Source organism: Dromaius novaehollandiae, chromosome 2, assembly GCF_036370855.1.
Source record: "Dromaius novaehollandiae isolate bDroNov1 chromosome 2, bDroNov1.hap1, whole genome shotgun sequence".
NCBI lineage: Eukaryota > Metazoa > Chordata > Aves > Casuariiformes > Dromaiidae > Dromaius > Dromaius novaehollandiae.
In genome coordinates, this window is record NC_088099.1 from 42,520,221 (window position 1) to 42,636,999 (window position 116,779).

A 116,779-nucleotide genomic window follows, 5' to 3' on the forward strand; every position below is an offset into this window, starting at 1 on the left:
TTACCAGCATCTCACTTGGTTTTGGCACAGCTCCTAACTTCACATTTTTTTATCAGGACAAAGCAACTAATTTCATCCTCTCAACAGAATGATATGGAAGATTCATTTGGTTGTTACATAAACCTGACATCTGCTACACTGGCCATTCTTTTAATATCTGCAACCAGTGACGAACTCAGCAGCAAGACAAGCAGTCAGTTTGTTAGAAAACAGTACTTAAATCTGTAAGACTGAAAAAAGAGAAAAGTTAAAAGAAGCCCAATCCTTAATTTGCCAGTTAGTTAATCAATTACTAGAACTAATCACTGAGAATCACTCTTCTATAAAAATCTCAGTCATACACACATGCCAAAACAAAAAAAAACCCCACCACCACTGTAGCCCTCTCCTAAGTGCCATAGTGGGCTGGACACCAGTGAAGGTGCAGAAGGGTCTAGCCTGGATGAATTTCCTTTCTCCACTTCAGAAGAGGAATGCAATGGCACCATGTTGCATACTAAAAGAATATTTCAAAGCAATATAAATGGCTATCACAGCAAAAACCTCAGCGTGGTTTCAGAAAGGGGAGGCTAGGGGAGAGAAGTCACCTTCTAATTCAAAAATCACCATTTTAAAGTGCATCCTATTGCAATTTATTGTAGAACAAAAGGGATATTTACAGGTCTGACATTTAGATGCTATCAATATTTCAAAATTAAATGCCATGTATCATGCAAAGCACATTTTTTTATGCAGTGTCTTATTCTTAAAAGAATATAACTCCAGATTTGAACAATGTATTTAGCGTTGACGACAATTTTCATTTCTCGGCAGAGAAATACTAATTTAATGGTTGTGTTAAAGAAATGCTTAGGGTTTGAGATTTTTTTTTAATTGAAATTCGGATTCTGTGATGGCTTTCAGAGAGGGCTATTTTGCCTTAAGAGAGTTGCATCAAAATTTCTGCCCAAATTCTAAATCCCATTTTTTTTCATCAAAGCCTAGTCATTACACCTGTTTGTACTGAAATTCAGTCTGATGGAAACCAGTTCTACCTGTATTTGTGCTGCCACCTAGTTCAGTTGCCGGTACGTACATTTGGGCAGGAGTTCTAAATGCCAATTAAAAGCACCCGTGTGTATGGAAAATCCCCATCCGAACGGATCTCAAAGATTAAGCAGGAAAAACTCCTGAAAACTAGAATCAGAAACATTTACTGCCTAACGCAAAACAACTAGCTCTGTTGCTGGGGGTGGGAGGGCTGAGGGAGGCTCCCAGGAGCTAAGCATTAGGCGCAGAAAAGAACGCATAAAACGGGTGCTGGGGGTTGTGTGACAAAAAAATCCTCTCCCTCCCCCAATCTGAGACAGACACTTTATGTCTCCTGTAAAGCCTGCAGGGCTTGTTGGTGTAGTCCAAAATGCAACTTGTGGACTGGGCAATGACTCCTGCCTTAAAAGCATCCATTTCTCTCCAGCGACTGCAAAGGAGGCCAGGACAACCAGTTCAGCCATAGGTGCCTGGCTTGCAGATGCCAAAAGTTTAGTGAAATGGATTCCACCGAGCATGACCCATGACTTAGCTTACGCCCACTGCATACTTGAAGACACAGATGCAGGCATCAAAGAAAGACCAGCTGCACTTCACCACAAAGTGACTTGCCGATGATGTCTTTTCTCTCCAGCAGATGGCTCATACAGCCTACAGCCAGCCTTGTCTCAACTATCCACTGGCACTCACACCCACGTGTATATTTTATTGCATCCTTTGCACAGTATTCTAGATGGGACCTTTGAAGTCGGCTGGAGTTTTAGATTACACAGAAAAGCAGTTTTACGTACTCCTAACTGAATATTCATTAATACCTTAGAAAAAAATCACAATTTTGAATTTGAAATGTTTACGTCAATGGTAGCTCTGTATCAATAATCACTCAATACTACCACTTTATGGCTGCAGAATTTGTGAAGAGATCATCCCAGGTCAGTAGCGCTTGGCAAATTTATTTTCCGTAGGAACAAAGACTGAAATGGAAAGCATCCAGCTAGCGCATCGATTCTCCCTTAATATGACTATCTTGCTCTCTCCTCTGTGCTGCTATAAGTTATTGGAAAGACCCGCATTATATATTTCACTTTCAAAGATCAATATCTGCTACAAAAACACTATTCTAGATTGAAAGCTGGCATTCAAGAGTGCTTGATTTCTGCTTGCCCTTTGCTGCTTCTAGTAAAGGTAGATGCATTTTGAGAAAGGAATTTTATAACCCTATGATCTATTGGTTTGTGTAAGTGTAGACTTTTCTACCAGAAAAATCCATACTATCTGATAGATAGCTTTTTGATTTCTAATTACAGAATACACCACTTAATTGGTTAATTATGCTTTTTCACATTTTTTTTCCATATGTAAAAATACAAGCCTTTCTTTTCTAAACCTTAAATGCACATTATAAATGAATGATTGAATTAGTAACCTTATGTTAAAAGGGAAGAATTTTTATTTGGAAACTGTGAATTGTATAAACATAGTAGCTTTTTCCTCCTTTAATACTCATACATTACCCAAGAAGATGACAACAGATAAGTTAAAATAGCTGTGTATAACAGGAAGTACAACGTATTTGCTTACAGACTATTTATTCATTATTAGGCATCTGTTTGTTGGTATGTGTATGACTTTAAGCAACTGAGCACTTGCTTCTGGGCACCAGTGTGGTCAGAGGCATGGACAGCAAAGGGTGGATAAGACTGTTTGCAAAGTAACTCTGTCTGTGGAAAATGAAATGGTGGCAATTGTTTACCTGACCGACTGCTGCGTGAAAAGCACAAGCTGGGAGATGGTGCTCTTCCAGACCTTCCACAGTGCAGGATGCCAGGAACTCTGATCCTGAGTGTTGATTGAGGATTCGCGCAATGTCAGAGCTCTAGTTCTGGACTTGTGTTTTGAGGGCTACATGCATGTACAACAAAGCTGTACATAGGCTCTATTTATACAACATCCTAGCCAGGTCCCAGGCACTGGAATTATAAATGACATCACATCAAGGCACCAGGGAATATTAAAGAAAGCAGTATGCACCTTGAGAATTTTATATATTCATTTCTGTATTTTGGTCAAACATCTTGCTGTGACGTATAATGTCACACTGCTATCAATAAATTCCAGTTTTCACATGTAATGACTTTTACTCATGCATGTTTTGAAGCTAATACTTCTAAAATGAGAACAGCCATTGCCAATAACTGAGTGTAGTCTGAACTGAAGACAGCATATTATTTGTCATTTGCATAAATTTTGCACATGCTAAATTGGAACTCTACAGACTTTGAATTAATAAACTGAATAATCTGTCCAAAATGATATAGAAAGCAAGATAATAAAGATTAGACAGTGATCCCAACTAACTAGGGATGTTGATTTTGTGAATATATGAAGTACAAAACCAAAAAGTCTAGTGACATTCTTGCATAATTTTCCCTTTAAGAATTATAAATTTGCCACTAAGAATTTACAAGACATACACACTAATACTGCTAAACTAAGATATAAAAGCCATTTATTCAAAAAAAACGTGGTGGTGTCAAATCACATACACAAGCCAATACTGAGCTACAAACACAGACCAAACAGTTCTATAAACAGAAATTGGAGTGTTCATATACCATAGTACCTGAAAAAGACTGTTAATAAAAAGGAGTCCATAAGTATTTCATTTCACCTTTCCTATACGGCTCCTTAATGAATGTCTTTGCCTAAGTTAGTGTACAATGAGCCAGAGGTAGAGTCCCAAGTAAAGAATCTAATGCCTCAGGGCTCCATTAAAAACCTTTATTCTTCTAAACAAAAGGAAAGCCTAGCCTATAGTTTTCTGTATGACACTGAAGTAAAGCCTCTTTGCTTGAACAGTACGGCATTCCCAAGCGCATTTGGCATTAACCTAGATTGAGACTGTGCTTTGTAGAATCATCTTAGTTCTCCTCCCCTTCAGACTCCGACTCTAGAAAAGAAAAAGTAAATTACTTCAGATAGGTTGCACAAGGACAGTGATATGGGTAATTCCATAAAATGGCAAGAGACATCCTTTCAAAATTCAAATTAAAGTTTTCTTTACACCTAGCACCTCCTAGGAAAGGTTGATAGATTAAACACAATAGGCCAGAAAGAAACACACAGCATCAGAAAACTAAGATCTGCTCTGTTGCACTCCACTGTGGAGATCTGAATTTAGAGATCTGTTACTAGAACAAACCCAGATCACTATTCTGGTCCTAATCTGCAGGATCAACCAATGCATATCTGAACACACTAAGTTTAACAAGAAATCAGAATTATTTGCTTGTTCTTCTAGTCCCCATGAGTAGGCTGTATGGCTATCCATTGAGGAAGTAGTACCTTCTTAACTATTTGCTCTGCAAATATTGTCATCATCGTTCAGCCTATCTTGAAAGCCATCTCTGGTTTTACTCTACAGCAGGCATAAAATCTGCACTAACAAAAAATTCTTATGATTTGTACAGAATAACAGCAAGTGTTAGGTCTGGCCATGGCTGCAAGCAATCTGGAGCAGTTACTGCCTGCTGTTTTCTATTCTGAGACTATATAGTTCATATGCCTGGGATGACTAATATCTGAAAAACAGATTTGATTTGCCAAGAGGTGACCACATTTCTTTGTTTAAATAAGTCCATACCTTCTTCAGCATTTTGCAGCCACTCCACAAATTTCTTCATCTGGTCAAGAAAAACACTTTTGCCTTTAGCAACATGCGCTTCTTTATACCACTTCAGGATGGCTTCTTCACTCAGAACATCAGCTGAAATACAGATCAGTCTTTGTAAAAAGTTAGTACATTTTTTATACATTAGAAGATTTTGAACATAGGGGAAAGAAAGATACCGTCTATGTTTTAAAGGCAGCATAAAATACACTAATATGGTCACAGTGGAACAAGCTTTATATCAACACTATTAGGCTATAACTACAGAATATCTGATGTATATTCAGGATGTAACAAATGTGTAATGTGTTAGGCTTAAAATAAAGCATCAAATATTGTGCTTCTGTAAAGGATAATTCTCTATTCATCTGCTTTAAATACACCACATATAAGGTTAAAAATCGGTCTGTACATCTTAGAAATTACCACAATAAAAAATACCATGCTTTTTCCTGCGGTTGAATCACAGGACTGTGCATAGTTCTAGAAATCTGAAGTGACAGACACCTTCTGATTAAACTGTTAGGATAGAGATAGGTAGGGATTTTTTGACATCTTTTCTCCCTAAAGGGTTTACATTGTTTTTAGCTAATAAGTATTAAGGCCATCCTCAGGGAACTGCTCAGACGGATACTGCAGCTGACATTTTTCTGTTGATTATCAAGAACAAAATAACTGTCAGGGAATGTAAGGGTGAGTAAGATTCAGAAAAAGAAATCCTAACAAACAGTGAGGACACTTAATGTTTCCAACAGATGCCAATTTAGGTCTAGCAACAGACCTCTAGCCTCAGTAAAAAAGCTTCTGTGATCTAGCCAAGCCATATATCTCAATAATTGACGGTTGCGGACACAAATCTGGGATCCACAATGGCATTTTGGCAGTTACATAACACGGAAGCTGAGAACTTAAAAAAACCAAACAAACAAACAAAAAAAAACAACTTATTTTTGCTATAAAAAGACTGAAACCAGCTTCCTACATCTCATTAAAATTTCCACTCTTTTTTTTGTATTATTTAAGCAAACTACCTTCCCTTGCATTGCAAAATCAACAGATCTACAATAAGTGCTTCACTGCTTCCTTGAACTTCTTGGTGTTGTCTCACTTGTTTAGCATCTACCTGCTGAAGTGCCAGCCTGACCTCTTAAGGACCACTATCACCTTCTGCTTCAGCTTAAAGGCTATAGCAGATGTGGCAGTGAAGGGAAGAAGGCCAACCAAAATAAAAGAAATGAAAGTATCCGATCCAATGGGAATGAGACTGAGACCAGACACATTTCACATATACTGTTGATAAACACATGGAAGCAACCTGGGATGGGGGTGAACTCAATCAAAACTATCCCAAGACATCCAATGGTGACTGAATAGAGAAAGTCTCCCCAGAAATTTGGAATTTAGTGAAAAGGTGACTGGAAGTTACCTTGTCTCTCAGACACTTTTTCAAAATAAAACCTCTTCTGCAGTTTGCCGCAAATGACAGAAAGTTGAAAACAGAGAAAATAGGAGTGCACTGCCTGTGTGCTTCTTCCAGCACAGATAAATTGTGCTTAAAGAACTGTGCAAGTGACACATAGAACTCTCTGAAATCACAACCCACAACACTGAACATTAACAGAAACACTGGAGCAAAGAAAAAGCTTTCAAACATTTTGCATTAAAAACTTGCCAACAGAGCAACACCTTAGCAACACCTCACAGACATCACAGTATTTAATACATCAGAATTTTCATTTAGCAAGCTTCAAAAATATTTCACATGGACTGTCATGAAATCGGAATTTAATCCCTGTACATTAAAAGCTTCACTACAGAAAAGCTTCACTACAGAATCCTGAAAGTTCACTCTATTACATCTCAGAAGTACTCAAGCTATGCCACAGATCGTGATCCTTAGGGAAAAGGCAAAAAAAATCAGAAGAGATTTCAGGAAAAATGAGGAGACCTGTCCCTGAGCTAGCTGTTGGGCGTTTGGACATTTAAAAACACAAAGTTGCCATATGGAAGAAACTGCAGGAACAAGCTGCTGCATTACAATCCACATTTAGGATACTGTAAAAGCAAGGGCCTACAGGTAGGTACATACCTCAGTCAGAGTAAAAAGCATTTAAGCCTGTATTCTTGATTTGCAGCCTATAAGCTCAGTGGTTTTGTCGCAAAAGTAGAGCCCATGTTAATGGGCTAGCATTATAACAGCTGTATATGGTCTAAATCCAGGATGCCAAGGGGGAAAAAACCCATACAGCTAAAACTGATATAGAAGCATGCAATCCCACTATGTGCCTGGAAGATTAAAACATCCTCAGGTTAAGTGGATGAGAAATTTGCCTGTATATAACTTCATAACAATAAGCCTCCTACACCAGCAGAGGAAAAATAAAAATGCATTCAACTACAAAAATGACAACTGCAACCCTCATTTCTGAGCAGTGCTATTTGTAATACATTCATGCCTCCAGTGCCTCATAAGAGATGATATTCTCCTGTCAGCACAGAGATGCTCAATTAAGCAATCAAGCAGGATAGGGTGTAGTTAATCATACCCCTAGGTTGCTTTGAAGCAATGGGAACACAGAGTGGGGAGAGGAGGAGGAAGGGAATGATTCATTTTATATATATAGTTATTTCTCATTAAAATTCATTATAGATATGTTTAAAGCACTGAAGCTGAACACTGTGGTTTGTGGGTGTGTGCACATCATTTTCACTGCAGTCCCAGGTGCTGTCAGCCCAAGAGAACACTGGTTTTCCTGCAGGTGCAGCCAACTGCCACTCAAACCACCCACTGCTAGAGCCTCAAGTGACATCCATCTTCAAGAGGAGATGTTCCAAAGCAGAGACTCTGAAAAGCCCAAGGTCTTTACTGCAGGGTGAACTTTGAAGAACTTGAATGCTACTTGAAGTTTAGGTCTCAGCTCTGTACTACATCCCTCAGTTTAAATGCATTTTTGCTTTTAACTTGGACTGCATAGCTATCAGTGGTAAAGGGCAAAGGGCACCCTGTGAGCTGCTAACACAATCAATCAATCAGCATAATTCAGCTCAACTCTACTGCAGCTAACTACTCGGAGGACACAGCCTTAGGCGAGGGCTCTCTTAATGCAAGAAATGCTACCCACAGTATAGTTACAGCAGATAACGTCTTTCTGGTACAATTTTCTGCTGGGAAAAGTTTGCATCCTGTATCAAAAGAAGGTAATTGAATAATGAAAATTATTTAGAGAAAGTTGTGTTCCATCAAAAAAACCAAAACCTGTTTGTCAAGTGGAGCTTGAAGACTTGCTTCTTGTAAGTGCAGGATTCCTAGTGCATTTCTTTAAGAAGACAGTTTGCATCTTCTGGTTACAAGATGACTGCAGAATAGTTTCTCTAAGGCCTAATTATGCTGTAGCAAATTTGGGTACTTTGATTCTTTCAGTACTTCATAAATGCTGACTTGAATTCTAATGTAATGGTACAGATGGTATTGTGCCCGCTAAAGGTATTCGCTGGCCAAAGGGTGAAAAATTCTGATCCTCATGAAAGAAATGGCTATTAACTTCAATAGTGCCAAGACTTCACACCTGAAATCTCCATGCTGGACACAAACAGAAAGAAAGGAGACTTTGCAAGTGAATATGGTATGCAGCATATAATCCAATAACAACTATGCTTATTTTACACACATTGCAGATTGTGTGCAATTAAGAGGTGCAGGGCAACCTGGAATGCACTAAAACCCAGCATATATCTTACAACTCATGTACACCCAGCAAAGAGGCTGGCAACTCAGCAGATGTCACTCAGGAAAATGCTGTAATTTTCTTGTTCTACAACTACCTTTAAGAGTGTATGGTCAACATGAAGTTGGCAGTTACTTTTTTTTTTTTTTTTTTTATGACGAAGTACAGTTCTAGCAGTTTGTAAGACAGTATCAAGGACTCTTCTACACAAATATATTGAATAAAAATAGAGTATTTTTAAGGCATAAGAAGAAAATAGAAAACTTCCACCGATTTTAGCTTGGTATTGGGTCAGGCTTTGTAGATCCAGTATAGTCTATTTCTTCTCATTAGACATTAAGGTTTTAGGTCTTTTATAATTGGTACTTTTGTTTAAAACATCTAAGAGCTAGTTGCAAGTAACCCCCCCCCCACCTCACCCAATAAAATTATGACTAATCAGTAAGTTCTAGACACTTAGAAAAAGCTATGTAGCTCTGCTGACAATCAGCTCAAACAGAATCTACATACAGGTTCTCATGACAAGTCAAAAAATTAGCCAGAAAACATACTGCACAGATCATGGTTTATTTTGGAGAAGTGCTCTACAACTTCTTGCCATACATTTCTGATCCTGTTGCTGTGCCCTTTAAGACTGGCTTAAATGTTGATTACAGTTTTACTGGTTTTTAGTGGTAACCAGAGAGCAGTATCATAGCCAAAGATCAGTGTAGAACTGGCCAGCTTTTTCTCTACCGTACCAGGAGCACAACAATATAATAAAGCCAACAAGCTTTAAACGGCTATAGAACTGCTTTTGCAAATTATACCTATACGTATAAAAAGTTGCTACCGTGTATGAAAAAAAAAAGAGCTTGGGTTTTGGCTGGAGGAAGAAGGAATATTCCTGCTTGTTTAAAGACAGGACAGATTTCAGAAGAAAAAAAAAAAAACAGAACTTCAGGTCTTTCAGATGGTAATGAGCTCAACCATTTCTGCTAATATGTTCAGGTATTTCCAGGTAATTCCCAGGAAAGTAATCCAAGGGCTATTTTATGATGGAAATAGGCAGAGTTTAAATGCAAGATGCTGGATACATCCATGACAGAGTAGTCATACAACTAAATTTATCAAAGCACAGGCGGCACTTGGTGCCCATCATCACTGATGACTATCTTCATGCCCAGGAAATACTCCTTCATAATGAGTAAAAAGCAATAAAATGTCCATGTGCATGCTGGTGGAAGCCTACATTAATTAATGTCTTTGTCCATCTACAGATACTCCAAATGCCTTTACTTGTCACTAGAAAAAGTTCATCTGGTACTCTGAAACCTTTCCAAGTCCTATGGAGCTTACGGTTGAAGCATAAGAGAAAGAGGAAGAGGGGCTTCTCTTCCCTCACCACCACGATAGCCAGTAGTAGCTTTCTGGAGTTGTTGTCCTTGACTATTAGGAAATAGAAGATAGGCTCTCATAAGCAATGAAACTGTAATAAAGATTAAGTGTCCAAAACAACCTGGTGGCTGTTTCTAGCAGTAGGTATGAACTGGAGAGAAGGGGAAGGGAAGATTCATGAGCACTGAAAAGAAGCAGAGGCAGGCCCAGGCAGTGCTCAGTCGCCAGTTCAGGCTGGTATCCCTCTCACAACTCCGGACAAGCCAAAGCCATGAGCAGTGAAAGCATGATAATATTACGTAGGAGAAATAGGACTAATGCTCCCAAAGCCTTTCCTGGTTAATCCACTAGCATGTCACTGGCTAACAGACACTGTCAGACTCCAAAGCTGCTTTAAATAAATGGAGCTGATGACTTCCTGAGTCCAGCACTCAGAAGGGTCCTACACCTGGTAGCTGTAAAGCCAGGCTAGCAATTGCTAGCAGGCAGCAGTATGTCTGCTAAACAGGGCAGATACTGCTTCAGTCTAAATGGGGAAAGGAACGGGTGGCAGCTGTGCTCTGCATGACTGCATCATATGATAGAGAAGCACGCCTGTTTCTGCCCAAGATATCCTAGACAGAAATATAGGAACATGCACTGTGAATATTTTACATTCTGGACATACTGAACTCACTGTAGAACAATTCCAGGATGTGCCATACAGTCGATCCAAACACTTCTAGACATTATGGGAATCCTAAATAATGTTGTGGCACCTGCAGTGCTGAGGCTAAAATCTTCTCATCCTTCCTAACAAGTCTTCCTGCAAGTATATCTTCAGAGTCATAACAAGGGCATGTAGGGTGAGTAGAGTAGGTGGGAACTGGGTTTTTGGAGCAGCTGATAAAGTTGAATGTACACTTTAGTGATTTTTTTTTTTTAATACTTTAGAATGTCAAGGTTGCTCTTGCAGACTAATGCAGTAATTGACTTCACAAAAACTTTGAAAGGAACCCTACACAAAATTATTTCTGTTTTAACCACAGTTAATGGTTTAACTGCAGAGCCATTACAGTGCTCATTCAACATGCCCAAAGTGAATTTTCTTTTCTAAAGAAAATTGAATAAAGTGCTTGCTGCAGGTTGCAGTTTCAAGTTTTTCCTCAGTCATTAACAGCCTTTACAAATTTTAGAATCTGAGGGCAGATGGACAGCAAGGCTTACTGGTTTTTCATTTAATCATTGAAGCCCCATATTGCCCCAATGAGGACGGAAATAAATCCATCTAATTCATTTAGTTCTACCTTCTGAAGCCATGCAACTGTTCTAACAATTTGAACCCGTTTACCTTGAAAGTGTACCTCGACACAACTGTGTGAGCAAGGATCAATACTGAGTTTCTGCTCCTGCTGCTTTTTCTCCTTCAACTATTTATAGCAAAAATGTCAGAACAAACCAGTTGGCACCCACCCATCACACACAGTGCAAGACTATTAATCTCTATGACAACCCGATCTGAATAAACTTGCTAAGAACTCAGCTTCACAATAAAAGTGAAATCCCTGAAATTATGGCATCTGCAGGAAACTGACAGGAAAAAGAAAAGGGGAAGGAAAATACTGTGGCCTGGTCTTTCTTCCATTAAGGGCAAAGCAAAAAGTACCAACCACTTCAACAGAAAAAGAATAGCATCTTTTGAGAATGAAAAAGATTCATTCTGCCAGGGGAGAATAAAAAGAAAACCACGAACAATCTCCCCTTAAGAAGTTTTCCACTTTTAATGTTCCTTAAAATCAAGTTCTTCTCCCTCTGCCCCAGGACATCAGGAATTTATAGAAAAATCTTCCTAGTCCTGGTTTATATACTAGGGCTAACCTGTATGTGAACAGACAGTGGATATTGCTGGGATCCTGCTCATGCTTCTTGACTACAAGATAAATGTGAAAGAAAGACGGGCTTCTTTTGACTTTTCCTGGTGGCACAGGGTGCATGAAGTACCTTTGTAAGGCACTTCAGAGTTCAGTTACACCATAGCCTTTCCCATATGCAATACCCAGAGAACTTCTGTTTCCTATTACATCAGATGTAAGTGATTGGCACTGAGTAACTGTGCTACTGAAGAATCACTTGTGTTCAGAACAGTTCTTCCTACAAGCCGGTCATTCGAGGAATATCTTGCTAGTTAACTGTTCTAGCAGACCAAGAGTTTAGCCCTGTCTGTAATACATGCTTAATAACTTAGTAGAACATGGGCAAGTTAATGCCAGGTACAATGTTCAAGTACAGCATACAACACTGGATATAGAGTCTTACCTTTATAAAAGAGTACTACTATCTTCTGAAAGGCTTTCATGAAGTGGATGTTGTCATAACAGTACTCCTGAACCTTCTGGAGAAGGATCAACTCTGACTGGCCTTGAGTGCTGAAGACAGCAAGCAGGGGGGCATATTGCTGAAAGAGGGACAAGGTAAAAAGCAAAATGCATGTCAATATACTGGAAATAAAATAACAACAATAACTTTTCTAATGTATGGTAGCATAAATTTCGTCCCTGAAAAATAGTTTCACTGAAACCTAGGATTTACTTGCCAGCAGCATTTACCACAATACATACAATGCACATGCACAAAAATCCATGAGCTTTTGTGAGATGGGCAACATGTTGTGAATTAAATTTCAGTGATACCTTTAGATACCACATTTTGTAAAATGAATTTATAAAGCTTGTATGTTGGAGTACTGCTGCTCATACATTTCACAAGATAACATGATATTGACTCAGGAATAACACTTTTTTCATGTTCACAATGTAAGAAATCCAAGGATGAAGCTCCTGAAAATACAAATCTCCAGTTTCACAATGGTTTCAAAGTCTTAAAGGAACAGAATAAAATTCAATTATTCCAGGTAAACTGTGATCAAGTGTCATTAGTTTTTCCTCATTATCACTGTGAGACTTTCATGATGACCTTTCCTTTGATAAAGGACTGTATTTTCAAAGCATGGTATTAAATGCTAATGATATTCTGACAAGACAGTAGCAGTACACTTCACTGTCTTTTCCAGGATGTTAGCATAAGTTTTAATTTTAAGAGTTTTCAACATGAGAAAAAATGCTTAACAAAAAGAAGCTTTTATTTTTTAGAAGCAGCTACCTTTTTATTATATTTTTAAAGTCCCTCAAAAGAAAATGAGGGACCTTAATTCATGCACTCTTTTCTGAAAAACTACCATGTTTTATTCATCTTTCCTATTTCCTCTCCTCTTCTTAGTAGCTTTAGTCTGTAATAAGTCCAGCTAAGACTGCAATCTTCATTTTAAGCTAATATTAAAAGTTTTTTTCAGAGCCAAAGAGAAGACAAATTACCATTGGTCTTCAGAGCCACTGGCCAGGTGTACTTTAATGTTACTGTTTACATTGTTCTTGCATTGATCAGTTCAACCTTCTTCATAATATTCAGTGACATTGTCAGTTTGGTGTTTTTCAGCTGCATTTGTAGTGCCTTGAAATAACAGAGTTCCAGTCTGTGACTAGGACTCCTAAATGATGCAGGATAACAAAATACTAACCAGCAGCATTGATGCACCCGTTCTTAAAATGTTAGGACTTTTTTTTTTTTTTTTTTTTAATGAGGAACTAATCCTAAGGTTTTTACTTAGTATGTCCACTGAAAAAAACTATTAATACGGATGAAAATAAAGTAAAACTTGACAGGTTGGTCCAGAATATCTTCTGCAAAATAATTATCAGCTACTAATTTACAGAAAGGGAGAGCAAGAAGTCATATAGTAACTGTCATAACAGCCAGCTAGGCAGGCAAAAACCATCATTACTTTTGGAAGAAACTCTTTTACAAAGTAATTATGAAAAATTACTAGAAAAGTAGCTAACATTAGCAATTAGTTTTTTGTTTCCCTCATGTATTGACAGGTGCCACACAGGCAAGCGTGGGACTCTGGATGGTGCAGCCCATAGAAGAGGGGTTTGCTCTGGGTGCTCCCCAAGAGTTAACAAACCCCAGATGCATCACAGCCGGCACCACCACACTGTGGGGCTGCTGTAGCCTGGGGGCACACCCTCCACAGACCTCATGGTTGACAAGTCCAGACAAAGGAGAAGCGACACCGCACACCCACCCCAGAGACACCTTGGGGCTGTGGAGTCATTCCCCACAGAACAACCTGTGCATGGGTGCGCTGTCACCCACTGATCAGGGCTGTCAGCTAAGCACTGGGTCACCTGCTGATGTGCACACTGGTATTGGTATAGCTGTGGGCTGGCATTGACTGACTGGGCATAAAAGAGAGTCAGCCACATATGCTTGTGTGGACTCAGACCCGCAGTCAGCTGGCCACCTGTCAGCAGGGATGCCCCTGAGGTCAACAGCGTAGTGAGGAGAAACCTGGAAAAACTACACCGGAGGGGTGGCCCATAAGGACCGAGAGCAGTCGCTATACTTTGCACCCGTTGTTAGTGAATCCAGGGATAACTACCCATAAGGGACGAGAGCAGTCACTCTATTGTGGGTCCACTGCTTGAAGATCCAGGGAAAGCTATACCAGAGGGGTGGCCCTTGAGGAAAGGGCGAGAGCAGTCATTGTATTGTGCACCCATGATTGAATTGTAGAGCTCTCATATGTATATGTATTTTTTCAGTACTGTTATATTTCTAGCTTTGCTATACTGTTAGCTTTGTGATAAACTCTTAGCTCTAATAAATTCTCACACTTGACAAACAATGATCTCTCGAGTTCAGTGCAACTAACCCCAGAATCCAAAAGAATCCCTCACGCCTCTCTAGTGGCGTGTCACAATGCATAAACACATCTTTAGAAACAATGTTATTTTTCTGACAGGGCACTGCAAAACTTAGGGTATCAAGATTCTCTCTTACCTCTTCAGACCTTTAAACTAATATTCCAACTAATTGCCTTGGTGGTACTTCTCTTTTCAGTGAGTCCCTAACAATGCAAGTTATTAAAAGGAGTCTAATGACTTCAAGAGACTGGCATCTAGATGTCAAAGTGTTGAAAATCATGCTTTGCCAAAGTTATCTGTTAGATCCACTCATACAAGAATAAATCACATCACCTGTCATGTTCCACTTCAGGTATGTGATTATATGGATACTGATTTGCATTGCCAAGGCAAAAAACTCCAGATTGTTTCAGGACATGTCCACATGCAGGAGGGCACAGGAATTTGGCTTTGTGCCATGCTAATACAGTTACATGACTTCTGGAGTCAGGTCACACACCTGGTCAGCTTGGACCCCAGAGAAACCCAAGATCTGTCCATACCTATCCATAGAGATAGGATATGAATTGAAAAGACTGTTCATTCTTGAACACTGAAATGTAAAGAAGAGGCTAGTGAATTCCACATTTCTATTTCTGTTGCTTCTGTTAAAGTCTTACCTGTAAGTGCAAATACTAAATACCCCATACAAATTTGTCCTCTGTTTTTAGGCAGTGGATGTAGATATAAAAATGTGCATCTTATTTAGGCAAGATGACTTGCTTGATTCAGTGGGGCTACACACATGGCTATGGACTATTTTCAGTAAGTGAAATCTGTAGGACAAGGCATCAAGTCAACAGTACTAGACAATAAACCTAAAGGGATATAATGCAAGTGATTTGGTCAATTACCATATTGAAAGAACAAGAAAACAATGTTCCTTTTCCTTTGGTAAACTATCCCATCTTTCTATTGCTACTTGGGTCCCTACAGCTAGGGAAGATTTCGAGATCTGCATTCCATTTTATCATTAAGGACTATACAAGATCCCAAACAACTATGTTTTTAGTGTGACATATGTCTCTCCTGGGAAACCACATTCAGATGAAAGGATCAGCAATAGTAGGAGCTAAACCAACATGGGAACTTCAAGTATGGAGAGGCATGCAATATGAAGAGGAAAGGAATTCTGACCACACTTAAAATCCATTTATCATAAAGAATAAGGTACAGAATGTCTTTGGGCAATCTTTGCAGTACAGGCTGTGAGGGAGTATTCTCTTGCTTGTGGTTTACCAAAGGACTAATTCGTAGAGTCTCTCTGCCTCTGTTCTCAGTTCAAATGCCTTGCACTGTACAATTCTTCCAAACTTTTCAGATGAATACCAACCATAACGATGACTTCTGATGTCTCAGCATCATTCCTCTTCCAGGCTTACGAGAGCTTTTGTACCACTACGTAACTGTGATCCAGCAATTTGTCATCACTTAGCAAACTACAACCTGAATTTCTATGCATTCCATTCTCTTATTCATGAATATCCACCATGAGAGTATCCTGGATTGGAGAGTAACCATGCTCACTATATAGCGCACAAGCTCTCAGGCCAGCTCCATGCAGAACCAGCTCTTGACTCATTAGTTGAGAAGTAGCTACCCAGCTCCCACAGTCAACTTAGGCAAGAAACATTTTCACACAGATTGAGCTAAGAAGCCATGCAAGATCAAACTAGCTCTATGCAAAGCCAGCACAGGTGCTGCCTCACCGTGCCCCCAAAACTTCTTTGCCTCTGGCAAAGACACTGCAAAAACAGTTCCAGCAGGGTTACTAGTCTGGTACGAGCAGAGCTGGTTCTCAACATTTGCTTGGCATTGTGGCCAAGGCAGGAAGCCTCTCAGAGTCCACGGTACTGGAAAGTACAATGCAGAGACACTTAAGCTATGACCACTTCACTCTGACCTAGTTCTCTGCACTGCATGCCTCAGAGGATCCTGTAGTATTCAATAATCTGAACTACACTTTTGCATTACCTTGTCTAAAGGGGAACAGACTACACACAATATACTCCAATATTTTGGTATCAGTGTTAGCCCTCAAGACCCTAAATCGTCTGGATTTAAACATGTAAAAACTTGACAGCTGTAGAATGTATTCTGTTAAATCAACAGCAGCCCTTCCCCTCTTCACCCATGCACACACCTTTAGATGCTTAAGGGCTTGCTCTGCAACCAGCTCTTCCTTCTTGTTCCACTCCACAGCATTCATTACACAGGTCCAGAGAAGACCAATCACTGCTGGCTCTGGCAGCTCGTTTCTTTTCATTTCTTCTTTTACATAAAGCACTACCTGGAGCAGGAAATAAACTGCTATCTTAAGCAATATTTCCAGTCAACTCTGACTTATCAAATATTCGCAGTCATTTACATATACAAGTACCACCACAACACAGAGATAATAAGAAGCAAAATTAGAATGAGAATAATAAAAAGGAAGCATTTAGCATGTTTCTATTCAGCAACACTACTGTTACTTGGCTACAAGTTTTCTCCCTCCCATCCACTCTAGCAGTTAACACAGTTAAATAAAATGTATTCTCATCAAGGACAACGGGACACAAAAATAATCAGCTGCACTTGAAAATCCAGAGGGCGTTTTGCTGTTTTAGTCTTTTGAAAGTAGAGTGAACTGATAAATAAATTAAGATAATGAAAATCAGAGGAAACCTACCAGGCACCTACATCTGATCTTTTCTACCTACTGTTTAAGTCTTTGACTGTGATTATATAAACAAAAATTTTTTAAAACACTCTTTACCTCTTTAATTGGACATTCCTGAGAGAGACGTTCTTGTAGTTCTTTTTGAAGTTCTTTACGAGTCCCCAGTGACTGCTGAACTCTAAGGAAATCTGAGAGCTCTTTTAGACCTGCATCAGTAAAATACTTGGCAAAATGATCCACATTCTGCCGGTTGGCTGGAAATAGTTCCTAAAAGACAGTAATGCTGTCTGTTAAATAAACAGCTAATTATTCTTTCTTGATAGAGCAGAACATATATTTTTTAAGAATGAATTCCATGAGTCAACTGTTACTGCACTTTTTAAAAAAGGTCAATGTTTGTATTAACGCTGGAAAAGTCAGCACTTCATTCATCTTGTTGTGTTTCATTGAAGGGGAGGAAATGAATATTCAGTTATGCAAAAAACCTAACATCCTCTCTACATAGTGCATATACTTATTAATAGTTGTTGTCACTCGAAACAACTCTCAGAGGCACTATACCTTTTCCAAATTCCAAAAGTCTTCTAGAAGATAGTAAAGCCATTATATGCTCAGCACAATCACTATGCCCTCCAGGTGCTTCTACATTTACCTCTGCAAATATTAGCAACATATAACCAGGCACCCCAGCCTAGTATCACTACTCTGTTAAATCTGGTCTAATGAACCATTTCAAAATTTTTGTGATAAAGGCTCAGAACTTGTTACATAAACTGTTAGCATCACCTCATTTAGGCATGTGAGACTGCTCATGCCTTCTAATTCAAAGACACTGTAAATCTATGATTTATGAAAAATCTAGTTGGTGAGAAAAGTTAAAATGATTCTTAAAAATTGTGACAACTAATACCCCAGCTTGGCAAGGATTCAAAGGTATTTGGTTACAATCCAATTCTTGGTGTCTCAAAGAATGATCTGTGGTCTGGATAGTCTTTTTATATATATATATATAAACAACGAAACTGCAACCCTTCAATCTGTTTACTTTCTGAAAAGCAGATTAAGAGGAAACTTTCATCAAGGCATCTATGCTAGGCAACATCATCTGATACTTGATGGCTTTTTAATACAGCAGCATAATGACAGTAAGAGAGCTGAAAGCTTTAGTCAGTAAAGTTTGAAATAGAAATAAGATACAGTTGGCTTTTATTTTTCCTCTCTAATAAACAGTGTAATTAGCCAGTTTCCCAGCTACATGGCAAATTCTTTATCATTTGGACTCTTAAAATCACATGAATTGAAGAGATAAAAGGGGTGCAGAAGGATGTTTTGTTTTTGAAAGATTCTTGTCTAAATATAAATTGAGGCAGAAACAGGAAATACTGGTGAAACTCTGGGTGGTGCTACACAGGATGTAGCACGTTGTATTGGATTACCACAGCAAACTTTAAGAATTAAGAAGCAGATATATTGCTCTTCAGACCTTCAGAAAGACACTAGGAGTGAAAGGCACACAACATATTGCTGCATATTCAAATATACTCTAAACACCTCAGGTCATTGCCACAAACCTAGCACACAGGCTTGAGCAAAAAGGCTGAAAGCTTTCCTACATTGCTCCTAGTAGCTCTGCTGTCATCGCCATAAGACCATTTATCCTACCCAGATGGCCATTACTGTGGGAAAATTAGCTTATTGTGCTATCTCTACGCTATTTAAAAACTTTGCATCAGAAAGCTACATTCTGATCATTTGTGATTACACACACCCTTTATATTTAATTATATAGAAAGGTAAAATATATATCAAAAAAATAAAAGCCTTCACACACAGCTGCTGGGATGTGTCGTTTATTAGCAGCTGTTAGGGAAAAACCATTTAATTAATTCCTGAGCCTCTTATGTATAAATGCCTTTCAGAAGGCATTTAACTACAGGAAAAAAAAAAAAAAAAGAGACAGAATGGAAAAAATGTGTGATATTTAATTCTTCTGGACCTGTATCAATGCTATAGCCATAACAATATTGCCATGATGCAAAATATTTAAAAAAAATGCTAAGGGAGTCTGAGAGGGAGTTAACATGCTTACAAGAAACTACCATTTGAATTTTATTTTTTTCCTTTCCTCAAAGACAAACAAGAATTTTTGAAAATATATAGTACTTACTAGCAATCTTTTATCTAGGTTGGCTTTTCTTAAAGCAGAGGTAACAGAATTGGCATCTTTCTCTGCCATCCATGCTTTAAAAAGCTTTACAGCGAAAGAAGCCGCAATCCCTGTTTGAGAAAAACAGAAAACATGCTTCAGCAATTTTCAGCATGGTTACAAGAATTTAATATGGAATGAGTATACATTTTATGACCACAGGAACAAACACGTACGCCTGAAGTGTACATTTTTTTCCTTAATGCAGTATTAACTTTCTGAAGTATGTTAGATTGTTTAAAAATCTTCTCATTCTGTTTTACCCGTCTACATTCAACTATTCAAAGATCTTCCTTTCTGCTTTTCCCGCAATTGTTTTTCCTTCCTCCGTAATCTATGGTCCAGGCCAAATGCAAAATAAAAAATTCTGAGTTAAATCAGTTAGGAAATGAAGGCAGGAAATAAAGACTTGTCAGGGATAAGAAGTGAAAGACTTACCTAATTCTAAGGGTTTTTTTTAGTATGTCCTGGACTTACTAAACTTTAAGGTTACTGATTGTACCACATCCTTCTAGGAGGTATTTAGTAGCTGGTAGGACCATGCAAATACTATTTATTTAAAGGCAAAGAAGCTCCTTCTGAGACACAACATAGCATTCTTCTGTATCATTAAATCAAAAGAGCTCTACTTCAGTAAGTCATAGCTTTACCAAGTGAGATATAAGCCCTGAGCTCCACATCTCTTTCCCTCCAACATGCTTTCCTAGAGCAGTGCCACCGCATCTCTTCTGCTACTCAGCCACAAGTGGCAAGCACAGGGCCCTCGAAGGAAGCCGCAACTCACTGTCCAGCAGCTGGACACATCTCTCTTCCTGGCTGAAGTGTTCTTCTATAGGCCAGTTAATGCTTCTCCATACTACACTAATATCAATATTAACAGTAATATTGAGGAAGGTGATAATGACAATGGCGTTCTATGCTACAACCAATCGACATAGTTTTGTTTCACCTCCAAACAGTCCTAAAGCTCTAAGAGCTTGATGGGACCGACTGGGAGGAACTGGCTTAGTCACTCTTAGCCACTTTACAGGGATCTACTCTTTCCATTTCTTGGATACATTGATTAAGTGAGTAACTAAACAAAAAAGGGAAGAGAGCATTCCCCAAGCAGTGTAAACTTTAATGTCCATTACAAATCTTGACTATTATGACAGTTTTGCCAACCTTATTTGAAGAACTTAGCTGCAAGGCATGATTCTTAGAGAAGTACTATATGAAACTATGAATGCACAATGCCATAAAAGAGAAACCTAAAAATACTACTTTGGGCTTGTTTTACATATTGTACATCAGGTTCCAAATAAAATCAGCATGATGCAGAGATCATAAACAAACATAAGCTGACTGCTCAATAGTGACAAACCTTTTCCAACTAACAGGGGACCTAACAATAATGTACACCTATAACTCTGAATATGTAAATGCAGTTCAGCATATGAAAAATGTTCATATGCGTTCCAGAGCTTTGGCTGAACTTGTATAAAGATGTTAGAGGCATTTACAGCTAGCGCTCCACAGTCCGTATGTTCTGTACAATAACTGAGAATAGCTATGACAATAGAAACCATTCATAGGGGAGGGCAGGGAAAATACAAACAAAATCTTTCCACTGTGTCACCATCATAACCTCTATTTCAGCAGTGCCTGCTAGCACATGTATCAGAGTTTGGCTCGAAACACACCTTTTATTAGACAACAGTAAAATCCACACAGCAGCTTGTTAGGCCACATGCTACTTCTTTATGAAAGCAAACATAAAATAGCAAAAAGGCTGACCAGTTGCAAAAAAGCACACCACCAACAGAAAATATTTTATTTCAGATCACTGGAATAGCTACCAAAATTAAATGGAATTGTCTGTGTCACCAAGTACTGTCCCAACAACCCTGTCCCTAAATCTTTTCTCAAGCTTTATCTTTAAATGAGATAGATTATGTGCCACTACCATTATTAGAGAAAGGTTGTTCCAGGGCTTCCCTACCCTCATATGTTTTCAAACTTCCTTATAATTTACAGTTCAAATACATTATTGGCCAGTTCCTATATTCTATTTGTGTAGCACCACGGTCATTTCCTGTAAATAGCTCTTCTCTTTTTCTGGTTTTCCCCTTCAGCCCTATTTGCAGAAAGCAATTTCAACCATTCATTTTATTGATTATCTCTGTTAGTTGTTCTTTGCATTTGCTCTAGGTTTTGAACACGGGTGACAATAAGGGTATACTTCACCCTGAAGAGGCCTCAACAGTGCCTTGACACACCTCTGTCTCTGCTAGAAATATATTAGACATCCCCCAGAGGCATTTTTTCCCATACACACTTCACACTAAAAGTAAGCATAACACTGAAAAAGGACAATCCTAAAACGAGTTCAGTTACTGGTAACATCCCTCAAACTTGACAGATCTCCTGTCAGCACAATCTACCCTAACCTCCCTTTCAGTCAATTCTTTGCCAACATTACAATTCTCATCCTCATCAAGAACTCCCTCAGCTCACCAAATTGTTTCTCCCTGTGTCTTACAAACAAATAACCTCACCTGCCCACGCCGTTTTTTTTTTTTAATAAATCAAAGGAATGCATCACATTTATTCCTTTACAATTTAATTTTTTTTAAGCCTTGATCTTTTCTCTGTTTTTCATATCTTTAATCATTTTTCCCTAGAAAAGTCTATTCAAAAACATTGATTGAACAACCTTTTTCTCAAATGCTCAGAAAAGTACATTTTTGGTAAATATAAACCGAGAACCAAAGGTGTAAGTGAGCTTCCGACAAACGTTTAGAGCTCCTAGAAACACAAGTTCATAATGCAAATGGCATTTTTTCAAGGATTTTTACCTAAACATTTTAAGAATACAATTGCTAATTTAAAATATAGCAAGTTACTTCAGTTTAAAAAAAACAGTTTTCAGATGCCTCTTGTGTTCCCATAACTAAAAACAGGCTTTCATTTAAAAACATTACAGGCCATTATCCTAAGACACAGATTAGTGCTTTTGTTTGGATTTTCTCCTAGTTTAATTCTGATTGTGAAAGCTGTGGGTGATGACAGAACAAGGCTGCAGCTGTGGCTTTTCTTTCTGCAGCATTTAGAAAACAAATGTAATAGCATGCTGAAAATGAGAAGGTTTTGTTTCTGGAAGTAGAAGAATTTATGAAAGAACACATTTTTAAAGTGAAAGTTATAACATATTTTAATTAATATATAGCTCTTCCAGAAAAAAAAAAAAATCATAAAAACCCTACAGCATTGGCAGTAAATTTACAATTATTCCAGGTAATCAGTAACTGGCAAAGAAAAGACACTGTCAAACAAGCATTTGGAAAATCAAGATTCCCAGGTGGATGATTATAAATCAAAACAAAACCTCATCACAAAAAGGCACCGTGCCTTAAGATTGGAAGAATAATGGTAGGTGTGAGTCCATGGCATCAGTGATTAACAGTGATCATTACTGAAGGCAAAACAGAGTTTGGGGGTTTTTTTTGCTTTTCTTCTGAAATATCCACTTAGGCTATATGTGCTCTCTGTCCCACTTCACAATCACATGCACAAAATGCTGGCAACTCTTGAAAAATGCTAGCGAGTATATCTCAGGGATAGATGTCATACTTCTCACCTTTATAGCATCATAATAATCAGACAGATACTGAGTTATATGTAAGTGTGTGTACACAGATGTATAACTTCTACAAAACCTACACCCTCTTTTTTTGTGTGTGCTTTTTTTGTTGCCATTTTCCGACTTTTGCCTGCCTTCTTGTTGGATTTTGTCAAGCATGTTGGTTTTTGCTGTCAGTATATACTTTAAAATACTGCTTTATGTTGAACAGTTACAGCCTTCCAACATTTAAAAGATGTTGTATAAAGTATACCTCCTATTAAAGCTAAAATAAGGAAGAAAAACCATACAGAAAATTACCTTCTTTGACTATATTGTCAGTGAAGAGGCTTGTTAAAATTGTAGCAGGAAGAGTCCCATTGGCTAACAGGATCCCACTAAGCATTGCCAACTTTGTCTGTTCTGTTTCAGAAAAAGCTTTAAGAAACAGCAGAAGCTGTGGGTCGGGGAGGGGGGGAAGAGAGAGATACATTTGAACCACAGACAACAATAACAGGTAGAGAGAATATTAATGAACAGTTGATTTTTTTTCCCCAAATCCCAGTGTAATTAACAGTAATGTCAAAATCTGTCCTGAAGCATGCAGTGCTATTCCACTAGTTACTTACGTCTTCGCTTTCCATAAGGATACAAACACGTGGAGTACTGCCTTACTCTTACTGCCTTACAGACAAGGTCTGTCTTGTCCAAATATAGATACATACATGTAAAAATAAAGGTGCTTGTTAAAGGCCTAAGACTGTGGAAATTAGCAGGAATTACAGAGGAACACAGACTTGCTGATTTCAACAGGCTGATAAGAGTCTGCCCATCCATGTCTTCAGGATTTGGATCAAGCACTACAGTTGCAGCTCGTTTTCTAACTTACAAAACCCATTATTCATGCAAACAACAACAATGCATTATTGGATTGGATTAAAGATGAAAAAGTCCCCTGTTTTCCTTTTGAGAAAGGGAACACAGAACACAATTAAAGAGATTTTCTATTGGCCAAAACCAGAAATAATTTTCAAATTCAGACATTCTTCAGAAAGCTGACAGGAAAGGAAAGACAAGAATATCTCATTATTCCCATTACTAATTACAACAGGAAACAATTAGCTTAAGGAAAATTAAAGAAGATCTGGACTAAGCCTTTACCTTGAAAAGTCTAAAAATAACAACAAATTATATAGATGATTCATTCATTTTAATTTCATACATTAAAATAAAATCAGTGACTTTCAAAAGTGCACTGATGAAGTACATTAAATCTCCTTTCCTTCATACCAGGAACAAAATTGTACAAATTTTGTCAACAGTTTTTCTGTTATTGTTAACAAAAATGTGTTTTTAACATGTTAACATGCACACACAGGAATGTAAGAATATATTTCTGAACCACTGTAAATTCACTGAGAACGCAGTGACATTTTACAAATCCAGGTAATGAATAAAGTATGTTATTAAAATATACAGGATGTTTTATGAATACCTATCTATCTGTGAATATAAAAAGAAGGAAAAAAACCTATTCATTCATACTGTAGTGCTTATATAACATCAACTCTAAGTTACAGTTTACATGAACCTCAATAATTCAACCACAGAAAAATCATTTGGCTTTTATTGGGCTTCTGCCAAATACTTGCAAAACAGTTTTAGCGTAAAAGAATTAATATGAAAGTATAAAACATCAAGTTGTAATTTTATTTCAAAGTGTGACTCACAACCAGAAAATGTAAGAAAATTTGGGATGCAAACAAATGGAATTATTATTTCTAAATACATGGATAAGAAACAACTGACATGCTGTATTTCCAAATGTAGCAATTAACTGGCATATAATGATGCAGGATAAAGAAACTGAAGGGCCATCTTTAATGGGAAGACTGAAATCATTTTTGCAGAATTTCAATATAAACTCAATGTCAAATATTTGACTGAAGGCCTGGGTATTTCAAGGTTTCTTTATGCAAGCTTTATCAAGAATATTCTACCAAAATGCAATCTGCAGGAGAAAAAAGCTAAATTATAACTTCTGCTCTTTAGTAAGAGTACTGAGTCTGAAACTGTTAGCAAAGATGAAACAGCTTTAGTTTTACAGCATAAATTTGAGAGTAGCCTACTTAACACCTATTCTTTCTGCTCCTATTTAAGCAACATAAAAAGATTTGATTAGAAGGTGGTCACACTGACTATTTCAACACATTAGAACAGCTTTTCGATTTCGACTTCTGAGGTGTAACTCACACTGGCTTTTGTCAGCAATGTCTAGACCATGAACAGTGTTGCATCCATCCATGTCAGACTGGAGTCATGAAAGCAACAATACCAGTAATTCCAGCTGTAAAATGAGAGTTATACAGCCCAAGGTGGAAAAGAATTCTAAGAGAAACAAATATCTTTACCTATCAAAGGACAACAGCAGTAACATGTTGATATTATTCAGAAATGCTCTGTGCGCACATGAAGATGATATAAAAAGAACTTCCTTTCTACATAATATTAATTCTAACAGGAAAAAAAAAGACTGCACAGCTTTAATACAATAGGAGAGAAGGGGAAGAACACCCAAACATTTATCAGTTCAGTTGAAAATTTCTTTTTGTTCAAATGTTTTGGAAGGCCTAAAATCACATATCTATGAAGTTCACAGCCTCATCCTCTTCCCTTTTCTTTGCAACATGCTTCTTGCAAGTCTTTTAGAAAGAATTCTAACTACGACATTCTTGAACTGTACTCCACTGCCGTATCTTTGGAGCAGGGGCCTGATCTTCTACATGTCTCCCACTGCCTAAAGTACTGTGGGAGCTACTAGCATAATTTGCTTTATTAATATTTTGAAAAGTAACTCTAACAACCTTGCATATTATGTGTCAATTTCTTCTGTTCAAAGATATTATTCCATACTTTCATGCAATTGCAAAACATGGCCGAATTTAGGGGAGACTGGGTGATGGGAGGAATCAAAACCTTTAATTAACCCACGTAGAAACCATCAAAAAGAACAAGATAGTCAGTTCAAAGCTTTTCTTTTAGATTTTTATTGCTGATTTCTTTAAGAGTTCTTCTTTTGCCATCACCTATTACAAACCTCTACAGGAAGTCCTGGAGTGTCCAAATTATTTCAGAATAGCACCAAACCACCCACAAAGTTCTAACCTGATTCTTACCTGCTGTTAGACAAGCACTGGTATTACTGCATTTGTTATGAATATAGACTGTTTCCAGGCACAAAATGCGCAATTCTGGCTCAGTGTTACATTTCTAGCATATCTAAAAGAACTCCCACCTATTTCAGTGGGAGTTTAGAATGCCTAATAAGCACCAGATCAGGCCTAATGTGCTGTTACATGCTATTTTTGCCCTTAAAGAATTTTTTTTTTAAAGTCACACAAGTTCCGAGCATAAAGTATATATAAACCTTTTGTTTAGTCATGTATATAACATTTAAAAGCATACAGAAATACCAGTGTGTCTGTTCTCTTGCAATCTGGAAAACTTAACAGTGAAAACTAAGGAATTCTATCCACACAGAGAGTATGGTATCTTTTAATATCTTCATTATCTGAAATGGTCTCTTGCTTTAGTATTTGACAGTTTGTCACATCTGTAGGGAGTGCTGAATTGTCAACAATGGAGAAGGCAGCTAACATAACAGATACCTGATGACTGATTCTTACCTTTTACTTAGCTGATTTAGAGCATCTCTGTTTACTCCATGTTTGATCTCAGAATGTTAGTATGCTCCTATCTCATAATTCCCAGCCTGATTTAGGGTTCTTTCATCAGGGAAACAGGAACACGACCAAAGGACCTCATAACATCTCCCAGTACTTCAGATACTCTCATATAACTCAGCAATTTATATAAATTTAAGACCAAAAATATACTTATCTGTACTTTATCACAATTACGACGATAACAGAAACTAAACAGAATGCCTTCCTAGTTAAACAAGTTGGCTAGAGCAGTGAGCACATAAAACCTCTTACATAGACTACTAAAAACTACCTACTTAAACATGCAAATATACTATAGACAGCTCATATTGCATGCTTCATCCACTGACCTGAACAGAAAAACATACATAAGAAAGATGAACACATATTTGGAACAAAGAATTTCACTTAAATTATTGCAAAAACTTATCACAGGTCTATGCAGTTACACTGGGCAGCACTGATACAAACTTGAACTGACCATATTAAAAACTAGCAGGTGAGCAAAGCACTTAAACACTTTGTATTGAAATCCCTTGCACAAAATTAAAAATTCAGATGTAAAAATTTAGATGTACAGTTTGCTGACATCATTAGAGGAAAAAAAAATACTTTGCAATTTTGGGAAGTAAGAGTTAAGGAAAAAAAATCTGAAAGCCAGAAGCAAGCACAAAAGGGAAAGGTGCCCAGAAATAACGTCCTTAAAGACAAAATTATGAACTGGAAGACATAAAGCAAATACTTGCATGAACATTGCCATCTGAGACAATCTCTCCTTAAAGAGAAGTCCCACTGACACCATCTGTTTCCTCAGGGCAAAACTGCTGGTCTTGCTTTGTTTTTTAGCATGACTTTTTCTGTGAGAAGATTTCCCCCCAGTGTTCTAAACTGCCTAATGAATCTACTAGAAAAATCTCTTCCATTGCTGGGACAGCAACCAGTGAAATACCATGCAGGAGTTACTTTCTTGCTTTTCTAACTGCAGTCTACGTTTGCTGCCATTTGAACTACTAAACCTTGCAGGAACACATACTAGAAATGCTAATGTACCTGTCCTGTACCAGCAGCTACTCTCACACACATTACTGCATATATTGCTAAAAACATTAAATAGTCAAAAACCAGTAGCCTTATTGGCCAGAAGACAGCCACTTGAAGTGTAGATTCACAAAAATGGGGGGAGGAGAAAGGGAAGGAGAATGCCAACTGAAAACAGTTTAGGAGTTTTAAGGTAGTCACAGTGCTGCTGCAATACACAAGCCTAAATCTTCACAGCCACCTTCCTAGTTTCTAGTTCTCAGATACAGGGTAGCAAAGGACTCTCCCCACTCCTGTCTCAGCACTGGCAGACAGCTACACTAATTAAGGAAGAGAATGTGCACAGGGTCCATGCCCAAAGGCCAGGTCTTCAGGAGCCACACCAAGATTCTCACAAGAGCACAGAGCTACAGTGGTGATGGACAGACAAAAGCAAAAATTAACTCCCACGCTAGGACCAATACGCAAGGGTAATTGTGCAATCTCTCATGCAAGTTCTGATCTGACTCAGAAGAACTCTAGTTCTTTATAGGGCCTCTTAAAAAAAAAATCATAGCACTGCTGAATACTATGTAAAAATTATCTACATAAAGTTGAACCGTGCAGTCTGCAAGGTGAACAAACCCACTCTGAGCTCCATGATGCCATGGCTAGGATGCTTTCAAAAGCTTTAAGTAAGATTTCAGGTATCATGACTCCAGCCTCCAGTTAAACTGTGCTTCAGATTTGTGCTTTGTCTCAAGCTAATGTATGGTTAATCTTCAAATCAGAGGCATTTGTTCCTCAACTGAAGAGTCAAATTATTCTACATTGACCATGGTCTCATCTTGTCACTAGTGTGCAAAGTGAATTCTTATAAACTCAAAGGATTCAAACCCAGGCAAGTTAACAGAAAAGAGGAGGCAGTTTGAACTGACATGGCATTTGCTTAATATGCTGAACACTCTCTGCAACTTGAATGCTATGAGTCAGCATTTCTCATGTCACTGATTATAGTAATTAACAGCAAGAACATTAGATCTGTGTGGGGACAGAGGTAAATTTAGGGCTTCAGAGTGATGTATTGTACAATCAGCCTCAGTTAATAGGCATTCAGGTCACAAGTGCAAAAACAATTTCCTATATGAGCAAGAATGTATAAATAAGAGCCAAATTCATTCAATCACAGAAGAAGGTGGTGAGGCATCACTCCAGACTTTCCCTCACTTCACCCTTGTACTGATCTTTCTAATGTTTAAATAATACGTAAATATACTTCTAACTTATGGCACAGCACAGTGTTATTACTTATTCAGGCCATTAAAAACAAGAAAGAAAAAGACAATATTCACATCTGTCACTAGGAACTTAAAATAGTTGAAATAAATATATATTTATTCTTATCAACAATTTCTGCCCAGATTTCTCCTGCTTCCTTGGAATTCTGTATCACAAGACAAAAAGAAAAAAATCTACAAACATCTACAACAGTTTAACAAACAAATCCTCTGAGAACTCTGCCAGTGTGATAATGACTCTCTTCCTGCATCTATCTACGGCCTTAAATTCAAAACTTGTCATTGGAAATCATTCTATATCGTAAGAGCAGTTTAGTACTCATGCATCAAGTGCCATTTTGCAAGGCAGATCTGCATTTACTGCATGAAAAAAAACCACAGAAACCTGCTTTATTGACAGGACAGTAACACCTTATCACAGTATAAGCCATACTCTCAAGCACATGGAAGTCCTGCACAGAAAAGTGCAGAGAAGGTGAGTTTGGTCAAAGCAACCAAAGGAATCATTATTTCAGAATTACTCTAGATGAAGTGCTACTAGAAGTATTCTCATGGAGCGAAAGTTTCAGATTAAAACTGCCACCTCTGCAAACTGTAGATTCCACCCTCTTTTCCGGCTGAGCTAAATAAAAACATCACATTACATTAGATATAGAGTAAGGAATATTAACCTGCAAGAGGAGACTGCTACCAACATTACCTTTTTGATTTCCTCTTCAAACGCCTTCTCCAAATACTTGTATCTCCTGATAAGTTTATTGAAGACCTAAAGATAAACACAGATTAAATATGTAAACATTGTAGCCAGTCTCTTTTACAAAAAAAGGCAAAGGGAAACAAGACTGCCACTAGCAAATCTTTTAAAGAATGTCTTTGGCTAATCCATGATGAGACTCAATTCTTTTTTTTTAAAGCCTCTCCGCAACAGGAAAGAAAAAAAAAAAACAGGTAGCACTGGTGGCTTCTCCTACTTTCATATTCTGCTCTATAGCTTTCTTTTAGACATTAATAAAGACATTGTTTTCAGGAAATAAGCAGTCAGCAGTGTAATATTTGTGCAATCATCTGTTGCATTGTCTGGTGAGTTACCATGAAACACCCTCCTCTGTCAGGCTGTTCAAAACTGAAAAATTAGAAAACAAGCTTTGCAATTCTTGCTTTATACCAGCAATGTTTGAATCAAAGAACATTTACTACTGTTTGAGAATTTTCTTGTCCCGATTCTCAAAATTTTGTTCTACTCTCCTTTTAGTTTATCCATGGATTCAAGGAGGAGGGGAGAAGGGGTAGGAGGAGGTTAACAGATATAGGAAATTTCCACTCTGCACCCTTCCTCTGATAATGTAGCTTTCTGGGGAAGCTGTCAGGTGTGAATGAATACAGTGAGGCAGTCAAATAGCACTGCTGAGTATCTTCACTCAATACAGAATCTTTATCAAACACATTAACACAAATGCTTGCAAAACATGCTACAGCCACAGAAAGAGGAAGAACGTTTCACAGAGCTACTTTTACAAAACCTATGCTCCTGCAAATACTTAGTGGTTTTTTTATCTTTTTTTTTTTAACCCCATCATGTGACTAAAAGATCATAAAAGCAGGAGAAGCATAGGTGCAGGGTGCACTCAGATGGGAAAAGGGAGAGATAAGAAAGTAAATAAACAAATCATTACCCTCACAGTAGACTGAAATAAATAAGACAGCTTTCTGCAATAAAAATGGTTGCCAACCATGACAAAATCCTAGACATCCTTTTTTTCTTACTAAAAATTACAGGTTAGATGGAAACAGAGCAGATTACTGCTTAGCTGAATTTTCAATTACCCTATAACTAGTCACTGCAGGCTAGTCAGTCTGTCCCATTATAATCTCTCTGCATACATAAATGGAAAACTGTAATCAACCACAGGGTCCCTTAACAATCCTGACCTGAGCATAGTTTCGGATGGCATCATGATCTTCATCTGCAAAAAATACACAGTGGTTGGTCATCTTGGTCTTGTCATTGTCATCTATGCGTGTGCCTCCAGGAGCTAAAAGAAAGAAAAAAACAAAAAACAAAAACACAGGGGAAAAAAAATCTCTATTTAGAGAACGTTCCAGAACTATAAAATTTAACAATTCTTATATTGATATCACTGAGATAAAAGGTGGAGTGAGAACTGGCAGGGGAGAGCAAAGAGTAGAGGGCAAAAAGACAAAGTCAGAGGTTAATTAAGCTGTAGTGGCACCTGACAAAGATCAGCTGGTCAATATGCTACGTATTAGATCACACAGACCTCTAAGAACAGAAAAATTTAGGTCACACTAAGAAATCTTAGCAGCTTTTGAGAGTACTGAGTGTGATCAAATAAGAACTGGTTGGAGCACGACTGATACTTATTTGGAGCACTTACTTTAAGTACTACTCTACACATTACAATAATGTAAATCTTTTCCAAAGGCAAAAGTAGTAGCGCTCTGTTACTAATTTGAGGGCTTGGAATGTCCTCCTGACCTCTCCAATTCTTATCGACCCCATGTAAATATTCAAAACACTGCTGCAAAAACATTTCTCCTGAATTATTTTGTTGAGAACTTCTTAAAAAAAAATCTTTCTACTGGCTCTCCTTTTCTGCATGCCCTTAAATCTTATGAAATAAAAATCTTAAGTTCTTAAATATCAAAGAATAGGAAGCAGGAATCAAACTGACATAATCAGTAAAAAATGCCTACTTATTCCAAATATAGAGGAAGGCAAAAGGTGTGTTTTCTCCCATGCTGCCACTGTTACCTGGAATTCCCCATAAGCATCCACAAAGCTTCCTCATTATCCTTCAGTTCTCTTAACTTGCCTTTGTTGTAATGTCTACCAAGAAATCTTTGCAGTAGCTAGTGACCTGGAGTGCCATATTATGCTTTCTAATGCTAATAAATTCGCTCATTTCCTCTTGTCATCCTCTCTCTCATTTTCTTTTCTGTTGCATTTATATGCTGTTTCAGCTTAGACTGAAGGGTTCGCACAGCAGTATCCATTTTCTGCTATATTTGCAGAACGTGTCACACAACCAAGTCCCTAGGTATTACTGCACTACAAATAATAAACAACTCTATGACATTAGATCCAAAAAGTATCTAAGTAGGTGAATTGTAATAGTTTATCATTTCTACTTTGTACAGGAAGACAGCATCTTAAGCAAAGCAAGACTGATCCTCAAAATTCTGCACTGATACACTGCATTTTACCTAGCATGCTGCCAGCCACCAAAATATCAAACAAGGTGTCAGCATAGCGGCGATAATCAAGCCGTGAGCCTGCTGCATCCAGAAACTTGGCTATAGCTTCCAGGTCACTCCCAGCTTCATTGAGACCTTGGACAATGGTATCCCTGAAGACTGTGGGTTCAAATTTCTCCTTTTCATCTGAAACAGAGATGAAGGAGAAGAAAAAGGAGAGGCAGTCAGTTTTTAAGTTTTCTGTTAAACTCCCATGCAACTAGCAATTGAAATGATTGTGGCACACAAACGTCATTCTTCCCATTCTGGTCAACACACTGTGTAAAAGTTTGTTCAGTTGGCTTGTATTACCTCTGGAAATCTTGCAGTGTTTCAGCCTTGCTTCCTTCTCCTCACCCTCAAAAAAATACCCAAACACACACTGTGTAATCAAGCAAGGATAAATAAAAATGGGAAGTTGGGAATGCAACTATTGGAATTATTTTTGAATTTCATACTCTTACTACTCTTGTTGAAGATTTTATTCCATGTGCATACTTTTATACATTGTTAAATTTGATAGCAGAATAAAAGATATGTCAACTTTGTCTAAATAACCTCACTGTAGGAACAGCTCCTTTTTCATTTCTTGATATTTTTCTTTAAATAACTACAGCTGCATAGCTAAAATGTTTTCAAAAAGAAAAGTCTTCAAGAAGAGAGGAGATCAAAGCATTCATCAAAATAGTATCTCTGTAAGTGTTCAGGACACTGTAACATGGTGTGACCAAGAATTTTTTTTTCATATTCATAGACATGAGCAGAACCAGGAACACAGAAAGGCACTGCTATGCCTACAACTGTCCCTAGTTGAACTCAATTAACAAAGTGACCAGAAAACAACATCCCTAAGTCAAAGCCATTAGTCACAACAGATGTAACTGCAAACTCCTGATAAAGCTAGGTAGATTTATGCAGACCTCCTGCTGCTTTTTCCTGCAGACTGTTAATAGCTTACCATATATATTGGAAGCTTCTTAGCAAAGCAAGTCCTGACTTTATACACGTGCACATATGGAATGTTTGTTACTACTGAAACAACTTTGGACTTCAATCACATAACTGCAAGGTGTTTTGTGACATTCTAAATAATTTTAGATTGTTATCACTTGCTAACATAAATTTTGATACAAGTTCCTAAGAAACCTAGTCATATTATTTCCTGAACATAAATCCAGAGGTTTTAGTTACTGAGATGAATGAGGATTTTTTTTTTTAAAAAAAACCTGTCTAAATATGTGCTAATGCAGTCTGCAACTTGCCAGATGCAACTCTTAAGTTGTTTTTTTTTGTGTGTGTGGGAGATTAAGTTCTAGACATTACATCCTCTGGCTGCAGGTTTCCTTTCTCTGCAGCTCTTTGGGGAAGCTTTTAATCTCAAATATTAACCCAATGCAACCCACAAAATACCGTGACTTCTGATAGTCTTTCTTCCCCCTATATCCTTCCTACTACCACCACAGCCTTCAGGCAATTAAATAACTATCTTACAATGCCTACTTTTACCAGCTTTAATATTTTTAACATAGAAACATTTGCATCTGTTTGTGTTTCTCTGCATCTGCTTGCAGTGCAAATATTCCTTCCACCAACTTCAGTTCATCATTTGCACATTCTCTCCCTCTTTCAATGCCTCCCTTCTCCCTCATAATACTCATATTTGGAAAGCACAAAGCAGTGCTTTCCCCGCTTAGTCACAGGCCTTTTGGAAGCTAAGGGGATTAATCAACATATCATTCCAAGAAACCTGGCAGTATGTTGCCAATAGCAGCTCCAGTCTGTCAAGTGCTCATGAGCATTTCCTGCACTGAAAAAACACCACATCACCTTATTCTCCAGAGATTTACAGCTATGCCTAGCTGTAATGGCTTGTTGCTTTTATCATCTGTCCCCATGAGGTTTGGTCCTGTATTCCCCTGAGGCAATAGTCAGGATTACTCTGCTCCATTGACACCCATGCTCATGAAAACTACCTGTTCCCAGACCCAGTTCTTCCTAAATGGATGCACACAATCACAGTGCCAACATTAGCTTCTCTTCTACCATCCAATAAACCACTCAATAAGCCCCTTTGCTGGGCTACCAGTGACTTCTTCCCAGGCTTTTACTTCACCCCCAACCTTGGAGATTGCCGGGCTCTCAGTCCTGTTATTTTGACCCTTAACCAAGATCTAGAGTGTCATTTGAGTAACCGTCTTGGAGATCTGTAGAGCATGCGCATGGTGGACAAGCCCCAGAGGGCTGGGTGGGAAGCTGAAGAACATGTCTTTGCTCTGGGAAAATGCCTACAGAAAGACACACTACTGGAATACCATAGGAGCCATCAGAGTGTTCAGTTACCAACTACTCAAGTCCACCTTTCTTCCAACCTGACCTATTAAGACAGCCCGAAACAAGCAATGAACCAACCAACCCACACACAAACAAGGCTTTTGCTAAAGTGTATGTACTTCACTACGTGTACTCCAGGCAGTTTCATTTGTGCACAAGAAACACAGCTCCACCCATAAAGAAGTATCTGAGTATAGTTATTCTCTTTTGGGTTACCACATAAGTATGTATTATTTACATGGTAAAAAAGCACGCTGGATGAAACATTAACCAGGAGAAAGACAGTCTTCTGTCTTAAGAGATGAAAGAAAAAAAAAAACTTTCTTACTTTTTCAATTTTATTTTTGCCAGAAAGTTTAAGATGTTCTGGTGTTTAAGCTGAAAGATATTATACGCTTGGTACCATGGGTACATGGACTTCAGTACAAACACAAACACCATGACTAGTATTTGCTTAGCTATTTTAAACAGATTCTTCTTCTGCCTCAGAAGTCCTCCTCTCATCTGAAGTACCCTATTATTTTCTTTTCTATTACAATCAAAAAGCTTACACAGGAAGAGCAGATCTACTCTTCTTACTGCATGAAGAGCGATTTATAACATTACCAAAACTTTTTCCTGCCAAACTAATATACTGAAGAGCAATATGCTGATCTAGTACAACAGGCTGAGTAAGAAGCCATCATCAAGAAGTGGTGATGGCATGTTGAGCTGTCAAGTACATAATTAGTAAACAAGCACAGTTTCAATCATGGGCTAGCGGAGGCAGGTGTACCTTGCAGATGCAATGCATGCAACATCCAACACAGCAGTGCTATACAAGCTTTTCATTTCCATCATGTTCCCAGATCCTTATTTCCTTTCTTTTGCTTCTAAGAAAATCACAAAATACATTTATATTTCTCTCCTTAGGAATTAATCTTAACTCTTCAACAAAAGGTCCACACACTTCTGTGGAAGAAGGAAATGAGATGCTCCGTTTGGTCCCCCTTCTGACCTCCTCTTACCATAAAGGTGTTTGGCTTTTTACTAGATAATTTTCTTCCTGAAAGAAAGTAGTCAGCATTGTTTTACGCAGGTTCTTTCTACACTGCAATTTACCTTTCCCTACCCTCTTCTTAGCCAGTATTAACTCTATGTGATCTATATTATGGGAACAAATTTAGGTCTCAGGTGGTGCCTCGGTCAGCTCACTTTAAACAACGTGCACTGCTGGTTCCTGGTAACACTTCCGCAGACTTTTTGTCCTGTAGGTATCCGTCAGCTTTCTGGGCATGTAATAATTCCTTATTACCTACTCGTACTTTTGCTATTCTCATTTCCTCCAGATTAAAAGAAAGAAATTTGCATGCATGCAAGTACATGGAGTGCTCCAAAGCAACTCATATCCCATGTATCTGTGCCATAAACACGAATCCTGGTCAGATGCCAGCTACCGCCAAAAATGCAGTATTCAATAGATACAGAAATTATATTAAGAATCAACCAAACAATTCTTTATCCAGATTGCTAAAAATTTAATATGGAACTGTGACATGCCTCCTTGCCTCAGAAGGTTCTTCCACTTACAATACCAGTTTTCTTCCCTCACATCTTTTAAAGTGATTTTAATGCCTGCCACTACACATAAGCCACAGCCAGGGAGGCAAGGTTGATACTTTTTATTTAACTGACAGAGCTGGAAAGAATGGGATATACAGGTTCCTCCTTCAGGTCATAGTTCTCTTTTAAAGATATTTTAGTCACTAAGCACATTTTCAAACTTAAAAATAATAATAAGAAAAAATCATCTTCCTTTCTGCTGGCTGAAAGCTCAGAAATTGTTCACATTCAGAGATCAGCTGCAGCTAGCAGATCAGCAACGGAGCCTGGATGGCCAGTTATTTTTATTAGATGCCCGACTGCAGTGTCGCACCTCACCACGCTCTGAGCCAAGCATATAGCTCATTTTGGGGATAAGAAAAACATTCACCTCAGACTGGTACTGCCTTTGCGAGCAGCAGAGAGGCAAAAGTATCACCTCGCACTCAACCAACTCCCTGCAGCGTTTGTGCATTTCAGACCCACCTAACTGCCTTCAACACACAGCAGAGGAGCCTGAGACCTGAAATGCTATACCCAAACCAGTCACTGAGCTCAGTCATGTCTGGGTAAAAATCAATGACCCTGGCTATACTGGAAGTTAGAATAAGAACAAAATAAAACTAATATCTTCTAGTCCAAGTCTCCATCTGTGAATTAATTCTATAGGGCTAATATTATCTGTGCCACTGCTATGATATATATATATATATATATATATATATATATATAAAGTGTATATATACACACACTGAAGGGCTAAGAAGACATTCCTCTTCCTCAAGCCCTCTGCACCTAGAAAAATGAAACAGGCTTCTACAATTTTTATAAGCAGGATACTCAAACATTAGGGCAACCAGGATACCACCATTTTTGAAGAAGAGATATTTATCCTCTAAACCCATAAAGAAGTGTTTGCACGTTAAGATTTCTATATTAAAGCTGTTTAATATCCCAAATCCCATTTAAATTAACTTAGTATAAAGAGGAAAAAAAAAAGAAAAAAAAAGAAAACTTCAACTCTCCCCTGACAAAGCCTTTTCCTTCTTCGACACAGTCATCCAGTATCCAGTGCCACTTCTAATCACTTTAATAAAAATTTAGCAGATAATTGAATTAAAGAAAAGTTGTGTATGTAATTCTGTGTTTACTACTTGTATTGTAATAGGTGCCAAAGACCAAACCAGAATTAGGACACATCATGCTAAATACTGTGCAAAACATGGAAAGAAAAGGAAGTCTTTATGAAAAAGAACCTTTTCCAGTTATTTTTAGCAAATAACATATGTACCATAATTGACTGAACTAGACTGAATAATACATTTGATCAATCCAGCAGTATGCATAGCTCTGACTTGCATTTACTGGTTGATCTGAAAGAGTTTTTTCTTTAGGAATTGTTAGAGAAACATGTCTGTACAATATATAATATATTTTAATTCTACTCCTCTAGCTACATCTATACTGTTATTAGTTAACACAGTGTACAGCTACCTATCAGGCAACCTTCTGGACCATGCTGACAGAAGGTCAATCCTACTAACTACTGCAGCATTGTGACATTTATTTATACACAATAGAAGCTTCTTTTATATTAATCACACTTACAAGCATTATATGATATATGCATCAAAGTAAGGACATTTGTAGTTTAAGAAATTCCACCTGTATGAACCCTGCAAGTCGAAATAATAGAGGAAATGATGTGTGTAAAGGAGGAAAGACGAGACAAAGTTGAAATCACGTCTTAATAGGACTGCAGTCAAGCTATTTCACAACTCTCACCCAAGCTTCATAGCCTTCCTAGATCTTAAGACATTCACTCAGCTCCTCAGATTCACAACAGATTTAGTAATTTTCTGAGAAAGGCTACAAACTTTTTGTTTCTCTCATTTATACTGAGAAAATATTTTTATTTACATCATCCATGATGAGAAGCTAAGGCCAGGTGTTAGCTTTTAATCAGAAACAGGAAAGTCAAGATGGGAAAAGCCTGTTATGACAGACAGGAGTTCCAACTGTGTGCGCTAAAATAATCTTACGCTGCAACAGAAAACTCTAGGCTTTCTTTTCACAAAGAAGGCATTTTCCTGAAAATATTTGATTTCTTAAATGCATATTTAGTCTCTGCTGCAAAGTGTTGGGTATTCATTTATTGTTTCAGACACATAAACCATGGCAAATGAATTCTAAGCTAGGCATGCTCTACCATGCTAACAAGCATGGTAGAATGAGATTGACTGTAAGACTACTTTGATAAACAGTATAATTATCACTACGTAGTTTTCTTTAAAAAATTACAAAACATTGTATATAAAAAGGAAAGATCATGTTTATAAAAGCTCAGTGTTAAAATTATTAAAACATGGACTTATCTAATGGTAATTAGGTATGTGAATAATAAGAAATAAACCACGCTCACATATGGAGCAGAAATAAATATTAGTCTTTTGGGGCTTTTTTTTTTTAGGTTTTTTTTTTGTTTTTTTTCTTTTTTCTTTTTTTTTAGTTTTTCGTTTTCTAACCTCTGTTGTTGAAGATTTCTGGCCCAATGAGATCATCTGACCATCTCATGGGAGAGGGAAGAACAAAGGGTAAGCAAATTCCTTTTCAATAGAAGCAAAAGCTTCACTTACAAAGATGCCATTAGTTTGACCCAAAGAAATAAAAGCAAAAATCAACTACAAAAAATCCAGAACCAATCCTCCAGAAGTATACATTTTGCTTCCTTAATTAAAAGCAACATTTCCAGAAACAGCTGAAGCATACATTTAATAAGCATTTTTCCTAAAACATAAATAAGTTAGACACCCAATTAGAATTCAATTCCTTATCCAAGGCTTCAACAAGACTAATAACAATTAAACTCAAGCATGAAGTTTTTATACAAAGTCTTAAAATACATAGAGAAAAATAATAAAAGCTTCGTAGTTTTGTTAAAAATAATAATTGTATTCTTAATATGACTGAAGGAGAGAAAAACTTTAATCCTATTAAACTTTCAGATAATTCACCTGCATTGTTGTTAGTCATTTTCACATAGAGGAAAATAAAACAAAACAAACAAGCAAACAAATATATATAACTTAACCTACCCCTCTTCCTAGTTTTGAACCGCTGGCCTGTTAGCACCGGCTTCTGATTCTTATTCATAAAATTTCTGGAGGGGGGAAAAAAAAAAAAGAAAAGAAAAAGAAAATGGTATTTTTACTATAATATTTACAGACAACAGTATAACCTAAAAACAAAACAAACATCCAGTGTAGTAAAATCCTGCCACGTGAAAGGGAAAGAAAGTTCTGGATGTACATTCGAAGAATAACTGCATCGTTTTAAAGATGAAGAGTACTACAATACAAGTATAACTTCAACGAGATGTGCTTCTTTCAAAGCCTGGCTCTCAGTATTTCTGTTGAGAAAAAAAACGAAACAAAAAAAGCTTTGTGTTCTTTGTGGAGACACTCTCACTTTGCACACCTGGGCAAATGTACAACGTAGAAAGCTGGAAAGTAAGCAAGAGTGGAACTACTGCTCCTGTCCCTCTGTCACCTCGGCATCCTTTTGCTCATCATCCATAAATACAAGGAATAGACTGAAAAGCTAGTTCTCCCTGCACAACATGGAGTTCAAACCTGAGCAGGAACATAAAGGAGCCTCTGCTCCCCCTTACAGCCAGGGAAGGGGCACAACAGCGTAGCCCATACAGCAAATGCAGAATGCGCAGAAAACGCCACGAAACACGCCCGAGAATTAACTCTGTGGGGCTCAACATGGCACAAGCCTCGTCCTCTGTGATGCTCATCACAGGGAGCCTTTCTGCTGTCAACAGCCTTGGGCAGACAGACTCTCAGGGCTACACGCAGTTCCTGACGAAGAAATAATGATGGTCTAACCGCAAAGACAATTTTTTAAGCATCGAAATCCTCTCAAATATTTTTTTCTAACTACCAATACGTTTTAGAAGCTTTTAGCTCCTAATACCCTGTATGTGTTGTAAACATAATAAAAGATAGCAAACTTTTCCTCCCTCCCTCATCGATTTTGTGTACAAATGCATAGGTAAGGATGTATACGGCACAACATACAACAACAACAGTTAGGCTTAGATTCAGATCTTAACTGCAAGTCTTACCATGCAATTTAAAAAAATCTGAAGTGTATATATTAATGCCTTTTTATCTAAGGATATAGTTAGCTAAATCACATGAGATGCAGCTTGTGCAACAAGTAACTAAAGTGACAGATGAATACCAACAACCTTGAATACAATCAAGTCCTGTTGCACCTAGCAGTTGTCGCAGTTCTCACAGCCTTTCAGTCTTCCTCTTGCGCTGCCAACAGTGCTGGTGTGAAGACTAGCAGCCTATCTATTTCACATCCTGCAGATCATTCAGTGTTATATATGATTCCCTCACCCAGAATTAAGCCTTACTATGCAAGAGACTTTGTACTTTGGGTATGTTCCAAGAAGTTTGATTTTATGTAAATTTATATTATATATATTTTTTCATCATGGACTCATTAAATTAAAAATTTAATACGAGACTAATGCTACTGCAGGCCTGGTTTAAAAGCACATACCTTCGCCAACACTTCTTCCTACCACACATAAAGAGAAACTCAAACACCATGGCTAGAAAGACTGTATATCAACCACACGTTACTATACAAGTAATGGTCTCTCTGCCCCTAAGAATTTATTTAACAACTCTGTTAAGACTGTTCTAACTATGTAATATTCTCCCATTCACCAGACTATCTTTCCATTCACAACGTCACTAGCTGGCCACTTTAGCAGTGTTTTAAGTGTGTAACTCAACAAATCAGTGCTTTTTAGTCTAAGTCTATGATTTATCTAGGGTCAGAATATGCCAGCATGCATGGCGAAGAGCCAGTAAATTTCAAATTCACCGTTGGTTTTGCTTCCCGCAAGTCATAAAAAAAATAAAAAGGTGCAACTAGAAGTTAAACTGAGGGATTCACATTTATAACTGAGATTGTTATCATATAATTTTTTTTCAACAGAGTGAAAAGAGCTACAGTTTTAACAGAATAAGTTAATTTCAAAAAACCTGCAACACTAAATAGCCTTCTGGAAATGATTTTGCCCATCTGCAAAGAGAGTTAAAAACATCAAACCATGGTATCATAGGAGCTCTTAAAGTGGTGTAGGATCCAAGCTTCTCCTCACAACAGAGGTCAAAAGTCTCTTTTCCTCTGCGATCAGGAGCCTCATAAGATAAAGCTAGCCTTTCCCTCCACTTGCCTGTCTCAGTGACAGAGAAACAGGAGTTGCTTTTTAAGTTAATTAGGCAGATAATCTACTAGTCAGCAAGGGCACAGCTTCTAACTAGTGACCAGCTAGGTCTGGCAAATTTATCTGCTTTGTCTCTGTGATCATCAATTACTTGTGAAAGACTGATCTGTAAAGTATAATACTCTCCCAGGTATTTTTGATTGTTCATACACTTTACTAGTGCCCACAAAACCTTTTCTCTTGTTCTGAGAATAAAAATACGAGTTTCAGTCAATTACAGGAGGTGCCCACGATGTTTGGAAAGGAAGTATCAAGCAAGCCACATAACACACGTGAAATAATTCTACTGTCACTGCTCTTTCAGAGCATAAACATGCCATCAGACTAGTATCAACACTGCTTAATGTCTTAATGAAAAAACAGAAGCCTTGGGGGCAATAAAATGAATAAAGACATCTGACCTCCAAACTGGTGATATCAGTATGGTTTTCCAGTTGCTATAAAGATAGAAACATGTATGTTAAGCTTCTAGCACTGGACTTTTTTTCCTTTGGTGTGACATCTTTTTCCACTGCTAGAAGAGCTGCATACACCTGAAGCTCAACTACTGGATTTCAAAACTGTTTTCTGTAGATATAAAATATGCCTTTTAAGAGAGCTGGGAACAGCAACAAAAACAAAGTAAAACTCACCACTTGCGGCAGATTTAATGACTAGAGGTTCAGTGCAACAGAAGTCTCTTGAGCAGCTAATTACTAGGCACACAGGATCTGCCTTCATCTATATTTAGCTTTAAATGCATTGCACTATAATCCGTTCCAGCAAGGGACAGGCTTTATAAGGCACTCCCTAAAGCACTGGCCTGGGAAGAGAAAAGGCACTTTCATCAAAAAAATGCAGAAGGCTGAGCCTGAGCAAAACTGAACCAGTCATCTGTAAGCCAAGTGTAGGACATATCTGTACCACAAATGATGCTAAATACTGCAAACAAGATTTTATAGAGCTGTTGCCACCCTATCAGGTGCCTGAATGAGTGTTAAAACTTATGAAAGTGAATCCAATATAAAAACTATTTATTTTATTTTTAATAAAGAATATGCACTGTCCAGCGATCACTTCTGTCCTGCTCTAAGTTCCGTACAGGGGCATTCAAACTTGCATGGAACATTTGATTGCACTGTAATGCAACCTGACTATCAAGTGACATGAAGCCTACTAAACCATAAAAACCTTGAACACACATTCTCCATTCTGAAAATTACAAGGTCTGAGTAGCATAAAGCCGAAGATAAATTTGAAATGCCAGCTAGGTAAGTAATAACGGTTTCAGAGGCCTAAAGGTATAAGTGATGGGTAAAGGTAGACATGAAATACCTTCTAAAAGAAAACCCAAAACAAGTCATCCTTATATCTTAGAGCCCAGTGCTGACCACTATTTGTATGAGTTGCCAGCCAGCAGGAAGTAGGCCAAAAGATGTGGAAATAATAGCTCCTTAGCACACCTTTTTTTGTTGGTTTTTTTTTCTTTTTTTTTTCTTTTTTTTTTTTTTGGAAACAAATACCACTGCTCTATCAAAGATGGAAAAAACTCAGTAATAGCTGCTTTGCTCTTGATTCTCTCCTTAGGGGCTAGAAAACTTCCCACAGGAAACTCGTGATTTCAAATCAAACACAGCGCTGAAAAGAGCCATTAGAGCACCACCACAGCACCGTGAATTCTCAAAGGCGTGGATGCTAGCAAAAATTATTTCCCTCTCCTTTCCCTTACCCAGACATCATACAAGACATTAGCACATGCTACGTAAGACAGAAGCCAAATAAAATAGAAATAAAGATGATGAGAGTTTCTACTGAAAATATGCATCAAGGTCAATCTTCTTTTCACCAGAACTGGAATATCCAGGACATTAAGAAGTTTTACTGGGTCTTTTTCATTCACTGTTGCTATTAGGTGTTTTCATCCTCTCACTATTTCAGTTTCAGACTTCAGACTTAGGTTTTGGGGGTCTTTTTGTTTTTGTTTGTTTAGTGACAAGCCAAGGGGTTATGCTAAGAGCAGTCTGCAGAATGCCAGTGACACAGAGGCCCTGTGCTGCCCTTACAATCTTACTAGAGAGGAAATACGTCAGTGTACAGGGAGCAGCTGCCTAAAAGGCAGCAGACATTTAGATTATGAGCTAACAAAATCTGTAGGTGGAAAACTCATAAATCATTTTCAGTACAGAAGAACAAAGCATTTTAAAGGGATGACAGGATAGAGCGGATATGATGTAGCCACAGGTCCTTGCCAAATTCTTTTCAAGCTTTCCACTTTCCACTATGATATTTAGCCAGTGCTGGGATTCTCTTTTCCTCTTTTTCCACACACATTTCACAACGAATTAGTACAATGAGAGCAGAGCAAAAGCAATGAACATCTGTTAGACAACCTGCGCAGTTGTTACAGAGTTCACCTTATAGCAATGATGATAGTCACAGCTGTAAAACATTTTCTGCTATAGCACAGTTTTCACACACTCATAATGCTGAGAAAATCACCTTGGGTGCTGACATTTCCCAGATTCAGTCTCTGTGAGGGAAAAGTTCTTTATTTACACTTTTGAGCTAGTATGTCTGCCAGCTAGTGTTATGAAGAGTAGCAGCGATACTGCCTACAGCCTTCTAAGGTTACTTTGATACTGTTAAAAAAAAAAAAAAAAAAAAAAAAAAAAGCAGCAAATAGAAAGCTCTACCTATTTGCTGTTTCTGAGGATTCTGAGTGTTAAAGAAGGTAACGGAGAGAGGTAAAAAACCATCTTCTCCTTGCCCTCCATCTCCTTTCCCTCTGAGTAGCACTGTGCTTCAGGAGGGACTAAGGAAAACTGGGGAGACCAAACACGTTCACTTAGAGTTGACCTGCAGTGAAACAACCCAAATTTTCTTTATACAGATTTACTTATACTATCTCATCATCATTTTCCTACTCTTGCCTTCCACCCCTAAAATGTAATTCTTTCAAAGAATGACTAATAACCTACAAGACTGTAATTTTAACCATGGTACAAACCAACAGACCAAACAACACTGGAAGCCATAAGATTTATCTTGTTGTTTGGCCCTAGAGGCCAACACCAGAGTTACAGTGTCTATGAAACCTTTATCCTGAAGACCTCATTCATTACAGAGATCTACTACAACAAAAGTCAGATTTTTACCATGTTAAAATTCGCTCACACAGATTTATATCCCATAAATGATCTCAACGGCAACATTTAGGGACTAAATAGTTACATTACTATGGGTAGATTAAATAAAATCAACCTTGCAATTCAATATTTACATGCAATTACACAATACTGTTAATGCCTGTGCTTACTGCTGAAAAATACATCATCTGTTAGGGATTAATTTTGCTTATGACATTACAGTACACGAAGCAACTTGATACCGACCTTTAATTTTGTATTTGGAAGAGAGCCTTAGTTACCAGTGGATATCATGTTTAAGAATATCTGAAGATAGTGTGGTAGCAGGTTTTTGACAAGCACTGAATACTCTCTTCCCCAAAAGAACCTTCCAGAAGCTCTGAAGGTAATTATTATTATTATTATTTTAATCATAGGATAGTGTTTTGCACACTGAAGAGTACATGTCCGTTGTAATAAAAGTGCTTGTCATTTATTAATATGTCTGGTGGGAGAGAGAAAACATGAGTGAAACAACTGGAATTTGTTTCATACTGTAGCAAGTACACAACCAGTAGATAGCAAATGCCAGAACAAAATGAAACTTACCACACACTAAGCAAAAAAACAAAAAATTTCGCTCATGCAAGATTATCTAGCCAAGAATTCTGGGTAGTCTGTGGTTAGTTATCCAAATTAGAACTAAATATACCCAGACATAAATGAGAAGACAGACTCATTATGATTTGTACTATAAATCACATTGCCTAACTGCTAAAATGGGTTGTATATGTTTCTTGAAAAACAGTCAAGAAATCACTGCCACCAATTAATGTACAATCACACACTGAACAAGAGATACAGCCTAACTGACTTATTTCAGGAGAGTAGGACATTGCTTAGCTCACTGACAAAGAATTTCTAAAGATGCTCCGCTGAATAACAAAGTAAAAACAAGAAACCTCCCACAACCAGGGCATTCTAGATGCACTTCACAAGGTCAAGACAACTGTAAACTGAACCACCAGACTTCTGTCTCACATTCAGTGACAATATCAAATATGCATGAGTTACACCAGAGTCAAAACGGAGAAAAAAAATCTTAATCGTTAACAGGTGAAAATATAGGTCAAGAAAATCAAGTCAAACACAAGGGCTGACACACACAAAAAGTTATCTTTCAGTAATAAGGATTCTTTTAGCAACTATGAGGAGGAATGAGATATAATTTTTCAAGGGCAGTGTATTACTAGGAACTTTTCAGTTACAAGTTCTTCTCTCAGACTGCTTTACTCCCAACTGAAGTACCTCAAAATAATGGAGACTGTGCCACAGATCAGTTCATACTCAATTAATAATAATTTTAAGGTGACAGCTAGTCATCCAACTCAAAGCTTGCATGTCTTGCCTGCAGCAAAACCTCTTAGAAAAAGAAGGGGATAAAAAGGATTGGCAGAGATCAGGGTCAGGTTAACTTAGAAAACAAGTAGAACATAATACTCCTCCAAACTTAATTGCCAAGGTATTTCTGCTTATGCAAGACACCACTCACAGTAGACTGTGCAGATGTTAAAACAGGATTCTTTTATTCAGAGGGATATTTGCATTTTTAGGATAGATGGTACAGCTATCATCTCAGCGACCACTGTAAGAAAGGACCACGTTAAAGGAAAAACATTTTAGCTGAAATTCTGGAAAACAGGAATATAGAGGTACTGTCACAACTTACTCAGTTCTTCACTGAAACAATGTTTAGCAGAGAGAGTGGTACTAGAGACTGGTCACAGTACACTGGGAAGAATCCTTTTACTGAAGTTACTTTAAAGGGTTTTTTTTTTCCCCAGGTCTCTGACAAACAAAAAAAAATCCAACCATTAGGAAGAAAGGTATTAAAAGAATTACCAGATAGGCTTCACTCCTAACTTGGACCATAGCCTTACATCTTCAACAGCAATCTGTGGATGTGGCTGACAAATTCTGAAATTTCTGATACCAGGCCTGCAGGAGCCAGGAATATTGCTTTTTTCCTCCTGTTATCTCTATTAATTGTGACTGCATTAGAATCTGCAAGGCTGCTGGCTAGTACGCGAAGAGTGGATTTCGCATGTACAGTACCACTCTTTCTGCTCAAGTCCTCCCTTTTTCTCTTTTGCACTGTATCAGCACACTTAAAACTTTTATTTTTACAATGTCAGTTCTACTCACACAATTGAAATATCATAACAATAAAATCAGAAAAGTGACAGTTCCATTTTTCTTGCTACCTTAAAGCTCTGAGCAGCAACAAAAGCACTGGAGATCACCAGTATCTCCAGGACATAGCAGTGCTGTATTTGACAACCCATAAGTTGTCTTCAAAATTACAAAGGCTATGTTTAAAAAAAAAAAAAAAAAAAAAAAAAAAAAAAAAAAAAAACAAGAAATCAAAAAACAAATCCAAAGTGTAGATCCTCCAGAAAGCAATCCCTTCCCATTACTAACAGCTTTTTTTTTTTTTCATGAGCTAAATACAGTAATTGGAGGAGGGAAATATTAATAGTCAGCACCTCTTACACGCTTGCATGCAGTGAAGGCCTCAGCTTTAGCAAATGCCAACTGCTATAAGTAGTAAAGCAAGTTTTAGGTTAGAATTCCCTAATTATTTCTTCAAAACATGTACACAGGAAAGGAGTGCACCATGTTAATGAATGGCTTTTTACCTTCAGAGCAACAAATCAACTTTGAGATGCATGAATTCTGGTATTTCTGGCTAAAAAAAGATGGTGCAAAGAGCAAGAATGAGATATACAGAATGCTTTGCACAATGTCAGCTATTCCCAAACGTATCAACTAATGCTGATTATATTGTCAGCAGTATTCACTTGGACAGAAAAAGAGTCCAATTGACTCGTACCACTCTATCTCAACAGCAGTCTCAGGTTTCCTGTGGCTGCTTCCTCTTTCTCACAACTGGCTACATATTTTGACACACTGCAGTAGTTTTGGTGAACAAATTTCTCAAATGGAGGATAGAAGGAGTAAACACTACAATATCTTCAATCCACAGATAAGACATGATTTTCTAGGCAGGGATTGATATAATTCCTCTCAGTCCAAGATGTAATAATCCCACAGCAATAATTAACAGGTTGATATGCAATTGCGCAAAGAAACCCCAATAGCGCAGGCCAAGAGTGCCTGCATAACCAACTACTATCCTTGGTTAGCCAGAAAAATAGATGGTATAGAATGAAGAAGCACTAGAACAAGCAGGGAGGCACAGCACTTGCTGTTCTACCCACCATTTGGCAGCTAACATACCAGGACTTCCAGTCTTATTTCAGAAAGTAATTTCTTCACCTCTACATGGAAGCCCCAAAAGCTCTTAGATGAATTCATGAAAGAAAAGTCTGTCAAGGGCTATTAAACACAAGCTTATATAACCTTCTAAACTGAATACTTCAGGAATCAGGACAAGTGATTGAGAGAAAGATAAATGTAGTTCTCGCATCTATCTATCTAACTCCTCCCCACCTTTTTTTAAAACTATCCGTCTACCACAAGCCACTTTCAGAGACCAGCTTCTAGAGCAAAGGCAAATTGATCCCAATAAGTCCAGCTTTGATCTGAGGTCAGATAACTTGTAGGCATCACGTATTCCAAGTAGTTCTTTCTCACTCTGTACTTCAAGAAAGGCTCTCAAAGCCACAAATGACCAAGACAAGTATTAATCATCTGTGACAGCATATTCCACGTGAGAGTAAGTATGACAAGCACTGAGAGTTGTGTGGCAATTCAGGAAGGAAAGGTAGTCAGGAAAGAACAAAACAACATGAGAACTGTCACAGGACAGCATATCATCAGTTTCGTAAGGGGACTTTAGAGTTTGGGGGTTTTTTAGGGTGAGGGAGAACATTCAAGCTAGTCTATTTAGTTATGAAAACAAAAAGCTGAACCACGTCAGTATTGTGAGAGACGCTCTCCACACCATCATTGAGCTAGTCTATATAGAATATTGTGATTTCCGTAACTGTATCTTCTGTATTTTATTTTAGCTACGCTTTTAATATTAAATACTTACACAAAGGCAGCTGCTTTATTCCAGTTACTCCCTTTCTACTGCATATTCCTATATGAAGCCATCGGTCTTAGTATTATGACATCAGAATTTTCACAACTGATGTCAGACAATGTTATAACTTCAGGTAAAGATTAAAAAGCAAAAAATAAATGACACAAAGGAAAACCAAACTAATGCAAGCACTTGGCTTTTAAAATAGAGAGGAAAGCAAAGCATATATAGTGCTAGATAAACTTTCAGTCCACGTTTCAGATTTTTTTCCAGAGGGCCATCAATCTCAAGGGTTAAAGCAAAGATGATCAGTGGCACAAGCTCAGTTTTCTTCAGGAGAAAAAGAAAATGCATAATGAAAACATTCTAATAATTCAGTTATGTTCCTACCTGTGTTGTAACACAAACATGCATACATACCCCTACTACCTCAAGTGTTAAATAATCATGCAGGGCAAAGTCTCTATTTTTATATACGATGCATTGACAGTCACAGAAGTGTTCAAAACACCACATCTCTGCTAAATTCCCACAGTTCAGCTTTCCTTTCCTAATTTCATTCCAAGTTGTATCCCAACACAAATGGAATTAAATGCAACAAATGAAATTAAATGAAACGCTTGTCTGAAAAGATACATGCATAAAACCAAGAACATAACACCATGATGGTAATCCAAACCCATCTTCCCCTCCCAGGCTCCCAAAACACGCAGGAGGCTTTAAAAATTCATCATACTATCCCAAAGAATTCACAGCCAATGTATAAACACAACATTGTAAGTAATAGCAAGAAACAATGGAGACAAAGAAAAAAAGATAAAGTGAGTGTGAAAATCATTTTGTTTAGCACCTCTGTTTTGCTATACACGCATCTTGATAGCTTTGCTCCTCAAAAATATGCATTTATAAGCAATTGTGATCATAATTAAAGTCAGATGAAAACCCAGTTCTCAAAATCGCATTTATATTTACAGATGACTGGAATTTCAGAAATAAGAAACATTTTCACATAACGAAGTCAAAGAGAGTAGCAATATAAACCACCAGAGCTAGAAGCCAGAGAAATTAGGCTGTTGCTTCACTAATTCGGGTCTGTTTTTCACTATTAGTGTCATGCGTTAACAGCATAATGACATTACAAAAAGCTAGTAGAAATTACAGATTGAGATAGATAGATAGATTTTAGGACACCTGCATTCCCCCAAATTCCCGACTGTACTACCATTATGTAGCACAAGGGATGACCTAGGCCATTGAAACTAGTCCCCTCAAAGTTACAAGCCTTCATTCAAGAGGTAAGTCTAGATACACAAGGCAAAATTAGAAACTGATTGCTTTATTCCGCAGCAAGGACGTTTTGTATTACTTGAACTTCCTGTATTATCCCATCAATGTCAGTATCATGACTACACACATCATTGCCTCAGGAGGTAGGTCTGCATCTGTGGAAGTGAGGTAGTCAGTAAAGGAAGCGGAACAGGAAAAAGACCAGCCCTTTCTACAGAGCAGTTAACTGGTACAGTTTTATTCAATGGATAGCCAGTTATTACAGCTGCCAAAATACCAGGCTCTGGGGGGACACAGAGAGGAGAACAGCAGTGGTGACCAAGGAAGATCAAAAGCAACAGCAGAAATTCAGGATGACAATGCCCAAGAAATCCCCTGAACAGAGCCTGTGGCAGATGAGCCATATTAAAGTCCCTTTAAGCAAGGAGAGACATGCTGCCATCCTCCTGTGGAAGTTCAAAATCTTTGGTACTGCTGAGTAGTAAATTTGATGTTGGTAAATCGATTGTCATTATGGAGGTTTACCATACTGTGAAGCAGCGGCTGCTGTATACATTGTAAATCATGACAATGCACAGGAGGTTGAGGGCTCCGACCATGGTGTGGCTTCCCACACAGAGCCCAAAATGCAGGGAAGAAACAAATCCTACTCTACAAATCAATCCTGCTGTACTTCCGATGGGCTTAGACAAATACCATGTCAAAATACTCCTAAACCAAGTCCATCTATCAGCAAGCTGCTGAGGAAAAGGGCATTCCTGCCCCCTTCCATTCACTCCCAGCCATGTATTTCCACTCCAGCACTGGCATACTCCGGGGTCATTCATCTGCTCACTCCATGGGCCAACTCGCTCCCCTTGCTAGCTTTTTGCTCTTCAGCTTCCTGAACTAACTTAACATTGGGTCAGATAAGGACCTGGGCCAGTGCAAAGAAAGGCAAAAAAATGCAAAGCCACTGAGCACAGCTAACCTTTAGACTGTCTTAACCAACAGCACGAAACTACACCCTATGTTTAAACTGCCAAGCTAAAAAAACTACTTCAGTTGAGTCAATTACTTCCTCCTGAAGTAGATGGGGCACATATACAATATTTTACCCCACTCAACCATAGAGACAGAAAATTCCACTTGAGGGTGGTAACATTTACAGTACAGCTGCTTCTGAAGTGCTTATGTGTCTATACACTGAAACTGTGAAGTGAGAATAGCTGCAGGTCAACTCAGTCTGGTGCAAAAACTGACAATTTAATTGACGCTATTAGTTGGCAGGACCACTACCTATTTCACTGTTGATCATTTTAGCCCACAATCAGCTAAGCCAAAAAAACACATCCACTTTTTCTAACTGAACAAACAACTGACAGAACCCAAAGATGGGATTCATTTGACCTAACTTTAAAAGTGACTGACAACAGATGTGTAATTCTGATCTTGTGGTCCTTGGCTCTCTTTAGAGTCAGAGAAATGTAAACATTTCCAGAAAACAGTTTATCAAAAATATTTTATTTGCCCACCTTAGGGTAAGATCTTAAAGGAGTCTCTGGTGAACAGCTTCAGCTTTGGACACTTTTTAAACATTTGAACTAGATCAAACAGACCCTATCATAAATCTCCAGCCTCCTCCAACAATTTCTACAATGTTACAAAGGAAATTCACAACAGTAAACTTACAATCTGCTTGAATAGCTCAGTGACAGCTAAAAACATTTCAGGCAGAGTAAGAGTTTAATTATACAGTCAAAATTAACAATACTATAATCACTAATGGTTTATTATTCAATTCTATAGTTAATTCAGCGGACTTCATTGTTTATCTTTCTTAAATCATTCACAGAATTTCCATTGTTCACTGAGAAGTTTCAAAATCCAGTTTACTACAAATATGTTTACAGAATAGGCTCAGCAGGAGGCCACAAGAACCCACCTTCACCCAACCCAGTTTCTGAAGTTAAGAGTTAGTGCAAGAGTTACTCATTTCTAACTCTTGCAGCACAATCACTAGAACAGATTTAATATCTTCTAAAATTGGCATAAAACATCACTATCCTAGCCAGCCTTGCTTCATTTAACAGAAAAAGCATACATCCGGTTTGCAGTTGTTTGGCCTGTACCAATGTCAACTCAATACAATGACATTTGACACTATTAATTGGGAAATTCATTTTATTGTTTTGAGCATCATTGTTCATGCAATGGAAAGATCACTACCAGTGATCTGTTTCTGTAGATAACACAACAAAGTTTCCACAGGGTGTATGTGTAGATAGATAGAGAGAGAGAGAGAGAGAGAGAGAGAGAGAGAGAAGAATGCTAATAAAATCTGCCTTAGATTTTTACAACTCATTTCCTACAAGAAAGCAGGATATTAAGAAATTAAAAGGTTTATTAATGAGACAGCTAATACAAGATTTTCTCTTAATTGAGAAAAAAGGCTTAGTTGGCTTCTTTGAGATTTCAGAAAGACACCTCTGTTAACCCAGGGCTCTTCAATGTGGGTTTCTAGAAATGGATTTTATGGAATGATATTAACCTTTAGTGAAAAAGGGACATATACCTTTCAGTGCTACATCTCCTCTGTTTTTGAAAGAAACAGAAGCCTTTTCAAAAGCCAAATACTAGACATGTTTTACTGTATCTATCATACAACAAGAAAAATAAAGAGAAATTGTTTCTAATTTAGAAAAGTTAACAGATGCTAAAACCCTAAAACACAGATGTGTTCAGTCAAACCCTCAAAGTCCATGAACTGACTGCTAAAGCCCATGCAATCCAATCCCAGCGCATTCGCTTCCCATCTTGAATGCCGCCTCTGCCTATCTTGATACACTTTGTAGGGCTGAGAAAATGAAAAAGCTGGCACACGTTCTTTGCTAATGGAGGGTACAATGCAAAGGTGACAGCAGTGCTAACTAAATATGTTTAAAAAATCTAAAATAAAAGAAAACAGATATTCAACATGATTCCTAATGAGGGGCTTTGTAATAGTTTTTCCCCTCTATTCTTGACAATATGGCAAGGCCCTCTTTTTTAAATAATGAGGGAAAAAAGAGAGTTGATATTTCACGTTATGAATATGTTGCTACGAACCTTTATTAACCTTTGAGAACATTGATTAAGCTAGTTATTCAGTAATCTACCAGTCTAGTCATAACAGGAACTGAGTAATTTATACCAGGATTATAAACAAAAAATTTTAAGGTAACAAAGATGTTGAAAAGAATAAATAGACTCACATCCTGGTCTACACTAGGGAGACAATGTCCTCTCTCCCACTAACAACTTTTTGTTCTCCCTCAGCTTCAAAAGTTTTTTTTGTCTTGTCTCCTCATACCATAAATACTGCTTTTGTACCAGGTGAAACAGAAAAAAGAAAGAATCAGACCTTCCCACAGCCAAGAAACAAAAACGAGGCGGGAATTAAGCTATTAAACTAATCCTAGAGTCAAACAGGCTATCCCTGAAATGTTTTGAAACATTTGGCTTCAGGAAGGCATGAACCACTAGTGACCATTGTCACTGCCTCAGAGCAGAAAAAAGTTTTGTAGGTTATGAGTCTCACTTAGTTATGCTGCACTGATCATAAAGGAGTTGTAAGAGACTGCTATTTAGATGAAAGCTCAAGAATTACAGAACCCCATCACAGGAGAGCTCTGATAGTCTGATACCTTGACTATGTAGAAGTGTAGGTCACTTAGCAACCAGTCCATTCTCATAATGAAGGATCTTGGAAGCACAACAGCAATGCAAATAAATTAAGTGTCATACTGTGGCAATGCACATTGGGAAGAAGGAATCATGACTTTCCAGTACACACTGATACTACTGTAGACACTGTAACAGAAATAAATATTAAAAATATATAGCCCTGCCTTGGTTACTTTGGAAAAGTAAATTATGAGTATCTTTTCCTTTCTCTAACTCAAGGAAGAGTCAGCTGATGAAGTTAAGCAAAACAAGATAGCCAAACACAAAACCTCACAAAAAACCTCATCTACTTATCTCAGCACAGGAGATGCCAGTGTGTTCCCACACTGGGAATGGAGCTGAGACTGATGCACAGAACAATGGATTTCATGGGCAGAGCCAAGGATTCAGGGGACCCTGGGGACTGGGGCCTCTTTTTGCCTCTGTCTTCCCCTGCCCAGATTCTTTATAAAGAGTTGACTTGTCCTTGAGTATCTAAAACAAAGGGCATGCTTCATTTATCTAATTTTTTCTCTCTAACTTGAGATATAAAATGGTAGTCAAAACAAGGAACAAGCTTTCTGTCTGCTAATGCTCAGAAACATGTTGCTAAGATTTCACACTCTGTGCCTTACAGCAAAAAATGATTAATGTATAACTTGAATGGACTGAACAAATTTTCTCTCTAAAAACATTTCTAGATAAGTAGAGGATTTTATTTATGGAAATAAAACTCAAAATGAAAGGATGACTTAAACTTGCACATTGCAAACTGTTGAACTGTTTAAACTTCCTTTTCTGCATGATTAAAAAAAAAAGTATTTAAATAGTGGTTGTTACAATGAAGCACAACCCCAAAGCCATAACTGTTCTGTCTGCAGTCATCAAAGGAGTTGTAGAAGAGTGTTAACTCATTGGGATTCAAGACACCGCAAGAGATGCTTCCTTCTGGTTTCCTTGACTGACCCTTCTGTCCCAGACTATGTCTAGCATTTTCCTTGCATGACCTGTCTGTCCTCAACCCTAATTCTCACCAGGGATAATCCCTCCTTCTTACAGGCCGACTGAAACCAATAACCTTTGTCTGCTATTATGAATCCGCAATAGCTGCAAACAATCTCTACACAAAACTCCCACATCTGACATAAGACTCAGTGTAACAAAGCATGGCTTATAGAGGCCTCCAAAACATGTCTACGTAGGAAGTACTTGATGAATTTTACAAGTCTTACCTAACATTTTAGGTGAATGTTTCTGCTAACCTAGACTTCTAATTTCAAATGCTCTACGAAGCACTGAAACAATGACTTATAGACAAAGTCTCTATTGTGGTAAGAATTACTATTGATATACTTCCTGGCAATATTTTCCTGCCTTCTAGGAATTTATTTTGAAAAAGAAAAATACAGAAGTCGATAAAAGATTAATAATTCATTCTATATGGAATACTTCAGGGATTTTTTTTTTACTATATTAAAATATACTTGTTGATAAAAGCATATCTAAAGTCAGAGTGGGAACAAGACTGAGCAACAGAAAAAAACTGTTACCACATGTATCAACAAACATCCAGGTTTCAGCTTCTGTATTTACTCGGGACTGACTAGCTTACCTCTGAACTACTTTCCCTTTGCCTAGGAAGTATACACCAAAAAAGCCCTATTCTCACAATCTGATCCATATGAATTGCCACTTGCAGCTATCCAACCTTACTACAAAATTATAGTCCAAGTCAGACTGTCCTTTAAGTGCAGTACGTTATAAATACATGATTTCCCTTCATCATGCTTGCTTCTGTAACATGATACCTTATAAAAGACCAAAGCTAGTAGAATCACTTAAACACAATGAATATTTCTACCTTGAAATGCAAGTGTTTCATTCTGCTCTCAACTTTACAGTAAACAAGAGAATTCTGAGGTGCACTATGCTGACTTAAGCATGACTGCCATACCCCGGGACTTACCAAGATCACTGGACTCTTTTTATTTTGTTCTTTATTTTGGACAGGCTTTTTATTTTTACTTTTGTGGTCTCTTGCATGATCCACAATTAGATTTAACAAGCATGGTACAACAAATTCAAAAAGGTGTTCAGGCACTGTAGAATATTATTGCACTCCACATTTTTTCTCTCTAGAGAGAAGCAATAGATTTTTCCATTTGTCAATTTTCCTCTCACATAACAGTGCTACCTTTTAATGATCCTTAAGTATTTTAGTTATTTTAAATTAACAAAATTTAATTTACTATGATGAATTGCTATAGTTGAAGTATTTAGTATTTAACTAGTATTTAAATCAATGAGTGGTGACATGGAAAAAGAAATAGTACCAGTAACCAAGTCCACAGTTCAATGGGCAACCATGGCAGTGCACAGGTGAAATTTATTGTGTATGACATAGAGAATTATTTTTATTTGTAGGCTCAGGCAGTGAGATAGACATAGATGACAGTTTCTTGCCTGATGTGCAACACAAATGTAAGAATTCTTAAATGTGAACTTGAAGAATGAAGACACAGTAAATAAGCTGAGAATCATTTTAAAAAAATGAAGACTCACTCAAATTAATCTGAACTTGATAACACAGAACCATTCAATGCATAATCGTATTCATTTGTCCTAAACAAGATGCTTAGGCCTGCAAACAGGTGCATAAATGTGTTGGTGACTACACTATGTAAGCAGAGTTTACTTAAACTTCTCCTAAATTAAAAATTTACACACAGATTAGGTCTAATTAGATATGTTTATACCCAACTGCCTCCACCACTCCTCATCTGAAAAAAAGTTTGATAATCACACATGGAAACTGCCTCAAGAGTCTCCCACAAGCATCACTGAGTTACAACTCCTGAAACAAAGGTTCAAGGGATGTTTTTTTCAATGTTGCACTCACAATTCCAAAAAGGTGGAGTGGGGCCTAAATATACTGCATGTTTTTTCAGTGTCCTTTTACATGGAGATGAATTTACCTTACAGTTTTATATAATTTTCCTTCCTTTACATTTCTGAAGTTTTAAAGTTATGCTAGTAACATATCTCCAAAAAGATATTACAAATCAATTCTTACAGAAGCTGCTGTAGTAATACATAACTAGCTTATGAGCCACCAGTTGCAAAGCATAAATGGGAAAGAACTTAGTCTTGCAAAGGTGCTTAGCTGGCTGGCTAATACATACCGCACCACAGTCAGTGAACATGTCTCAGCCCTTATGAACAAGAAGCTGCTTCTATTCAATTTGTTCCATTATACTTGTAATAAAGTTGAAGTATCCACCTACATAGAATTCATACGTATAAAACAAATTATTTAAAGTTTGGCTTTCTTTTAAACAAAAAGAATCAGAGTGACTTCAAGGCTCGTATTAAAAATAAAAAAGATCCATTGTCTGAGCAAGCTGGTTATATCAGGACCATCCACTCACAGAACAATTAAGAAACTATGAAATCAGCCTGCAGAGGAGTAATTTTTTTTTTCTAAATTACAGATCTATTGTTGAATATATGAATGAAGCCAGGTGTGCACACATGTTATTTTAATATGAAAATAATGCTGTTTCTTTTTTAAAGATACTTTGAGACAAATAGTTCAAATGTGCATTTACCCAAGATACTCACAGGGCACTCATCATCATAATAGCTGAGTGCCTCAAAATTCACTCTTTGTACAGTGAAACCTCACCTACGTGTGGGAAGATTACATGCGGGTTGCCCTCGTATAATTAGGAGTTAAAGATACACAAAAGTAAAAGCATTTGCTCAAAAATGCACTATGCAGCCAATACAAATATACTTGTAGCAGTTTTCTCTACAGATAGCTGCTGCACTGGCATTGCCATATTCTGGGTGCAAAAACACTGAAGCTAGGTTCACTCATCCAGATCGGGCCTAGGAGCAAACCAGCATCACCCTTGCTAAATCAGACTAATAAACCCTGTCAAGAGGACTGTACTGTTATATGAAGCTTCAACTCCTAAACCAGTACTTTCACATTGTGTTGCAATGTTGTATTTCCAGCTGGGGAACACAGCAAACAGTGGGATCCTAATTTCATTTTAAAGCATTTGACTAATAAACTTAATTTCTCCAAAAGGTAACAATACCATATTTGAACAAAAAGCATTTGTGTATTTGCTTTATTTAACTTATCACCATCCACATTACCCCAGAAAAATTAAGAATTAACTATATATTCAGAAGCAACTTGGAAATAATTGAATGACCATTTTTCAAACAGAGAATGAAAGCACAGTTCATTTACATAATTTAGACCATGTCTGTTCAACTCACCTCACAGTCCTCCCAATAGTCTGCATCAGACAACCCTCTGGGGGATATTTTTGTTTCCTTCTCTCCCATATGCTTAAGAATCCTTCCCACGTAAGCTAAGATTGAAGAGAGGATGAAGCAAGCTCAGCTCTCACCTTGCCAGACTTTGGATACAGCCAAAGTCAAGCAATGGGATTTGCCCCTAAATTCCAAAGTGTGGGGGAAGCCTAATTAATGCAAGGTTACACAGGGAATCTGTAGGAGATAGACATCTATACTCATGTCTTCCACGTCTCAGATAGACATCCCAGCAACAAGAATACCATCACTCAAGGATATACCCATCGTATTCAAACATGTAACAGGCACTTCTGTCCCTAGCCGTCTTCGGTTATTCTTCTGAGGTATTTTAATAATCCATCTATTGGTACAAAACAAGACTTAGCAGCATTGACAGATCATATCATGGGACCCAGTAGCTGTTCTGAGATCCAAATAAAAATGAAACCTTAAAAAAAATTACAGTAAAATAAAAATACTTAAGGAAGTCAATGATTTAATATGATGCCAATCAACTAAAAAAAATCACCTATCCACAGATAATAAAAAGAAAAATCAGGTAACACACAAGGATGTTTCTACCAATAAGAAGCCCTTGAAACTGCATGAACTTTAATTGATCCAAATGAACAATCGTATTAGATGCTTCCTCTTTTTCCCAGGATATAGCTATTAGGAGTGGAGTTCATAGCACCAAAAAACAACAGAGGTTCTGACTGAAAGGTTCAGCTCCACTTCAAGGAGATTTTCTATAGCCCAGCTCTTGCAGAAAACAGAACCATCTTACAGAAATGCACTTGAGAGCTGTATGGAATGGCTCTTATATAGGAATGACCAAATGGATTTAAGACTTCAGTTTGGCAAAGAAACAATAGGGGGGATAATATATCTCTATTATACAATGAACAACATGTCAAAGGTGAATAGGGAACAATTTATCATTGTCTCCAAAAACAGGAACTAGAAAGAATTAAATGAAATCATGAAGTAGCAGGTTCAGAAACAAATAAAAGGAGGCAGTTCTTCATGCAGCTGTGGAACTTAAAACCACAGGAAGCTGCAGATGCAAAGCATACATAAGTTCAAAAAACCTCTTTCAGACTATCAAATACAAAGTTAAATGCAAGGACACCACTCGTGGTTCAGAAAGTGCTTAGCAGTGAACCACTAGGAGGTGGATGAACAAGCAACAGAGGTATCACTACTTTTTGATCTGTTCTGATATTCTTCCCTAGACAAAGTGTACAGGGTCAGACCTGGTTTCTGATCACGTGAAGCCCTGGCATATAAACAGGTTATAGGAACTTTGACCCATGCTACTGTTGGCAGAGCAACACAGTGCATTGCCATAATTCAAGCAAGCATCCAAGATACAAGCTAAGATTAGTCACTCGACTGTATTGGAAAGGGAGGAGCTTGAAACCATTGAAATCCGTTCAGCATTTCCTTTCCCTCTCTTCCACAACCAGAGATTCAGAGTTTTGTAGTACGTTCTTCAAGGTGTAATATCAACCCTTGTCCCTTAGCTTGAATCAAAAAAGTTTATGGTATGCTGAAAGTAAATGTTACTAATATTCAGTGAAAGAATCCTTGCAAGGATCTTGCTCTCCACAGCTGCAAAAAACATCAAGTGTTTAGAATTACACTGAATACAATAGCCACTATATATTCTCACCACCAGAATCCTGCACATCAGAATCAGCAAAGGGGAGGGGAAAAAATGTTGCCACTTGTGCTTGCTTCACAAATAAAAAGTATCACATGTACATATAAGCTGAGGATTAAATAGGGAATTCCCTATATGTAATACTTATCATTTGAAATCTAAACAATACTGAGTTGTGGCAGAGCTAACACTTCCTTCTCCCTCTGTAATACCCAAAACTTAAATTATTAATTACCTACAGTAATACCCACAACTTAAATATATGTAAAAAATAGAGACAGCAGATAAAAGAAAATACTGTAAGAGGAAAGACATAATGTTCAGAACCTACATTTTTCAGATTCCAATTCCCCACCCTGACACAGACTCCCTACATCGTCCTGGAAAATCATTTACTGTCTCCATGCTTCAAATCTTATACATAAAATGGAGACAATAGAACTTCACTACCTCATAAGGATTTTGCAAGGATATACAAAAGACTGTGAAATGTCCATATACTACAGGACTGCAGGGCATATAGAAAGGTAAAGGCAAGAAATATTTTAAAATAGCATTAAAATATTTCATTAATCTTACAGATGGAGTACTGCTTTAGCCTTATTCACCAAACAGCTCCAGTGAGACTGCCAACAATGTTGTTTGCCTCTTTATCCTGTGAACTAGGATGCAATGAGAGCACTTATGACATTCTCACAGTAAAGTAAAATAATGTAATATGCATACTTTTGTACAGTCCATGACAGGTTTTTTGGGAGTATGAAAGGAAGCTTGTAGGCTTTTTTTTTTTTTTAAGCTAATAGTGTTACAGAGATTATCAGCAAACCATAGTATCACAAAATTTGTTCTCAGCAGGTAAAATTCACACCCTGCAGTGAAACAACAAAAGACCACTTAAACCCTAATTTCAGTCTTCACGATAGAGCCTGTGACGGACTTCTGGTAGCATAACACAGGAATACGTTTCTGGACTAAAGTATTAGAAGGCATTTCTCTGTCTTGAGAGCATTACCTTTAAGGTACTTTGGGTATGCCATGAAGAAAAGTCAAGAAAATCTGTTATAATCTGAAGTCTCAATTTAAGCATGTGGCTCACACCAATCCCTCTTATTTATACTTGTTGATTCAAAGAAGTGTACATTCATGTACTTCCATGCTTTTTTAAAAGCTAGGAAATCAGAACTCATCTGTTTTAATAAAATCGTAGTGTGTCTATAAATTATGGACTACATGTTAGGGTTCCGCTTTTCTCTCTCTCTCTCAAACACACTCACTCAGAAATCACACGCTAAATCTCAGAGCCTCTGTTTCTTGCTCGAGATCTGCAGGATCACTATGCCTACCGAGCTTCAACTGGAGGAACGGAAAGTTGGATCTGTAACAAAGATCATTTTTCCACTGACGGTTTAATTTTAGAATGGTGCTAACAAAAGGCACAGTTTTAAACGCTCCAAACACGTTATTTCCCTTCCCCATTCATCAAACTCTGCTTCCTTTTGCATATATGATGTCATGACACAATTAATTCTTTATTCAGCAACTTCAGCTGAATAAACAGCTTTTTCCTGTGTAGAGAAAAGCACAAATTGATGTAATAAGAAAGAAAGCAAGGATTCTCAACCCCCCCCCCCCAAAGGCTTTCCCATGTGTCAAAGGCAACCGCCAGCAGGCCCGAGCCCCCCCCTCACGCCAGGCCGGCACCGCCGGCTCCGCGGCCCCTCGCGTTTCAAACGGACGTCGTCCCTGGCGCCGCAAACCCCAAGGCGGTACCGCCGCCGCGTTAACGAGGCGCCCCGTCCCCGCGACGGCAGGAGCAGGCGAGCAGCCCGCGGCGGCGTTTCCCCGCGCCCTCCCACGCGCCCAACGGCCGCTCTCCAGCACGTCGCGCCGCTCCGGGGAACCGCGAGCGCCGCGGCCCGAGTTCGGGGCGCCGGCTGGCAGCAACGAGGCCGCGCGGCGCCCACAGCCGGCTCCCCGCCGCCGCCCAGCCGCCTCCCGCACCCGCGGCGCCCGCCACGGCCGCCCGCCGCAGCCCCCAGCCCGCCCGCGCCGCCGCGGAGCTGAGCGCCGCTGCCGCCCGCAGCCGGCGGAAGGCGCGGCGCTCGCTCGGCCCCGCTCGGCCCCCGGGGAGCCCCCCCCGCCGCCGCCGGCCCCCCCGGGGCGCCGCCGTCAGCCGCACCTGTCGGGTGGTTGCGCTCTCCGGTAGGGCAGGCGCGACGGCGGCGGCGGCGGCAGCAGACAATGGAGGAGTGAAGGACGGACACATTGACACACGGGCGCCGCTCCGGCCGCCCCCTCCGCCCGGCCGTACCACTCGCGGCGCCTCCCGGGGGGGAAGGGGAAGATCGTCAAGGAAACCACCAAGGAGATCGGAAATTTTAGCAATCTCCGCCTTTTAATTTTGCGAAGACTTCGCAGAGAGCACTAGGCTCCTTCTCCGCAGAGGCGCCGAGCTGGGAGGCAGGCAGAGGGAAGAGGCTGACGAGGGCTCCCCCCAGGGCGGAGCGCGAATGGTTTAGCCCTCGGCCGGCCTCTGGAGGGGCGGAGCGGCAAAAGGAAGTTGCTATGCGGGGCGGGGCGGGCGCCGCCGGGCCTGTTGCAGGGCGGGCGCGGGTTGGGGGCGCTGCGGGGTCTGCGCTGCCGCGATCTGCCCTGAGCTCGCCTCGCCGGGCGGCACTGTCCCGGCTCTGCCTCGTCGTCCCCGGGAGGCAACAGGGGAGCGATGGCTCCTCCCAGGAAAGGTGAACTGAGCCAGGAGGAGAAGGACTTGTTGGGGGTGATCGCCAAAGGTGAGCGCGCCCGGCCCCGCGCCGGCCTGGCCGCGTTCGTGCGCGGGGCGAGGGGGCGCTGCCGCCGGCTGCCGAGGCCGTGCCGCGCCGCGCCGTGCCGTGCCCAGGGGCCTGAGCCGCAGCGCAGCTCTGGCCGCCCGGGCCCGCGCCGCCGCCGCCGTTTGCCGCGGTGCTGGCGGCCGTTACGGGCGCGCGCGCAGCCGTTGGCGGCGGAACGCAGCCGCGGCGCCGCCTCGCGCGGGCCCTGCTCTGCCCTGGGCGGAGGCCGTGAGCCCCTCGGTCGCTGTTCTTACGGGCAGGTCCAACCTGATACGGGCTTTTGGGGGTATAATCCAGTTGTTTATTCTGTTCTGTTTTTAGTGTGTGCTGTTGCCACACCTGGATGTCCTTGCAGACAGAATTGTTTTTAAGTTAACAGAACTTGTGCTTCTCCAGAACATTGTACAGCTTTTATCATTTCTTCTCTTTTATTTTGCATTTCATGTAAGTGGTGCACTTTCACCACTTTGTGGTGCATATACCAATATATTGGTATTGGGGCCTTCTGTCTTACTTGCCTTAACAATTGCATTTTATAGTCCAGTAATGTATATTTCATGGCCCTAACTCTATAAATAGCTGTACTCCAAACTCCATCCAAGCTGGCCAGGCAGGCCACTGCCAAAAGAGCTTTCCTTATGATTGAATTAGGGATCAGAAGTTTGTGTTCCCTGGCAGTAAATTAAATAAAGTTCCCCAAAAAAAGACTCTTGGAATGCTCGTACATTTCTGTTCGTTGGGTCTGAGTGAAAGCCCATTGAAGTTATGTCGAAGGTCTTTTCACTAATTTCAGTGGGCTTTGAATCAGGTCCCTATATCTGTGGTTTAACTGAAAGGATTCCTGTAGAAAATTTAAAAATAAAAAGGTATGGCCTATTTTGTTTCATTGCACGGATTTCTCAAACACTTGAGTGTCCTTATGTATTTGGTAATTTTCAGAAGTGTCAGTGACCAAGCTACATCAGTCCCAGTCCTTATGTTCCACTTCCCTTCTCTGTTACTAAAGGGAAATACCTTCTACTTCTGTGGACCTGTGTTTTTGCCTGAGAGGTGAAATGTTGCAAATTTTAAATTTAAACAGGAAAGGAAATGGGAGTAAATGATTTAAAAAAAAAAAAAAAAAAAAAGAAAAAGTTTCATTAAGCCCAGAAAAGTCTTTAACATGTGATAATACCCTCTTGTGAGCATTTAGATAGCTCTTTTAGACTTAAAATGCTCCAAAGTACAGAAGTGTTAAAATATTCAGTATCTTTTAACTCATGGGCATCATGTTCTGATGGAGTTTATGGAGAGACATTGGTATCCTATCTTTGTGTGTGTGTGTGTGTGTGTAGATCAGTTACTTCAGAGAAATGAATGTTTACTCTTCATGCGTGCTATCAACTACGGTTTGTTGTTATGAGTTTTTGGCTTTTAGCTTCTAGAACAGAGCACTGTTCCTAAGCCTCTTACTTAAATGTGACTGATTTATTGGTAATTACCACAAGCGGTAAATCTGCAAGGATTTTGATTTAAATCAGCAATGAGACCAATTTTCCCATTGATTCTTAATTTCTTTTTCCTCTCTCATCTTTCTTTCTCTCTCTCTCTTTATCTTTTTTTTTCTTTTTTAATTAAAGGGAACACTGAAGAGGCTGGAAGGCTACTGGGCAGCAAGAATGTCCGGGTCAATTGCTTGGATGAGGTACAACAAAACTATAAAAGCATTGTAGTGGGTTTAGCAAGGAAAATACCAGGTCTGAAGGCCTACGTGTTATTAAATAATGTTGCTACACAGACTCTTGGAAATCAGAATTCTTCTGAAGAAGTTTCTAGCTTGCAGCTGAATAATAAGCCTTTGAAGAGTTCTTATTTTCTAAGAAAATTTAAGGGTTAATGTTACTGAATGTATTACAGAGTTTGTATTGTCTCTAAAAGCCCTGCATGAACTTCATTATGGGTAAGGTAAGATGAACACTACAGCAAGATACATGGGGAGGAGGGAAATTCTCCCTTGTTTCCTGCCACCTCCACCAAACTGTAGTGAATCCATTTAGGTAGCAGAAGACAGCGTGGATAAGGAATACCTGTCCCCATTTTTCATCCATCTCACACTTATAGTGTGTCACCCAAAGCCTTACCTTTGCAGAATGATAAGCAGAGAGAGAGAGAGCAGCTATGTCAGAAATGGTAAATGTTGTCTTTTCCATAAGCAGGTGTTACAGCCACATAGAAGACTTAAGCCTTAAGTCTTCTTTGCAGATAGGAGGAATTTCTTGGATAAAGGACTCTAGTGTGAGGTTCATGTCTGTTTCCTTCTATTTTTCTTTTTACAATGTTTTCTGAAAGTATGAAGCATTATAAAGTATATAAAGTGTAACACGGAAGCAAAACTGTAATTGCCCAGCACACTTTAGATCAATGTGTAATTTATCAAGTTGAGTGTCCAACTGCATGTGTCTGTGTTTCATTAGATACTTTATATTAATATGTTTTTCCCAAGCTTATCATGATAATATGTTTGTCCCAAGTTCATACAGTCACTGGGAAATTCAGGCCAGAGGGGACCTCAGGAGGTCTCTAGTCCAACCTCCCACTCAAAGCAGGGTCAGCTATGAGATCAGACCGGGTTGCTTAGGGCTTTATGCCTTTGGGTCTTGTAAATCTCCAAGGGTGGCAACTGCACAACCTCTCTGGGCAACCTATTCCACTGCCTTACTGTGCTCATGGTGAAAAAAAGTTTTGTTTATATACAGGTTGAACCTCTTTTTTCGATTTATGCCCTTAGTCTCATCCTTCTGCCACACATAACTATGAAGAGCTGGCTCCATCTTCTTGATACCCTCCCCATAGGCACTGCCAGGCTGCTGGTAGGTTTCCACCCCTCAAAGCTGCCTCTTCTCCAGGCCGAACAAGCCCGTCTTCCTCAACTTCTCTTTATTGGGCAAGTGCTCCAGCCCCCAATGTGAGAGCTCTCGCCATGTGTTGGTGGTCCTCTGCTGAACTTGCTGCAGTTTAGTGATGTCTGTCTTGTACTGCAAGGCCCAGGTGAGACTGGCAGTCTCACAAGTGCTGATTGGAGGGATATAATCACCTCCTTCAATCTACTGGCATGTTCCTAGGATATTGTGAGCCTTTTTTCTTTCTTTTTTTTTTCTTTCTTCTCCTGCCAGCATATCAGTTTTCTGATTGTTCTTAAATAGAATTAGATATTTAAACCTGAATTTCTTATGTATAAATTTCAGCAAACTTTTGACAAACTAATCAAACAAAGCTTTACAATAAACTTTAGGAACCCAAGATACCCTAGTAAGTATGCTTTCAAGTGTGCTTTAATTTGAGCTTTAAAAGCATCTATTTTAGTTTAAATGCTGAACTAGTGCGTTGGGAATCCTATGCAGTGTTAGTGCAACATGTAAGATTACAGCTGAGAGGATATGGTTTACTAATAGAAACCATAACTGAGTTATGTCTCAGGCTATTGTTAAAAAAGAAATAGTATTAACAATACTTGCCTGATGTTCACATCTGAGTAAATATACCCAAAGCACATAAAGCTTAAACAGTTTATGCAAAGAACTTCTTATAGTCTCATTCTTTTCCCCCCAAGAATGGTGCTTGGTGATTACATGGGACAGGAAAGGGTTCAGATTTATTTAGGATTCCTAATCTACAGGTCATCACATGTCAACTTTTAGACTTTCTCTGTTAGAAATTAGTTTTCCTCTAATGTGTTATTCTAGTATCTGTGCATAAGTAAATAGTGTGTGAGACATGAATTAAACATTAGTTTCACCTGTTATCCAAGTCTGACACAACTGGAGGCTGCTTTGAATACATCAGGTCTTACTTGCCTTCTTCACGGCATTAGCTGTTTGTCCTGGAATCCATGTTATTATTTATATTGCTACTATTACACATTTTTGTTAATATTAAGGCATGAGAAAATGGAGCCCTGACAGTGAGATGGTTAGGTATTGATATGGGAGCAAAACTGAGGTGGGAACTAAGAATTTTTTTTCCCCACTCTCAGAGACCTTTTTACATGAGATACTGTTAATGTAATTATGCTTATTCTGTAGCCTGTCTTTTCTATTTATGGTACAGCAAACATGAGTCACATTTTAATAATTTCACATGCTGGAGAATCTACAGCATCCAGAAGCAGGCTGTTTTGTGTTGTGCTTCCAGATTTAAGAACTAAATTCATAAAGAGATCCTATTAATTTTTGGTTTGACTGTGTTTACCTGTACATGCTTAGGTCCCCTTTCTGCTAGATTAAAGACTGTTGAGAGCAGTCTCTTCTCCATGTAACTTTAGACAAGGACCAAGTCACATTTTAACATCCTCCAAATACATTGACTTTCTAAGTATCAAACAAGGTTATGTTTTTCCAGTAATCAAGCTATTTTCATAGTTTTTCTCCTAATCGTTTCCCGTCATTTCGGCTTCTTCCTTCGAGAATATAGATGTGAGTTGGACAGAGTATTTCAGCATTACTTTTGTTATTGTTAGATATATTTTTAAGTAAATAAATAATAAATAAATCACTTCTATAAACCTGTTTATTTTTCCTGCCCATGTGTCCAATATTCATTTATGCTTCACTTCCTCCTGTCTGCAGCACTGTACTGGAAGCAATAGGCATCTTCAAAGTGCCATAAGACCTCCATATTCAAATTAATTTTTTTTCAGGTGTTCAGCTTCCAGAATGGTGCAGATATTCAGCTGCTATAGTCCTGTTTTTCCCCACATATTTCCTGACCAAATCAAAAACCTTTGTTGTTGTTCCTTTGTGGATTTAGGGAGTTGAATAAAGGAAAAGTATTTGGACTTAATCACTGCTTTTATGAAAACAGAGAAATGCATTGCTGCTGTTCTGTCACTTTCAAAACTTTGTGTGTGGTGGTCTTTGTTTTGTTTCGTTTAAGCTCGGGTGCCCCAAAATATTAAGATAAATATAAGGGCGATGGAAATGGATGCAAAATAAGCACAAATACATATTTCATTTAAATGCATACTAATTGTTCATTTTTATTTGTCCTGTTTTATATGGAAAGGTTGTTAGTTTAGAAATGTGCTGTGGAAGAATGTGTTCTGGAATTTTCTTGCTTCTGGGAATACAGTGCTTGTAAACACTGTTGTGACTTCAAGTTGGCAGTTTGTAAACTTTAACTCCATCCATATGCAGAATATGGCTAAGATTTTTCAGCTTATTATGGAAGTGTGGTCTGGAGGAAGCATGTTGGGTTTCTAGCTGTGGAAGTTTCCTCCAGTCATGCTGGTAATTAGTGTTGCAAAGGAGCACTGTAATACTACAATCCCTTATTTTCTTGATAATTCACTTCAGTGGATCAGGCAGGGAGGCTTGACCTGAAAAGGCTTCCTACTTGTTTATACTTAAAATAATTTCAAGGTACTTCATAACCTTATTATGTACGGAACTATCATTTGGCATTTTCAGCTTTGCTGTTTCCCTCCAGCTTGCTAATTCAGCTTTTTTTTCCTATAATATAAAATAATCCTTTTGGAAACAGCCTGCTTTTATATGCTAATTATAGAACTGAATAATTTCTGGAAGTTACTGCAGCAACCTGCTTATTAGTGTGTGAGGTCTGTATAATTTTATTCATATTGATTATCTTCAGTGGAGGGTTTTGCAGTCAATCTACCTTGCTGTTCCAGTATAAACTTCCTATGTTAGCAGAAAATGTCCAGAACCTTGACCTTTATTGAGGAGACAGAGTTCTGGCTTTTGACATTTTTTACCTAGTATTTCAAAATACAATAACCAGAGAAATTTCAACAACTATTAAGACTCTCCTGGTTTCAATTCAGGTCATTAGTTGATGTAGAATTTAACTTTTCCTCACTGCGTATAAACAGAAAGATTATCAGAGAAATCTAATGTGATACATATGTGAAATTAGCAGCTCAGCAGGAAGACTGTAAAGGAGGAGGAATATAACTATGGCAGACATATCTGCACTCAGTGAACAGCAGTTCATATTATAATTAGTTTATACTTAGCGATAGACAAATTTATTCATAGATATACCTTCCAAATCTAACTTGCAGTAAGAGATAGGTGGGGTGATCTTTTTCAAAAACTTTAAGGCTGGAATTTCTAAGGGCTTTTATCTGATGAGAAATGAAGTCATGTGTTTCTCGATTAGCAGCATTCAGTAGCATTTCTGTTATAGGTCAGTTAGAGACATTTTTACAATCCAGTTCCAAATATCATCTAGCTGAATTAGGCTTCAGCTAATGAGTTGGTCTAATTTCAAATAATGCTTGCCCTTCTTATTTAAGAAGAGGCGATTTTGAAGACATTCTTCACATAGTATCTCTTCTGTGCTTTCTTGTGGCATCTGCTATTTTTACATTATTTATCTCCCTTTTGGTAACTTCCAGATATTGTCTCAAATAAAAGCCAAACTACCAGTCTATGTGATTAACTTATAATTCCTTAAATGAATGGAACTTGTGCAGTTGCTGGAATCTAAAGAATAAAATAAGGCACTTTTTCCATGTTAATGTGGGGTTGGTTCCTCATTGCAAAATGAGCTGGGAAAGGGAGAGGCAGATGCTTTAGCAGTGTCAGTGAACAAGTGTCTAGCAATTTTTCAGCTAAGGTTTTCACAGTCTTTTTTTCTGGTCCTATTTACCAGTATACCGCATCACACCTCATTTAAACTCTAGTTAGATAGCTGCCATGCCCACCTGCAATGTCACAGCATACTTGAATATCTGCTGAGGGAACCACGCCAGTGTGATCCAGCCCATGTGTGCCATATCTCGGCCAAGCTTTACATGGTTGTGAAGTAAAAAGCATGAAGTGAGAGGTGTATTCTCCAAAACACTGGGAATGTTGAGACCGGTTTGATTCCTTCTTTTTCTTGAGTAACACTGGTCTATGTGGCTATTTCAGTTTGAGATATTCAAATCATCAGTGTATTATCCACAAAACAATGGCTTTTAAACACACACACACACACACACACACACATATATATATATATATATATATATATGTGTAGACTGTGTTCTTACACAGTTGGTATGAATGTTTAAATACTGGCCATATAATCAGTTTTTCTACCAAATGTACACAGGTCACTGGCGTACAAACATAATCTACGTATTTTTTGGTTCATCTGCTGACTTTTTGCTCCCTTCCCCTTACCCCCATTCCTCCAGTCAAAGATGGCTGAGAAACAGTGTTGTTGAAAACTTCCTCCATAGTTGTAGAAAGCAGGAGGTGGGTTTTCCAATTAGCTACCTTTATGAATTTGGTTTTATTCATCCTGAGAAGCACGCCTTAATGTAATAATTCCCTGGTGCTGTAGCAAGAAATACTGATCTGTTCCCCCCTCCCCCTGTCCTGGCCATGGTGCCCAGTTTGTCCTACATGCACATGCACACACATGTTCTTTTCTCTCCTTGTGAGCTGATTCAGCCCCACCAAACCTGCAGAATTTGTTTTTCTTCAATTTGTGCCCCCACCAGCAGCATTAGGTCAGCTCATCTCATGAAATCACCCCCTTCAGTCTACTTCTGGTATGTTTTCAACATCAGGGGTGGGAAGGCTGGTATGTGGTAGAGCTGAGCTGGCTGTGAGGCAGACCTCTGTGCCAGCTGGTCCTTGCTGATTGATTAGCAAAAGACCTCAGTCAAGGGAGGTGCCAAGCAATTCTGAGGAGCACTGCAAACTATTCCCGATGTACAGTCAGACTTATAGGGAATGCTTGTAACCCTGCAGAAGACAGAAAATGTTAATATTGTTCACTGTAGCCTGTGTAACATCACTATGAAGAAAACAAGAAACTGGGAAAGATTCATTTTTGTTGTAGGGAATGCTTTTAAAAGAATGGATTTTTGAACAGAATAATATTATGTAGTTGCTGCTAGAAAACTAATTCTTTGTCCTAGCTTCCATATTGGCAGAATAAAGCAATTTCTGTTTCATCTGTATGCTTAATAAACCATCGGCCAACTTAGTCTGTTAAGTATGTTCTTTTGATGATCCAAATGTCATCTGTCAGAACACACACTGTGCCTGGACCTGTCTTTAATACTTAGCCTGTGAAGAATGTTTGCAGTCATTTCAATTTCTGTACAGGAATATAATACAGGGTTCAAAACTTCTCTGGCTTTTCCAGACATGCTTGTGATTAGCCTGTCTCTTTTTTTTGTTTGCTGTGAATGTAAAAGGCAGATATTAAGGCAGCTTTAAATCCGGTTTTCTAACATCTGTCCACATGTTTTCTGCTTGATAGGTTTTATGATCAACATTACAGCTTCACACTTTCAAGATTTAATCATAGGTTTTTAAAAGTTTCCCAGGAGGGGAGGACAGAAGAGAATACCCTTCCTTTGTCATATAATCTTCAGTCAGATTTTAATTAAAACAACAGGTATTCAACATATAATCACACTTAAGGTCACTGTTTCCTTAATATTCATTCTCTGATCAAAACCTTACTATGTTCTTACCATGTTACAGTGGTACTTTTCTATGCTGCTAAGGAGAGAGAATATATACTATTGTTCCAAACTGGGACTGTCCCATAAAAATTGGTTTCTAGGATATAATGCCTTTATTTTCCTTTGCAGAACTGCAAATAAAACCTGGCAAAACCAATTACAAATTTGTTTCATGTTTGTGAACTACTTTATTCAGGTCTTATGTTTCTTTACTGACAGTTTATATTGGAGCATACCAAAATACTTAGGCTACTTAAATATACTGTATCAAGAAATCATTTTTTAATGTTTTCAGTTAGGACAGGGAGTAATGGCATTGTAGTACTTTAACAATGTTACCATAATTTGAACTTGTCTGTTTTCCTCTCATCTTTTAAGGAATTTTGTGAAAATGATACTGATAAGTTTTAGTTTTTATTCATCATAGTTGGAAACAAAATATGTACTAAGGCTCAAACTGACAATTAGGTTATTTCAAAATATCACATCAACATGCATTTACTGAGCTGTAGTAATGGTGTAAGTGAGTAAATGCATGTACATAGCCTTAACCTGCAAAAAAGGGAAGAACATGCCATTTTGATTTCATTATGGGAAAGACTAAATTGCACTCTGCTGTGTTCAGTGCTGGGAAATGCTATTGGGCAATTACTGTATCTTGGCTAGTAACATGAATCCTGACTTGATGTTAAGTGAAAATAAACAGCATGTTGGAAAAAGTGTATCAAGTTCAAAAAACTTAATGTCATGCAATTTTCTAGAAGAGAAATGTGCTTCTCCTTGCCCTTTGAGAGGGAGAAACGCAGTATTAACAATTTGTCCTCGTTCTGATAATTTTCTCTAGGATTTGCCCAGATTTGCATTTATATTTACACCAATGACGTTCTGATGAAAACACAGTGCCTCATTTGCTGAGACTAGCCCTTTTTGTATTGGTGCAGTGTATCAAAAGGCAAGGTTTGAGACTGTGTAGTTGTTAAGGTCTAGTTAGAGCTGTACAGCTTTAGAGGAGCATTCAGAGCATTCAGACTGATGTAACATCACAGGCACAATACCACTAATTATGACAAAAAATGAACAAGATGGGTTTCTGAGACTGCAGATCATTGCAGTGGAAAAAACCGAGAGCCCTCCATTCCAATTTTTCTTGTTTCTTACCATGTAATGCAAGGGAAAAATAACAACTTAGAAACCTGACATTCTGTAAAACAAAATTCTCTTTTAGCAGCATTAATTGTCTTTAACACTAATGTCTTATACAAAAGACCATTGACTAATTGAGGATAAATGGGTTTGATTTATTGAAGACTAGCCTGCTTCAAATATATAGCACAGCATAGTCAGAAAACAGTGACACAAGTCTCCTGTACATTAGAAGTCACATTTATTCATCAAGATTTCGTGAGCTCATTTGTTACAAAACTTATACGTCATGTACGGTTTTGGCAGTTCAAATTGAATACTTGTGTACAAGTGAAAATTCTCTGTAGTACAAAGAAATGTAACTGACACTGTTCTGAATGCTTCTTCCTTCCTCTTTCTTTTGCTAGCACGGCATGACCCCTCTAATGCACGCAGCGTACAAAGGGAAGGTAGACATGTGCAGGCTGCTCTTGCGACATGGGGCTGATGTTAACTGCAATGAACATGAGCATGGATATACTGCTTTGATGTTTGCTGGACTTTCAGGTAACTTCTTACTAAAATTAGGTCACTGATTTTTGTAATGTTGATGTGTATAATTTGCCAAAAGTTAATAATTTAAAGGAAAGCATTGACACTTTTATATCATTCAGGCTTTCTGTTACTTACATGAATCATGTTAATTTGACTAGACCTGTAGAAGTATCAGAACAGTGGAACAGGATAGCTACTGTTCAGGCTTGGGATCTTTTTCTCAAATAAAAATTGTCTTTGTTTGGCTTTTTGAGGCATACAGTCTATCAGTACTTTGTCTGACCTGTTTAGTCACAGATGTCAAAATTCAGTCTCCTGTGACAGTTTTCTTGTGCAGTGGGGTAAATTTTGCTGAAAAAAATGCTTTACCATACTGCCTTTTTAGCAGTTTACATCAGTAGCTTTAAGTAATATTTGCAGCTTATCAAATCAATCCAGTGTTTTAAGCTGTTCAGATTTTGCATGTGTCTCTTACATTATTTTTGAAACTATATTGTAGGTTTTTTTAATTATTTAGCAAGTTTTAAAAAGGTGTTTTCTTACATTAATTTTGCCTCTCCTTTTCTACTCCTTTTTTTATGAGACTTTTTATAGTTGTATATATCTTCTCCTGGAACTTTGGGCTTAGGTGGGAAGTTGCAGCTGTCCTTGTGCTATTATTTTGCCCCCGATAAAAGGGACAGTTATTTCCTTGAGTGAGGAAGGGGCATTCCATAAAAACATTATTCTTTCTGGAAGAAGGATTAGATCTGGGAATATTGGCTTATTTTAAATATTCTTTATTTAATTTATTTAAGTTTAATTAAGTTTAATTTAAGTTTAATTAATTTATTTAAGTGGCCTTCTTTATTAGGCCACTTTTGTCTTTCCCAAAAAAGTGTTTCTGGGGAAGTTTGCTTAAGACTTCTTAACAGGTAGAGTTTTAAGCTCTGCTTTCTTTCATCGTTATCATAAAAAAAGAAAGACATATGTGTGCACATGAACCTTAACTGGCTCATCAATTTGCTTTTCTGCTAAGACTTTGGTAAAAAGTCTGGAAAGACTTTTGGGAAGTGTCAGCATTCTGCGGCATTGAGCAATATTTGAGCTGCAGCCAGTAGATGGAAGCACACTTTCAGAGGTTGTTAAATGACGGTAGCTTCATTGAAACTGCTGGATTTTTACCATTTTCTCCCAGTTGAGATTCTGACCTGCCATCTTGGGTTTGAATGCTTCTGCATGTTGGCTTCAAGATCTCTTATCTGTGAGTACAAATGGGATGTGAACACTAATGAAACAATACCTTTGTTTTTAAATCGGAAACATTCATTTCCATCAACCACCTGCTTCTTTTTTTATATTCACTTCTCTTTAGTTAATGTGCACAAAAACTGGTGAAGTAAGATTACCTTTGAATATAGAACTAGCACGACTGGTGACAAATGTCCTTATTAGTCTCTGAAGGGCACCAATTAAGTCATTTAATCTTCCCATCAAATTTTAGCTTCATTTTATTTGGTACTTAGCCCAGTCTGAACACCCAGTTCCCACTGGGGAGAAAGGAACGATCTGTTCTCTTCTCCATGCCTCTGCTACAGAATAGTACTGAATTTGTTTTTCTTCTTAGAATAGCAGATGTTGTAGCTGAACTGTCAACCTAGATTAGCACAATTTGCTTCTGTACTGCTATCCAAGGGGACCAAGTTCTGGTATAGTTATATACATGCAACTCCCATAAGTTCCAGAGGAAGCTGAATGTGCATTGCAGAGGGCAGAGTTTGACCCCGAATGAGTTTAAATGTTTTTTTCTTCTGTTTGAACCTCTTGAACCATCAAAATAAGGAGACAGCATTTGTGTCTTTCTGTTAATCTGTTGTTAAAATAATGATATTAAGAACATTCATTTTGCTCAGTGTTGTTCCTGTGATTTCTTAGTAAGTTTTCTGCTTGTTTTTGTACAAAATAAAGAAATGCAAGTTTACCTGTATTCTGTGTCTTGTCTCCTGCATCTTCCCCTGAATTTAGGAAACAAAGAAATCACCTGGATGATGTTAGAGGCTGGAGCAGAGACTGATGTTGTCAACTCTGTGGGAAGGACAGCAGCACAAATGGCTGCTTTTGTGGGTAAGGTGGAAGTCTCTTATCATTTCCTAAATTTCTGATGAAAGTGAAATGTTAGATTCCATTGCTTTTTATTGGGAAAACATTATTTAATGACCAGTTCTGAAATCACACAGAAGTTCAGCTTTTTCTCCACATCTCATCCTGTAACATAGTCAGTTTGTATTTTATTTCCATGCTCTGCTTCTTAAAACCACAAATGATGATATCTGTAAGAATAGATGCTGCTGTTCTTAAAGTATGTAAGTTTATGCATTGTCATCACTCTTCAGATAGTAAGAGGAATCTGGTAACGTTACAGGTGCCTGAAGTGCAGGTATGTGCGAAGTATATGATTGGAGCTTCCTCTGTAGGAAGGAATGAACAGAGCACTGGGAGTCGGGAACTCATATCTGAGCTTTGCCACTAACATGCAGTGCAGCAGCAGTGAGTCCTGCCCTTCCCTCCTCTACCAGAGAGGGAGGGGAGAACTCTCAGAACCTGTTCTAAGATAGGTCAGTCCCTACTGACCTAAACTTGACCAGAACAAGGTCAAAGATTTATTCCTTGCTTGGATGTGTTGCGTGACCCTGGGCAAAACATGCTTTTTTGTTATGTTTTGTTTTTTTTAAATCTTTTTTACTTCTTTACCACCTTGACAGATTCCTGGATTAACATTCCCAAACACAACCAAATATACCACTTTTTTCCAGCAAAGATGTGTTTCCAGAAAAAGTAGAATGTTTTTCATGAATCAACTATTGCTGTTCAGATGACCTTCCCAGCAACCAAAAATAAGGACCCCTTTTCTCTTTTCAACCCAGCCTTCTTGTATTGTTTTAATGTGTCTGAAGAGAAGTCTGTTGCACAGACTTCTTGAATGCTTATGCATGTTGGCTCTAAGGTTTGTTATCTGTGAGATAACAGATATGTCAAAGCACATTACGTGTTCTGGATCCAAAGTCTACCTTGCCATTCAGATTTGCTTTCTTAAATAGTGAGATAGTACCATTTCAATTCCATCATATCACACTCTGCTCTTTTAAAGAGGACAAGCTTGACATTTCTCACTTGAGGTTCAAGCTGCAAACCCTAACCATCAACTAAATACATTGAAAAAGTGCAGTCCTATTAATTAGATTTTGGATTTGGAGGGTGTTTTTGGATGTGATGCTGAACTTTAATTCATACTGAATGGGGAATGGTATCTCCAATATGATTTTGGAGAATTCTTGTTTAAATCTGATTGTGTCACCAAGATAGAATAAATATCTTCAGACATACAGAAATATGCTACTCTAAAAGTCTGAATATTGGAATCTATTACTCTTCTTTTTTATTATCTGTCCAATCAACAGGAATTCATCTGTGTGGGGGAAGTGATGGTACTTATTCCTTGTCATTCGTCTTACACTGTGTTCTGTTAGCTTAGAACAGTCTCTTCTGAAACAGTGGAGTATTTTAAATACTGGAATTTGGTTGGCTGTGTCTTACCCTGATTAGTGGAGTCAGTGCCAAGATAAATCAATCAGTTTAAAGAATGTGGCCCAGAACTAGAGAAGCTAAATTTTACTTTCCCGTTAGCCAAGTAATCCATCATTTTGTCAGATGTAGAAAATAAGAAGGGGGTATAACTTCTCTCATCTTGTTACTTTCATCATTATTCTTTTTGGGGGGTAAATCTTAGGCATGTCCTGTGCTCCCACTTCAAATTAATACACTGCTATCTGTTTCAGGTCTGAAAACTTAAAAGAAATCCCAGTGCAAATGTCATTAATCTTTGAAAGGACAAAGTGGAGAGAACTTCTCTTGAGAAGTTGTTAACACTAATATGATACTACTAGCGTAGTTGTGCATCAGAATCAAAATACTGGCTTTCCTTATGGCTTAATTCTGAATATATTAAATAACTTTGGGGAAATACCTATTCTTTTAGTTTTGATTTGGCAGGAAAAAAGGATGGGTGAAAGGGGATGTGTTTCTCAGAATGAAATTTCATTAAGTCATTTCCTTCTAGGTGTCAGTAAGTTACAATTTTAAAACAAATGGCAAGGGTTACCAGTTACAGGTGGAAAGCATATCATGCTTAGCTCCTCTGTGGGTAAGCGTCATCCCTGTTGGTTATATTATGTTTGCTTTTGGTTTTTAGTTATGGTTTCATTCTTACTGGTGATTTTTTTCCTGTGTGCTTTTAGGTCAACATGACTGTGTGACCGTCATCAACAACTTCTTTCCACATGAAAGGCTAGACTACTATACTAAACCACAAGGCCTAGATAAAGAACCAAAACTGCCAGTAAAGTTAGCTGGGCCTCTACATAAAATAATCACTACTACTAACATGCATCCTGTTAAGGTGAAGTAATATGTAAATTGTATGTTTGTTAGTGTGGGAACAGTTTCTTTATGTCAAAAGCATTCAGCTCCTGGGAAAGTCCAGTTGAGATCAAAGGCATTATTCACTAATTCACGTGCTTCTGAAAATGAGAAGGAATTACAGTCTGGTCCATCATTTAAACATCATTCAAAAATGGAGCTATTTCAGTGTTCATGCTTGTGCACATCCTTGTGACACTTAGTGTGGTACACTAAGCCAGAATCTTTAACTAACACCTTTAAGCAGAGAGATTCGTATTTTTAAATTTAAAAAAATAAAAAAACTAAACGGCTTTCTTTTTTGGCTTCATTTTTTCCGTAGCCTAACTTGAAGTGGAAACAAAAAACAATTTCCTGTCTTAACAAAATCTCATTGTTCTCTCAGTGCGTGCCTCAGCATGCATCTTCCTGCCTTAATGACTCGTTCGCCATCTGCTGCTGTTTCTGAATGTATGTGCAAGAGACTTATTTTTACTTCCCAGTATATTTGCTGAAAATAATCTGTCTCTTATGGTTTGCTCCTCCTGTGTAGCTCAGAGAAATAAACACCTAAATTCAAAAACAGGTTCCTTGGGCTTGCCATTCAAAGTCAGCATTTGGCAACAGCTGCCAAGCAAGGTATCTGCTGCATATACAAACACCAATGCACTGGCATTGGCAGCCAATTTAGTGAGTAGAGTATACAGGTACCTCTTAAAGTGGTTAGTCCAGTATTTTATTAGTCTACTCAAGAGACTCTGAATTTTTGTGAGGTTAACCAGTTCTGTGAAGTCACTTAAATCATGCAAGTCCAGTTTATTGTAGGTGTTTGAAAGGAAAGAGAGTTTTGGACAGTGCATGGTAGTTTCTGTAAGTGTTTCTTATAAAATGGCTTTAATTCAACAGGCAGCTGTATTTCTGTTTTCTTTTTAATATGAGCCTAAATTTTGAATGTGTCTTGTATGGAAACTGTGAATGACAGAATACTAAATAATCAGAAAATAACATTGACAAAGGAAGGGGAAGACAACATAAGAAAGAAAAGGAGAAATATTAGAAACCCCACTGAAATTAGCTACAAAGAGCAATCTAAGCTTTATCCTACTGCACAAGTGTAAAATAATAGTTCCTAACTGGATTACATTTTCTTCAATCTTTCTCATAGATTGTGCTGCTGGTAAAAGAGAACCCTCTACTGGCAGAAGTAGAAGCACTGCAGAAATGTTACAGGGTTCTGGATCTGATATGTGAGAAATGTATGAAGCAGAGAGATATGAATGAAGTACTTGCTATGAAAATGCACTACATCAGTTGCATCTTTCAGAAATGTATTACATTCTTAAAAGAGCGAGAAGATAAACTAGATGGATTTATCAAAAGGTATGTATTTCTACAGATGAGTCTGAAGGTATGTGTATGAACCAGCTTTACAGATATCAGAAGACAACTGTAATAATAGTAATGTATCCACTCATACTAATTAAAACTATACTAGTTTAGTTGCATACTCTTGAATAAAGACTGTGCCAAGTAAATTTTGAAATAGTTCCAATTATAGTGAGTTCAGGGTGGGATTGAGCCCTGGTTTATCTGAAGTGGCATTGACCATTCCTGGAGTACAAAGGAAATTTTTTTGATCATTTAGGCAAACTTGACTCCCACAAATCCATGGGGCCTGATGGGATGCAGCCACCAGTGCTGAGGGAGCTGGTGGATGTTACAGCTAGGCCACTGTCTGTCATCTTTGAAAGGTCATGGAGAACAGGAGGGGTGCCTGAGGACTGGAAGAAAGCCAATGTCACTCCAGTCTTCAAAAAGGGCAAGAAGGAGGACCCAGGGAACTACAGGCCAGTCAGCCTCACCTGCATCCGTGGAAAGGTGACAGAACAGCTCTTCCTGGATGTTATCTCTAAGCATGTGGAGGAAAAGAAGGTGATCAGGAGTAGTCAGCATGGATTCACCAAGGGGAAATCATGCTTAACCAATCTGATAGCCTTCTATAATGGAATGACTGGCTGGGTAGATGAGGGGAGAGCAGTGGATGTTGTCTCCCTTGATTTCAGCGAGGCTTTTGACTCTGTCTCCCATAACATCCTCACAGGCAAGCTCAGGAAGTGCGGGATTGATGAGCAGACAGTGAGGTGGATCGAGAACTGGCTGAATGGCAGAGCTCAGAGGGTTGTGATCAGTCGCGCAGAGTCTAGTTGGAGGCCTGTAGCTAGCAGTGTCCTCCAGGGGTCAGTACTGGGTCCAGTCTTGTTCAGCTTATTCATCCATGACCTGGATGAAGGGACAGAGTGCACCCTCAGCAAGTTTGCTGATGGTACAAAACTGGGAGACTGGGAGTGGCTGATACACCAGAAGACTGTGCTGCCATTCAGAGAGATCTGGACAGGCTGGAGAGAGGGGCAGAGAGGAGCCTCATGAAGTTCAACAAAGGCGAGTGCAGGGTCCTGCACCTACGGAGGAATAACCCCATGCACCAGTACAGGCTGGAGGCTGACCTGCTGGAAAGCAGCTCTGCAGAGAAGGACCTGGAAGTCCTGGTGGACAGCAAGTTAACCATGAGCCAGCAATGTGCCCTTGTGGCCAAGAAGGCCAATGGTATCCTGGGCTGCATTAGGAGGAGCATTGCCAGCAGGTCAAGGAGGTGATCCTCCCCTTTTACTCAGCCCTGGTGAGGCCACACCTGGAATACTGTATCCTGTTCTGGGCTCCCCAATAGAAGAGACATGGAACTACTGGAGCGAGTCCATCGTAGGGCTGCGAAGATGATCAGGGGACTGGAGCATCTTTCATATGAGGAAAGGCTGAGAGAGCTGGGCCTGTTTATCCTGGAGAAGAGAAGACTGAGGGGGATCTTATCAGTGTGTATAAGTATCTGAAGGGAGGGTGTAAAGAAGATGGGGCCAGACTCTTCTCAGTGGTGCCCAGCAACAGGACGAGAGGCAATGGGCGCAAACTGAAACACAGGCAGTTCCATCTGAACATGAGGAAAAACTTCCTTACTGTGAGGGTGACAGAGCACTGGAACAGGTTGTCCAGAGAGGTCGTGGAGTCTTCTGCTCTGGAGATATTTAAGACCCGCCTGGATGCAATGCTGTGTAATGTGCTGTAGGTGACCCTGCTTGAGCAGGGGGGTTGGACTAGATGATCTCCAGAGGTCTCTTTCAACCTCAACCATTCTGTGATTCTGTGAAATATTCCTAAAGTTTCAGCTCTCTACTGAAACTCATTAGAGCTTGGCAATCACATATACACAGCGAAGCAGCAGAGAGCTCCATGTGGTAGAGAAAAAGGGGAGGTGAGTGAAAAACGAATTTCTAAATGTCCAGTGTGGATCATCTGGGAACATTTCTTTTGTCATCTTACTCTCCAGCAGTCATAAAGGGTGAGATTTTTTTTCAAAAACACTTAAGCAACTGAGAACTGCAAATCCCACTTGCTTTAGATGAGACCTGGGCTCTTAAATCATTCAGACAGGTCTTCAGAACCTACTCAGAGTTGCAAAAACAGCTGCCTAATCTTAAGTATTGAAGTAAGTGGCCTGACTTTCAGAAGGATGGCATGCCTAGGGCCCCTATAGGCCTCTGTGGATTTCTCAGTGATATTGAAAATAAATTATGAAGTCAAACAACTTTCACCTACTGAAATCAAATAGTTCATCAGTGATCCAAATAAAAAAAGTAGGAGCCAAACAGCTAAATATCATGGCATCAGGTCTGTACTATGTTCTTAAACATAAGTAAAGCAGAATTTATATTTTAAAGTGCTGTTGTGCATTTTTTCAGTGTTTATTTTCACAATGCTCTTTTTTAAACATAAGCACTTCTACTTCAGTCTGACATAGCTGATAGTAGTCTACCTGTAAATGATTACTTTTCTCTAGGTGACTGCATTAGTAAGTAATAGTTTCAGAGCATAAATATAGTTACTTTGTATTACTTTGCACTAGCATACAGATCATTTAATTTGCGTTTTGAAAACTCTTTTGAGTTCAAAGTTGCAGGAATTATTTTAAATTATAATTCTTCTCTATAAGTTTAGTACAGCATGCTGTGTATTTGTTCCTGAACATTTATCATATGATTTCTTATTTGACTTTGGTTTTAAAAAATTTAGTCTCTTGAAAGGGAGAGATAAAGATGGTTTTCCTGTCTATCAAGAGAAGCTAATTCGAGAAAGCATTCGAAAGTTTCCTTACTGTGAAGCTACATTGCTCCAGCAGCTTGTGAGAAGTATTGCTCCTGTTGAACTAGTAAGTTTCTCTTATCTAGCAAATACTTGCTCAGCAATTTTCAGAGTAAATTAAGATTAAACTGAGCCATCTTTTTATTTCTCAGCTTCTGTAACATATTACATTAAGCAAAGATTTTGGATGTCTCTGAGTCCTCCAGCAAACTAGAGTTTTATTATGCTTGTAATAATACTTGTATTAATACTCTTATATTTCATAAAATGCTTTGAAATACTGCAACCTACTAGTTTTTTTCCTGTGCCCATACTGAATATTTAGATACCTTAGCTGTTAAAGAAAGCTGGAGCAGTTTGTTTCTGTATCAGAGCTTTTTTTTCTTACTCCAGGATGTCTATTCCATTTTTCTTTGCCAATTCAGTTTTACAAATTTGTAGATTCAGACAGTCAGATGAAACTGATTTTGCACTTTTTCTTCCCAAGAAGAAAATCAAATCATTTCCTAGGTTTAATACAGTCATTGTTTCTAGGGTGCATGAAAAGTTAGTAATATTTGATTTTAGAAGGAGAAACATTCTGTGAAGCTTCTTTTTTCAGTGGGAGTGGGAGAGGCAAGATAATGCAGGATGCAGTATACAACACAATGTGTATCTAAATTAGGAAATCAAAATTACAAGTAGAAAATCTAATTTCATCTTCCGAATACTTCTTTGCTAGCACACACTCTGTTAGAGTACTTTTAATTGTTTAATAATAAATCTTACATAAGAATTATTATTCTGTTTTAAGAACATATGTTCTTTCTGGTCTCTGAAAGCTAGATGCTATATGTACTAATGTTGGGGAAATGGAATGATTTTGTGACGTATTTAGAGTATTGCTTAGTAAATTAAAAATAGACTCTATCTTAAATGGCTCCAGTGAACTGAAATGTCCTGAGGCTTAATGCCTACAACAGCAATCTCTACTGTTTGTCTAGGCTGGAAAAATAAACACAATGTGAAAACTTGAGTCATCATACTGCATTAAGGCTTGCATTAGAGTAAACCCTTTCCTTCCTGTGCGTTTTTTCTGACAAGAGCTTGCAGTCTTTTCTCCTTCTCCCTTCAGAGAAATCTGTTCTGTTGCATAGGATTTGACTGTCCAGTATACAAAACTGGAAAGGAGGCAGTGCTGTCATTTTTAATTGCCTGGAAGCCCTTGCCCTTTGGCATACTCAATTACTTGAATTCAGTCTGAGCATTTCAGCATATTATTAGTAGTTATGATCTTGCATATTCCATGGTGATCTAACAGTTTAACGGTCTACTTAGAGCTGCAGCAAACTGACTTTTTTCTCCTCTCATGTTTACATTATTTTACATAAGAATTCTTTATTTATGGTTACCAGTAAAATACACTAAATATTACTACTTGTACTGCATGGGAGAAATCTGCAAATAATATCTAAATAATAATATGCAAATAGTTGTTTTGAGGATTCCAAGTTCTGACCGTGTCGTCTGTAGTATCTGAGTACGCTGAACACAGTAGTATATCAGCACCAAGTAAAATATTTTTCTGTGTGCCAGCACAGAGACTAATCTGAAAAAACCTACTGTCTATTGTTTACAAGCTGATGACAATGTTAAAAAAGACACCAAAGAAAGTATAGTTCATTAACTCCACCAACAGATACATTAAAGGGGCATTCAAATTATGATAAAGCAACATAAGCTGTGGGATATTCATATGCTCAGTGATACTAAAGAACAGATGGACACATAAGTAGAATAGTTGAAGTAGTACCTCATTAGATGCACATGGAAGATGTTTCCAGAGTTATTTCAGGCAGAAATGAGGAGAGCAATGAGCAGTATTAATTTAGTATTATATTTATGAACTTCAGTAGGTACAAAATTTATCTTTTAAAGCTTCTGAACTTTGTCTCATTGTTCTAATGTGACTAACTTTAAGTGCATAACTTGGGTTCCTAAGTTAGAAATCTAGACCTCCTATACAGTTAATTGATCTTCAGAGGTGATGAGACAGCACTAAAAGCAGAGCCTGCTGTCTTCACTGAATGATAAAGGAATCTAATCTCCAAATGCAGCAGCATTAGTAGGGAACATTGATACTTTAAAATATCTACCTTGTCTTCAAAAGAATCTCCAAGGAAAAATAGCAATTGTTTGAATATACGGGAATTAGACAAATACTTTCTACTATATGCATTTGCTACATTAAAATTTCTGTCTGTGTTCTGCGAGAAACTAACAGTGTTATTTAGGACTGCTTATAATTAATACAATTTGTATATAGCTGCTTCTGGCTTAGATAGTGTCATCTATGTTAGCCAAACATTTGCCCCTCATTGATAATACGTGCCTCCAAATCCTTTCTGAAATTAACAGTATTCATTCTGTTCAGTAAGGGTTAAATTTGGTTCTTTATAATGTACTTCTTGAATAATTCCAAAATTTGCAGTTATTAAAAAGCCCTGTTATCCGTGCCATCATATTACTTGGTTGCATTACACTTCTGTTGATCAGAATTGAAACAGCAATATAGAAAGAGTGGGGATTCTACGCAACCATTAATTCCTCTGAATGCAAGCATGTGTTCAAATGCTGTGAGCTACTTAGCTTCATATTTGACTCCATTTTACAATGTGAAAGCAAATAATTTTTATCCTCCCTTCTACAGAAGCTAAGGACTAGATTAACTTTATATATACATAATTGTATAAATTGTATAAATGTTAAGTTTTGCATGTTAGTTGAATTCCTGTGATTTAGTTTTATGTTTTTGCTGCTACAGCTTCCTCAGTGAGACTGCAACCAGCCACTGGGAACCTACTCTTCTGTTGTCCCTCTTCACAATAGTGATTATTTTTATCTGAAACTTACTGTATTATTGTGGCATGTCCTCTGTTTTACAGAATTTATTTGTTCTCATTGACCACTTCTTATCTTTCAGGGTTCTGATCCTACTGCTTTTTCTGTACTTACACAAGCTATTACTGGCCAAGTGGGTTTTGTGGATGCCGAATTCTGTACAACCTGTGGGGAAAAGGGAGCAGACAAAAGATGTTCAGTATGTAAAATGGTAAGAATCCATAAATTGTCATAATGAATTGCAAAAATTAATGCCACTGAGTTGCTGAGGATTTTGAATGTGTGACTATTTACAGAGTAGAATTATGAGGAATGACATGTATGCCTGCACTAGAAATGTGCTTACTTCTGAGAGAGGTACCTCAAATTCCACAAGCAGGAGTGGTTGGGTTTTCAGGTTTGTATGTTTAAGGATGGAGGAAGAATAAAATTTCTGTATGTTCAGAGTTGCAAAAGAAACTACTCTGTTAGAGTTTTATATAGCTTAGAATCACTCCATATGACCTTACACATTGCTTAAAAATACCGTAAAGTAGTATACATAGAGGAATTTAACTAGGTACACTAAAAAGTATAATATTACTGTGTATTTTTTAATACATAAAGATGAACTGCTAGCTCTCATAACTTTCAGGTGATGTACTGCGACCAGAACTGCCAGAAAGTACACTGGTTTACCCACAAAAAAGTCTGCAAGACACTGAAGGAAATTCATGAGAAACAAGAACTAGAAGCTGCCAAAGAAAAAAGGAAACAAGAAAAAAGCCAGAAGAAAGGTTAGGACCTACAGTTTGCTTGCTGAAACTAATGCCGCACTAACTATATGACATGGAACAATAGAAGCAGGTCTTAAAATCTGTAACAAGATCTTAAGGGCTTTGTTGTAAGATAACAGCATACCTGCATTTTCTGGAATTCTGCTTTTTCAATTTACAGATGATGTGTACTTTCTAAAAACTGGTCTTTAATGCTAGAGTTACATGGATGTCTACAAGAGAGCTATAAGAATTACACTGTGCTGTTTCAAAATCCAAATCTTAAATGAAAATAACATGGAAGTTTCGAGTTACTCCGTGTTCAAAGTGTTAGGACAAGTAGAGAATAAGAAAGCAGCCTACCGCTTCCAGTCAAAAAGGTTAATGTAGATATTAATTCTCCTGTAATACTTTCTTCATAATCACTATATAAAATTAATTCTCATGTGTACTGTGAATACAAAGAAAGAATTACTCTTTTTTATGTTGCTGGTGATTTTTTCGCTTCAAAAAGCAAATAATGCACTATGACAGAAAAAAGCACTGTATAACCCTTCTCTTAGCCTACTTTGATACAATGTTTCTGTGATTGAAATGATACAAAAATTTGGGGTGAAAAGCCTTTTCTCCTTTACATCTTATTAGATTCTTTTTCCCTTGTTTTAAGGATTGTAAAAGTGCGCTGGACAAATCATGCTTGTCATATAATGGAAGTACTCTTCACTTCGGCTAGACTGTAAAATACTGGCGCAGGGTATATATTAGTAATTGCCAGAGTTTTCAACAGCTTCCTCTGAGAGTTGCTGTTGCGTGGGATGAAGTGACTGTGGAAGATGGTGGCAACAATACCAGAAGGCCCTAAATATATTGCATACAAGTATAGCAAAACATAGTGAGATGTGAGCACTGATACCTCGGATTGGTAATGACCACAGCCACTTGTGGATTCATCCTAACTAAATAAGCCAGTGACAAGGTGCTGTCCTCTTCAGGAGGGGAGACAGGATCTTATTGAATGGTTCTTCTCGTTCCCCTTCCCCCCCCCCCCTCCCCCGAAAGGGAAGGCTACTATCTTTTATAAAGTTAATACTACACTACCTAAGTGTTAATCTTCATTAACTTTTTCAGGCACACAGCCAAACATGATAGGCTTTATAAGATTATGTGCTGTTAGCAAGACAGTGAAGTCATCCTAGTTTCAGGTCCCCTTGTCATGGTGTTGTATCAAAACTTTTTATAACAACAGTAGTTTAATTTCTACAAGCTATTACCCCCTACAAATCCCATGTATCAGAAGAAAAAAAAAATCCCACAGCTGCATCTACAAGCAAACCAAGGATTTAAGAGTTTCCACCACACAAGCATGAGGGATAAGGAAGTTTATGCAAAAGCTAGTGCTCAGGCTTGCGTTAGCTTCTTAGCCAAATGGGCCTATGGCTTTGGCAGTGTTGTGGCTTTAACCTGCTGGATATTAACCATCACAGAGAATAAGAAACCAAAATGAACTGCTCTCCTGAACTCTAGTGTCTAAGGTGTTTTTTGGTGAAGCATTGTTAAATTCTGTAATTGATACAGTTTCCTAGCTTTTATTGTTCCTTAAAAATAAAAATGTTTGCTTGCACATGAATTCAGTGTTTACTGATGATGGGATTTCTCTTTTGTTTAGAGGAAGTGCAACTAGCAGAGGCTAGTTCTGCAAGTGAAGAACAGTCAGATCCTGGCCCAGATACTACCAAAGAAGTGGATCCAAATCACGCTGCTGACAAAACAGAAGAAACTGAGCCTACCAAAGAGTCAGAGGCACTAGCCCCACATCCTGACAGTCCTTTAGAAAGTGAGACTGGTTTAACTGACATTGCTCTTCAAAAAATTCAAGATTCCGAGGAATAAGAGGAAGATGGGAAGAGACGAAGTGTTCTGGCTAAGTCCCTGTACCTCAAGCATCGTAAAAAATATTTAATGCTAACCATGTCTGACTTCCCACAGCACGGCATATTCAACGCTCCCTATGAAAGACAGCATGTGTCTGTTTATCCTAAGATGAAACACTAGCTAATTTATCTACAAATACTTCAAGTTCTGTTGTAGATTGTCAAAATAGCTATTTATTATCTGATAAAAACTAGACTGGCATAGAATCATCTGCCTTTATACCAGCAGTAAGCATAGTAACATCTATGAGGTCTGTGGTCAATCAGCCACTTAGTAAAAATTAAGCATTTAAGTAATTCGGATTATTCTTGTTTTCAGAAACTAAAATCTATCTTCATAGTAATTTAAAGGGTTTTTTTCTGCAAGTACACAGAAATGCAGTTGAAAGTCTTGGGAAGCCAACTGTTAAGTTGCTTTTACACCACTTTATGAAGCTTCATTAGAAAGAATTCAGTAGTGATTAAGTTTCTGAAGATATTCATCTGAATTCTCAAAACCTTTCATGACTTCGCTGTAAATAGTTTTGACTAGTGAGTGCACAGCAATAGTGTCTATTTTGTGCAATTTTATTAATGATACTACTGTTTTAGATGTCTCAGATTGACTGTGAAATATATCTTTCAAGAGAATTTCTTCTTTATTTATTTGCTCAAAAATATTCCAAGTTTGTCAAAGGCTAATGAAGAGAAGACCCGAAGGTTTTTAAATATTTTGACTGACTGGAGAATGATGGTTTCTAAATCTCAACTTTCAGGTAGAGATGCCTTAGAGCATGCTGGGATTTTATATAGGAATTATTTGGTGAGCACATATAAGATGTTTAATACTGTACAAACAGACTCAACCTGGTTCCAGTGAATTCAGTGAGAAAATTCATGTGTATGTTGATACAACTGGGATTTTATTTAGGCTTTCAACTAAATACCGTATCTTGAAAACAGTATTCCTTAATTATGCTGTTTTTACTCAGATTTACTATTGTCTCTCATGAAATCTATGGGAATGTCACAAACTAAAATATCATAAAGTATTTTATTCTGCATAAGGATGGCAGATTTTGAGATTCTTTAATTTCTGGATGAATAACTGGTGTTTTGAACATGGCAACATCTTTCAACTTAGAGGAATCAGAACTACCCCCAATACAGAGGAAAAATGCTGTAATTTTTTTACTATTTAGTATCTTGGAAGTTTTTAATATTCTGAAAATTGTAAGATTGAGGATACGTAAATGCTCCTGGGCAAGAAATATACTTTTTGTATGATTCATAAAAGCATCTTAATTTCAAAGATTTGAAGAATAAAATGTGAAGAATAAAGGGAAGGTTTTCAAAACAAGGAAGCTGAGTGGCAATTCTGTTTATTGTATCTATAACGTCTGCTGGGACGTACTCTTATATTCTGGTTTGCGATCCATTGCCCTCTTGTAGCTCATTGTGTGCAAGTTCAATTTCATGACAATCGGGGCCTGGAGCTGCCAGAGGGGAAAGCAAAAGATGGGTGCCTGGGGCTTATGTATGGAATCAGGACATAGGCACAGTCTGCTGGTGGATCCGGGCATGCAAAGTGCTGCTGGGTTCCCTGATCTATACATAGCTACTGGGACTCGCTGGGATGACTTGCTCCTTAGGTTTCTCTGAAAATCCCAGCCCTGTAAGACAAATAGATTCAGGATTTTAGAAATGTGGTAAAATCCACAGCACAATTTCTGCTTTAATTCTGCCAGCCAACCCTTTTTCTTGATAAATCAAAAAGGACCAAGTGATAGGAGAAAGTATTAACATTGGATAAAGGTGTGAAATACAAGATCTTTGTTGCAGACTATGTAGTTGCATTCGTTCTCATTGTAACTTGAAAAAGCTTCAAAATCATTGTAAGCAGAGACTGCTATACTTCCTTCTCTTTGCAATGAATCACAGAAGAGAGCAAATGCAATCCAAGTTAAGGCCCTGGTGCCCCTGAGAGAGCTACCTCTGCCTTCCTCAGTTTGAGCTTCTGTTGGAAGATCATGGTTGGTAGGTTGGGATTAACTTGGGATAAACTTGGGATAATGAGCAGCTTTTGTGTAAACATGAACTGGAGGAAACACTTCATGTGGCATGTTACTTATAAGGAACCTAGAGGAGTGAAACTTCATATGCAACTTGATTCCTAAAGTAAGGTTTTAAGTGACAATGAAGATAGGCAGCTGTGCAGTGCATGGGCAGCAAGTACATACTCACCTGCAGCTTCAAGGGTGTGTGATTCACAAGACAAATGATAAATGGCAATATTATAATAAAGTTACTTGAAATGTAATTCTTACATTACACAAATTAACAAAGCAAAACTGCAAGTTAATTTCTAAGAAATAAAGGATAAATAATTTCATTCTTTATGGTTTCTACTGGAGAATTAGACTTTTCCATCTTTTCCATAACTACCTTTAGGTACTGGAAGACTGTGATTAGGTCTCCCCAAGTCTTCTCATCTCTGCCTTAGTCTAGCTCCAAATTCTGTGTGGGATTCAGTCTGCTTTCAGAGAAGACTCTCTTAAATACAGCCTTTGCCATGTCTACAATGACATCAGAAATCTGTATATGTGCAATCTCTGCATTGTGAAATTGATGCTATGAAATTACTGTATCACAGACTACCTCCATGAGCATGGTCAGCTCTCAGAGCTGAAAAGAGTCAGACAAACTAGGGATTACATACACTTATTAGACTCTAATGGACAGTTATTTAGAGAGAAACTTGTTAAGGAAAAAATGTTAGGTGAAGCTTAGTTTGGTCCCACTTCTCTGTAGACTGATTCAATTTGAGAAATGAAACATTCCTGAAACCTAATCAAAAACAAAGTGTTGATCTAAGCTTTAAAACTGCAGAGATGAGGGTGACTTAAGGAGATTTACAAAATGCATGGAAGTTTGAGCAAGAAAAACAGGGAAGTGGAAATCAAAAAGGAGGGACTCTAGTATAAAACAGATGATAGGAATTATGAGGTTTAACAAAGATGAAGTCCTGTACCGGGGATGGAATAATCCCAAGCCACAGTACAGGCTGGGATCTGACTGGCTCTGCTGAAAAGGACCTAGAGCTCCTGATGGCAGCAAGCTGCATATTAGCCAGCAGTGTGCCACAGCAGCAAGGAAGGTAAATGGTGCCATGCATCATTTCGACTATAGTCAGCAGACCACAGGTGTAATTATTCCACACTACTTAGCACTTGTTAGGCCACTCCTGGAAATGCATCCATTTTTGGTCAATCCAGTTCAAGAGAAACACTGAAAAACTAGACAGATTCTGAGGAGAGAGGGACACCATGATGATCAGACGTTTGAAGGAATTGGGTTTGTTCAGCCCAGAGATGGGAAGACTTGGGGAGACCTAATCACAGTCTTCCAGTACCTAAAGGTAGTTACGGAAAAGATGGAAAAGTCTAATTCTCCAGTAGAAACCATAAAGAATGAAATTATTTATCCTTTATTTCTTAGAAATAAACTTGCAGTTTTGCTTTGTTAATTTGTGTAATGCAAGAACTACATTTCAAGTAACTTTATTATAATATTGCCATTTATCATTTGTTTTCTTAGCTTCTTGACTGCGTATTACATATCAGAAGATAAAAGGAATGTTACACTTTTTTGCTGGAAGTTCATTTAATTAGATGCAAGCTTTAGTGTACACGTATTACATAGATATTAACTTGTATAACAGGTTTCTAGCCACTCCAGATGGAAGAATAATTTTTTTCTTGAGGAAAAAAACACTTATCTAAATTTTACTGTCAGCTTCTCATGGGGCTCTTCTGCTTTGTTTTCAAGTCGTCTTTCTTGACAGGTAGATACTTTATTCCAGTCAACAGAGGAAAATTCCATTATAGATCTTGTCATTGCCCTTAGAAAAACAGCATCTGCAGGGTTCTCAAATGGAACTCTGCAAAAAGAACAAAGCAAATGTAAATCATCTGAATATTTCCAAACTGCTGTAGAGCTAATTTACTAGAAGTATTCTGTGTAGAAAGTAAAGCTAGAAGTCATGAACTCGGTTTTAAATTTTTTGAAGTCTTCCTTTGTTTCAGTCTTACCCAATTTAAGGAAGAAAAACAAAATCAAAGAAAGGTCATAATCACAGTACTCTAAGGAAAAAAATCCTTAATCATGCCATAAGCTATTTAAAATGCATTTTACTAGACTTAAAAATGTTGTTTTGTACAAAGACAGTATGTTAGCACAGTTTTCATTGCTTATTTTTCACAAAAATTGTTAATGTTTTATACAATGATTACATATTTCTGTAAATCTGTCATAAAGAAATGTATCATTGTTATCATAAGAATTTTAACTTTGAATGTCCTGATTTTTAGAAGTATTTAATGGAAATCATAAAACTAACTGCAACATTTATTTCAGTGCAGAACTTCTAAATAGTCACCATACAAATACTCCTTTTGCAAGCTCTGAATCCAGAACTCTGTGAGCTTGTCTGGTTCATGTATCCTGCTACAGCTGCAGTTTGAGAGAGAAAAGTGGCAGACTCACAACATCAATGCAGAATTGACAGACTTCAGGTTAGACTGAAAACTTTTAACTCAGATACAATATTACAACCTGAATTTAAAAGAACTTACTCGATAAAGGTATATAAACCTGCAGTGACATGCACCTAGCGTAAACCAGGTCAATATATCCACTAAGTATAATACACTTCCAGTACTTAAACCTTGTCACATGCCCAGGTACCTTGCAAAGGCTAAGCATCTATATAAAAAATGGAGAAGAAGCAGTAGGTCTCTTGTACCAATGAGGACAGCTAATTCCACTGAAAGTAAGCTAGAATTAATTTTTAAACATGAGTTAGCCTGACTGCAAAGAGCTGACTAAAAGTAACTGTATAAAATCAAATTGTTAAAGTAAATCATACATAGGCTTTTATTATACCCTTGAATAAGTCTTTCAAAAAATTTTATATGTAAAGCTAGAAAGTAAAAATAAACCTGATATCTTAAGTTTGTAAGTATGTCTTATAAAGATAGCATCTGAAAATGTTTTACTGAACTAAAATGCAACTTTTATGCTGCCTCAATCCAGACAGGGATAACAAAGTTTTATATTTATTTCTATGATTTTAAAACATAACAGAATAAAAGTAACATCAATTATGGGCTAAAAAGTTTCATTCTACTAGTCGCTAATATTGGGGGGGGGGGGGTAACGTTTCTGAAGAGCCAGTAAAAAGTTGCCTCTGCCATAGTATAGAACAATTATTCTGATGCTCTACTACGTAAAGCATACTTTTTCTACTAATCAGTATTTGGGCTAATGAAATACATAGCATTTTACATATCCACTTCCAAATGAGGGACACCTTTCAATATTAAGTGTTCTGAAGACAGCAATAGGTAGGTTGTCTCATGAGGATAGTATAGTGTTGCAATTACGTGCAATACAAAAGTCAAAATATTTTTCAAAAAGTCAGTTACTGGGTTTTTTTTCCTTCTGGTTATGGGGTTTTCTTAGGTAAGGGAAGAGGAAATTAAGTAAATGCTTGTGAGGTACAAAAGCAACAAAAAAGGTCCAAAATTTACTTACTTATTTGTGTGATTTCCAAATTCACAACCTATAAAAGAAGTTCAAATTAAGACATTAATGTCTGTACACTTTTCTGATTAACTAAGGAAACTTAGGATCTTCATACTAACTTACTTGTTCAAATAAACAGAGAACTAGTAGACGATTTGAAATGTGTAGGATCAATTTTTATTAAGTTACTGTGGAAACAAGTATCTTCTTTGAAAAGGTTATTGCACCAATTATGAAAAATTTCTTGCAACTGGTTATGTAGTTCTTGTATTTTATTTTCCCTAGACAAATGTTTCCATGTATTTTTTTTCTTTCACAGAAAAATGATGCCACTAGTCTACATGTATGCATGAATGAGTGGTAGAGGTAAACTGTATATGTATTTTGATACTTATCAACAAGAAAAAGAAACTATTAAATATAATTAAAGTATCCTTTTTACCAGCCTTTTCAAAATTATTGTTAAATGCACTGTTCCTAAGATTATTATTGTGAAATGTACATTGAAAATCATTTTCAGTCACTTTATTAAAATGTCCAAACCCTATCTACACTGCCTGTTTAAAATGCTACTATTTCAGTGATTCTATGCACAACTTTATTTTTCTTATCTTTAAAACAGCAACAGAGCAGATGAGATTGGGTGAAACTTCAAGGTTTTTCTGTATTGTCATGGTACTTAGTCACAAGGTTATAGATGGTATCCACCACCTGCTTTCTTGTGTCAGGATCATGCTGTGTTACAGATGTGAATGTTGTAAGAACTCTATAAAAACTACATTATAAGAAACCCTAACGCAATAGGCTACTATCAGAATTTATTAAAAATATTCTTCAGCTTGGAAAGCATAAAGAGGAATCTGTTTACAAAACTAGGCAAGATATGCAAATTTTACAACACTATTTAGAAGAAAAACTTTTCTTTGAGAGATTCATTTATAAAAGCACTAGAGGGCACCAAAACTCTATGATGCTTATCTGTCTGAAACACACACTCTTTTTCAGAGTTTGCTGAAATATTTTTATTTAAATAAAAGAGCAAAAAATTAAATACAAGGATACATTTTGAAAAAAAATATGTTTGTTTAGCTCTCTTTAAAAACAACTCTGTAGCTACAAGGAATGACTAGAACTTATTTGCCATAATACACGTTTTAGAAAGAAGGATTCATTCGCTGGCAATTGCTGCTACTACTACTTACTCCAAATATTAAGCAGTTTTGTTGAGTTTCTAATGCATTTATTTTTTATTACTAAAGCTAGTAACTCTTTTACCAGATGAATGAAAATAACTATTTATAGTTTGAACCACCTAAAAGTGTAGGTTTTTCCCTTCATTATTATAAATACCTGAAGGTATCATCAATCTTCTGGCTGGTTGAGTGCATCTGCTGTATCCGGTTTTAGTCACCAGTGGTGTATTTAGTCGCTTTCCAAAAGCTATCGACTGCACAACACAAGATCTTTCATGGTTGTAGACATGCAGTGCTGACTCCCTTTCTCTTTGTGCAATTGCTATTAAAAGGGATATAAAAATTTTATTTTTTCCACCAACTTAACAGGCTGTTATTAACTATCTGTTTGCATGCAGAAGGCGATTCACTTTTCTTGTGCAGTTTTGTAATGACAATGGGGTAAATCTGCATAATTCCACAATGATTCAGAATGGAAACATGGAGTGATACCTCCTAAAGTTTAAGAGTGAAGTCCTGTCCAATAAAATAAACTTTTTCTTTTGACTGCGGTAGGATCAGAAGTTTTAAATGAAGAAACTAGAAACTGAGACTCTTCATGCCATTTAAAGATCTATTACAGAATGGAGTAAAGACTCCTACGTTTCTGTATGCATAGTGAATCTGGTTCAAGGTCAATTCAATTCCACTGCTTAATTACAGAGAAAACTGTAGGGGCGCAATCGAAAGAAAAGTTTCATATTTTCCTTTTTTGCACTTTCATTCAAAAATAACTTTAAACAAAGAGTTCAAGACTCAGTCAAATAGGAGATTTTGACGTTAATAATGTGACCTGCATGCTAATCTAGTACTTCAGACATGAAATAAAAGCGATCTAAAGGTTTAGAACAAATAACTTTGGCAGCAGCATTTTGAATTCAGGGTTTTTTTAAATCAGGGTATCTAAGGGACCAATTAGAAAGGAACTGCAGTAGTCATGCCTGGAGGTAACAGAAGCATGTGCATGTGTCCTGTGTACAGGAGACAGCCAGGACTATCCTGCGGTAACGTTCCACGGATGGTGAAGAGGCTTTGTAATGTTAGAGAAATAGCTGGCTAAATGAAAGTCAAGAGCACAGCTTGATAGAAATTAATGCCTAAAGTCTTAATCCAGGACCAATTATAATATAACTGTATTTAAAAGACTTAAGTCTGGGAAATTTTACAGAAATGTTTCTAGACCTGTAAATGCAACATGTTTTTTTTCAGCAGATTAAGCTCCAGTCATCTCTCCCTAGCCAAAAATGATCACTAGAAAACAATCTGAGGGAAGTGCTAAGCAAGGGCATAATACCAGACCGAATACTCGAGGGACTGGAGGTACTCTGGAAAGGCACTATGCTTGCCTGTATACAAAGCACATGCCTATGCCAATGGCCACATGGTCAGATCCCGCAGCTCCTCGTTCAGCCCCATGCACAGGATGGCCACAGCCTCCCTTCCCAGCCAGAGCAGGGCCCCTGCCAGCACCTGCCCCTGGCCCACGGTGGCCTTTCTCCATCCCGTGCCCTGAACCTCCCCCGGGCCGGGGAGCAGGTTTCCAGGACTCTTTTCCCACGAGGTACAGCTAGGATAACAATCTCTGCACCTTTATCAGTGCTCCCCAGTAATATTCAGCCTGCCTGCATATTACATAGCACATCAAACACCAAAGCTGATTTTCAGGCTCTGCTGTGGCATGTTTATTGATTAGCTGATTTATCATCTGGCTATTCTGAAAATTATTTTTTTTCTGTAGTTTTTACAGCGAAGTTGTGAAAGATTTCCTAATGATTTATGAAGTTTTATATTTGACAACTTGATCAGTATGGACATTATCAAGACATCTATACTTATTTAAATTGTACAAAAATGTAAACATCTGAGCATATTATCTGTATCTAAGTAAACAGGTTCACTCATGTGACTATACCAATTTGAATGCAAAATTGCAGGAACATGTTTCTAAGCACAGGCTTTAATCTCTCTTACCTAAAACTATACTGACCAAATATAAGGCAAATACACACAATTTAAATAGAAAAAGAGAGAAATCAAAAGGGTCTGGCAAAGTAAACAGTTTATGCCATACAAACTCTACCTGCATGACAAATATTGTAAAAAATGGGTATCAGTTCATTAGATTGTTTGCTACATCAGCAAGTGCAAGTAAAAGAACAGAGAGGATTAAGTGTCACCTATTTTTCCAAACTGACTAGAATTGTAAGTAACTGTCAACACTTTGCGAAAAGAGGAAAGCAATCCTTACGTTTCCTGTCAAGAAGCTGTACTGAAGGAAGGAAGTATATCACACAAAGCCGGTAGCCTGGATCTTGTGCCAGAGGGTTATGGAATAGATCTGCAAAGTTTATTTAAAAAAAATATATATATATCTTAGCAAGACTGAAAAATCAAAGATGACTAGTAGTCAAAAATTTTGTGCAAAGTATTCTTAAATTCAAATTATTTTTATATAGGTAAACAAAGCACATTGTCTTTACACATACAAAATTCCTCAACTAAGCACAGACTGCAAGAATTGGCTTATTGCAGAGTTTGTAAAATACCACAGGCAAGGCTGCAGTAAAAGTGCCATCTTACACTCTGAACCTTTGAAGTTTCTTTTATATTTTTATGACATACAGACAAAGCCACAAAGTGTTTGCCTTTGATTTTCTTTTGTATTGTTAGGCAATGCCTATTTTAAACAGTAATAGTGTTTTAGATACGATGGCTTAAAGACATGACTAAAAATTTGTAGGGGGAGAGAGGTACTAAAACCAGATGAGCTTTAAGACATCTAAGGCTTTATATATAAAGCTGATATAAAGCTTTTATCCTGTAGAGACAATATAAAGTGTAAATACCCAGTTTTCTGATATTTTGACAAATGATGAGTTTGAAGACTCCAGAAATTTATATAACTATAGGTTATAGTAAAACGTCTGAAAGGGCCTAAGGTTCCTTGAACTCGGGTCCCACTAACTTCCAGCGGGACTCGAGGTGCTATGTTCAAAAGGCCTATTAGCAGCTTGACTAAAATGCTTACATTCAAGCTCGTATTATCTGAATAACCAAACTTTTGCAGCACAGAGACAGGTGTCAATCCTGTGCTGCTGCTTTGACAGGAAATGTGTAACGTTTGCCTAGATTAAATGCCAGATCAGCATGGTTCATGAGAATATCAGAGGTTGATTAAAATAGATAGCGGCCCATTCCTGGATCTATGAACAGACAGACAAGGTGCATTTAATTTTTTCTAAATTAAATGAATCGTAAAGTTATTTTTCTCCTTATATGAATATCTTCTTGGACAGTAAGGTAAAAAGAATCAGGAAGTTGCTACTTGCAGTTTAGAGTTTACAGAAAGGAAATCTTCCTAAATTAATAATTTTGACAATCTCAATTAAGGTCTAAGGTGACCTGTGTTTCTCCTTTTGAAGAATGGCTGTGGCTAATATTCACTCTAGGCAACAAAGCCTTTGTTATACATAATTTTAGCAATTAGGGAGGGAAAAGGAGAAATATGGTATCACAGAAGCAAATAGAGGCTCTGATATCTGAGAGATACTGAAAGAAGAAAAAATCTGGAGATATTCTACACAGATTAGAAAGCTACAAGATGTCATTCTCTGTTTTTCATGGTAGGGACAACTGCCAAAGAAGGCTCATTCATTTGATGTTATTGACCAATTATTTTGAGCGCTGAGTAAGTCCAGAATGGGCATTTGGTATCTTCTATGCAGAAAATGCCTGTTCATGTATTCAGAGGGGAATTTAACAAAATATCTTACTCCTTTTATGAATTTTCCAAAAGGCCACTATACGTAGAAGTACTAAGAGATCCACAAGGTGGCAGTAAAAGAAAGTTTCATTTTTACTGATGAATACAGCAATGTATACCTTTCTCCAAAGTGTTAATCTGAAATATTAATTATATATCTGATAAGCATGTTCTTGAGTCAAGAAAATACGTGCTAGAATTCCAGAGAGAAAAATGTTTCAGAAAGAAGTCTCAAAGCAGGTAAGGTTGGCTTTTCAAGCAGTACCGGTATGGAATGAAGACTGAAGAGAGATTTTTCCAAGGCACAGGAGTCAATACTAAGTACTTCTGAGTCTGGATATTACTTGGAGCACATCCCTCCTGAGCAAAACTCTGATTTGTAGTTTTGTTTCAGAGTGTATGAATTTTTTTTTACTTCTGGTTCTTAAAGTAAATTCAACCACTGCATGGATCAAGGTGGTCTTACTTTACAAAACATCTGGGATCAATCCTTGACTCTACTATCTACTTTCTAGTGACAGTCATTTAATTTTATATCTACAAATTAGGCATGATGCTTTCTTCCTCCACTTTTGTCTGTTTTCTCAATTCAGAATGTAGGAAAATAGTGTGTTTATCCCACATGGGGCAGAAAGGAACTATTGTGGTAGAAACATAGTGAAGAACAAGAAGAGTTTTCCAAGGACTAGCAGCAAGATATGATCAGCTGTGGATATTAAATCAGTTGAGATAATATACGAAAAATCTTGGATTCCAGAAGGGAGATGTGAGCGCAAAGTGAGCCCATAAAGGAAACCTCTGTATCTCCCAAAAAGCTGCAGTTACAAGCAAGCCATCCCGTACATCTTCAGAAGGTGAGTGTCTTCCACAAATGCCTGGCAAAGAATGGTGTTATGCTCCAAATCCAATGCAAAGCAGTGACTAAATATCACAAGAGAGTCTTAAGGAAATGCAGCACTTTGGTAGCTGGCTGTTACTCCTGAAGTGAACAATCACAGCATATTAGACTGCCCAATCTTTAGTAGTTCTAATGCTCACAAGAGCTATTCAATACTGAATTGTTATTTTGCATCCAGAGTTCTGCTGAAGGTTAACAAGTATTTTTTTAATTGGACTGTCCATCAATAAAAAAGTACTACCTTGCAACAGTAAGAGCCTTCCCATTCCCAAAATATTTTTTATTTTATAAAGGTGAATTACGGGCACAGGCCTTCTCGAAGCTACACAGCACAAATTCTGCACCCATTTCACATTTCTGAATTTTGCACACAGATAAGTGATATGGTAATACTTACACAGAATATCTATTTAAAAATGTATTTCCCTCATTTACTGCTGTCATTTACTTCAAATATGATAATGTATTTTATTAAAAAGAGTCCTGCTAATTTGAGACATCCTTATCAAGAATTTTATTTGAAACAAATGGATTGCCATTTTTTTCATGACTGTAAAGGTTAGCAAGGAATGACTGTAAAGCACAATATTATGTTTCTTCCACTGATTAGTACTTACTCTCATATCCCTGAACTGAAGAATTTTTTTTATCAATGTAGCTTAGCATGTTCTATATATTCTCTTCCACAGTTCTCTTAGATACTTACTTTTCTATGGTGATGGCCAGTCCAATATGCATTCCATTTTCACTATGTCTTTGTGACTGCCATACATAATAACTCAGCAGCCCTTTAACTATCTGCTATTTCTCTTTATTTCCCACAGATAGTTGCAACAAGCACAACAAACTGCCTGTGCTTGTTGAATTTCCTTGTTAATTGGTAGAGCTATAACATTAAATTCAAGTGACAGCACTATTCATATATAGGATGTCTGTCCAAACTTTTCCTAATCACTTCAAACAACTGCATACTTAAATAGTCTATTTTTAAATCTTGCACATAATGAAAAAAAATTACAATAATTTGACTGGCATGTTTTCTTCCTAAATACTTGACTTGTTTCTGAATTTTTGGCCCAGTTTCAAGTTCAATTAAAAATTTACTTTTCGAGCCATATTTTCCTTTCCTGCCAGGAGACATTCAGTTTTTTGAATGCGTAAGGTATGGCTTGATGATGTTCACCTCCATTAATTATGTTTCTAAGATATAAAATTAGTTTCCTGTTTTCTCAAAGTTCTGAGAGTTTGGTATGATCTGTGACGACATTCTTTTAGGAACGATGGAAAAAGACTGCTTATACTTTCACTTTCAATAAGTTAATAGCATATAATCCTACTTCCCTGGAGGCTACTTCTTACATTGTAACTTTGTGGCGCCAGCACTGTCTTGTACAACTTAATTTGAAATTTCGGAGCCTATGCTACTTTCATTTCCACCCAGTATATCAAAAATTATGCTAGTTAACAGTTAATATTTAATGTTTAAAGTGTATATATTCTTAGACTCCAGAAATCCATAAAGTAGACCAAAAAGAGGCAGAAAATAAGTTCTGTGAGCAACAGAATTAATGAAGCCAGGAATTTGGCTTCCATGAACCTATAACCTCACTCACAGTCTCAACAGCAATAATACCAGTTTCTAAGCTCCCTTCACCTCTCTGATACCCTCACTGTACTTACATGTCCCCTTACTAATATGTAGCAGTAAACTGCTTTAACTGCTTCCAAGCTATGCAACCAGCAGCTTGGCCAGACAGCAGCCAGAGAGCAGCAACAGCTGAACTCTTTTGTCAGTTTTTTCTCAGTGGGGGTACTTGCTGTAGGATTTTCCTATCTTAAAGATCTCTTTCTTCCATCAAATTTCGTTGAATTGGGTCATTAGGTTCAAAGGCTATTGGCAAATGATGCGGAAACAGACAACAAACATCCTGATAAGATACACTAACAAACTATTGTCCACTGTTCTGCAAAATAAAGACAGTATTACTTAGGGTCTGCAAGCTTATCATTCCTTTTAATTCCTCCACTGTTTTGCCCAGGTTTTCTAACTGGTTGTTGTGTAGCAACAGAATCTGTAATGCACGCAAGTGTTTCAGAGCACCTGAAATAAAATAAAAACTTATTAATTATTCTCACCATATCTGATTGCCTTGCTTAGACAATGTTTTGTAACGCTGCATGCTGAGTTTGATATTCTAGTTATCCACCCATGCCTGCCTTTTTTGTAACATGAGATTAGTAAAAAGATGTTTTATGTATCAGAGATTTCAATGTCCCTTTTACCTTTTCTATTCACGTCATTTGAACACATACCTCATTTTTTTCATCAGTTCCTTCCATTTGTCCCCATCACCCTCACCTCAACAAATCAAGTTCACCTGCATCCTCTCGCCTTCCTTTGTTCCTCTTCTTTCCTCCTTTCCTTGCTTTCTCCTCCCTTTCCTCCCTCTCTCCATGTTTCCTTCCTTCCCTCCTTCCTCATATATCACAGTAATTTTTGATCAATTCCCCTTCCCTTCCTTTAGCCTCACAAACAATACTATGTGCCTAAGAAAATAACTCCATTTCAAATAATTATTAACATATTAAAAAGTTACTTCTAAATACTGTCGTGACTAACCCAGATTACATCTTCACATCCTCACTCCACACCAAGTTTAGCCTGTTTCTATACAGTTCTTCTCATCCACATTTCTCTACCAGTGATACCTGCCCTTCTGTTACCCTTAGTTTAGTGCTTTCTGCACTGTCTCTTTTGCCTGTATGTTTCTTGCTTTTAAACATTCATTTTCCCCAAAATCTTACAGAAAATAATCAGCACCATTTCTTCATCCCAACATTTTATAGGGACAGAGAAAAGTTAAAATATTAACATATAAAATCTTTAAAATACACAAATGTATTAATATGCTGTGGCCTCTCCATTCACAAATTCACTAGTCTGCTGCAGCCACTTCACAAGAGCAAGCAAAACTGAAAGAGATGTATAAGGCAAAGATGGAATTTCCGAGGAAAAATCTTGCACTAACTTTGCAGAATACTTCTGACTGTTAAATATAAATATATCATGAAGAAACTGCAGAATATTTACGACTGTATTACAAGTGGGACAAATTATTAATTTATTGCCCTTTTATTTTTATGTTATGTCTGTCAACACTGCTACCAGTTTTTCATCATGTAAACATACATGACTCTCAAAAGGTACTTCTAATCAAATTATGGAGTACCTGGTCAGCAAAGGGACTACAAATAAGCAGATGTGAGATGAGCTTTGCACATTTATTTTGAACATGAAATACGGTCATGTTAGATAAAAAATGTCTTACAATCCACTGATGTTACATTGGGACTGCACATAATGCTTCCAAAACTATCTCATATTTTCAGTTGTTTTAACAGAAGTAGAAATAAACATTCAAGCAAAGACTTACTGCCTGTTATAGCTGTCTACACTGTTTGTATCTGATATGTTGACTATATCTGATATAGATCAAAATTAATAAATGATAACAATATAGTAATATGCAATTGGCAAGTGAAATGATATTTCAATCCCTTAGACCAGGACTAAATTTGACATTAAATATCACCTAATTGCCCCTCAAACATACTGGAACAAATCAAATCGCTACGAAAATAATTCATGTGTATTTTATGCACACGTGGGAGGAATTTTCAACCATTAAGTCACTGTAGTCCAATTACATATTTTTGAATGTCAATACATCAAAAAGAATGTGTAGGTCTTTGCTCAACAATCTAAAAAGGGAAGGTTGGTACCTGATATATCTGTGACCTCATTATTGTTGAGGTAGAGTTCTGTCAAGCAATGGTTTTTGACCAAGAAAGTCAGATCTTGGATCTGAAATGAGAGTTAGGAAAACTGTTATATGTCAGTCTAAATTTAACTTTGGAGAAGTGTAAGCATGACCTCTTTAAAAGCATTTCATTATAGGTAGTTTTTTGTATTTTGGTGAAAGACTCTCTTGGTTTAAGGTGTCTCTTGAGAGCTGAAACTTCATTAGAAATACTAATTACACATGGCATACACATGTAAAACAGACATATAATCTTTTCAACTACAAATTTAATATTTGTTTTGGGGAAGAGATTTCACTGAAATTACTGGCCTTGAATTTTGTTTTAGTTCTATTCACATTCAAAATATTTTCTTTTTGTGAGAACACCCTTGTAGGATGTACTATATCTATATTGATTTAAGAATACTTCTAAAAAATATGCTTGGAATAGATCCAACACCTAATTTCAAAAATCATTTCTGCACCAGCAGATCTGCAGAGCATATATGTGCTCTAAATTTCCAAAAATGACAAAATAAATTCTAATCATAGCAAAATTCGTCTTATGGGTATATTCCTAATCAAGAGTTATCTTCAGTTTCTATGAAATCTCAGCCCCGCATTTTGAGGAGCTCAGTTCTAATCTTGTCTTGACTTGGATGCAAAGTATATGCAATGGGATACCAAGCTGACCATTATAATAGTTGAGAACTGGAAGTACTAACGGTGCATTACTATTTATCCAATAGCTTAAATACAAGAACTACAAATAGAATTCTGTTCCTGATACTACTTTGATTTGTATGATGCAAAGTAATTTGCTAGTGGGAGAAGGATTTCAGCCCTTGAATTGTGCCACTGACTTTAAGACAAATACGCTTTACGCTGTGCATTAACAATAGCTGAAAGTTGGAAGGCTGAGAATAAGGTGGAGGCTTTCCCATTCATAAAGTTCTCTGAAATTCTAGAAGAAAAGTTACTTTATAGTTCAAAACAATACCATTTAATGTCTTGCTGCACCTGATCAGAAAAACCTGTCTTAGTGAAAACAAGATTCTAAAAATAAAAAATAATATTCTTCGCAATCACTATTGTTTCTTGTGCAGTGTAAGATGATCATGTACCTACCTTAAATAGTGACATTTCTCTATCTTTGATAAATATGATTTTTACTGAGATCATCTGAACTTCACTTCTTGGAGATAAAATTATTGTGATGCCTTTTTTAAGAAAAAAAATCAGCTCTTCCACGTTCAGAAAAATATCCTCCTTTTATTGGAGCATTTAGCTGAGACATGCCCTAAGAAAAGCCAACAAGCCATCAGGGTTGACAGGTGACTGAAAATGACATTTCCACACAAGTTATATAGAACACTGAAGAGTTTGGGATTTTGTTTTGTTTTGTTACTGCTTAAGTAGGAAAGTGAGATGCAAAAACCAGATTCATTTATCTTTTACTGATCAGCAAGTTCAGCTCTGCTTGATCATCAGGCCATTTCTTATTCTTCAGCGTCCTTTATAAATAATAGGGAAAGCCTTATGCCTGTGGTTTTAGTGCAGTCTTTTCATGTATCCATATTTTTGCCTTTTTTGTAAACAGTTGTATAACCACAGCTCTTTCAACAAAGTCAACATAAGATGCTATGTAATTAATGTTAGCCTGGGGCAGCACATATTCATACACTCCTAAATTATATGGAATGTAAATTTATTTTTTTCTGCTGCTCACTGGACTACCTATTTCTCTGAACAAGTACTTCTGGTGTTCTAAGAAACTGAGACCAATATAAAAGTCATGTAAACTATTGTACATTAAGAAAGTTAAGAGCAGAGCAGAAATTACTGTTTTATCAATTTTTTTAATTATCAGTAGCTAATGGTGAAGGTTTGGATTCAATAAGTGATATAATAATGTTTGGCTACATATGTGGAGATTTCTAAATCAGGTAATTCTACAGTCAAGTAGCTGATTTAGTGTAAAGTACAGTGTGCTGAGACTTGGCTGAAAAGTGTTGTGTCCACAGATTTTTACAGAGCGTTGTCTCAAAAGCCCTAGTACATAACAGGTAATATAATCTGAACTTGCACAAATGGAGAAAGTAACGTACATGGGCTGAGTAACTGACTTAGGATGACACAGCGCATTGGAAACAGAACAGAATTTAATGTAATACTCAATGTCATACTCTAACCACTGGCCTGGACGTCTCTCGAAGCTAACATGCTTAGGTGACATTATGGCCTGCATGCTGACAGGAGATATCCTTTCAACCCCAGCATCGCAGGGCGACCTTCTGTGCACAGGGAGAAGCAATTCTGAGAGGGTTACAGGTCGCTCTTGTGTGCAGGAGGGCAAAGAGGGGTCTCACCTCAGCTACCAGCCTGCAATGAAACAAACCCTGCACCTCCCGAAAGGGCATAATGAAACTGCCACACATTGCTTGCAGTCCCTTTCCTGAAACACTAGGAAGACCAGAAATTGTTATAAGAATACCTTAGAGTCATATCACCCCTTGGTCTGCTCAAAGAGCTGCCCACCAAAGTGATACACTTGCTGCGAGTGCTGCTGGAAACTGCTATCCTAGACCTCGGATTATGTTATGAGACAATTTTTCTAATAACCTAGTTCCAAATGTACTCAATCCTTCTTTCCATTGTTAAAGCATGGGTACAAAAACTCAGCTTCTTAAATTCACAAAATTTATAAATGTGATCTGAATCTAAAGGAAAAAATATCATTTTATATTCTATAATGTACAATGAAATGCTATGTTTATTCAAAACTGTGATGTTTAAATCAGTTAAATTTCTCAAAAATTAGAAATAATCTATTAACTTGGCAATTATATAATATTTTATATTAGCAAAAATATGAAGTGATACTCAGGGAGTATTAAAACATTGTTCTGATTTTTAAAGGAATGTCTTATTACCTTATTGTTATTAATCCACAAGTATCTTAACCTATCAAACCGTGATAGACTTGGGATACTTCTTAGTCCTCTGGTGGAAGAAAAAAGGTAACAAATTGCTTAACATTAATGTTGCTTAAACACTTTGTAAACAGCTGAATTTTTGATATATAACATTCTAAAAACACTAAAAAGCAACAATTCTATAGAAATTATAGTAGAGAAAGACACACAAAACAAGATGGTAGAGACAGTGTAAGCATCCTAACACCTGAAAGCATAACAAAGTAGCAGTCGTAAAGAAATGGGAACAGACTCATTTATACATTAATTTTTTCTTTCACAACAGCATTTATTTTCCCAGAGACTATGAGTCCCATCTACTTTGCAGTTTGTAGGAATTCTGCCCAGAACATACGAAGAGAAATTTTACAGCTGAGGGGACACAAGCCTAAAGGGAAAATTGTTTTGAAAGTACAGTGTAGATTCTCCAGCCACAGTGTCAGAGGACCTAACAGAAGACATGCACCTTTTTTTCACCTCCTCATCTCTCCTGTCCTCATATGAATTTAGTATATACTCATTCTCACTCAACAGCTCTGGTTTAATTCCACTTGTACATTCACTGAGGCTGGAATGATCTCCCATGTGCTTGTAAGTTTTTTTGTTTAACTGTGTATCTGAGACTTTGAAGCTGTGCTTGCAAGTGTACTGTAAGTAAAAAATGCGGGAATATGAGTTGTCCTGCTGAGTAATTTTCATTAATTTTCTTCCTTATTTTTCACTGCTTTAAACAAATGTTCTTGATTTCTGAAGAATAATTACAGATGACCTTTAAATTATGATTTTTAAAATCAACATAATAAAACTTTTTGCATGGATTTGAACATATTGCAGGACCAGGCTAGTGTTTCAGAAGGAATTAATAGGATCAGCAAGTATTAATGTCACATCATCAGCCTAAACTCATCGGTGTGTATTCCAACCGGGAAGCCTAGTCTCCAGTTTCCCATGTTATTCTTTTCAGACACTCTCCAGACATAGGACAAAGCGAGGGTGGACACCTTTTCTGATCTTGCATTTGAAAAAAAATCTATTTAGAGCAAACCCCACAAAGCTAGGTGCTGTAGTTCCATTCTATATTTCTGGAAACCAGATTATTCAGTGCTGCTCCTTTGCTAAATTGGTTACTTGGTTTCCTCAAATAATCCCTAGAAACTAACCCTGCAAATATGTATTTATGTGCTTACCTTTATTGTCACAAGTAACCAGAAATACATTACTCAAGTTAGTAAAGATAAGGACATGAATGTTGACAGGACATTGCTCTGATTGACCATTATCTAATTCTTTGGTACAGTTTTATCTGTATTCCCCCGAACAATTTTTCAGACTGCAAAGCCTAAATTTCCTCATATTCTTTGTCATTGCCATTTTATTCCTAGTTTACAGGGTTACATTTAAATTGTCTTTACTCCCTCTCTAGTAATATCCTCACCTTGACTGTCTCTCAGCCATGATCTGTTTTCTTCTAGTATTAAGGCATTTAATTTGCCCCAGGTAGAGATTAATTCCTCTAACATTTTAAAAGAGCCTGTCCATTTCTGTATGCCTTCCAGACTTTGTGCATCTCTTATAAACTGATCCTTCTTGGCCTCCAGCACTCTTTTTCTACCTACTGCTAAGTTAATCAGTTTCCCTAGGATGACAACTTTCAGCATCCAAAAGTAAATTTTTTCATGTCTCTGTAATAGCAATGGTTTAAAAATATAATTTAATTCTATCTATTCTGACTGACTTTAATTATTAATTTTTCATTTTCTCCTTCATTTAGCCAGCAGAAAATTATGTCAAATCAACAGTAAGGAGGTATGCTCTGATACTGAGATTGGCTGAGGTTCAAGGTTTATATAAATTATATAAATTGGTACAGAATAAAAGGAATTCAGTTCTCTCCAATCATCAAAGAAGCCAGCTTGCATCACCTTTCTCAAAGTGACTTCATGGGAAGATAGATCACTTCTGTTATCTGCCATCTGATCAGATCTTTTTATTCCATACCAAAAAAACATTCCAATGCCAGGGAGAGTACCCATTTAAGCATTTAAAATCAGAATTTGCCTATTAAGACTGTTGATGCAGCTTTGCCTCTTTTACATGCATGCATTACAATAATTTTATCATATTGTTTAAATGATAGATGTCTTTTTTCATTAAATTCTTTCCTTACTTAAGTTTTCTGTATGTTTTCTTTTTAGAATACATATTTTAATAACTTTGCCAGTAACTATGTGTTTTACATTTTCTTTTGACAAAGCAGCAATTCTTTTTCAGTATAAATCAGGAGATGTGCTGAAAAATTTAGAGTAATCAATGGGCACATTTAGATTTTCAAGATGACCTAATTCCTTCTAAAAACAAGCTAGACAACACTGAAATCCCAGCACCTTTATTTGCATTCATAGGACACAGAGCCTTGAAAATCTTGTCCCTAAATTATTAAACTACTTTAGTTCTGTACATATGATATCAACAGTACAAACATTAGATGCAGTTGTGAGCTCGCAGACAGGTATGCAACACTTGGAATTATGCCCTGGCCAGAAATTCAAAGTATGCTTTTAAACAGCTTTGAAGTATGCCCCATCATGTATCCATCCTTCTATAGTAGCCTCGCAGTATGTTCATCCTAGAAGATACCACTATTAACCTAGATCGCCCACAGGCTCATAAAGGCTTTGCCTTTCTTCAGTTAGTGTGGTTTCTTCCCTTCCTCTCCTTCTCACCTGCCCTGCGTCTCCAGTCACTTCGTAAACTCGCAGAGATCAGCTCTCTGATCAGCACTGCCAGCCCCAAGCAAATGCTTGCGTGTGTGTACTCACTTCATGCTGCCCTGCCTCCTGCCAATCCTTATGGTAGAGGTGCAGGAACTTTCAAAGGCTTTACCAATCCGTTCTACAATTGCAGTAACAGATGTCTTCAGGGAGGTCAGAAATTTCGCAGTTCTCAGACTGGGCAGGCTGGGCAGGTCCTGTGTTTTTTTGTTTGCTTTCCTGATACTCTTTCCACCCAGCTTTCCAAGCCAGTTAGAACAGGCAGAGATCAGCCCATTAAGCTTGACTTCTCCGCTCTCTGTGGTAGAAGTTCATGCAAAACTGCCATGAACTCAGACCCTCGAGCAGTCCTGGGTTGCTACAGGGGGACTGTATACCTAGGGCCAAGGCAGTTAACTGCTTAATTGAGAGTATAGTTCGGCTATGTATGTCAGCATATCTTCACCATTTCTTCTTACAAAACATCTATGGACTTGGTATAAATATGACTTACTAGGTATAAATATGATTTTCACATATAAATGATGTTCAGAGACTATCTGATATACACAGTACTATAAAAGGTTACCATCTACTCTAGCGTGCTCTAGTTTTAGTAAAAGCCAAACAGAGAAACATATTTTACTTACTGTCCAGCCAGATGCAATACTAAGACATCCATATTCCTCTTAAAGCCACAGATCTTCAGCTGCTTTTCTACTGCCTGACAGCATACAGTACATTTGTCAGCATAATATACTGTATAATTACATATTCATCACTTTATAATTAAACATGCATATTCAATAAACAACTAGATTAATATACATGTCAAAAATAATATATTCATCACAGCACCTTGCAAACAAAGCATGGTCTAAGACAGAGGTGAAGCAATACCAAATTAATAATTTCTAATTGATAAAAATACTCCAAGAATTACGTTAGGCTTACTCTAGTTTTCTTTACCTGTGAGAATCATGGTTCATAGATATGAGGGGAAAAAGTAATGTATGCAGCACTGGCTTCTCACTCATGTCAGCCAACCCAGTGATCAACCAGGAAAATTGCTTATCTTACAATACATCTGCAACTTAATCTCATGCACATGATTTTTTTTTAAATCATGCATCCAAAAACCTCTGCTTGTACATTAACTTCAAAAATGGAGACACAAATACGATTTCCAGATTATACCACTGCATGTGCTGTAATTTGTAAAATCAGCGAAATCCTAGCAACATGAGAATTATGGATATCAATCACTATTGCTTGATGAAGGGTGTGACATCTACCAGAACACTCAACATCGTCAAGATCACCTTTGTGTAAAACACAGAAGCGGTATCATCTTGCAAAACCACAATGGTTTGGAAGTACTGATGGGCATGTCCAGAGGAGCCTGCATTGGCTGCACTGAGTCCAGACTGTTCTGGAATTACCGAACATACATCAAATGCCTTTGGGTGCACTTGCAAGTGGTTCGGACGGGTGGTACTTTCTCCACACGGCAAGCAGCCCACTTGTGGCACCTGAAGCATGCGCTGGCCGTTTATTTACCACAGCTGATGTTTGGGCAGGGGCCGTTTGTCCAGGATCTCAGTACAGCCGGCAACCGCACCAGAGCTGTCAGGGAGGCGAAAATCGTGGCCAAACAGTCATGTTTTACTTTCCACCCGGACGAAATTTGCAGATGGAAAAAGAAATGCTATTTGAAGGAAAAACAGCTGTATGGCACTCCTAGGAATGCTAGCTTCTGTCTGCGGGGACTGTGCAGAACGAAAGTAGCTGTCAGACATACAGATGGAAAATGTACACCTATTTTAAAAACAGAAACCCCAGCGACAGCGTTCACCAGCCATGCTTAAGAGAAGGGTCAGTGTCCCAAGATTTTTATTTCTCAGACTCCCTCCTGGGAGATTTCCCCCTCGCCCCCTTCCCAGCCAGGCCCAGGCCCCGGTCACGCTGCGTCCAGCGCCTCGGCCCCGCCGGGCTCTCGGGGGACAGCGGAGGAGGCCGCTTCCTCCCCAAGCCGGGGGCGGGCGAGCCCCGAGGGCACGGCAGAGGCCCGCAGCCCCGCTCACCTGCGCACCGGCGCTGTCGGGTGCGGCCGCCATTTTAGAGTCTGGTTCCTAGGCGACCGGGCGGCGCGGGGCGCTCGCAGCATGGCGGGGGGCGCGCGCGGACCGCAGCGCGGCGGGGCAGGGTGGTGGGGCCGGGGTGGGTCCCTGAGCGCTGTGGGGGGCCGGCGGGAGAGCCGGAGCCGGCCGGGCCCGGACTCACCGGGACAGCGGCGCGGGAGCCGCGGGGAAGGGCACTGCGGAGACTCCGCTTGCCTCCGGGAGATCTCCTGCGTCCTACTCATTTACGATGCTGAAAGCGTGCTTTGCTTTCCGCTTTCCTGGTTTTAAGCACAAATCCTCTGTATGTGCGTGCCGTTTATCAGGAAAATATTTGTGAGCTTTAGTTTGCAGCTAATTTGCACCGTATGTATTACCCGCTTGCAGCTTGCAAATCACGTCGGTGCCTCAGCAAACGCGATCCGTCTCCCTGCCCGCTGCTGCGAAAATACATTTGGTTGCGCTTGTTTGTAAAGTGACACAAAATGTTTATGACATCCACATGTGCGAGCAAGTTTTGCCATGTTGTTTTTATAACCATTTTACTACATGGCACAAACTGGAAAATAGAAAAAGCCATTGCCGATGTGCATATGTGTACATAGGACAATAGAAAATGTTTGATCGTGGAGCTTTATTTAGAATTCAGTTTTACACAAAGTACTCGAGTTAGCAGAAATAGCCACTATAAATTATGTGCAACTGGATCTGTAAAGAGTAAGAGTTTGTGTGCAAATATATGAATAAGCTGCACCTCATGGAATTAATTACAGGCATGCCTTTGCTTGTTCAGACCATTGAAACTGGATGTAGTGTGTATGATGGAGGAATGGAACTACAGTACAAGTATTATATTGCAGATACCTAATTTTCACGGAGTAGTTGTGTGGGTGGCTTCTATTTCAGCTAGCTAGCTTTAAGCAAATGGAAATCTCAAGTAAGAAAAAGTAGGCTTAAAAATATAAGAATGACAACAGAAGTGTCTTTAATCACTTATTTAAACTTCTAAAAATACCTCTAGGGTATTAAAAACATAAAAAGAGGAAATATGCTTGAGAAGAAGAAACTGGTACACAGATACATATTTTCTCGCTTTAGATCTGAGTAGTGTGTTTTCAATCAACAGGATAAAGCTATCATTGTAGAATTTTGAAAGGTGAGATGGTTAATTAAAGTCAGCTTTAATAATAAAATTGTCTTACTGAGTAGTAGGATTACCAAACTGACTTGTCATATATGTGATAGGCCTTTATACATAGATAGGCTATGTATAATCCTTTTTCCAAAATACGTAACCTGTTTAGTTTTATTCTTGGATTGCTGTGCATAAATGAGGTAAATGATCACTTGCACTTCTGGAAACTTAGAGTAATGACTTACTTACAATACAAGTTTTCCAGAAAGTCCTCATTATACTTGCATGCTAAAAATACTTTATTTTCTTACACATGGATATGCAGTTACAACAGGGCAACGTGATCTCATAACATAGTATGTGATCACAGAATATGAAAATAGGGAAAAGCCTAGATCTTCCCTTTCACTGGCAAAGGTGGCAGGACAGCACAAGAGATTTTTCATTTTGTAAACCACTAAAGAATCTCAGGTCCCTGGAGTGGCTCATCTGACCCACAGAGTAACACCTTTTATCCCCTGAGATGTTTCATCCTGGTGCATTTGAATATGTCGTCCTTTAACCCCAGAATATGCTGACTATAAAGGGGATTGCCATCATTTGACTTTAGAGACCACATTATAGAAACATTTGCTTTGCATAATAAAATTCAGGTTAAACCTTGTTCAGTACATGATCTATCACTGTCCACATTGCTAAACCCTTGTACGTGGGCTTGGGTGCCCTCTAGTTCAGGCCCAAAATTCTCCATTCTCTTTTGGGAAACTGTGGTGGGAAGAGTTTTATCACAGTTCTATCAGCAACATAAAAGGATCACATTCATCCCAGGAACTGAGGAGGAAAAAGTTCGTAACAGAGCTGCTGAGCCAGTTTCAAAGGCTACTTTCTACAAACACAGAAGTGAGCAAGAATGACTTGGAGTGTTGTACCTCCTCCTGAGACAGCCTCCCAGAGCCATGGAGCTGCTCAGCGCTATCCGTCAACCTGGCTCTGAAGGCAGAAGAGGGGAGGAGAGGTCTGGACACAAATTTCAGCCTTACCTACAAGACAGTGCTTCTAATTTCCAGTTAAGATCCTTGACTTCTGTTCACACCAGTGTCATGTTGTAATCTCAGTGCATTTGGAGCTGGTCTTACTGTAACAAACCATAGGCTAGACATAGCCTAATTAGCTTGCAAGAGATGGCCCCAAATGTTCATTTAAAGTAGCCATGGAAGTATATTGATTTTTCTTTTCCCAATATAGTATTATTTAATTCTGCTAGCATCCACAGTATGTTAGGTATTCTCTAAACAGAGAAAAGACAAAGATTTTTCTGGAGATGTCACTTCAACTAAAACAGGAATCCTATAGAAATTTATCTTTTTTGTTTCATCAGCCATTTTTTTTTGCAGCAGAAATAATCATCTTGTTGCTGTTCCTTAGGAAAAACAGATACGTCAGTACAACTGTTTCTACCTATGTCTAAATCTCATACTTTACATTTGTTTGGATTCATACAAATCTGAGTGTTTTATGTTGGAAAAACTTCTAGAAATAGGATGGCAAAATAATGCAATATGTTGTCTTATGGAAGTCCTACTACCTCCCTGAGACACAGTCTAATGAAATTGTTAATACAAACAGGAAAAAAAACCCGAGCTTCTTACACTAAACACTCATCCTCATTGCTTCTCTTACAAATAAAATGTCCGTCTCTCATTCTTAGTCACATTGTCGTATGTATTTATTATCATTTCTGGTTTATATTTCAGCTCCCATATTCTAAATACTTTTCTTCTATATGCTGATATGCACAGTAAAGATGCCAGTTCTGTAGAGCTTAAGTGTTACCTACAATCTACTCACTCTGCAATTATTGTGATGATAGGAATCAGTTGGATCAATGAAAGAGCCAATATATTATGCCTCTGCTTGAGCTTAATTGTTTCTCCAGATACAAAATAATGCTACCAACCTCCTTTTTTTTTAACCTAAATTATTCCTGTTAATATGCTGTGCTCACTAAAATGACTTTGTCATGTATTTTAGCTTTAATTGCAAATGAGGTTAGTCCAGCAAGTGGTACTCAGGCAATTATTAGCTGATGGGCTAAATCATTCAACCATTTTTTATTTTGTTTGACTTTCACACCGATTTTGATAGTATCCTGAAAAACTGCTAGCATAATGGGTACTTGAAGCTTAATCTATTGTTCAATAGCTGTGAAAGATGCAACACATTAAAACTAAAATCTAATAAGTGATATTTTTTAATTGACAAAATTTATGATCTTCAAAATTCGGTTGTTCTTTGCCTGCTATGTAATTAAAACTATCTTTTTTTTCTGGGGTTTATCTTCAATTTCTGTTTTTCAAGTCCTATATAGCTTCTAAAAATTACAATTTTTGAAGGCCTTCATTTTTATATATACTAGTAAGATTTTTCTTTCATGTAATGTCCCAAATATCTTAAGTAAAATCTACTTTCATTTTCATGCAGGTAACTTAATTACTTGCATGTTAGTCTCAGCTTTGTTGTCCTGTTAAGCCCTGATTTAATGTTGAGTATGTTTCAGTGCATCTCCCTGACACGAGGCCTGCATTTTTACAGCATTTAGTATAAAAAGCAAACGTTTAACAATGAAAAACAGGGCAGTAAGATTGCTCCTTTTTTTTCTTTTTTTAGAACTAGATACAATATACATCATTATACTATGGTACTTGCCCAGTTCTTTCCTTTACTATCTTCTATGATTAAATACTGATCCTCGCAGGCACTGTACTTTATGGCTTCTTCACATAAGGTGTTCTTAAAAACTGTACCTGAATCTTACAGAACCACAGACTGCTTTAGGTTGGAGGGGATCTGTGGAGGTCATCGACTCCAGCCTCTTACTCAAAGCAGATCTTACTACAGAAGTGTTTTCAATCCCACATGTTTGTATAGTTCGACATACTTACATAACATCCATCAAAAAATAAGAGAATTATCTGGCATTTAGTAAATGGGACAAATTTAAAGTTGGCTATGTCATAGTAATGCTACATAAAAAAAACAGTGCAGTTAACTTGCTTTTGAGGTTGTAAATAAATTTCACTGGGAAAGGTATGAAGTAAATGCAAAGTATTTTGGATTTCCTTTTTTTCTTCTTGTTGCCAGAAATATTTTATCGGTGTTTATCAGGTGAAACCAAAAGCCTGAGGAAAGATCACCAGGATATCCCACCCTCATTCCAGCTATTGCTCCAGAAGTGTGCAGGTCTCCTGTAAGTCCAGTGGCTGCAAGCCCTGTGCAGATGTTTTGAATACCCTATGCTGTCTAAAGCATTCAGGCACTTGAATCACTTCTCTCGCTCATGCTATTAATCTTGCTGATGGCCCTGGCTGCATCCCAGCGACCTCAACAAGTTCAGGAGCAGAATTTGGAGAAAACATTTTTGTTCAATAAATATTACAAGTTTCATCCTATATTTAAAAATTCTGTCTATTTTCAAGTTGATATTACTGATTAACTTAAATGGGTAAAGTACTGCGTGGAAACAGGAGATCTGAATTCTAGTTCTTAGTCTAGTATTATGCATAATACAAATTGATGCATGCTAGACATTGGTAAGTGTAAAGAAAAAAGGCAAAATAGTCCACATGCAGCCTATTATGAAATAATCCTGGCAGACTGCTAGATGAGCTTGCTCATTCAAAGCCAGCTTGCATCTGACCTCACATCTCTATGCAACTCCAAAGTCTAAAGAAGACCACTACCGCAAATGTGACTGGGCCTGATGGAGAAACGCTCTTCGTCTTAATAGTCTCAATATCTAAATAGTCTTATTTCTCCATCAGAACAATTTGGATGTATCATTTGCTTTGACATCCTAACTCTTACCTTCATTCTTTGATCATTTTGTGTGCTGGAGTGTTCCTGCAGTTCAGCTTCTGAGTCTGACCAACAATCAGAAATGAAATTCTTGTCTGCTACTGCTATTTTATGGAAATGTAGATAAAATTATGTCTTTCAAGAGCATACAACCCTATTATTCTAGTTTCAGAAATTTACCTCCTGATGTTTCAAAATGTTGTATGTACATTTCCACAATGCTTTGTGTCTATTCTGACATGGAAAAAAGTTGCATTGCTGTGATCACATATGTTTCCCAGAACATGATAGCTAGAATTTTTGTCCTCCATCACTTACAAGCTTGGAATGCCTGAGGCTTCATGGGAAGATATTTCAGTAGAGAAGCTATTATTAAAAGTGTTGCTGTTAGTTATGTAAGTAAAACCTCTGTCTTCAGTACTTGAAATCATATTACTTACTAACATTGTTGGTATTTTTCATAAAAACTTCTAATGCATTTTAAAAACTATTTCAAAACCAGGTAATAAAATTGACTTCCTCAGCCTTGAAGTAATAACTGTTTCTGAAAGGGTGATGTCTGCAGAGCTCTTTAGATACAGAAGTCGATACTATTCTTATTGATGTCAGAAGGCAATGTGCCTTTTTTTTTCTGAGAAGTCTGTTACTGGACTGGTTTCATAAATGGCGCCTATAGAAGAAAAGTCCTTAACCTTTCAGTTTCAGATAAGTTTTTAATCATGATAGCTGTCCACGTAATTTTTGGATGCAAACTTCAGGCATTCTGTCTTTTTAATATATTGACAATTAGGCTATGTTTATATGGTGCAAGGCTGTGCCATGCAGAGATGCACAAAAGCAGTTCTAAATGAATTAGCTTTGGTATAGGAAGGTCTATAACCATCATTAGCCCCAAACACTATCTGGGGAACTATGAAAGTTCAGGGAACCCATGCCAGAGAGCACAGACATTCCCAGTATCAGAGGAAAGAAAGATATAATAACTCAATTGTACAATTAATGCTATGGAGATACGACATGGCAAATTCATGTACTGTGGCAAATTCATACTGTAATATGAAATGTATGCAAAAGATAATTATGTGAATACAAAATAAAAGTAGAAAGTTAGGTACTTAAAATCACAACTTCTACTTCCAAGAAATACTAACATGTAAATTACCTGTGGAGCAGAAATTTTATCTAAATTCAGCAAGTATGTCTGAAGAAGTGTTTGAGCATATACACATAAGAACCTGCACAAGCATTGATTCAAGGACAAAGTGCAGTCAAGGTGCAAGAACTCTTAAAATTATTATCTTAGTAATATAAAATGTCTTAATTAATATAATACTCATCATACATCTTAATCTAAATATAAGATAAATTATATTTATTGGCTCCTTGGCCCTCAAACTACTTATTCTTGCCTTTTGCCCTTGGAAAAAATCCTGACTCATCTGTCTCAGAGATTTGATGTTTTCGGATCCTATAATTTCTGTTTAGTCTATTGAAGTTACAATGACCTAAGCTGCATGAAAGAATTACTTATCCACTGTATTACAGCTCCTGTTCTTATTCTGACTTAATGGATCCTCATATACTATTTCCAGTATTATCTTGTACTAAGTACTGTACCTAAGCTTACTAAAAGAATTAGGATCAAATGGCATCTGGTCACTGTAGCACTATACCAAAGCTAATCAGCTAAGTTAATTCTGCATTGCCTCTTGAATCTGTGTACATGCCAGTAGCCACCACTACAATACTGTCCTGCTGTTAGAGGCCCAGGATATAGGATCTAGGACTGGAGCAGACCTTCTAGATCAAGTCCACTATTTT

The 116,779-nt window shown here is 37.8% G+C and overlaps 3 protein-coding genes across 8 annotated transcripts; 1 reads left to right on the forward strand and 2 right to left on the reverse strand.

Moving 5' to 3' along the window:
- Positions 1 to 3,521: 3,521 nt before the first annotated feature.
- BZW2 (basic leucine zipper and W2 domains 2) lies at positions 3,522 to 62,028 on the reverse strand. Of its 3 annotated transcripts, XM_064506340.1 has the most exons (13): positions 61,879 to 61,992; positions 57,995 to 58,089; positions 39,354 to 39,418; positions 32,317 to 32,493; positions 31,021 to 31,124; positions 29,792 to 29,857; positions 23,373 to 23,508; positions 19,412 to 19,521; positions 17,341 to 17,511; positions 16,726 to 16,872; positions 12,097 to 12,235; positions 4,673 to 4,795; positions 3,522 to 3,979 (listed from the first exon to the last, which is right to left on the reverse strand). In XM_064506340.1, exons 1-13 carry the CDS (start codon positions 61,963 to 61,965, stop codon positions 3,951 to 3,953), a joined length of 1,449 nt encoding a protein of 482 aa, XP_064362410.1. In that variant the 5' UTR covers positions 61,966 to 61,992; the 3' UTR covers positions 3,522 to 3,950. The 3 variants fall into 3 exon arrangements, with proteins under 3 accessions (XP_064362410.1, XP_064362412.1, XP_064362411.1); XM_064506342.1 differs by lacking the exon at positions 57,995 to 58,089 and having other exon boundaries at positions 61,879 to 62,028; XM_064506341.1 differs by lacking the exons at positions 39,354 to 39,418; positions 57,995 to 58,089 and having other exon boundaries at positions 61,879 to 62,005.
- A 233-nt stretch (positions 62,029 to 62,261) lies between these two features.
- ANKMY2 (ankyrin repeat and MYND domain containing 2) lies at positions 62,262 to 88,201 on the forward strand. Of its 3 annotated transcripts, none has more exons than XM_064506343.1 (10): positions 62,262 to 62,488; positions 64,147 to 64,211; positions 72,545 to 72,683; positions 74,676 to 74,774; positions 76,946 to 77,106; positions 78,271 to 78,485; positions 81,228 to 81,363; positions 84,259 to 84,387; positions 84,811 to 84,952; positions 86,598 to 88,201. In XM_064506343.1, the coding sequence occupies exons 1-10, from the start codon at positions 62,422 to 62,424 to the stop codon at positions 86,819 to 86,821; spliced, it is 1,377 nt and encodes a 458-aa protein (XP_064362413.1). In that variant the 5' UTR covers positions 62,262 to 62,421; the 3' UTR covers positions 86,822 to 88,201. The 3 variants fall into 3 exon arrangements, with proteins under 3 accessions (XP_064362413.1, XP_064362415.1, XP_064362414.1); XM_064506344.1 differs by lacking the exon at positions 62,262 to 62,488 and adding an exon at positions 70,787 to 70,924; XM_064506345.1 differs by lacking the exon at positions 64,147 to 64,211.
- Positions 88,202 to 90,485: 2,284 nt separating this feature from the next.
- Positions 90,486 to 110,240, reverse strand: LRRC72 (leucine rich repeat containing 72). 2 transcript variants are annotated; one of them, XM_026105147.2, is made up of 9 exons: positions 109,933 to 110,240; positions 108,499 to 108,572; positions 105,057 to 105,126; positions 102,104 to 102,185; positions 100,308 to 100,421; positions 95,908 to 95,997; positions 93,778 to 93,942; positions 92,437 to 92,464; positions 90,486 to 90,781 (listed from the first exon to the last, which is right to left on the reverse strand). In XM_026105147.2, exons 1-9 carry the CDS (start codon positions 109,963 to 109,965, stop codon positions 90,616 to 90,618), a joined length of 822 nt encoding a protein of 273 aa, XP_025960932.1. In that variant the 5' UTR covers positions 109,966 to 110,240; the 3' UTR covers positions 90,486 to 90,615. The 2 variants fall into 2 exon arrangements, with proteins under 2 accessions (XP_025960932.1, XP_025960933.1); XM_026105148.2 differs by lacking the exon at positions 100,308 to 100,421 and having other exon boundaries at positions 109,933 to 110,074.
- Between the last annotated feature and the right edge of the window lie 6,539 nt (positions 110,241 to 116,779).

Bases quoted from the DNA above. Each gene is read 5' to 3' on its own strand.
- BZW2 (XM_064506340.1), bottom strand. From the start codon at position 61,965: ATGTGTCCGTCCTTCACTCCTCCATTGTCTGCTGCCGCCGCCGCCGCC. The intron at 23,509-29,791 runs GTAATGTTGGTA...CCCGACCCACAG, and splicing joins TTGAAGAGGAAATCAAAAAG to CTTCTGCTGTTTCTTAAAGC. The intron at 3,980-4,672 runs GTATGGACTTAT...TTTCTTTTCTAG, and splicing joins GCTGCAAAATGCTGAAGAAG to AGTCGGAGTCTGAAGGGGAG.
- ANKMY2 (XM_064506343.1), top strand. From the start codon at position 62,422: ATGGCTCCTCCCAGGAAAGGTGAACTGAGCCAGGAGGAGAAGGACTTG. The intron at 62,489-64,146 runs GTGAGCGCGCCC...TTTTAATTAAAG, and splicing joins GTTGGGGGTGATCGCCAAAG to GGAACACTGAAGAGGCTGGA. The intron at 72,684-74,675 runs GTAACTTCTTAC...CCCTGAATTTAG, and splicing joins GATGTTTGCTGGACTTTCAG to GAAACAAAGAAATCACCTGG.
- LRRC72 (XM_026105147.2), bottom strand. From the start codon at position 109,965: ATGGCGGCCGCACCCGACAGCGCCGGTGCGCAG. The intron at 92,465-93,777 runs GTATTTATAATA...CTTCTTTTATAG, and splicing joins AAGATTGATGATACCTTCAG to GTTGTGAATTTGGAAATCAC. The intron at 90,782-92,436 runs GTAAGTAAATTT...TTCTTTTTGCAG, and splicing joins TTTGGAAATCACACAAATAA to AGTTCCATTTGAGAACCCTG.